This window comes from Sander vitreus, chromosome 4 (assembly GCF_031162955.1).
Source record: "Sander vitreus isolate 19-12246 chromosome 4, sanVit1, whole genome shotgun sequence".
Lineage (NCBI taxonomy): Eukaryota > Metazoa > Chordata > Actinopteri > Perciformes > Percidae > Sander > Sander vitreus.
Window position 1 is genome coordinate 9936474 of NC_135858.1, and position 144179 is coordinate 10080652.

Here is a 144179-nt window from a genome sequence, read left to right on the forward strand (position 1 = left end):
TCCAGTAGTGCAGGTTTAAATTATACAAATCCAAACATTCAAGCTAAGACATAAAGAACAATATGCAAACAAATCAAAGAAACACCACTAATTATATACTTGTTTTCTTCATAATTAAAATAAACTGTACACATGAACACTTTAAAGTAAAATTAAATTGTCACGGTTTTCGGTATTAAAACGGTAATTGTTATCAACATTTGAATCACGGTTTACCATTAAACCAGTAATTGTTACATCCCTATGTACAAGTGATGTTCTGCCTTCTTGTTGCATATGCAGTTGCATGTATACTGAGTGTTGTTTCATTTTTAGGTTCAGCCTGTGGTTTCTTCATCTCAGGAGCGTTCCCACAGTGACTCGTCTTTGCGTCGCCAGCCGACATTCCCTCCAGCCGTCTCCTCTCACTACAACTTCCCAGAGGTGTCAGCCCTGGCCTCCGCCGCGGCCCCTGGCCCCAGCCTGTACGCCTACCCAGCCTCCACCGCCCTCTCCTCAGCTTCTCAGGCCATGGAGCAGCTGCTAGGCCGTGGTCTCGCCAGCCACGGACACTCCCCCTCCGCCTATGCAGCAACGTACACCTCATCGTCAGCCTCCAGGAGAGACTCGGCCAGTCGTAAGGATTCTGTCAGTAGTCTGCTGCATGGCCTCCCCGCAGCCTACCAGCATCAGTTTGCCACTGGTTCTCCCTACGTTAGCGTGACGCCCCGGGCCGAGGCTTACAGTGCCTACCAGCTAAGCCCCAGGCGCCTCACACAGTACCCATACCTATAGGGAGTCTCGCACACACTTTGAACCAAAAAAAAAAAAAAAAGAAATCGACTTCCCCACATACTATCTCAAAGGAACATTTAAACTGTATTTCTAGTAGAATAACTGTTGGTCACTTATTTGTTTTGCTGCTTTTGACTCCAAAGCGACCTATCACCCAAACTCATTTAATACTCTTTAGGGTCGTTTTTGTGTTTTTAAAAATGTTCTTTGACATATTATAGGTTTTGTTTTCCTTAACAATATTGTTTATAGCCTGTATTTTATCCCCATCTTGTCCAGATGTATAATTAAGGCATTGTGGTTCATGTATTTTACTCCTGTTTATCTTGAGGTTTTGTGTGAAGAGAGATTATCCTCCTGTCACAAGTTGCAACGACACTTTAGGCGAGCTTTTGAGACGCCTGACTCACAAGGCTAGTGAAGGGCTAGCTGACTTTTTTCTTTCTTTTTTTTTTCTTTTTGGCATTTCTGCTTTGTTGGATAGTTATAGCGAGAGACAGAGGGGATGATGGACTGGAATTGAACCCGGACCGCTGCGGTAAGGACTCAGCTTTGATACAAGGCGCGCATGTTCTACCAGTTGAGCTACCGGGACGCCCGCTGGCTGAAAAAGTTACAAGTTATTAGTTACTCATGACCCTTGTTATGAAGTTTTCACACTAATCCAGTGATGCCCTGTGTTTTTAGCTAACATAATAATAGCTGTATCTGTTTACTCACAAATATGTCTTTTACCATGTTTTAAATTATGTTTTGTCAGTGTGAGAAAGGAAGAGGAAGGTTCATGATGTCTGTTAAGAAAAAAGATGTGATGATACATGTTAATTTAAGTGCACATGTGACAGTGTTTAGGCAGGATTAATCATGTCCTTAAGCAATAGACTTACTGCATCAACTGAGTGCCGAATGTATTTATGAAGTGAAGAAAGAGGGGATCACCATCCTGAGGAATGACGTGAAAAGCTTTTGTTTCAAATTGTTTAAAAAAAAAAAAAAAAATAGAACCTTCTTTCCTACTTTTCTCTCCTTGAAATATAAAAATATCCAGTTTCACATGTAGAAAATATTCTATATCTGTGAATTCCAATTATGTAGGACCTGCTCATTTATTAAAATGGATTCATGGCCAGTTTTTACTGTTTTATATGGGGGGGGCAGAATTGTGTCCTTTTTTCTCCCCATGACACTTTAGAAATGCTCGCTAGTAAGTTGTACAAACTACCCACACCGCTGTACAATGACGAAATAAGATCATGCAATAGGCCTTCTGCTCAGTTACACAATGTCTGATGAGAAGCCACTTTAACAGTGTATTTCCCTTCAGAAAATGTGCAAAAGTGGCCACTTTGGCTTCAGTCTTGTCTGAATATAATATCCATTGTTTTTCACATAGATTACTCCAGTGTCTGAATACAACTGATTTGTGGCTTTTCCTGCCACCGTCTTGTAGTTGAAGGTGAATCTCGAGGGGGTTTCTGTGGGTTATGAAAGCTTTCTAGTAAATCCTTCCCCGTTGTGTTTGCATCAGTTTTGTGTTGTAATGTCTGAATATTTAACTATTTCATCTTAACATAGTATAGTTAAGAGGCTATTTGGTAGAACTAATTCAGGGAAAAAGGTTTCAGCTCAAATAATCCACTGTCACTGTTTTCAATAAAAATAACCATAAATTCATAAAGCTTTGTTTCATTATTCCTCGCCCCCTGTTTCAACATTAAACTCTGAATTAATGACTTCATTTCCCTCATTATTGGCTGGCATGAGCATAGACAACTAAACTTAAGAGAGGCTATTTGGGCCTTTTCCAGGGTACATAAACCTAACGGGTCAGGTAGCATATAGTCTCTGCCTACAAAACAAAGAGCATTTGCAGAGAACACAGCGTGGGAACGTTGTCTTTCCGTGCGTTCATGGGCATCGGAAAAACATTTTTCCGAGTGAAAATGTCATCATTCACGTCCCTTCCTGTGGGAATCAGAGGTGGTAAACTCGGGCTAGATTTGGATTTTGCTAACGGAGTTTCTCAGTTAGTGACGCGTTGTTGACAATTGAAACATGGCCGACGATCGTTCAAATGTGTTGAAGGGTAAGAAACTTTTCCTAAATATAGAAAAAGTACACGCATGCATGTACTATATTTTGCCAACGACCACAATGTGCTATCGATTTAGGTTGTAGTCGTCCATTGGTTTCAACAGAGTAACTTAAATTAGTTATAAAAGTTGTGTGCTACTATTGCCAGTAACAAACCAATTCAAGTCAAGTAGGCGCTCGCATAAGAAAACAGGAAAACAGTGAATGTGACATACATAACATGTGACACACTGTTGATTATAAACGCAGCTCTTTGTTTCTTAGTATGGTTCTTCATGCAGGGAACAACGTAATACATATACATGTAATTATGACTGTTATCGCGGGCCCTTTAAATGTTCTGCATGCGTGATGACGTTGGACCCTACGGGGTTTTGTTGCTGGTCAGCGCCTTTTTCCAGTTTGTTGTTTTCCTGTCAAAGTAAACGACACGCATTCGTGTGCTCCAAGTGAGAAATTGTCTCTTGCAATTTACAGCAATTTCCACACCTCCATGTTTTCACACACCTGATGCTCTAGGCTACGCCCAACAGTTGGTGGCTGTCATGCAACAAGTTGTTATGCCAAACGCCAATATAACAGAAGAAGAACACGCATAGACAGCGCACATGAACGCTGGCAGTCGGAAAAACAACGTAATTACGGGGGCGGTCCCTGATATTCCCAGGTGGCATGAACGGACCATCAATGACGGTTCATAATCTATTTTAAGGAATATAAGCTTTTATGAGCTTTGAACTAAAAGCAAAGCTTCATAACCAAAGCGACATCAGTCACACTGAACCATATTCATCAGTGTTGATAAACAATGAAAACTGTTATTGTATCTAATCAATAAAAAAGTGAAGTGAAAAGCTGCTATTGGATATCCGATGACTTATCTATCTGGCCGGAAATAAATGCTAAACTACACTATGGGGTATACAATAAAACCAGTGGGTTTAAAAAATGTTTTCAGCTGACTTTAAAGTGTCCTTGTAATGTTTAGGCCTACATTCAACAAATATGTAAAAATCGGTTTTTATTTTGAGTGAAAAACATTTAGAAATTTGTGAAAAACCTTCAGGGGATACGGAAAAGGTCAAACTTTTGGTAAATGTGAGAAATAAAACGTGTTAAATGAGAACAAAATTCTTAATTGTGACTGTTAAATAGGGGTGTAAGAAAAAAAAATCAATACATTTGAGTATCGCGATATTTTATTTAGCAATACTGTATAATTTTTCAAAAACGCAATATCGATTTATTTTTTTAGTTTATGTGCAAACATTTTCATGTAAGACAGTGGTTCACGTTTATGTTGTGTTTAAACCCCCTACCGCTGGATGGCTATGCTGAGACGCACCACTAGTGTCCTTGCCTAACAGTGCCTAGCTAGTGACTTTTTGCTAGAGGCTAACAATGTAGCTATGGCTGAACTTTGGCCTACTTTAGCATATAAAAATTTGCACACTAAGAACCTGTGAACCACAATCCCAAACTGGCAGTTTGATTTTCCGTGTACTGAATTGTTTACCTAAAGTAAACTTCTTTGACTTTTACGCACATCGTCTTTTTTTAAATATTAGTTTTTCTAAAATTATACTTAAAAAAATCACAATATATCGCCTTACGCATAGTATCGAAATATATTGCAATATATTGAATCGTGACCTATGTATCGTGATACGTATCGTATCGCCAGATTCTTGCCAATACTGGCAAGTATTGGCAAGCCCTACTGTTAAACATGTTAAAATATATTTGACATTCAATATTTAAGGATTATATTTAAACAAATCCAGGAACATTACAACAGAGAACGTCATTCAGAACGTCATGTAGGCTATGACACAAAAATATAGCTCATAAGGTTCACACATCACTTTTCATCATATTTTATTCAAAATAGTATTCAAAATAATGGTTAAAAACACCTGATAAAATAACAAAACAGTAAAGGTTCTTTATACGCTGTTATATTATCAAAGTTTAAAAAAAGCTTGTTCTACCAAAAATACTGTACTTTCAATTTTAAATAGCAGAGCCCTGCATTAATGTACAACAGAAATATAATACATTTAAAAGGCTCATATTTATGATTTATGATGAGCTCACCTGGTAGAGCGTGCGCCCCATGTACAGAGGCTTGGTCCTCGCAGTAGCGGCCGCTGGTTCGACTCCGACCTGCAACCAGGGGCGGTTCTCCATTGAATTACAACCAGGGCGAGACCCCCTTCGATGTGCAACGTTTATCTAGGCTACTATTGCAATCATACAGTAAAGCATGCCTACGTCTTTTATTGTTGTAGTGTTTTGTCCACCGCTCAGTTTTTGGCTCAGTTTTATCAATGGGGAAAAGTGTTTTAAGGGGAGTTGTGCTTACCGCAGGTTCTACCCTCACTCCCTCATCTCTGTCTCTCTCCTCCTGAGTCTCCTCACTGTGCTTGCCACTGCCACTTCTGCCGACACCGACACGACTATCATCAGCCACGGGAGCTAATGAAGGTCCTGCTACTGCCGAACACAACTTTTTTCTTTTACCTGAGTCGCTTGGGTAACTTTGTTTCATTTTTGCGTTTAGACCATTTACATAAAAGAAAGGTTTAGACTCGTCTTGCTCCGCCTCTGTGTACTTCCGAGTTCTCCTTTCACCGTGTGTTTAGCTTTCGCACCGGGCCCCGCACCTTTACGGACTAGTCCATTTCATTGTGGAAGTAGGGGGTGCAAGCAGGGCGCCTGCAGCTGCAAGGAGGGCGCCGATTTGCCAATTCCCCACATTGTGATCAAGGGGGTAAGCTTCTCCTCGGACCGCGAACCTCCTATGGTGCCATTTTGATGCTAATAAGCCATCACCTCCCGTTAGCATTCCATTGACTGCCATTCATTTTGGCGCCACTTTGACAGCGAATAACTTTACATCTGAAGCGTTTAAAGACTATTTGTCCATTGTTTATTTCTAAAGAAACACGACAATGTATAAAAGGCTCCATTACCTTGTACCTCACGTTATGGCTCCGTAGCAGACGTTTTTGTAAAAATAGGCTAACGATTGTGTCATAACCACGCGACTTACTGTCGCATAGTAGAGGAATTACCGTATAGTACAGGAGAAGCGCGCAAGCAGTTTCGTCTCACATTAGCCGTTTAAGTGTAATTACTAATGTTAACTAGCATTTTAGTTAGCAATAATTAGCCTGTGCCCATGTTATCTCCTTACATATACCTACGCTCTCCGTCTCTGCAATATTCGGAATGATTGCGATTTCTCTTAGCACAACTACCAGAAGACTTCCAACTTTCACACAGGTTGCTCACGGCACATTTACGTCGTCGCTCTCAGTTGGAGACTGCGCAGTAACGTTAGCCATCACCGGAAAAGTGCTTCTAATGGCCTTCACTGGTCTCCGTCCAGAGCAACGGGATCTGTTGGTCCATTATACAGTATATATGTCAATGATTGTGATACAGTGAGGTGACCCAGAGGTGAACTGTCCCCTGCGCGCCCCTCCCTTTTCCCCCTTCTCACACACAGCTTCTGTGCAAGGCCCCTGCCTGCAACCCTTTGCTGCCACACACACACACACACACACACACACACACACACACACACACACGAGAATAATTTACATAGCATCCCTTAGACCACTGAATTCATAAATATCCTTTGAATCAGAATAAGCTCTTCACACTTAAAACACACGTTAGCTGGGTATAGAAGTCAGTTTTGGGAAACAAATCAGGATTTATTGAATATTGATTTGTTGATATTTCACAATTACTCTTAACTTAACAACAAATTCACAGATCAAAACTTCCAGTTTTAAAACCACTTCAGAGTTCAGCATGATTATGATAGAGCCTTGAGGTGATTGTTTTAAACCTTTTCCTTAAATAATAATTAATAATAATTAATATAATCACCTAAAAGTGAATAAACACCTACAAAACCTCACACAAAGCTCTTCAGGTCCTTCGCTCCTCGCGAGTGACAAGCAGGCACCGAGACGCAGGCCGCCTGAGAGGTCTGTCCTTTAGTAAGTTCACTGTGATCCTGCAAACTGCAGGCGTCCTGCGCTGTAGACTCACTGCTACATTGGTCTGTCAAGTTAAACGTGACGCGAAAGGGAGATGCCGCTGCCATTTCTTCTGCTGTTAAACTGTCAACAGGTGTCCATCTCTCGTCTTTGCAGCAGCCCACAGCTGAACTTTTTTTTGAGTTTAGACATGAAACCAGAGCGTCTTGAATTAGGGCTAAAGAGGGATGGAGAGAGAGATTTGTTTAGATATAAGGCTTGCAGAAAATTACACTGCAGCTACAAGTTTCTCTTACAGACAATCTATTAGAATAACAACTGAGGATACACTTAGTGTTTTACTTTAAAAAATACATTCAAATATACAGCATATACTGAAAGTTGACAATTAATCCAATGTTCAAATTCTCATGTTCAAAATAAAAAAAAAGATATTTTTACATTCAATTTTGATATTATGATTGGTTTTACACAATATATAATGCATAATTTGAGTCCAAAAAGTAATTGAATGTATACAATGGTAAAATAAATGTGTTATAGATTCTGGTTCATCATTGCAAAAACTGCATTTGTTTTCAATATTTAAGAATTTAGAAAGATGTGGCTTTGTAGGATATATGTTGTGTAAAATGTTGACGTGTTCTTTTATCTTATCGATAATACAGAAATGAAATGGTAATAGCTATGCCCTTTGCCAATCAGTGCCACTAAAAATGTTACTCCAAAAAGCTTTTCCTCTAGGAGTAATTTTCCATCTTTCATGAAATGCAATGTGTTTGTTGTTGCATTTAACATTCAAAATGTTAACACCATTTATCATCAAAAGAGATTCTAACCTCAGTGCATCTTGGAATAGCAGATGATTTTTCATTCGACAGAATAAACCTGCTAGGAAAAGCTCCATTTGTTACAGGAAAGGATTTATTTTCTATATTTATTTTTTATAACTAAACGTACACTTACAGTGTTGTCTCAATGAGTTGGGTCTTTGTGATGTTGAAATCCTCCACAGCTTCTTGCTCCCTCCACTGCTGCTCCTCTAGAATTTGGTCCCAGATATCCGTGTTGACCCACAGGGCCCCGGACAGGGTCAGGCTGACTGAGGTGCAGGTAATCCAGCGGCACAGAGGGCAGGAGACACAGCGGATGCTCCCATCCAGTTTGGACATTTTCTCCAGGCAGGGGGCGCAGAAAGTGTGGTTGCAGTGAAGGACCCGCGGGACCCGGTCGCTGCGTGAGTACTCGCAGCAGCACACGACACACTCGAGCTCTTCGTTTATGAACATGGTGGCTGAATGGTGTAGAGAGGATGTAGCACAGACTGGAAGCAGAGTGTCTCACTTTACCAGACAACCTGCAGCACATGAGAAAAAAAAAAAGTCATATCAAATATTCAATATCAGACAGATGAAGAAATTCTTTTCCTGATAATACACGTTTACAATAAAATAAAACAATACAAACACATCTAGCAGCCCTTTTAGAAAAAGACTTACTTTCAGGATTGATAGGATTGACTGCTTTACTACTGAAGGCAGTGTCTGCTGGGCTGACTGAGGTTTGCCTGGCTTGGCAGGCCTTAAAAGCATTTCTGTAGAGGACGTTGCGTGCAGAGAACACCATTTCCAAAGAAGCACCGTCAGGTAAACAAGTTCTGTGGAACTTCACTCTGAATGTCACACAATTAACACGTGCGCATAACTTCCATTGTTATATAATCAAAAGAGCATAGCCTTTGTGAGCAATCTCGATTTGATTAAAATGACGTTTTTATTTTAAGAAAATAAAACTCTGACCTCATTATACAACAACTCGCTAAAATGTTTATGGACATATTAAAAGTACGATTTGTCACAGAAGCAGATTAAAAGGAAGGTTTCCTAAAATGCCCTGCCAAGCAGGGTAATTTATTTGCATTTACTATGAAAACATACAATGTCACACAAGATTAACTGAAGCATGGAAATTTGGGCATTTGCTGTATGATCACACAAACGCACTCCCATCATCATCATCAGTTTGTCTTTTAAGATGGTGCCATAAAAAGAGCTATAGAAAGGCAAATCTTCTGCTTTCAGACAATTTTTCTGTTGAAACAGATACACAGTAGAACCATCTTTACTAAATGCAATGCACAACAGTAAATTATCAGCAGTTACGTGAGCCGAGGCATGTCTGTGCTTGTGTTTGCCCGCACTGCACTGCTTAGCAAACACTAGACCTTTCCTTAGAATGATTACACATAAGCCGAGGCAATTTCTATAAATAAGAGAACAAAAAAAAAAAAAAAATATCAAATAGAAAATAATATACAGAAACAAAAATGTTGGTTCTCTTCATGTGTCTCTTCACTTGGACCTATATAGAGTGCTGCTATACTGGTCAGCTTAGCCAATTTAAGGAAGGTACTGGCCTCCATTTACTTCTGTGTAGACACTGGGCTCACTGCTTGGCTCATGGGTTGACAGGAGAGCACGCCTGGACTCACATCAGACTCTGACCACGTATCAGTAGCGCTTTCCCAGACTGACAGGCCAAGTGTTATGCTTTTTATCTATATATTAATTGAGATAGATATAAATACACTTGTCAATACTGTTGATGACTTTGTAGGAACGACTTTCAGCCTGTGATGCCTCATCAGATGTTAAGCTTTATTACAGAAAATAGATCCTATCGATGAAATACACATACAGACAAGTGCATAAGGTTCTACTTTTATCACATTGTTGTGTACTTTTTGCTGCGTTTAGATTTAGTTTTGTCCGTGTCCTTTGTCAGTGAGTGCTAATGAGGTGCTAATGAATCAGGTTACAAATCTTCCCTTACATGGACACGAGGCGGTTCCTATGAGCTTCCATTTATGCTAACAATACGCAGACATATTCTTGGCACATATAAAACCTCAAAGATTTTAGGCATGTCAACCTTTGACAGGGGTAGTTAGGGACAGGGATGTGTGTAAGGGGATGTGCATAATATCATGTCTGTATGAATGTTCTATTTTATCTGGAGATCAACACATTCCACCCTTACCCCGATGTGTGTGATGTAGTGAAGGCAGATAACTGTTGGTAGTGAAACCAATTGTTGAGCTGCAGCACAGGTTATAGAAACCTGATGCCTTCATTCTATTACTGGAAGGCATAACAAAGAAAACTGACTCCAATGTCAAAACTGGTTGTGATTCCAGAAACGTGGTTCAAATTAGGTTGAAGACAACATTAATTAGGAGAACCACACAACTGGGCTTTATGGCACTCCTTTTCTCTTGATTTTGGAACAACAGCCGCATCAAGTCATACGCTGAGGAGTCTCTACAACATGATGAATGACCAGGAAGGGAAATACTTGTTGTAGCAGTGATGGGCAGGGGAACACCTTCTTTGAGAACTACCTACTTAAATGTTTAAGAAACAAGCTTTTATCAGTAATGTTTTATGATATTTAGCATCTTTCTGTTGTTGGGACCTGGCTCCAGCACAGTGCAACAAACCATGTCCTCAGTTCTACATTCTTCCACAACCCATGAGCCAAGTTTATTCCTACTGCTGACATAAACCACTGAAACAGAGTGAATCGCAACCGTTTTAATAAGCCCCTCCAATCCCCCGGCCCTAATGCCACTCCCGTCCACTCCCCCACCTCCTCCTCTCAATCCTTCCTGGGTGGGTGGGCTTTGAGTTGCTGTCTTCCAAAGTCCATGGTAGTGGTAGTGGTGGTGGTGGTGGTGGTGGTGGTGGTGGAGGGGTTTAACCCAGGACTGAACATCCCTCCCCCACGTAGTGTTTGTAGAATGTGGAGTCCACTAGCTGGCTCACCTGCAGGGGGGAGCATCGCCCTACAACACCGGGTCCTCTCACTCCTGGGCTATGCTCCTCAGCACGTACTTGACTGTATAGGCAAATGCCGCAAAGCCTACAATCACAAAGAGGTTGGCAAGAGCCCCACCTAGAAGTCCATGGTTGCGATTGGCCTGCTGCAGGCCGGGGACGTGATTTGCACCCCCGAGGGGGGCGGGACCTCCATTGAGGGCGGGGAGGCCATAGTGGGCGTGCTGAGGGTCACCGTCGGGTACCACATCGGGTAAGGGGAGGGGCTGAGTGCGGGCACTTAACTCCTCCTGGGCCTTCTGTTTCTGCTTCATCTCCTACAGAGGGAAGGAAAGAAATGGGAGATTATTAGGCCAACAAAAAGAGGAGAGAAGGAGGAGAGACAATTACAAGAAGTTAGAGAACCCTTTCGTACATACATCGACTACATCAGGAAACAGCTCACAGAACACTTTATCCTTGAGGTTGAAGGCCAGGCTTTGGGCTGACAGCTGTCTTTTCTGGGGGGGGAGGGAGGGATTAAAAGCATCAGCATCAAATACTTGAGACATTACAGGTGATTTATCACTATGTGTTGTACACTTGTCATTTTGTTTACACTCACTGTGTAGTCAGAGGTCTCAATGCTGCCGAGGGTGGGGCCTTTCTCCACCATGAAGCTGAGCAGACCTGTGAGGATGGTGGAGACGGACCACGCAGGGTTCCACGTGTCTGGATGGAAGTCTGTGATGGACAAACATAACCTGTGGAGGAAACAAGTAAAGTTACACTAAAAAAGCAAATAGCAAACACGTTCTAAAAAAAATGTAACGTAATAATAAAAATGCAAAAAAAAAAAATCATTTAATTTAAATCCTTAAAGCTATAGTGCGTAGTTTGTCGGCCCCATGAGGAATTCTAAGTAATGACAACAAAACTGTCGGTGCGTCCACACGATACAAGCCTTCCGTGACAGCTCTCCACAAGCAGATAAAAAGAGGAGCTTAAAACGCAATTTGCTGGTTCAAAGTTAGGACTAACAAGTTAATTAGCAGTTAAGAAATAGAGATTGTACAGTATAGCCTATTTACATTTTTATCATGCAAAAGACGTTTTTTAAAACTTTTTTTGTAATTAAAAAATACAGTGTCCGTCGTCGAATCACAAAAATCGTTATTGAGGTAAAATGTGCAATAAATCGTGATTTCGATTTTAGGTCATATCGTGCAGCCCTACCAGACGACACAATCTTCTGAACACAGCCATACTGAAGAATACAGAGAGAGTTGTGTGGAGATGATAGTCTTAATTAGCTTTGTAGCAACTCATTTGGCAATGGCTTGAATGTAACCGACGTTCATATAAAATATCAAAAAGTTTCTCATTCAATTTATAAAACCACATTCTTACCTTGTATTACACTTAAATCTCCCATTTGGTGTTATCATATAGATACTTGGTGGTTTAAAAGGAAATTCCCGAGGAAATATGAGTTTTCCATGATAATATCCTCCTAGGAAAAACAGATGACATCACATGTGAAGATAAAAAAAAAAAAAACACAAACCACAAAGATGAGCAAGCCAACAATGTGCCCATTAATAGAAGCTACTAGATTAGATGCGTGTCAACTTTCAGTTTTACCTTCATATGGCGTTTTCTCAGGACCTCTGACTACATAGTGCCTAAGAAGACAGGAAAGATTTCTGTTAGTGCTACATTTTCCAAATTTTAACAAAAATAACATATTTCAAACAAAGAATTTTTGGTTAAATATCCATCCTCTAGACCTGCATTAATGTGCTAGCAATGGCCTAGAATTGAACTCTACTGACTCAGAGCTCCAGACTAACTTTTTGCCTTGGTTGCACTGGTGCACCTAACTTTTTTATTTAGGTGCACCAGCACAAAATTTAGGTGCACCCACATTTTTCCTTGCGTCGCCGTTAACGATGAATGGCGATACACGATATATAGCTCTGTATTTTTTTTAAAAAGTAGGCTAAATTTTCAGTTTTAAGTAGGGCTGTCAGCGTTAACGCATTAATCGCGATGTGATTTAGGGCCGACGCAATGAGATTAATTTTTTTAAATCGCATGACGGCATTTATTCATTTATTTTACACTTCACTCGGCTTTGCGTCGTGCCTAACAGGCTACTATTTTGACCCTTTGCAGCACCGTTACTTATCATCAAGCTGCCACTTCCTCGTAACACATCCTACTGCTGCAGGCTGCAGGCAAGATGGAGAATGACAGCAGCAATGAAATCCCCAATGGCGCTTTTTATTTTTCAAAACTCCCGGACGGCTCATAGACAAGTCGAAAGCCATATGCACATTGCACGTCAAGCTGGAGCTACCACCTACGGAGCTAAGCATAGTAGTACAGTTAACGTGATGCTAGACCACCGGCCATCGGGGGGCGGGGGAGAGATGAATGTTCAGAAATAAGAGGTTGCTGTGGCCCATCAAGTAACTTTCTTCGCATTCATTTGATTCCCAATCAAGATACACTGGTAAAAATTGCTTTCGATTGTTAATATGTACTTAAAAACTGTTCTGAAATGCAAAATAATAGAATTTTAATCATGTGATAAAACATGCGATTAACTATAGAACTTCAGCGATTAAAAAAAAGTATCGTTTGACAGCCCTAGTTTTAAGTCAAAGCCACTTTTCACAAACTCATTAAAACAGATTGTGATTCAAATAAAATGCAAAGAAAGGGTTTCTTTCCCAGTTTGAAAATATACAGCTGCAACACATGTAAATGAAAGTTATCTGAAATATCTCTCTCTCTCTGATTAAAAGAGAGAGGACGCCCGAATAGCTCAGTTGGTGTATATATACACAGAGGTTCGACTCCGACCTGCGGCCCTTTCCTGCATGTCATTCCCCCTTCTCTCTCCCCTTTCATGTCTTCAGCTTTCCTATCAAAATAAAGGCCTAAGTCTTTAAAAAGAGACAGGGAGACAGAGGGGGACTGCGATGGACTGAAGCGTATGCTACTCACAGAGTGACGGCTGACTCATTATGAATGGGTCCAGCACGGGTCGAATGCGCGTTGGCAGGTTAGCGGCGTTACACACGTCTTGTGTAGGCTATGAAATGTCTGTATCGTCACTGCGCTGCATTTTTATTAACTATGATATTCTGGCCATGGGTCACATCTCTCGCCCAGGTCCAGCAGGCTCCATCTCACAAGCTATTACTCAACGAACTGAAGTTAGTTGCATTTAATAACTTCTTCGCCGTGGCGATTGCAATAACAGAGTTACCAGCGGAAACACTGGTACCAATACACGTTTCCCTCTCATACTTAACAATATACAGCTGTGTTAATAATTAAAACTGTAGACAAATGTCAGCAGCAGCGGAGCCGTGTGTGAGTGAATGGGGGCGGGGCTGCGTGGAGGAGAGATCCAAACACAGGCACGGCTTTACAGAAGGAATGGGTCATGTAACGCAACATTAAACCATATCGATATAAACGACATTGCTTCGTTCGTGGAGAGGCAGTGGATGCGAGGACGTTAGGTGCACTGGTGCGACCTAGGAAAAATCTCAGTCGCACCCTTACAAATTTTGGTCGCACTCTAGAGCCCTGTGACTCTACTTCACTTTAGTGTCTCTTTAAAAAATGTTTTGCTACTTTTCCCATTGTCAAACGAGAGAGGCAACTACTGTCAACGGAGAGAAGCGAGGGATGAAAGGAGGGAGAAGGAGAGAGAGGCAGAGCGAAAGCAGCGTCACATTTTGTATTGTTTTTACGAAATTTTTAGTATGTGTGACTAATTTTTAGGAAGACACATACGAAAATTTCAGACTCAGTGTGCAAGGACCTTAACAGCAAGGTCAAATGTAAGGTTAAAAAATAGGACGCTTGGGGTGTATTTATTTACATATCAAAACAGATACTAGGTCATGTTCTCTGCCCCAAAACCCATTGCCATGACTTAGGTGTGCTGTCATCTGTAGGAAAAAAATACCTTCAACTTAAACTCACAACTTGTGAAGGTTTAAGTATAATTAAGGTGTAGCTAGCATGTGGATATAAATAAATGGCTGTTTGACAGGAATGACAACAGGAAACCAGGAAGAAAGCCAAAGAATTAACAGTGGTAGTGACGCTTAAGACTTGTATTGTTAGGACATGCTCTACTTGAGGTCATCATCTTAATAAAAACATGCCAATTATCTTTTTAGATTTTCTCTGGATGTTTTTAAAGAGCACACCCAACCGTTGAACTACTTTCTACTGAAGAAATAGTTTGTATCACATGGTTAATAGTACGATGTCAGCACCAGTGTTGGGCAAGTTACTTTTAAAAAGTAATTAGTTACAGTTACATAGTTACTTCTTCCAAAAACTAAATTAGTTATTCAGTTACAAATTGTGAAAGTAACTAGTTACTTCAGAAAGTACATTTTTAAATGCGCAAATGTGACCCCACCTCCACCTACCCCTCTTTAATGGAACTTAAAATACATGTGCATGTTCAATTATTTATGATAAATCTGAATATTATAATAAAATGGACACTTAATACAATACATTATTAACAGAAACAATGTACACAAATCTAAACTATTTTAATGTTGCTGTGGGACAAAGTGAGACTAACCTCCAATCAAATGCCATGTATACATGTAGATATTATGTTTATACAGTGGATCAATACAAATAACACCTCAACAGGCCAAACTGGGCAAAATTAAATTATGCTTGTTAAGCACTATACCAAAAATAAATAAATATATACACTCTTTGTAGTGCAAATAACGTGGCCTAATGTTTATACTTGTGCGTCGAGCCGGTGTGTGTGTGTGTGTGTGTGTGTGGAGTAGGTGATAGAGCGAGGGTGAAGTGAGAGAGTGACGGCGATTAGCTTTCGAGCGAGTACCGACTCTAGAGTCATATACTGAGAGAAACAAAGCGTCTCCCCTGTTCTTTCTGACCACGGTGGAAAATATTTGTAGACTTTACCTCTCGGCTCAGACTCCGAGATCTAGTTGGTCCGATGAAAAAAAAAAAAAAAAAAAAAAAAAAAGGCTTCAAATATAGTATCGCGCCACATTTTTTGGCAGTAACGTTAACGGCGTTATTAAGATGGGAAGAGTAATCAATTAGATCACTCGCTACTGAAAAAAGTAACGCCGTTAGTAACGCCGTTATTCCCATCACTAAATCTGCATAGGCATGTTACTGTTGAATTTTTGTTACTGTTCACTGTTGTGGGCACAGCTCACAGTCTCAGAGATAGATGTATTGAAACGTAGGTAGATAAACCAAAACCAGTGTAAATACAGTGTACAAGTAGGGCTGAACGATTTTTGAAAATAATCTAATTGCAATTTTTTTCAAAAATATTGCGACTGCGATTCAATATGCGATTTTTTAAGTTCTTTGTCTTATGTATTATTCAACAAAGACAAGCAATAAATCATTGTATAGTATGAACAATACAAGATTAGATAGATAAAACAAACTGTTCTTTCCTGGAGGCCAGGCCTGTATGTAATGATGAAATTAGGTGATGCATGAATTTATATGAATTACATCTTTTATAACTACTTCAGTCACAGTAGTATATTGAGCACTGACCAAGCCTGGTGTAAACATTCATATGAAAGTCAGAAACAAATCACACAAACTAAAGTGCAGATTGCAGAAATATAAAAATAAATGTGGCTTTAGTAGTATTCATATTTAATTATCATTTACTGTAATAAACATACAGTGGGGAGAACAAGTATTTGATACACTGCCGATTTTGCAGGTTTTCCTACTTACAAAGCATGTAGGGGTCTGTAATTTTTAAATCATAGGTATACTTCAACTGTGAGAGACGGAATCTAAAACAAATTCCAGAAAATCACATTGTATGATTTTTAAATAATTAATTTGCATTTTATTGCATGACATAAGTATTTGATCACCTACCAACCAGTAAGAATTCCGGCTCTCACAGACCTGTTAGTTTTTCTTTAAGAAGCCCTCCTGTTCTCCACTCATTACCTGTATTAACTGCAACTGTTTGAACTCGTTACCTGTATAAAAGACACCTGTCCACACACTCAGTCAAACAGACTCCAACCTCTCCACAATGGCCAAGACCAGAGAGCTGTGTAAGGACATCAGGGACAAAAATTGTAGACCTGCACAATGCTGGGATGGGCTACAGGACAATAGCCAAGCAGCTTGGTGAGAAGGCAACAACTGTTGGCGCAATTATTAGAAAATGGAAGAAGTTCAAGATGACGGTCAATCTCCCTCAGTCTGGGGCTCCATGCAAGATCTCACCTCATGGGGCATCAATGATCATGAGGAAGGTGAGGGATCGGCCCAGAACTACACGGCAGGACCTGGTCAATGACCTGAAGAGAGCTGGGACCAAAGTCTCAAAGAAAACCATTAGTAACACACTACGCCGTCATGGATTAAAATCCTGCAGCACACGCAATGTCCCCCTGCTCAAGCCAGCGCATGTCCAGGCCCGTCTGAAGTTTGTCATTGACCATCTGGATGATCCAGAGGAGGAATGGGAGAAGGTCATGTGGTCTGATGAGACAAAATTAGAGCTTTTTGGTCTAAACTCCACTCACCGTGTTTGGAGGAAGAAGAAGGGTGAGTACAACCCCAAGAACACCATCCCAACCGTGAAGCATGGAGGTGGAAACATCATTCTTTGGGGATGCTTTTCTGCAAAGGGGACAGGACGACTGCACCGTATTGAGGGGAGGATGGATGGGGCCATGTATCGCGAGATCTTGGCCAACAACCTCCTTCCCTCAGTAAGAGCATTGAAGATGGGTCATGGCTGGGTCTTCCAGCATGACGACAACCCGAAACACACAGCCAGGGCAACTAAGGAGTGGCTCCGTAAGAAGCATCTCAAGGTCCTGGAGTGGCCTAGCCAGTCTCCAGACCTGAACCCAATAGAAAATCTTTGGAGGGAGCTGAAAGTCTGTATTGCCCAGCGACAGCACCGAAACCTGAAGGATCTGGAGAAGGTCTGTATGGAGGAGTGGGCCAAAATCCCTGCTGCAGTGTGTGCAAACCTGGTCAAGAACTACAGGAAATGTATGATCTCTGTAATTACAAACAAAAGGTTTCTGTACCAAATATTAAGTTCTGCTTTTCTGATGTATCAAATGCTTATGTCATGCAATAAAATGCAAATTAATTACTTAAAAATCATACAATGTGATTTTCTGGAGTTTTGTTTTAGATTCCGTCTCACACAGTTGAAGTGTACCTATGATAAAAATTACAGACTTCTACATGCTTTGTAAGTGGGAAAACCTGCAAAATCGGCAGTGTATCAAATACTTGTTCTCCCCACTGTATGTAAACATGTGGATTGCACTTTTTGAACACTGTCTTTGAACTTTACTAGACAGTTAAATAAGTAAAAATATAGTATATACACAACGATGTATTTTTTTTTATTTTTTTTTTTACAGCACACACAGAGGAGCTGCCTCCAGCCCCTCCCTCCCCTCATGAAGTTGCGTGCCGCGTGCATGACAGCGTCAACATTGCACTCACACTCAGAGACAGAGAGGCTATCGTTACGTTAGTAGTAGCATGCTGCTGCTGGTCTTGCCGTGGGATTAACTGTACTAATAAAACCGTTGAAACAACGCAGCCACGCTGCTGTGAAAGCTCCCCGAACGTCATTTATCACAGTCTGGTTGTTACCCCTCCCCGTGGCAGTCTCCTCCACTCCATATCTTTATAACGGCACTAGCTAACTGGAGCTAACCACTTATTAGAGCTAATCGTTGCTAACCGAGCCTTCAGTTCTGAGTGCCTGTATCCATTAACTGCATGTATGGACTCAAGCCCGAATAAAACCCTTCATTTTATTAAAATGGCTGTAAAAGTTTTAAACTACAACTCAGAGTTGTCTGAATGACAGAAATCTGCTCAAGGTACAGCGTAACGTTAGCGTGCTAAGTTGATGCTTTCTCTGTGGTGGAGACTGATTTGCTCTTGCGAGTCACGTGACCAAATCGCAGCCTTTGCGATTAGGAAATCGCGTCTTAACATATGCGATATTATCGCAAATGCAATTAATCGTTCAGCCCTAGTGTAAAGTATCCAGTACTTCGCCAAAAAACAAATGCATTAAGATAAAAGTCAGAAAAAAATAAAATATTTAGTTAAAACAATTGTGACTTTCTTTTGTTATTTTATGAATCCTCAGGTTTCTCTTGAGACCCCTTGGGAAACAACTGCTTTACAACTTTATTTCCCACACACCAAAAAGCTGTTAAGACACTGATCCCTGCTGATTTTTATTTTTTTATAAGAATTAAAGTTTTTTAATCATTTAAAATATTCCGATATTATTATTATTCACATGATTCACAGATTTCTCTGGAAAAGAGCCCCAGTGACTTAGTGTCAGAACTAGTAAATGTTTGAACTGGTGATTGGACTGCATTTATATTATATCACATATTGGGTTCAGGAGGAGGTACAGTGGGTCGTCCATTAATCACAAGGTTGGCGGTTCGATCTCTGGCTCCTGCATGGCCACAAACTTTTCTCTAGCTCACTCCACCGCTTTGTTTTATCTAACATTAGCACCGCTCAACATAGCGCTCTAGCTAGGATACTGTAGCAGTAGTCAACCTTTTCTTGTCAAAAAAGACGCCAAGTGTGAACACAGCCTTAGAGCACTGAAATGCAATGTATTGCCTTGGTGATGATGATTCCTGACTGTGGGCCTTGCCAGGATTAAGACCTTACCATTCTAGGATGTTGGAGGGTAGAGGTTCTGCACAGATGTAAGGCACAGGGTCTTTTTTTATCCTGAGGTAATCCTGCTTAAGTCGCTGCGTCGCTGTGGTTGGAGCTCTCTTATTCCCGTTGCTGTTCATCTGAGGATTTAGAGGACATGCAAAAAAGACTTTTCAAATGTATCTTGAGTTGGTATCTTGAAATATGTTACTGATACACAGAGGCACCACTATCAGGTTATATTCCCTTGCAATACTAGGTCAAAGTGTAGCCTTTTACTGCAGATATTTCAACTCTGGAACTGTTCTGCTTTCTGGGAATTTAGCGCTTTCCCAGTTTACGTCTGTTTTGCATTTGACTGATGGTATAGTGTTCATGATGCATGTCTTTAATAGGCTCAGACTACTTAAACACCGTTTTGTCTCAGTTGTTGATGACATTTGGCGACACTTGAAAATACATGACTGACTACGGATATCTGAAAAATTATCTTTTTCATTTTAGAAATAATTTCCTCTACAGTTACACAGATATCATGATGAATCATTGGTAGGATTGCCAGCAATGAGGATTGTGTATAACATATTGTGATCAATCATATTGGCCAGTGGAAACTGAAGTTTGAAAAACATTACTACAGCTTCAAGTGGAGCAGATGAGAAAACTTAACTGTTGCATGATTGTTGATGGAGATTAGTGGGTGCTTGGTAGAGATTGGGGTTAAAAACCCTAATGATGGTAACTAATTAGGGGTCACTTTAGCACAGTATTGCTGTAATGTAACCGTTCGAGACCTAGTTCCTAATTAAAACTGTTGACTAGGACTGTGGATTATCTAGATCAGAGTGTGGTCATTCTGAAGACAAGTCCCTTAACCCTCGTGTTGTCTTCCCGTCCACCAGGAATTTGTTGTCCTTCCGGGTCATAATTTAAAAATGAAATTTCTTTTGGCACTTTTTCCAATGTTTTTGGCACTTTTCTCAATGCATTCGACACTTTAAAAAAAGTTGTCACTTTTCTCAACGCTTTTTTAAATTCATGGTCAATAAACCTAATTTATATGACATTATACCTAATTTTTGAGTTAAAAAAAGCTGAAATTCTGAATTGTTTTGACTAATAGCTAAGATCAGAGGATGTTGATTGGATCACAGACTGGTATCTGTCAAAGTTTAGTCAGGATACTGTTCTGAAACAATTTCAACATTTTTTTCAAATGCTATAAAATTGAATAAAACAACCACAATTCAATATAAGTAATCATCAATTGTACCTGCGAAGAATGTTGTATGGGTTCCATACAATGTGCATGCATCAGTGTTATTTGGGGTAATTTGGTTGTTAAGAAACCCATATTTCTGATATAAAAAAAACTTTATAAACGGGTCAAATTTGAAACAACAAGACCTACAGTGAGCTGTTCAAAACCTCTTCTTTTTAGTTGACTCTGGGTACACAAACAATGTTGTCAATGCTGGAGTTCATGTGTAGAGCCCCTGGTGATACTTGGAGCAAAGTTTCATGTTGTGTCGAGCCTTCTTAGGGTTTCAAAAATAGCTATTTTGAGGCTAGCATAAAAGTGCCCCTAGCACTCCCATTCAAAAGGTCATTTGACCGAAAAACGAAGATACGGTAAATCTTAAAAGTGGCGATTCCGTCCTAATTATGCTTTTAAACTAAAGTTTAACTCGGGTACATTCACAAAAAGACCCTAGGTTGAATTTTGCAGAGAGTTACGCTTTAACTTGGCTACCGGTGGGGAATTTAAACTACAGCAATGCATCAATTTAATGAGCTGATCACCTGTGTTTTGCTTGGAATTTTAGAATAATAATCTAAAAAGTTGTCAAATAAATACAGCTATTAGGAAGCCACAAATTAATTTAAATGTATGGCTATTTGTTCATATCCCTCATAAAACTAACTTGACTGTGACCTTTGCTCTACTTTATTCCATTTTAACCATATCTCATATTGGTTTTAATTATAGTAATATCCCGAGAGTATACATATAAACTTGCCATGCCTAGTCAAGTAAAAAAAAAAAGTGCATTATTTAATTTTAAAACATAGTGGAGTTAAAGTATTATTATTTAATATGGAAATATGCAAGTCCTAGTATTTTGAAACCATACTGCTAGATGTATGGGCAACACGAAGTGGATTTAAATGTAACTTTCCTTGCTTCTCAGCCCATTGAACTCAAGATAGCTTCTCTATCAGCCAACTGCACCACACCGTCTGCTGACCCAGTGTCATTTGGCTAGCTGACAATGTAACGCTAATGAGTTGTACAGTAGCTGTGGTGGAGGGTCTGGCAAAACGAGACTAGTTGTACAGTAACTGTTAAAATGATGTCAGCGACGTCACTTACTAATAAATAACAGGTTAAGTTACTTAGCTAGCTATCGTTAACGCAGTTTATGTTAGCTGAGGCTAATCAGTTAACGTTCCTTGACAAGCTAGCTACACTACTGATAAATCTCTAGCTAGCTAACCGAACAGACGGTTACCCAACCACCTAACGTTACTGTAAACAACAAACTGCTGATCAACTTCAAACTGCAGAATGACATCATATGTGACTGCCGACAGCACACGACAGCGAATCAATACTGTCCGCCCAGGCAGGCTAAATAAAGCTAGCATTTACAACTGGTGTGTGAAGTATTGTCTGTATGTACGTTATTATTATATGGCGTGTGACGTTACTGTGTTGGCTACTAAAGGCTAGCTAATGTTAGCCAACGTAGGCCGGAACTATGTTTGGCTACCTAGCGTTAGCGGCGGCTAGCACAAACAGTTTTGTTACAACCGAGAGCTAACCCACACATCTCTGACATTTACAAACTAGACGGCAAAAAAAACATACCTCTCCAGAGAGTCCAGTTAAAATTGGTCTTTGTGGCTGTACACGAAATAAGGCTACTGTTTCTGTTGTCAACCCCCAAAACGATAAGACGATGACACCAACGTAGCTTTAGCTATCGCGATCGCCAGCAGGAGGGAAAATGACGCTTCCGGTTTTATTCTTCTTCTTTGTATTATAGCGGTTGAACAATACATAAAATATACAGTCTATGATAAAAAGCGCATCACTGTCACCAGCTGATCTGAAATACAATGCCTAATTATAATCTTTCGAACAGTACGATCATGTTTAATTAATAACCTACTGTTACTCTGGGAGATAAGTGTTTATAGTCACAATACCCATACTTACATTTGTAGTCTATTAATCATTTTAATCAGTTAATAATACATGTCTGACACATTAAAAAGCCATATGCGTCTACTGGGACCATAATCATCTTTTCAACAAGCATATGAAACAATAGATGTGCCATGTCACTCAGACTTGACATTCCGGGATGGCAAATTCATTCTCCTAGGATGGCATGACCCGCTCTTTCCTTCTGATTGGCTACTCGTTGCCTGCTCTTTGGTTAGGGTTAGGGTAGTCTCGCATTGCCAGACCTACCTTCACAGCGCTGCGCGGAGGAGGCAGAGTAGGGAGGGACACATTTCTCTGTAGAACTGGGCTTGCTTAATTGTAACCTATTGTAAAAGAGGCAGTTGTGTTGTCTTTATATTCCTTGTCATTCTCTACCAATACATCAATACTGTTCTATTCAAAGTAGGCCTAATGAGCATAACATAATGAGCACCGCCCTGACTCTCTCCACACTCCACCTCTGGCTCTACATGCCACTGTACTCAGTCTGCTGTACTGCACTTTTAATTATCTTATTTTTTAATACATACTATATATATATATTATATATATATATATATTATATATATATATTATATATAGTATATACTTATTTTAGAGAATGTGTGACATGCACCTACAACACCAAAACAAATTCCTTGTATTTCTGATTCTGATTCTGATTCTGATAAGACAACTGTGCCTGTCTAGAATGAACAAAAATAAAACAAAACAAAAATATTATAGATTATTACAGCTCCGAGAACAAATAATGCGTTTAACCATGAAGATGATCTCAATTGTACATTTATAGGCTATTGCAGAAAATAATTGTATTTTTTTAATTTTGCCTGAACTTAATATGTAAGAACTTAGGCTACTACATTAAGCAATATTTTTTATGCAGAACTCCAAATAGATTCAGTATTATGGCATATAGCAGGTAATTAAAATCAGACAGACAAGAGAGATACAACAGTGATATATTAATATATTTATTAATGTCTTATCATTGAATCCGGATTTATCTTAGATGCTAGCAAAGCAACACAGTACAGAAAATAAGCACAGCAGAAACGTCGCGGTTCAAATCGACTGTCATTTGTGTACCCGGAAGTGATTTTTGTGTTAGTGCAACATGCTTTTCCTATGTCTAAAAAATATACCAGGGTTATTTTGGCTTGGGCCTGGAGATTAGAGCTGGGTGATATGGATATTGATATTTTTAACTAAATACATTGATGTCGATATTGCGGCGATATTGTAGGGTTGCCTATTGGTGATTTCACAAATTATTTACATAGTTACAATGATGTTTTTGATAAATAATCATCAGTAATAGGGATATAATGACTAAGTGGGTAAAGGCAAATAATAAAACAGCTAGAACAGTCTGGTAAGTTCAGAAAACTACATCACTTTGCTGTAATGCAACCGTTAAAACCAGGAAGAGACAACACTTATACTGTCATATAACGACATTACGATATCCAAAATGTAAGAAGATATCTACAACACCTGTGCAAAGGAACTGTTTGATCCATATAACATTTTGACATGACAAGGTCTATTATCATGACCTTGACTAAACATATTTACAAGAGCAATTGAGAACAATTACAAGCCTGCTATAAAATAGCTTCAAAGGGGCTGTACTCCATATTCAGACAAAAAAAAATGGTTTGGAATTGCCTCCACATGGATCTCACAGACTGTTCCTAACTCGTCAATACTGGTCAATACTGAAACTCGTGGCTGTACCAGCTATCAAAACAAAGAACAGAGAAACTCAGATTAAAACACACAGAGGGAGTGTGACTTCATTCTCTGCTCAGGACACCATTACTCCACTATGTCTTTACAGAGCAAATATTTGTCTACTTTTATATTAATGCTCTGAATATTGAGTACAGCCTATTTAACTGCCTGCAGGGTTTTGATCATTTTCTTACACCCGCAGCACTCACTCCCCAGCATCAAAGCGTCTTTTTAATGGCATGTGGCTGCCTCCCTCTTGATTCCGAAGTGACTGAAACGTTGTCGGTGGTCACTGTGGCTTCTTGCAACGACTGAACTGTATGCTCCTTCTCCTCAACTTCTCGGGCTGGAGAGATGCGAGGAGAGAAAACTCGCGAAAGACACCAACACAGTAGATGTCACCTGCAACAGGGAATACTAAAGTCAAATGGGGGTGGGGGCTTTGTCCCACTGCAGGGCACTGTGGAGACTGCAGTAGGCCTAACCAATGTGCTGGTTTTTGCTTAGGCCTACCTTTAACACCAGTGAGTAACACACCCACACTTGTTTAATGACAACATGACATAAAGGCAATAAGCCAGCAAATACGGCAATCTCCAATAATCACTTTTCACCATTCATGAAGAAAGATAGAGCAGATAAACCTCTTCATGAAAGAGCAAAGCCCCCAAAAGCATGGCCTCAAGATGGAGTGAAGTTCCTCAGGTCACCTAGGCCAGGGCTGTAGACAAGTCCAAGACGAGGACTAGTCAATACCGAGTCAAGACCAAGTCCAAAGAGGTTCAAGTCCAAAAATGTTTGAGTCCAAGTCAAGACCGAGTCCAAATGAGAGACAGTCAATACCGAGACAGAAAAAAAGAATCCTCTTCAAGACCACTTACTGTTTATAATTTATGTGATGTGAGAGACAGTAAATGATCTATTTTAAGATGATAATTTTGCTTTATTATTTGTAATAATCAAAAAGCAAGTGCAGAGTAACACACTATAGGATCAGATTAGGCCATATTATTTACTTAAAATATAAAATGGAAACGTTTCCATTCTTGAACTTATTACTTGTCCTGAAGAATTCATACTACAAAGTGCTCACTGACATTGTGTCTGTGGCCAAAATTAAAATGATTGATACCTGATGATTGAGGTATATGATGCAGCCAGGTGTATACCAGGCGACCAATCTCGGTGCCCGTTCTAGATGGATTTTGAATTAAACTAATACCTGTTTTCTGACTGAGCGCGCTTCATCTATGGTTTGGTTTTGAAGGAGGAAGTTACTTTAGAACAAAATCATATAGTGCTGGACTCAGTCGAGACCAACTAGAATATTTGGCGAGTCCAATGGCTGAGTCAAGTCCGAGTTCAAATACCAACGAATCCAAGACGAGTCACAGACAACAGAAAAGCGTCTTGAGTCCGGACTCAAGTACTACAGCCCTGACCTAGGTGGTACCTAGACAGCCATTCCTTCAGGTACAGTGCTATAAGTTACTCTTTCTTCTATAAATCATCTGCATCTTTTGTTTAACTAAGTAAATGCTTCCCCTTCTCTGGGAGTCTTGGTTAGTTTGCAGAACAGAAAATCAGGAACTTGCAGGAAAAGAGCGGTGAGCATCCTGTCCATTTCACTCCCACATACTCCTGGGATCCTTTTTCCTTTCGAACATAATCAAGTCACAACCAAGTTATACCTGGATTTATGTGCTTAATATACTAATTCACATTTCATAATATGAAGTGTGCTGTACTTACCCATTTACACAGTTTGGGAGTGTACACTACATTTTTCCAAATGTACGTGAATGCTGCATTATTCTGGGTTCTAGAAACAATACACCTCCACAGAAGATTTCTGTGTACTGAATGGCTCAATGCTCCCCAGGATAAAAAGTTCCCAACATCAAGAAAGCTGCAAATATTTCCCCAGAGAGTGTGTGTGCAATAGAAAACCCACAGCCACCAGAGCAGAGAGAATCACGGTATCACACTACTCCCTTAGTAAGACGGCCCAGGATGCTTCACTCACTCTATCCCGAACATCCTTGGGTTTAACTCTCCCGCTGCCCGTGGCAACCCCTGTGGTAACAAAAGCAATGATATGTCAATCAGTGTTTATTTCCTCAAGTGGACGTGCTGTTTGCCTGAAGGGTAAATCGAGCAATTGGACATTTCTGGCATGTGAGAACAACATTTCTGTGATGGTGTAACAATGCTTGTGAATTATGATAAATGTTTTACACACTGGAGACACTGAGTTATTCAAGGCATGTTGTTGCTGCTGCAAGCTAGAAACTGAGATACTATTTGAAACACATAAGACCCTAAACACTGAAGTGATCTTTAAAAAGTGTGTTGACATTGACCTGGCAGTCTGGAGATGTCCAAGTGTATACCTCCTTTATAATGTATTTGTTATCATGAAGGAAACCATTGCTCTGAATAAGCCAAGTGCTACCCAAAAGTTTGTTATAGACCAAAAGACATCCCAGACCAGATTGTCAAAAACAATAGCATTCTCCCAACATCTGAGGTTTCTACATAGCTATACTGTATTTCTTCAAATCAATTGATCATTAGAGCAACTATTTTCTGTAGACCTTTTCAAACATATTGCTGCAATGTTGAGAGAATGTTATGCATAAGTGATGAGACAGGAAACAGAAATGAGAGCAACAAGCAGGAAGCAGGGTTAGTTCATCAAGAGTTTCTCAGATTTATTGTATGCATTTTGTTTTCTTTTTTCCCCCTCAGTGCTTCTAAAGACAAGGAAGAAAGTATTCCAAAGATATCCAAACATCAGTGAACAGAAGAACGCCTCCAAGGTTGTTTTTTGGAAGAGAATAAAAAGAAAAACAAACCAGACAGTCAGGATCCGTGATAGAATGCCGAGAGGCAGGAAGTTGGCGTTAAGTTGAAATACACAAGTGTACTATTTACAGCAGGTTTGCTTCGAACAGCACCTTTAACCACTCCTATGTCAATACACACAATAGACACAACATTTAATACTTTTTCTAGAGCAGGGGCTCTGAACAGTTTGGTCACAGTAGCTTCACATCACCTGGTTCTACTTGCAGTACATTGAACTATTGCAGATCAGCACCTGCCATATCAAAATCTCTGTCACATTTCTGTAACCTCTTATCAACATGTGAGTTCACCAACAGTGTTTCTACCACTCTGTCACTTCACAAAGCATGGCAAAACTATGCTGTATCTACTCTGAACAGTTTCAGTTAAAAAAACAACAACGGTGATATCATACAACAATGTCAGACACTTTCCCTTTAAAAAGTCTTTGGCAAAGGAAAATAAACCACAACATTAAAAAATAAAATCACTATTTGTAAGCTTTTGTGGAAACCAAAAAAAGAGAGGAATGAGGAAGTCACCACAGGTTTGGTCCGTGGATGGAAGAATGGCACAGAGGTGCAAAAAGTAAGACATTTCTGACACCAGAGGGGTTATGGTGGTACATGCTTATTTCACAGGACTGCACTGCACGGTGTGATCAAACCATAGGAAAATATTTTATCATGCTCAGAATACAAACAATGTTGAACCTCCCAAAATCAATTCTGGCAAAGCATGCAGAGAATACAGCAAGCATTGGCCAGTGAGGGAAGCCAGATATACAAGTCCTTTTACCCCAGAAGTATCTAAACTGTTCTAAATAAATGTGCTCCTTTATCTCACCACAGATACTGTAACATGGATTACTATTTACAACAAAATGAAGGTGTCATGATTGACATTTGTTTTTTTTTAAGGAAGTTGTTTAAGGGTGAGACATAAATCCAGTTTTATATACTCCCTCACTTCTTGCTGCTCTGCTTTGTCTGCACATCACAATAAATCCTAATCCTCACATAGTAAACAATGAATGACTGCAATTCATTTGAAAACATGGTACATTGTAACTACAACTTCCACAGATAAGCTACTAAAATCTCTTTCAGTGGTGTGTTTGAATGCCAATAATTATAGCAATGTAAGGCCATTCCAAAGGGAAAGTGAATGCAAAATGTCTTTTATGAGTGCTAATACATAATGTAATCTAAAGACTTCCTGTCATGAATTCCAAGTAATGCTTTCAGATTAAAAAGACAATCATTAACAGAAATGCAGATTTAAACTGCACCCAAGAATGCATTGCACTGGTCCTCTGGGGAAGATAAACATAAATAAAAAGATATAATAGAAAATATATAGATAGACAATAACTTGACAAGACAAGAACAATGTAAAAACTAACTGAATGAAAAATTATAATATTGTAGATGGGAAAAGTGCAGTTTTTTTAACTTTACATAATGTATCATATCATATTATTTAACTCTGTCTCTCAGTATTCTTTGACACACCATCACTCATATACTCTCCTGTCCACTCACTCACTCACTCACTCACTCACTCACTCACTCACTCACACACAAAGTATCTTACAAAGCAGGCAAGGGTCTCTTTTCCACAAGCCCTTCAGTATTTTTGTCACAGTTTTACATTAGATTTCCCTTCCTGATCCCTCTTTATACACAGTAAACTACCCTACCTCTACTGCAGCTTGTCAGTTACTCTTTTTCTTTACGTAATGGAACAAATACCATTTTTTCACCTCATGCCACAGCACATAGTTTAAAGATTACCCATATAACTTCTAAGTACGTATATTTAGATTAGATTCAACTTTAGACCAAGTCTAAAGTACATCTCCAATTAAGAAGAGATGGGTAAGATGAATGTCACACAGATGGTCTGGATAGATATAAAGTGTAGGGGGGGTTAATGCAGCGAGAGTCTTCAGAGGTAAGAGCTGTTAGGCAACAGTAAACCCACACCAGAGGCTACATCACATTATGATAAGTTAGAGGATAACCCTGTTAGCAAAACACCAAGAAGCAGATGTCATTTTTACTGTGTGTCATGTAGCTAGCATAGTGTGGTTGTTGCAGAGTAATGGCAAGCAGAAACATAGTGGTGATGCAGAAAAATGGAGGCGGTGACTGTATTGTCAGTAGAGTTAAAAAGGTCCATCAGGGGCTCCCTATTACACAACGCACCCCCATATTGCGCAAGTGGTACACTCCTGTCTCCTCATACACTCCTAAGAAGTTGCCCGTAAGCCTAGATCTACGCAAGTAACAGACTTGAGATCAGTGTCAACGGGCAACTTAGTCTACACACAATTATTTAGGTTCCCATTCAGGAGGAATCTACTATATATATATATATATATATATATATATATATATATATATAGAGAGAGAGAGAGAGAGAGAGAGAGAGAGAGAGCACAAGCTTTGCTCCTGGATACAGAAGTGACCACTAGCACTCTTCTATGGTGAGGCAGATGAATTCCTGGATGCACTTTCTATACTGCTGCTCAGTGGGGCTGCTGCTGGGATATTGACCTGGTTGACCTAAGGGAGTCTCTGCCTCTCGCATCTCCTCATTCATCCGGGCAAGACGCAATCTGGAGGAGAGAAGAAAAAGACATAGGCAGAGGGAGACAAGTGATAGAAAAGAGGGGACACGCATGGAAGTAGAAATGAGAAATGGGATAGTAAGAGGACGAAAGGCCGGTGAAAAAGGAATAGGGAATGAAAAGATTAAGATGTTAAGGTGGGATAAGACCGTGAGAATGGAAATGTGGTGAGGTGATAAAGATAAACCCCAATGGAGAGAAGAGGACGAGAGGAGGGAGGAAGGGAAGGAGGGAGGGAGGGAAAGAGAGAGTAAAGACAACAATGAGGAATACAATTTAGACAATTAACCATCACCCTTCATAATTAAAACATAATTTAATCCTATTTAACAACTTTTAGATCTTTGAATGTGAAGGTTTGTTCTTTAACTTCCAGGGCTTTCAACCACATCTCAGTTGAAAGCTCCAGTTAGAATACTTTAAGTGAAGATTATTTCGTTTGTTTTATCATTTTTAGTGCGTTCCAAGCAGTCTAATGCTTTAGTGTGCGTTATTGCTAACATGGAATGTTAACTTTATTAAACTTTATTTATTTGAAAAACCAGAATGTCAGATTTCCAATTTCAAAACATGGGGTTAATCCAACAAAAGTCACTCGGGCCCCATTTGACTTAATTAAATGAAATTGTTTGCTGAATATTTTGTGGTGTTGGGGGCAGCTTGTTACTTGTTGGAACAAAGGATCAGCTACTTATGATTAGCCAATGAGTTATTTCAACCAGCAATGTATACATGTCTATTAGGAAGTTGTTCATAAGTAGCTTTGTTATAAAAAGAATTAGGATCACTCACAGGGTGACGATGTCTGCGTTGGCAGCCTGGACAGCGATGCTTAGGGGGTCATGACCCTGCTCGTCCACTTCCGTCTGTGATGCTCCTCTCTTCAGGAACAGACACACTTGACTGTACAAAACAAGACGCAGACAGGAAAAAAAGAGTTGAATACAGAGTGACAGACACCACCATATAAACTGATGGGTGTGGATGGATGCCTAGTTAGGCAAACTAACTATCTTTTTTATCATGTGTTTATCTTTCTACTCCATGCTTTAGTCTCCAGTTACAGACATGCTTTCATGAGCAATTTAAGAAATCCCAAAGATGTTTTAAAATCATTACTCATGATCCTGTGGAACAATATTTTGTGGGGCCCACTCTGTCAGCAAGACGGCACATGAATCTTGTGAGTGATGTGTTGTCTAGTTTTTAATTGCTATTGCTACACATGTTCCATTTATAAGGAAAGGAAACTGAAGAATTATGACCTGTACAAAATTGGGCTATGAGTATTTTCAGTAAGTGTTAAAGTAAGTGAAAAATGGTTACCTCATACACCTGAGGAATTTCACTGAATACTTTTGAAAGGTTAATGCCTGCCTTTTATTTCCATTACATTCAAGCTGGAACTTGAATTAGGAGTCTCAAGGAAGCAGAAGGGGAAGCAGACTACTTGTAAAAACATCCTCCCACTTTGAGGCATTCCTTACCCAGTGTGTCCCAGGTAGGTGGCGTGGTGCAGCGGGCCTCTGCCTCGCATGTCCCTCTGGTTCACATCGGCTCCGTTCTGTAGCAGGAACTCACAAGCTATCAGAGAGCCCTGATAGAGAGACAGAGTTGTTTATATGAATTAATTTGCTATGAGAAGTCTAGTTATTGGTATTTTAACATTACTGAAGCCAGTTAGTGCCTCTTAGTTTGTTTAGCATTTAACAGGTTTCGTTTTCCCCTACTCAAGGGGAGGGAGAGTCACGCAATTCATAGCAGCAGCCATTATGTTCATAGAGCAGATTTTTACCTTGTTTTTAATCGCTTATGGCTGTGTTGATGCTTACATAAAATCTGGGTCTGGCATCTTCATCAGATTATCCGTTTTTAATATTTAACCCAGTCCCAGTCATAATGATGGAGTATCTTAACAATAGATATGGCAACTAAATCAAATAAAAGGTTCAGTCTAAACTACTTTGTGTTCACACCCCTCACACTTCCAGCTAAATCTAGATCTAACAGGCTGAACAAACAGTCTCACCCCGACCACGGCCTGAATGAGTGGCGTTCTGCCCTCCTCCTCCTCACTTGCGGCGTGTACGTCCGCACCGTGTGCTAATGCCTCCGCCATGAGTGGCAGGTTGTGTAGACGGGAGGAGCGGTGGAGGAGTGCCCCAGGGTGGAGCTCCCTCGGGTCTTCGGGGTCTGAAGACACTTCCTGTTCGATCTCCACTTCACCACTGGAGGACTCCTCTGACTCCTCCTCTGAGGGTAGGTAAGGTAACAGGACGATGGCAATGATGGAACGAAAGAGGAATGATGTTAACAGGAATGTAGTGGTTTATTTAGGGGATGATATATCAGTGTTCTTTATGTTAATTGTTTAGGCTGCTAATGTCTTTTACACAATTCCTGTCAACAAACAATTCCAATTTTATGTAATATCAAAACAAATAGCTAGATCTGCTAACAACTAACATTGATTGCTTATTTCCAGTTTCTTACGATTTATCTTAATTATATTGTCCCCAAGGTAAGAATCTGTGCCCACTTTCAGTGAACCAGAGAATATTGCAGGCTGTTTGAATGGATCTTCTCTTGGACCTCTTGGATAGATTGGATTGGACATCACATCCATGTCTTCTTTGAGCCAACTTTTTTTAGGTAGGGCAATTAGTTTCACGTTTTGACATTAAACCATACATGAAGTGTGAAACATAATACAAGCAAATGTAACACAATGTAATTGCATTACTGATACATTGCACAGTGATTGGGAGGATATAGGAGCTTTTCCTCCAGTCGTAAATGAGTTTACTGTTACTGTTATTGACATCCGTTTTCTCCTTTACCATAAAACACAACACACATACCTTCTTCTGTGACACTGTCCACCACCGAGCCAAAAACCAGGATGTCTGTGCTGCCATCAGTACTTCCTCCCAGACCGCTGTCGCTGCTAAGACCTGCGGGGCCAAGCAATGCCAAGCCACGGACACGTTAATCATTACACAGCACAACTGGTAGGACTGCGCAAATGATAGAAACCATGTCAGAAATTGCAATAAAAATGAAAAAAAAATATATATGCAGGTAAGATGTCTAAGATATATATAGTATATATATATAGTATATATAGTATAGTATATATATATAGTATAGATATATATCTATAGTAATCTTGCAAGTGCAGTTTGCCTGTATGTACTGGCTGTGTAGTAGACTTACTGCGAGGACCAGAGCCAGTGTCAAAGTAGGAAAATAGTGAATCCAGCTCATCTGGACAGAACAGGGAGTCCCGGCGAAACTTTGCTGCAGCTGCTGCCAAAAGGACAAAACATCACAACAAGATTTCAGTCTGGGCAGAGTGTATTAGTAGACTCTATATACAAATATCTTGATTTCATGAGCCCTGTGCTACTACAGAAAAGTTATTTCTCTGCACTGACCTGCTGAGAGGTTTGCGGGTGAAGCGCTGCCCGGCTCGTAGCGATGGTATTTCCTGCGGGCCTTGTTGGGGACCCGAACAGAGCTGTTGTGTCGCCGGCACTTCTTCACTGTCCAGGGCCGGGACTTCCTTTCACCCTCCACCAATGCCTCACTCCCACTTATTTTCTTCAGGAAGCGTTTCTCCACGTACTTAGACTTGATCCAGGCCTCTTTCTCCTGTCTGAAGGTAGATGATCACAAACTGACAATTTTAGCTAATTGGAGACATGACATACAGATAATTTGTGTTGTAGATTGGATTGAGTCATGTAGTAAAAATAAGATGGTGGAAACTGAGAGACAGGTAATACCGGACACCATACAGATAAGATTTAACCTAACTGACTAAGTGGCATTAAACCAATAGCAAACAGCATCTAACAATGATATGTACAGTAGAAAATGTTTTTCTTTCCTTTTTGCTTAAATGATTTTTCCCTTGCCAAATGCTCCTCCCGGAGTAAAAGACTCACCTTGAATTGGATGGTCCAGGTTTTTTCGCTCCCAGCTCCTCGCAGGCTCCCTCATAAATATGGTTGATCACAGTGTTCCCCAATTCACACATCAGCTAAACATGAGAGAATAAGGAAGGAGGACAAAGATGGAAGACAGAGACAGAAAAAAAATAGTAGTTCAAATTATTTTGCAATGCACTAAAGGAATAATAAATGCAACTCTAGTGGGAGAGAGAAGAAGCGATGTGTTGGGGATACGCACCTTAAGTAATTCTGGCTCCCATGAGTCTAACGTCAGTGAACGCACTTTAGAGCAATGGACGCCTAAACTCCTGAAAGTAACAAGAAGAAAAAGAGTTTATATTAAGAAAGTGTAAGGAGGGTTTCTATCTAACCGCAAGATTTCAGCACATTTTTACTCTTTCCCCTTTTATCACAACTGCATGAAGAGGCAAACTTTTTCTGTCTCTCTACACTTAAAAGACTGAAAGTCTCAAGAGCTAAACTAAAAACAGCCTTCTCTAATTACTTGAACATCCACACTGGTGACTTTAAATCCAGTTTGCAGATTGTTGCCTTGTTTTTTCCATAAAATATCATACACTCATATTTTTTAACTACATCTAGGATATGGATCTGGATGACTGTCGCTGCATCTTTTCTATCACAGTAGAGCTTTGATTTATGAGTTGATGTAACGGAAAGTGGAACTGTGTTTGACAAACACGAGCATATCAGAGGAGACATCTGCAACGTTACCTGCATATAATATGTAATGCTTTAAAGGTATAATATGCAATGCTTTTTCTCAAAAAACAATGTATGGACTAAAACAAAAGAAATTCCTCTCAATCATCACTTATGACCCACTATAAGTGTGTGGAGGTGTCTGTATCCGCAGAGACCCTGCCCTCTGCCTGTATTTTCTCTTTGTCTTTTTATTTTGGAGAGTTGGGGACCATGGTCGTGACGCTTCTGGGCGTCAACAAAGAACCTTTCGGCCCCGTGTGGGTGTGTAAACCCCCAGGCAATAACAGCATTCTTATTTCCAACTGTTGTTTGCCCGTCTCATACCGACAAACACGTAAAACTGACACAGAAACCAACAGGATGAAGCTCGGCATTCACTTATAAACAACGTGGCACCTTCCCGCAGAGGTGTGTGTGTGTTTTGTTTGTGCTTTAGAACATAACCTCTGCAAGACAATGAGAAAAGAGCTTTTATTCCTCTGTTTACTGCTTTGTTCAGTGCTCCCACTCTTCATTCACTCTTGAGCTCGCTCGACCGCTGCTGCACTCTCTTTCTCTGGCGGTTGAGCCGAGGGGGAGGGGCCAACTTGGAACACTTTGTGTTTACAAACAGTAGGCCGATACTCATCACATATTCTACCTTTAATGCAGATGTTTGTTCAGGTGAGTTGTATGAATAAAGCAAGCAGAAAAACAGGACAAATGTCACTCAGACTGAATGTGACCAAGGAGGTAAGCCAGCCTCCACAAAGCGTAGCTCCTGTGGAACCATTTTGTTGCTAACAAGCCATCACCCGCCGTTAGCATTCCATTGACTGCCATTCATTTTAGCATCACTTTGACAGCGAATAACTTTACATCTGAAGCGTTTAAAGACTCTATTTGTCCATTGTTTCATTTTAAAGAAACACGACAGTGTATAAAAGCCTCCATTACCTTGTACCTCACGTTATGACTCCGTAGCAGACGTTTTTGTAAAAATAGACAACAACAATTGTGTCATAACCACGCGACTTACTGTCGCACAATAGACAAATTACCGTACAGTACAGGAGAAGCTTGACTTACATTAGCTGTTTAGTTTAATTACTAATGTTAACTAGCATTTTAGTTAGCAATAATTAGCCTGTGCCTATGTTATCTCTTTACATATACCTACGCTATGGTCTCCGTCCAGAGAAACGGGATCTGTTGGTCCATTTATTTTACTGTCTATGACTGTGACGAGTGAGGATGAAGGCTTGGAAAGATATTTTGAGTTGGCTAAATTCCTGCGACACCATGCTATAGATTGTTATTTCACACTCACAAAATCAGGTCCGTTGTCTTCACCTCTCATCAAACTCTTGTACTGTGTACTTCTAAGTGTAGTTACCTGTGGATCCCCGAGCACTCGATGCAGAGCAGCACTCCTAGGTTGATGGAGGCCCAGCAGGGAGCTGTTTGGCTGCAGTCACAGCATAGCTCGTTGCCTGGCAAGTTCTGTACCCTCTGGAGGAGGCTTTCCCCGCCTCCCCGAACTCCCTTATCAGCCCTCTCCCCTCTCTCTCTGGGCTCGCTGGCAGAGTCGATGCTGCTGGTGGAGGGCGAGGCTGTCCGGTCCAAACGCTGCAGAGACAGGTGGACAGGTCAGAGACAGAAATTCTAAAGCTAACCGGGGGACCAATTTGTAATAAAAAGAAACAGCACTTGTGTGCTATCATGTCACTGTTGCTGTATGTGTATATGTGTGGGTTTTCGTACCTCAATGTAGTAATTGTCGGCGATGTCTTTGTAAGCCGAGGCGATGCTTGCCTGGACTGTCTGGATCCAAGCCTGCCGCAGCTTCTCAGACTCAGCCTGCAGCATGCAGCTCCTAAAGGTTTGTAGAGGCCAGTTATATAAAACCTGCCCACAATTACATGTTATTTGGCTCATTAGTAAATTCCAAATGATATAGTCAATAATGTAACAACTAATTAGCACAGTGAAAATCTGAAAAGATAAAGTTTTTTTTTAGAAAGGTTTAGTTTGGATGAAACTTTATCCTGTTGGTACACACACACACACACACACACACACACACACACACACACACACACCACTCACTTAGTAGGTGAAACCACCTCGAAGCAGAACCTCCTCTCATTATCTTCGCATAATTTGACAGAGCACAGCCTCAGGTCTTCCACCACCACTGTCAAAGAGTCCTGTCATCGGCAGAGAGGAGTGTCACAACAACTCTACCCTATTCACCCTTCAAAAATGTTTAATTAAAATGTACAAAAATCAAACTGTACCTTGAGTTTCTTTTGGTAGACCAGCTGGCTGTTCTGTATAGAAAACCACCGCCTTGAGGAAGGGAGAAGGTATGAGTGAGTATGAGTTAGACAGTTTCTTTGAGAGAAAAAAAGATTAACAGACCAGACCTTTTCCTTACAAAAGATGTATTTTTAGTGTTATTTTATTTTATTTTTACCTATAGTGCATATGTACTGGTTATTTCATTAACTTTAATTATTTGTGTTGATTCCCTCTCTGCTATGCTCTCCCTCTTCACTTCTCTTGTACCTGTTCCAGGTCTTGAAGGCGTTGCTGGCCCTCTTAAAGAGATAGCCCTCCATTACCACACCATTGGTAGCATCCACATTGAATTCCAACTTGGGGTCATCATAAGAAAAGTCCTGTAGGAAGAACACATGGGTGCACAAGCTCAATGCATGATTTAATTTTAACAGAGTGCCAATGAACTGCCAAAAACCGGCGTACTGCAACGGCCATGTTTTTATGATTTAGTTGTTCTTTCTCTGAAAAAAAACAACACTAGTGTCTTTAAAAACAACAGGCGTCGTCCCTTTCCACCCTATTGTTCAAGTCTGTCTTAAAACATTACTAGCATGCTCATATGCACATAAAACATATTAAAGAGTTAGTGGTGGCTGTAATAATTTCTCCTGCCCATACCGGCCACAAAGAGTTTCCTTTCCTAAAGCGATTCCAATGTAATCAATGGGGGGCAAAATCCACAGTCCTTGTTCTGTGTAAAAATGCATGGTAAAGTTCAGCTAAAACTAATACAAGGCTGAACGCACTGAGGTGACACCGTGGAGCAATATGTGTAAAAGTCCAACTAATCATAACAAGGGAAAACAGAGATAGCGCCTTATCAGCACCACATACAGTAGCTGTTGACACACAGCGGAATAATTCCTCTGTTATGTCTACCTTCTTTTTCTAAAAGGTGTCTGTGTTCCTCCACAAAAATAAATGTCTATCTTCTCTCCACCATCTGTCTAGTAGTTTACCTTTAATTTAAAGAATGTAAAATCTGCACCTCTCTACCTGTCAGCTATAAGAGATTCTCTAATTTCCAATCTGTTTTATCCACACAGAGTTAGATTACCCAAGAAAGGCATTTAAAGCCAGATGCCATCTGCTTAGCGAGGTGAAAAACACAAGGACACAAATTTAAATGAAAGCCAAGGCTGAGGTTAGGTTTCACTATTGTTAAGGAGGCCTCTAGTTTAGGTGCAAAGTAATATACCCCCGCCCCACACACACACACACACACACACACACACACACACACACACACACACACACACACACACACACACACGAGTCGACCATGCTATGTCACTTTGCTATAGCTCTTCTCTTGAAAAGATCATTTATTAATTCTGTGTATTATTTTTTTGAAAACCCCACAGACTGCACACTGATGTCGTCATGCACTTTCTATGCTATATATTGGGGTGTTTTCATTGATCATTCCAGATGACACAACAATCACAAATAGCTTTTTTCATTTTATATTGCTAGAAATGTCAAATCAGAAGGATCATCTTGGCTGCTTTGTGTAGATGAATGTGAATGGTTCATATAGGGAGTGCCAATATGTGACATTGGTATATAACCAGAATATAACTGCTAAATGTATTTTAAGCATCATCTTGTATAATTTTATCAGGTTTGTGTGAAAACATTCAGGCCATGTGAAGCAAAAACATGGTGGGATGTGACAGCAATTTGTCATGACATTCAGGTGTTTCGTCCACAGAAACACACACACACACACACACACACACACACACACACACACACACACACACACACACACACACACACACACACCAAAATCCATCTAGAGACTGGTTAAAAAAAAACAATGATAAAAGAAAAATTCATGAAAACTGACTGAAGAAAACTATAAGACAAAACGAAACGTAATGACGAAATGACGTTCCTCACCAGTATATAGTCCAGCCTGCCAAATATCTTCATCTTAATCACACTGACATCCAACAGCATCTCAAACTCAATAATTAAATAATAAAAAAAAAAAAATAGTAGCCTAATAAATAATTAAATTATGCAAAGATACTTGTCAGAGAGAAAAGAGCATCTCTAAAAGATCCCACAGGTTATTAAGTTGGAGCAGCGGACGAACCGGTAGGAACACACGCGCATCCCACACGAGCCCAGATGAGAGACTGTCAGCCAACAGCATGCGCGCTCGTGTCGTTTCTTCACTCAACGCCACCTGCCGACTGCCCAGACCGCGTGAATCTGGCGCGAGCGCTCATTATCATACAGCTGTCCGCGTGGCCCGATGACCCCTTCGCGGCTGCCGGAGATCAAACATTTCATTTTTACAGCGGGGGCTCGCGTGAGCGGCCGTACCGTGCCTCCTCCTCGCCCCAGACCGCGATTTAAGGCTCTCCTCTATGTATTCTAAAGCCGGCAGGCACAGTTTTGGAGGAGTCAGCTTTCCATCTGTCTGCGGCTCTTAACACTATTCCTGCTATTAATCAAGCTGACATTATTGCTCCCCAAACACCAGCCCAGATCCCCCTCTTCCCACCTTAAATCAGCCAGGACCATGGAGGATTGCAGCACACAAGTGTCCAAAGGCACAGGAGGCCGCAACACAGCCTATATTTAAACCAGAGGCCAACAAAATATATTTATATTGCAGAATGAATTGATCATTCTTAAATATGTTAAAATACCTATGAGACTGTGTCAGAAATGTTAATTCAATTAGGGTATATTGTATTTTTAGGTGATGTTGTATGTGTGTCCGGTATGTTGTCCACTGGGTGAACAGACACACCTGTTCAATAATACAATCCAACAAAACACTGGCACAATACAGTCTCATAAATATCATATGAGTAATGTGCTGCATTGAATTACATAGCCTACATTTTATAGGTGCTTATATCTTTGTGTTCACCCCTAGTCATACTGTATACGAGGTTTAAGGAAGTGAAATAATAGTGACATGAAATCACTGCTTCTGTCTGGGATACAGTTTTGGACTAGTTGCCATGCTTTAACTTATTTATTTAGAATTTTGGACTTTATTCTATAATTTAACATTGGAGTCAGACAGGAAATGTGGGGAGAGACGGAGGAAGACAGCATGCAACAAAGGCTCCCAGCTTGAATCTAATTGAAGATGTCGTGATGGTATGTTTGGACCATTATACAGCTGCCATGTTTTAATACAAATGTATTTAAAGCCTTGATGTAATACTGTATAGGCTACAAACAGTGTGCATGTACACTATAACACAGTTACTGTGAATGAACAGATTAAGGTTATAGTTTAGTTCAACCATTGGAAAACATTGGAAATGTAGTCTACATTGTAATAAACACATTTGGTTTATAGAACGTTTCCTCTCCCACTCACTACAGTTTTCTTACAGCACTTGTATATATTTTTTCTATGTTTTTGTCCATTTCTGACTTAAAACTTGTACAGCAGCCAAATGCTGTAACAATGGAGGATGAGAGAGCTGAGGCAACAATCCTCCTGGGAGCCACAATGAAGTCCTGCACACATAAAATACATGCTGTGAAAGAATAGAGAGAGAAGAAAGAGGGAGCATGTGGAATATAAAGAAGGGGAGGGGGTAGTCGAGACAATTGCAGATTTACCAAGAACTGTGAAAGTAAAGGCGAGGTTAAGAGCAACATAAAAAGGACAGGAAGAGATGCGAAAGATTGTGAGGAAGAACAGAGATGGGATGATTAAAGTCATTTCTCACTGCTGACAAGGTTGTTGTCCCAGCTTTATGTTCCCGTGAATGTCATGAAAATGTCTTGAATGTCACAGTGGATTTCCACATTACTTCATGTAACTCTGCATTTCTCTGTTATTCGTCTTCCTCCCACTGAAAAATGACTTGCCCAAAGTGACATTGAGTTTAGTCTACATTCATGATGAAGCTATCTTATTCTCGTCTGAGTATGACTGCTGCAGTTAATTAATGGTCTATTAATAAAGGATGTGTACCATTTATAATTCACAAACTGCTGTCTCGTTTGCTTTGCTTCCTGCACAAGCACATTTGCATACAAGTTGACACAGGCAGTTTTAAAAAAAGAGAAAGAGAGAAAATCTGAAATGGATCATGGCAACTTTCTCTCCTGAATTGTTTCATGCTGCCTGCCTTTTATCTTCTTCTTCTTTCTATAGGCTTTTTATTTGTGAAATGTTTTTTTTTCACAGATTCAATTACAAAGTAAGGTGGTAGGAGAAATGGTGGTAGGAAAATTTGACTTTCTAGTGCATTATCACTGATTGGCTTTGATAATCGACCAATGAAGATCTGTGCGTCTGGTTTCCCATGATCCCCATGCGGATGACTCTGTGGAAAATGTTTTTCCTCATAGGCGCAGTGTTTAGTCTGCTTCTGCTCATGTCATTTTGGAAAATTAGGAAACTGAACAGGGATAACGAAGTTAATTCTTTACATCAAGGACATTTACTCTATAAGAAGTGACTACAGACTCTTCTTTAGTTTTATTTTCACATTGTTTCATGGATCTTAAACTGATCTACTTTTTTATGTCTTTTTCTCTTTTTATCTTTCCTCTGCTCTTTGTCTTTCATTCAACCAACTATTGTGTGCTGTAATGCCATCTGTTGACTTTGGGTGGAGCTGGAAGTGGACGGAGGAGGAAGTGGGTTAAGGCAGGCATCATGAACAACATCAGAGAACAGAGCCAGCTGAGTTCAGTAGGCTTATTTCCTTAGATTAAATTAATATTTCTATTTTTTATATTGACTGAAACAAGGACTGTGAGGATATGACAACCTCAAGATAAAAGTAATAGAAATCTGGGGCATTCTGGTTAGTTTGAAATATTTCAACATGTATTATATAGTATAATAAGAGCTGGCGAGCCTGGATAGCTCAGCTAGTTGTACAAAGGCTCAGTCCTTGCCGCAGCGACTGCGGGTTTAATTCTACTTTCAGCCCTTTTCTGCATGTCATTCTCGCTCTCTCCCCATTTATTATCTAAGCTGTCCTGTCTAATAAAGGCCTAAAAAAATGCCCAAAAAATAATCTTAAAAAAAAGAAGTGCACAGAAATGTGAAATGTTCCAGTAAAAAAAATCTCCTCACAAAGCTTAAATGACCATCCTTACTCATACAAGTACCAAATACCAATACCTGATATACTGTATACAAGCTATACTGCAGGCATAAGGGAAAAATAAGATTGAATAAGATTGAGTAAGAGGAGGAAGTGGAAATCAAAGGTTCAGTAGTAGAAAGGGTGAACACATACAAGTATTTGGGTGAATCTGATAATGTTGACTTATTAATGGAAAAATTAAGTCCATGTGTATATTGTATGAGGAAGTTGCAGTCTTTTAAGGTGAATACTGATGTGGTGAGAATATTTTTTATGTCAGTGATATGTAGTGTTTGGAGTTACTGTGTGGTGGGTTGGGGTGGGAATGCTGGGGCATCTGAGAAGGCCAAGATTGATAGAGTAACTAAAAGGGCTGGAAAAATGGTGGGAGAGTTAAATACAGTGGATAAAGTATATGATGACCGCCTGGCAAAAATGACAAGGGACCCTGGTCACCCTCATCATGGTAATTTGACTGGTAGGGTTATGGAACGTAGTGGTAGGCTAAGGCCTCCTGTGACACGAACTAAGCGGTATGCTCTCTCTTTTATACCTCAGGCTATCAGACAGCACAACAGGCACTTTAAATGTACATTTGTATAATTTCTGTACTGTATTTATAGTCTATTTGTATTGTATTTATGCTCTATCTTTTTATGGACATGAAGGTGGGTATGAGCACTGTAATTTATATTCCTATGGATGAAATAAACTTGACTTGACAATCACACCCCTCCCGCACACACATTCACATTGACTCTATACACGTGCACGTGCGAGCGCACACACACACACACAATGTCTGCACCAGAGCTCCAAACAGCCTATTGATTCCTGCAATAGGAGTGAGCACGGCATGGCCATAAAACTCCATACATTAATCACTCACTCAATCTGTTCTACATTGCTAGACAATTAACACACGGACGCACGCACGCGCGCGCGCACGCACGCACACACACACACACACACACACACACACACACACACACACACACACACACACACACACACACACACCTTTTAAAACCTCTAAAACTTGACAGGATTGTCATCATGGCACTGCAGTACATGACATGTAATGTGCAGGTTGTGGAAGTTAAGGCTTCAGATAGAAGTGCAAAAATATAAACTCACCTGCATCAGAGTCTGGAGGAAGAACGTGGGTGGAGAGAGAAAAAGAAATCAAAGTGTTAATACAAGATCACCACTAACTGAATTTCACTACATGAAGCCAAATATGTTGTTATTATGAGAGATAAGATAAGATAAGATAAGATGTTGTTATGAGCGTGTTCACCTTGTTGTTTAAGTACAGAATAATCAAAAATAAAGTCAATGGCATCACTCAGTGTTAGGTTTTCAGATTAAAGTTGAAGTGTTGCTGAAAGGCCATTAGGTCGGCACAGAGCTGTGTGCTGTGTCTGGCAGGATGCCTCCACTTGGCAACTAAATCGATCAGAGGGAAGGGCCAACTTGGGCAGAAAAACTGCCATGTTTTTGGCATCTCTTCAGGTAACAGATGGACAATTTTTTTTTCATCTGTGCATGAGTGTGACTGTTGAGCAGGGCAAGGGTTTGAAAGAATTGGTTTTATTCAGCTGAGCGACCCATAATATAAAAATATCAAACTTGTCTTTGTGGAAACTGCTTTCCTACGTTAAACTCTTCATTTGAGCCTGAACAAAAAACTACATGCAACACTTGTTCAACTTATTCTCATTATTTTTGAAAGGCTTTTGGCGCCTCTGTTAATAAAAATAAAAAGGAAAGGAAAGAAAACAAGTCACGAAACCGATGCTGTAAAAATAATTCAACGCTTCCACAGAAAGGCTTTTTTTTAAAACATTCAAGGCATTTGATGTTGACATAAGATAAGTTTTTGTTATGACGATACCTATTTTAGATTCCAGACAGAGAGCTAAATATGTTTTCAAACCCCATCCTTTTTATTGAGCTTCTTCCACTGAAAATGGAAAATGCTACGCTAAGTGAGAGTGAAAAATGCTGATAGGGCTTTTGTGTCGTGAGAAAAACTCGCTCTGTTCAACTGGTTCAGCAACAATTAGGAAACTTATCTAATTTCCCCCTGACAAGCATAAAATACACCACTGTGACACCTACTCTTAGCATTTTAGATTCCAAGATGGTAAATATGAAATATCAAAAATACTTAATATGCAAATAGATGAGATTCTTTCTTCATGTTTGTAATGTATTCATCAAAATTGCAAAAGTGCGAGAAGAGTTGTGTTGTTGTCTCACTCTCTGCTGGATGAGGGCGTGTTTGTGCTCCAGCTCCCTCTTCTCCATGGCCGAGTCAATGACCAGCTGATCCAGCTGCATAGAGCATACGACAGCAGAGTCAATTAAACAGGTAAACTAAAGTGTGAGCAGAATAAAAGAAACACAATAGACACACAGACAGAAAACTATGCACACACATTTGTACACGCTGTAACATTTACATATCCTTGCTGTGTGTTTTTAGATAGTCATCTTATTACTATTTTATTGTAGTCAACAAATAATAAATATATTATATCTATTTCATTTTTTTTGTATGCACAAGGCCTAAATGTCTTTAAATGACCAGAAAGATAGGGAAAGTCTGTCGGATGAAGACATTATGTCACACCTCAGAGGCAATATGAGGCTTAAAGGTGCAGTAGGTAAGACTTATAAAACTAACTTTCTGTTATATTTGCTGAAACTGACCTTATGTTCCAGTAGAACTACATAAAGCAGGAAATTTCAAAATCATTCTAACTGCATGTCAATCACGCACAACTATTCATTCTCCCTTGTGGGGGGAGGGGCTTAGGAGACCGTTTTGGGCTTTTTAGCAGAAAGCGGGGAGGGACTGAGAAGTTGTCCATGTTCAAAAGTCCTGGATCTTCGCAATCCTACCTACAGCACCTATAACACTTAATCTTATGTTAAAGGGAAAACATATTTTACAAAACTGATATTGGTAAAGAATTATTTATTTCAAGGGCACGTTGTTCGGCTTGATAGAGTATTTTTCTATGACTAAACAAACCTCTATAAACCTAAATCTAGAATACTGTATAACTTCGACATGAAGTCTTAGTTTCTGCTGTAAGACAATTTTAATGCATTTAATTAAAAAACATCTAAAACTCTACGACCACAGACATTTAAATGATATGTCAATTAAAACCAGACTGCACTGATTATTCCAGTGTGTCTATTATTTGGCAAAAGAGCTGTTGTTCATAAGGGGGTGTTGAGCAAATACAGTAACAAAAGTAGTGGAACAGTGCACACGTACGTCCATGTATTTACTCTCATCTTACCTGTGCAGCCAGTTTTTTCATATAGGGGTCGATCTCGTCCAAGATGTTGAAGCCTTGTTGGAACAGAGTGTATTGGGCGCGCATGAAGGACAGCATCTGCAGAAGACACGCAGAGACAATGATGGTTCTAAATCAACCGTTACTAATCTTTCTCACACCACAGAGACACATGCACATATTTGACACGCATATGTATAAAAAACAATACAATAATGTTAAGATGTGAATCAGACATTAGAGGATATATATCTGGGCTACTAACTGCATCCAGGATTTCAAACTTCTTCTTGGCCTGAAGAACATTAATCTGAAACAAAGAGGAAACGCAAAATGCAGATATTAGGCTGCCTGTTTGAGATTATATATGATTTAATCACTTTTTAAAGCCACCAAGTGTTTCCTTTTCTGCATTCAGGAGTGTTGAGAATTTTGTGTCGGGGCTCAGCAGTAGTTGAGTGTCAGCGCCACCTAAAGGACACCACTGGTAATATTATCTGGTGTGTGTTAGTACGTATGTGTTTTTCACCTGTAGTACGTAGTCTAGTGCCAGGTGCCTAAAGGCTTTGCGGCTGAGTATGAGGGCCTGTGTGGCCTCTTCAGCCTCGTGCACCTTGTTCCTGGGTGCCTGGGCGTTCTTCACCTGGGCCAGCTCCATATCCTCGCGCACACGGTCAAACTGCTTCTTGGTGTCCTTGAATTTACGCACATCCCTGAAGGAGGCACAGTAAAGTAGAGACAAAGAGTTTAATTTATGTCCATGTCTATGCCAAATCACAAGAGCATGTGAGTCTTTTATTTTGAAATGCATGATTTGTGTTACTACTGGGCATTTTGGGAGACAGTCACTTTCTGCTGTAAGATGTCCATATTCATAACAACACCAGTCTTTCCTCATTATATATAAACTCAAACATGTGTTACATCTTTCTTTAGAACAGCAGGAGGAAGGAAGGAATAATTGTGATGAGATACTCACTCTTTAATGAAGGTGTGAAGCTGCTGCTTGATTGACCTCTGAGCCTGGTCAAACAATATCTGTGCATAGAGAAGGAAACAGAGGTGTGAAACATGAGCATTTAATATTAGAATATGAGCTACAGTGCACAGCAGTTAAACAATTGGTACGATGACTGGATTAAGTCTTCAAATCTGTAGTTGCTACATCTCGCCACAAGATGACAATATGAACCTTTCCACATTATTGCTGTAGCAGATTATGCCAAAGGCAGAGGAGAAGAGAGCAAGGAAGAGAGATGAGGATATACACACACGTGCACTCACTCAGCTGCTGCCTCAACAGATTTTTAGCCTTAAAGGATCCCAGAATACTTTTCCTGTGGGATTTCCACTTCTCCTCTTCCTTCTTTTATCTCATCTCACACTTCGGTCCTTCAGCTGTCCTCCGCTTCCTTCTATGTTGTTTCCCGCTTTTTCTTGTGCATGGTGAGCAAGACAAGGGTTTCTCTTCCATTTTTATATTTCTGACCACACTCCATATACTGTATATTGAATTAGATTTAGATTAGAATTAGATAGTATATTGATTAGAATGTGATTGTTTCATAGCCACATACACAAACAATGTATAGAACAATCACTGTTGGTAGACTGTGGATTACATGTTCCATAGCAATCCCTAGTTAATAAACATACACATTGAGGATTGCCAGCTTAGTATGGGAGTGTGTGTGTGTGTGTGTGTGTGTGTGTGTGTGTGTGTGTGTGTGTGTGTGTGTGTGTGTGTGTGTGTGTGTGTGTGTGTGTGTGTGTGTGTGCCTCCATATGACTTTCCTCCAGAGCCTGATTTACCTGACTTCACAGGCTGGTACTCTGAATGTTTGCTTTAGATGGCAGTTCACAAATTTTCACAAATGTACACTGCACTCATTTTGGGAATATAAATCATCTACTACTCCTTTTTAAACGGTGCAGGAATTACAAGTAAAAAGTGTGCTGTGCAAAATGAAGGACTGGTAGTTTCCAGGGTGGTACAACCTATCGGCCAGTTCTACGGAAAATAATTAAATCTAAATCAGTTTCATCAGATTGACTTTGGACCCACATGTAAACTAATCCAAATGTTCCACCCAAACCAGTTCTGGATTATGGTATCCTGGGTATGACCCACACTACAACACTTCTACACTCAATTCCCCTGCACTTTTGGCCCCAAAAGATCTCAGCTTCTAAAATCCTCAATGTCTGCTACTGTTGAAGACCCATCAGTCATCTCTCCTGTATCTATTCTGCACGAGAACTGCAGAGACACAACCAGCATGTTGATTTTGCAGGAAAAATTCTACCACAGCAGAGAAAGTTGCACTAAAGTTAATTGGGCATTATAATCTCACACAAATATGTTCAAATCCACAGTGATATAATTCTCAATCTGTTAAGATTAAGGGTACCAATTATGTATGTTTGGAAGTACACACATTTACTTTTACTGGGATATTTATTTTCCTAGTTGAATGGCTTCTTTTGTGGCTGACGAAAGCTGAGAAGGTGCAGAAAAAGGCATCAGTGGGTGGTCAAACAAAGACAAATTTCCTTTCACTATAATGTCTTTCCCTCCCCTCCCTCCATCCCTTCTTTCATACTGTCTGCCAGACAAGCTATTAGTGTAATTCCTGGGTGTTAGAGAGGCGGAGTGGGACGCCTATGGTAAAGGGTAAGTGACGGGGGGAAGGAGAAGAGGGTACAAGTAGGATGGATGGAGAGGTGATGGAGGGGCAGAGGAAGAGAAACAGGTGGTGACTAATACAACATAAAACAACAACACAGAAAGTAGCCTATCAGCATGGCCGCAAGCTGCATTGCCTGAAATGTGTAATGCTAGTGAGGGTTAAAAAAGGCTTGACACAGTCAATGAAGAGGGGGGGGATGAATGTAAAATATGGCAAAAAGAACAAAACAATATGGAAGGATCAACATTTTTTTTAATTATATTCAATGGTGTGCTTGTTACTTAAGTTCTGTGTAACTTGTAGGTATTTACCTAGAGAGCAGTGTTTGAATGCCCTTCAACTATCGCTACTTAGGTCGAGCCCCGATCTAAGGCTTGGACTGTGACGGACAGCATGATAAAGTATTGTAGCACATGAGTGCATTTAGATAATGTAGCAGACGCAGAGCAGCGCAATTGTAAAATCAGAAAGGGGAAGATAAGAGTCTCTGATGAGGTCAAAGCACAATGTAGAGGTGAAAAGGGAAGATAAGAGTTGCTGATACGCGTCTATTATACACCCACAGCACAACAGACTGAAGAAGTCACAGTCCGGCAGAAAGAAGGGAACCAGCCATACAATTTTTAAAAATCATAATAATAAGAAAACAAACATACCAAAAAAAGAAGGATACAAACCAGTGCATGGCTTTACTATGAGAGGGTCTCTGTTAAAACAAATCTGAGTTTTGAAGTCCTATTTAAGAGATGTGGGTCTTGTCAAACATACAAGCTTTTAATTAAAAAATTCAGCAGAAATTTGAAACTTTTTGCTATAAGACCAAAATGATGCCACACCACAAAACATAGTTGAGAACATGAAAAATGTGTCTAAAAGAGAAAACCTGGATTTGTAGCCACTGTTGATTGATTTTCTGTTCATTCCTTTTTTTCCCTTATTTTCTCCCATAACCCTCTCTTTTCTGCAGCTCACTTTCCTTCCCTCCCTCATGGTCCAAACCATGATTCCACCTTTCTTTTTGCTGAGTTTGTTCACACACATACAATCGTGTGTGTGAAGAAACTCAGACACAGACAGGAAAACACCACAAAACGAGTGTGTGTGTGTGTGTGTGTGTGTGTGTGTGTGTGTGTGTGTGTGTGTGTGTGTGTGTGAATATTTGTGCATTATAGCTGCTGTACACATCTGCCGAAGCATATGGTTTGAATCAGACACACGTGGACTGGCCTGTGTGACAGATTCACCGTCACTGAGTGAGGTCACAGTTAATTTGTGTGTGTGTGTGTGTGTGTGTGTGTGTGTGTGTGTGTGTGTGTGTGTGTGTGTCTTACCATGTGGTAGTTGACGATCTCCTGGAGGCTTTCTCCACACTTTTCAAGGCATTCCTGCAATGGTGACAACACACACGCACGTATAATTTAAAGGGATACTTCACCGATTAGCATTAAGCTTTGTATCAGTAGAAACCCGGTAGTATTTTCGAATGACCGTGCTTCCCTCTCTCATGTCCCCCTGAAACTAGATTTCTCTGTATTGTGGGCCTGGAAAAAAAGCCTCCGATGAAAAATCGTCATTTAGCATAATTTTTTGCCCAGTCTGTGGACTACAACCAGCTAGTTCCGCACGTTTTCAACCCGCCCACAGGGGGTTGGACTGTCTTCTTTCCCCGAAGCGAGCCGAAGCGAGTCGAGTGTCAGCCATCTTGGAGCTGACCAGCATCTCAGCCAGCGGTGTCGCTCTATGCCTTTAGCCGGGTAAGGGGACATCCAAAACGGTGAAACGCGGAACGAGGGCAGGAGTATGAGCTAGGTGGAAAGCTAACGCTAGCTGGCCACCTGTCTCACCCATCCTGCTTGAAAGTGTCCGCTCATTAGACAACAAACTGGACTACATCCAACTTCAACGAAACTCCCAACGCGAGTTCAGAGACTGCTGTGTTTTTGTTTTTGTGGAAACATGGCTGAACAACAGTGTACCGGACTATCCAGCTACCAGGCCTGCTAGCCCTCCGAGCAGATGCTGCTCTATCGGGTAAGACTCGTGGAGGTGGGCTGTGTTAACACGGACACGGACTGGTGCAGAAATGGAGTGCTTTTATCCAACTACTGCTAACCGCTGGTGGAGTTTGTGACTGTTAAATGCCAACCATTCTACATTCCACGCAAATTCACGGCTGTGTTTATACTCTGTGTTTACATCCCACCAAGCGCTAATGCTATGTAGCCGTATGTCGTTTTTATATAATGTCGTTTTTATATATTTTAAATGTGTAACACCACTTGAGCCATGGTGAAACGTTTCGTGTATATGGTTGAAATGTCAATAAAACTCATTTGAGTTGACTTGACTGTCTATTATGTCTGTAAACGGTAGGCGTGGCTTGGGAGTGAGAGAGCGAAGCAAGTGCATTCTGGGAGTTGTTGTCTTTCATCCACATGAGCCAAAAATAAATTTTCTGGCTTTTCTCGGTCTAGAAGGCACCAACTTCTAAAAAAAATTCACGTTTCTACTACATAAATGACCAAATTTAATACATATTCATCTTTCCAACGATAAGCAAACAGGTTGCCATATGAACATAAACTTCTTTTTCACACAACTCTTCTAAACTGTCCACAAAGCATGATCTGGACCTAGCTTAAAATTGATTGTGAAACAATTGTGTCTCTACTGCTTCACCCAAAGCTACCAGGGCGACACCCGTACTAACAGGAAATCTAGTCCAAATGTTTTTCTAGAAGAAAACCTCTGCTTTGAGCCATGTAAACTTTCAGCATAAACATCTCCTGTCTGCATGTGGTCACATCTGTCATGTTTAAAACAGCTGGATGACTCTGTGTCTGGACAATACTGTTTATCCTACTCTACTATTATTATTCATGTGGGGAATCACAGGAATGTCCAAGCAAAAATAGATGAGCGATCATTTGTTTGAGATGCTGACCCTCAAACATTCCTTAGTAAATGTACAGATTTGAGGTCAGTTTTAAAGACAGTGCGACCTCCACTCACCGATATCATCTCCTCTTTCTTGCACTGCTGGGACAGGTCCTTTATGCCGTTAACAAAGAGCTTGTTGGCGCTGACGTAGGCCCTGCCGGCATCGATCATCCCACTGCACAGCTTCACCAGCTAGTCGGGACGGAGAAACATAAAAATCATCACTTTAGATACACAACAAAGGTATAGTCTATTTACAAAAGAGTCACATGTTTAAGCCAGTGTGACGCAAGGATAGTATTAGTTACAGCGATGACTTAAAACAAAAGAATTTCTGGTCACATGCAGAATCCTAGCCTGGGAAAACCCTGACGAACTTCCGGCAAATTTGAGATTTGCTCTGCAAGTCCGTCAGACCAAGAGCCCATTCAAGCCCATTTCGAATTTTTCCAAATTGAGGCACCATTCACAACCGTTGAGGCGGGCTTTACACGATGATGATAGCGCAGCGACGACAAGTAGCTTTTTGTTTACATTCAACATGACGGCCACCAAAGCACAGCAACTCGTCAATGCTGCTGTCGCTGCTACGTCACCCGGATCGTTGGTCTGATTGGTTGAAGGACTATCCAATTGCGCCCAGAGGCATTTGAGCGGTGTCCGTTGGTGAAATTGGCTGTGAATGAACCTTTCCCAGACCCACTCTCAGTTACAACTGAGAAGGATCTGGTGTCAACCAGGCTAGTAGAATCCAGGAGGATGCTCAAATTTAGAATAATCCTCATGTATGAATCCAGGCCTGTGCAGGCATTATTGAAGCTAGTGTGTCTGGTATCCAAATGAAAATTTTGTATTTATTAAGCATTCTGATAGAAGTGCATATTTAAAAAAGGCAAATTAATTATATGATCAGCAGCATGTGGATTTATAATCTCGGTATCTTCCATGATTTTGACAGCAGACCAGCTGTGTCCGAATTGACTTCCTCCTTTACTAATTCACTCCCTCCATAGTAAACTCTTAATAGTTTACTCAATAGTGACACTTCAAGCAATCAATCATCACCATTTTGCACCACATCACTTTAATATAAACATTGAAATCACTGTGTTAAAACCCCTTGTTAAATATGCCAGAAGCCTCATCTCCAGGAAGAAGCTTTTAGATGCACCTTTGCCACAAATCTATAGCAACTATGAAAGGTAAATGAAAAACAGAAGCAATGTCATGTGTGCATGTTCCAGTGCATGTTCTTTGTCCCTAAAAAGCTAATATAAGTTAAGTTAATTTTACTTTTAAACCAAGCTAAAGAATATATTTAAACATTTAGCAAAAATGTTTATTAATTGTTTATTTTAAGGTCAATATCATCTGCAAATCTGCACACAGACTACACATGACCCTTTTGATAGAGCTAGATGAAAAGTTAAGGGATCATCAAAGTTATTACAAGTCATCCTGAGGGGAACATGAATGGCTGTGCCAAATTTCACCATCCAATAGCAGTTGAAACATTTCAGCCTCATGGTGACACTATCAGAAAAGTGAGAAGATCACTAAAGTTAGTGGAATTTGTCATGTGGAGCCAGGAATGTCTGTACAAAATGTTGTGCCAATCCATGTAGTAGATGTTGAGATATTTCACAGAATAAGGATACAACTTTGACTCCTGGTGGCGCTAGAAGAAACGTCAGAGGTGCAAAGTTATTAGGATTTATCCTCTGGGCACCAATAATATATAAACCAAATATAAGGACAATCCCCATAATTATTGTTGAGAGATTTCACATAAAACCACAAATGTAAACCTGATGCTGGTGCTAGAGTAAAAGTGAAGAGATCAAAGTCAGTGGCATCCTCTGGGGACCATGAATGTGATAGAGTGGTACACTGTCATTACCACTGCACTGATGCAGCTGTGTCTACGACAGGATCAGAACATGTGTGTGTTGGTAAGGGGTTATGCAGAAGAGAGAGCCCAGTAAACCCTTAATTATCTCATGTGGTGCAGGAGTTCCCAAGGTTGTTGCTATGTGAGTGTGGTTTTCTGGGTAGCTGGCAGGCCAGAGATGAGAAACCAGGGAGTGAAGACCAATAACTGCACGATTTATGACAGCATGACTAAAAAAATTAACAGCTGGAATATATATGTGAACATTGCTGAAATGAGCTGCTGGCTCAAGATGTGTGAGTGTGAATCGCAAAATGTACAGTGTGCACACTGTGTAGACGTAGCTATCTGATGTGCAATACACAGTATACATGTTTAAGTTCACATGACGCTGTTATGAATCCAAAAGACAAGGCAGCATAGTTCCTGCCGTGCTGCTGCTCCCAGGCTGGTCTGACAACATATCTGTCAACAAATCGGCCAATATGGGGGAATCTGATCTCATCATGTGCTGTACAGAGCCCCCAGGGTCTGACACAGCCATTAAAGGCACAGCATATGTGTCAGGATTTGTTGATAAATGGGCTGGAAGAACCACGGGGGTCCACTCAGAGTCAAAATGCCACATCTGGTAGCACATGACAGACCTCGCCTTGTTAACTGACTGAAACAAATGCAGAGGTCAGTGAGGTGTGGGATAGGCATTTTAAATTTGGGGAAAATTATAAAATGGTCTATGGCAGTGATGGTTTTGTTAGTTGTGGTTTGTGGTACTATAAGAAATTGTAAATGAAGTAAATATTTAATTCCAGTACACTAGTACGCTGCAAAATCTAGCTAGCATGGATTGACACCTTTACAATAGGCAGCATTGAATGTTTTCACACCAGTCAGAACGGTCAACATCAGTGCAGGCAGGTTCAGCCATCATCAATCTCATAAATGTTCTAAGAGCCTTCATTGCTGCCAGAATGTCCTCAGGCAGCTTTAGAGCATCCTAACAGGGCAGTGTGAGGACCCCTGCTGAACAGAACAAATCACCCTGATGGAAACCTCCCCCCCCTGACCCTGCTCATCTTTCCATGGTGTTCAAACGGAGCTCAAAGTTCAATGGAAGGTCCTGACCTGTTGGGGGCAGGAATAATTTGTGTTTTTGTGTGTGTGTGTGTGTGTGTGTGTGTGTGTGTGTGTGTGTGTGTGTGTGTGTGTGTGCGTGCGTGGGGTGGAGGGCATGGACATTTGTTTAAAATGTCAACGTGTCACCTGTTGGTTCGCTAATTTAAGAGATGGGGTTGTAACAATGTGGACCTATTCAGAAATCTAAGATAGACTGCAATGACCAGGAAATGTTACAATCATCTAAATAACCACTTTATCACTTTACAAAGGCCATTAGTTAGGTTGCACAAGACGGACTGTATGCTTGTAAGTGACCTCGATTTGAATTTGTGCGAAGACGCAAAAGATTTAAGATTGTTTTGGACATGAGGAGAGTGTGCAAGAGTATAAAAAAACCCTGAAAAAACAAATTGAATCAAACGGAGATAAAAGAAGAAAGAACTACATTAACACTATCTCATCCTGTAAATGCCCTCTGAGTTACAAGTCTATTAGTTTATCTAAAGAGGCATTATCTCAGCTCATCAATTTATGCTGCTCTTACATACTTGACTATATATATATATATATATATATATATATATATATATATATATATAAATATATATATAGTCACATATCAACATATATATATATAATGATTTAGGTAAGTGCAGCTTTTTTTAGGTGAGTGCAGCTTATCCATATTACCTCTTTAAGCTTTTACCAACCAGTTTCATTGTAAGAGGATGTAGATCTTTGACAGACTGCTAGTGCTATAACAAAATTGTGAATATGAACATGTAATATGTGTATGAACAAATAAGACACCCTTTTTTGAAAATAATCCAGGTACAATGGACTGCAGAGTAATTCAAACCTTAAACATATGTGTCTCCATGGTGGAGGGTGTTAAATGAGCTTACAGTAAATAGCTTCATTTCATATCTTACAAACCCTAAGAATTAATGATAAGCTGTTGTTGTATTGCTTGTAGCATTTTCTCTGGTTAAACAGACAAAGACATTGCATGCTCAGATAACAACACAGGGCTGCTCTGTGTGATGCTTTCATACTACAGAATATAAACCTGCCTCTGTGACTTTAATCAGTGTTTGCTTACCGTTTGTGTGTGTGTGTGTGTGTGTGTGTGTGTGTGTGTGTGTGTGTGTGTGTGTGTGTGTGTGTGTGTGTGTGTGGCAGTGCATGAACCTATTAATATAATAATACCAATTCTGCAGTGTTTCCTGGTTTAAATAGACTAGACTAGACTAGAGTAAGAGAAAGACAGACACAAAAAATTAAAAGAGAAACACAATTACAAAGAGAGCAACATACACACAGACAGACAGACAGAGGGTTCTATGATCAGTTTCACAGTGTCTAAAGAAAATACTGTTTATAGACAATGTCAACATCTGACAGCGTTTTTCCTTCAAACAATGTGAATCAAATCCAGAACGTCTCTTTTTTTAGTGTTCTAACAGTGTGCAATATAATGCCTTTGTTTGTGAGTAATCTTTACTAGAAATGTGTTGTAAGAAACACAATTCAACACCAGTTAAAAGCAACATAGACATGGAGTATATTGCTCAAGTTGAGCAGCACAGTCTACAGAAAGGACACATTTGCATGGTTCATACCTTGTCGAGCTTTGCCTCAATCTCCACCACGTCCGTCTCCACATCATCAATGCCAGCCCTGCAGAGAGAACACAAAGCCACAGTTAATCAGATCTGCTCCTTAATTATGCCAGACTTTGTAAAAAAACCATTTCTGAGAAGAGGAACCACAATATTCAAACTCTTGTTTGGGAGAGATTCTTGGATTAGTGGTACGCCGCCGTGTAACAATGACTAGTAACAATAACCATGTTGGTGAAATCTTAAAAAGCAGACAATGTGGGCATAAGGGAGTGAGAGATGAAGAAGAAAGTAAAAGTACCAAACTGACAGTGTAAAGGTATATTGTACTGTACTTTCTGTGCATTCAAACATGAGCCACACCATCTAAGCATTAATAGTATCTGTATTTTACCCCCAATGAAAATTAAGCTGCAATCAGTCACAACACATCACAGTCTCACAGACTCGAACATTAATCCTAATGACTGGATCGACAAAGGCATCGCTCTGGAAGATTAGTTGCCATGGCCCATCTGCAAAATCAATGAATGACATCATGCAGAGACATAGGCCTAGACTGGTACTTAAGTATCTTAAGGTGAGCGGTTAAAAGAGGCATTAGCAACACAAAAGGTTTTTTATTGGGTACCGGCAACTTTAATAAACAACAAAAGCAATAATGTAGTATAGTACTCCAGATTTAGGTGTTATTTTATGTTTTTTAAATCTACACAAAAAATATACATAAAACGGACTTGATGTCCCTCAGCAGAGTGTGTGTGTTTGTTTCAGGTGGTTTGGGTGGGCGAGTAGCCTTTACAGTACCATCCTTGCCTTTGGGATCTTCTTCCATTAGTGTGCAAGCTCACACATACACAGACACAATGTTTCCTCTGACACACGTACCTATACACACCAAAAAGGCACATTAGGCTCAAGCATAAGTCCGTAAAAGAAAGTTACACACAATATCTCCTAAAAAAGAGAGGTTTATGCCTCGACGCAGAGGTGCAGGGTTCGAATCCGACCTGTGACGATTTCCCCCTCTCTCTCTCTCTCCCCTTTCTCACCTAGCTGTCCTGTCAAATTAAAGGCGGAAAAGCCCCAAAAATAATCTTAAAAAAAAAAGAATGAGCTGGAGCTTATTAGAGACAATCTAGGCAAGGATCAGCGTCACACCCTGCATGTGCTGGAACATGTCGACTGTAACCCCAAAACTCTAGTAGAAGATTATCTCATCATACAATCTCAACCGCACCCTCGTCTCCAACTTCTTTACGACACCAAAAACAGCTGATCTTTTACATCATAGCAGATATTCTGTGCAGAATTGGAGGAAAGAACATGTAAACAATTAAGCAACCTGCTCAGCTAGTTTATGTTATAAAGCTCGTGACTCGATCTGTTTCTGCTTTAGAGAGGTCGTACGAAGCAGAAGGGGGAGCTGAGAGGTCAGTCTGCAGCTTTAGAACCTGCTCTTGAGAATAACATTCCCAGAGTTCCTTTCTGCTCCTGAGCTTTTTTGACAATGCTTGCAGAATGTTCAGCTAATTCTTGACTTGTGTCTGTGACAGGTGTCTGTCCTGCACTTGTCTTCTTCTCTCATCCAGAACGCACACTGTTTATACAGACGGCACTTTTCTCTACCACAACATGACACTGACACAGCAGGCAGGCATGTGTGTGGTCTGCACAGAAGGCTGATTTATATTGTTTCAAAGAGAAAAAAAGAGAGCTGGAAATCAGTTGAGAGACCTTACATTAAGCCGTCTGAGTAATTTGTTGCACTTGAGTATTGTTGTTCTGGCATGCAGTTTAACTCATCAAACTGGCTTATAGTTTCTGCTCTTTAGCTGCATGTCAATTAGAAATACAACGCTGCACATCCAAGCTCCACTCCCAACAGCATCATTTTCTCCATTAAGTCACTGTGAATCAAACACGTTTAATGTCAAACAGCTGTTCAATCTAGAGGATAAGCTCATTACAAGCTTGTCGTGTCTCGGGCAGCACATGCTGCCAATAAACGGTGAATGACATTTGATGACGAGGATGCACAGACAATGTTTAATACAGAAGCGGCCGATTCCCTTTTGATCCAAGATTTCAAGTTCAGCACAGGCTTCAGAAACTATGAAGACTGTGGTATTTGTGCTTTGTGTTGCAGGTTGGATGCATGTAGTGTTTTTGTCCCAGTATGCATTTAACATGCATGTTTGTGCGTGTATGTGCATTGGGAATTATTCAGAGCTTTGAAAATCAATACACTAAGAAGGTTGTCAGCTCTGGCAAGGTTAAATAACAAAGAAACAGCACTACGGAGCCAAATCTGTGTGTTTGCCAGTGTGTGAGCTTGTCAATGTATGTTTGTCCTGTTCAATACCTCCTACATTGTTCAGTATCTCAGCTATTACTGTGTTTCGCAAACTAAATGCACCCAAGAGTTATGAGATTAAAGTGAAATGGAGAAAGATAGACTCCAAATGAGGATTATGAGTAATGCTGCAAGACACGATGGCTTCATAAATATGCCAAGGCAGCGAGGAAGAATATGAGTGTGTGTTTAAAAATTTGGTCTCAATGACACTTGGTCCTGTTTGTGTTCAGTGTGTGTGTGTTTCAACGCTGGAGGAACACCCCAAAGCTGCTCCATTGATGATGATGCAGCCCAGTTAGGAAGGGGGATGGGCTTATACTCGCTGCCAGTGGTAGCATACTATACACAGTCTGACATCACCAGTGAGGGTGGGGGAGGGGAACCTCACGTGCACAAGCTCCACGTGCACTCCCATAAGCCCCAACAACCATCCACACTAGCGTAAAGAATCTATTCTTGTCCCCCATGCCGTGTGTGTACTCTAGCATGAAGCTTGCATGGCTATCCTCTCGCATCTCTTCACACGAGAGCAAAGTGCACACACACACACACACACACACAGACAGCCTCCAGCCCAGAGACATGTCTGAGCTCCCCATGTCTTCCAGACTCGATGTGCCGCATCACATCCACATCAGCATCACTTTAATTCCTCTAATACCAGACAAGCCTGGACCCCAATGGCTAAAATACTCACATGCAACTAGACATTACTGAAGATATTCACTGGTAATGACATGATACTGTGTAGAGTATGATACAAGATATTAAACAAGGGGACAGGAGCAACAGGAAAGCATGACTGGAAAAAATCTACCTTAGAACTGAAAGTAAAAATGCAGCATCTCATCAAATGTAATGGAGCATGAATGCAAAGTGTGTGTGTGTGTGTGTGTGTGTGTGTGTGTGTGTGTGTGTGTGTGTGTGTGTGTGTGTGTGTGCGCACATGTGTGCGCACATGTGTGCCCTGGATAAGTCTTTATTTACTGTGAACCTCTTCTGTGGTGCTTCCTAATCTGAGTGTGTGTAATTGTGTGACAGATGTGCATTTTGTTTATTGAATACAATTATGCTGTACTTTACTAATATATCTCAAAAGTTTATTGTATAATCAACAGTATCTCATGTTATTCTGCCTGCATCTTTTATTTGCGAGCTGACTCAGCAAATCGGGCTGTGATGGGCAATGACCTCATTTTCTATTGACATCAGGTGGAGGGAAAGCAAATCCACTGTATAATGTGTAGTCTGCACACACACACACACACACACACACACTGACCCAAAAACCTACTACATACATGGTTTTCAAGACTGATGAAAACTAGCCAAAACTATGTGTAAAACACAAAATCTGCCAACTTTAGTTCCCTCCACATGGACGGGTACCTTAACTTCCTGCTATTCAAAGAGAATGAATAAGTCATGGCGGTCTTGCTGCTCTGTGAACAATTGTACACTAACAGCTGGAACATTTATCTAAAACAACATTTTCCTGCCTCAAAGAAGATGAACGGCAGTGATCTTATAAAGCATAACCATGCATGTTTTACTGTAGTAATTGTTGTCTTATACGTATGCATGCATGCATGCCTTATGGCGCTGTGCCCTCAAGAAATACACAAACACACACATATATACATATATAATTATACACTATTATCCTAGACATCACCAAGAATAGACATGTCAGACATGGCACATGGGTGGAAGATATAAGGAAGATAAATGCAAATTTGTCAACCGTCTGATATAAAGGAAGTTGTACCAGTAAACAATAAGCAGGGCTTCTTTATGGAAACATTGGATGTTTACAGTATATGGATTATAACATCAATATAATAAAGTCTCTTGATTTGCTCAGATAGAACTCAGTGGATTTACAAAAAAACGGATATTCCTGTCAGTTTCTCAATAGATTTTCCAGAAAATGTACAATATCATGATAGATCACAATACAATTACATTTACCAATGATAGACATAGCATGTAGCACCATAAACACTAAAACATTAAAACCTTACCATAGGCAATTAACACAGGCCCAAAAGTGGCCAAAAAGTGTTTATTTTCACTAACTATATTTTGTAAGTTAGATATTTAGGCTTATTCATGATTTACTGTAGCGTGCATTGTAATTCTTTGTATTACTAAAAGACAAGAGGGTCTTGTTGTTATTAAGCCACCTTTCCTGTAAGTAAGTCTCATTTATAATGTATACACGCTTTTATCATCCTCCACCCACAAGTTCAGACATACACACATGTAAAAAATATCCCTTTCCCAGAATTCCAAGTAGCGAGCTCCATGGCAACCCTTTATTGACCCCCAATCACCATAGCAACAGGCATCAGCATTACACACTCTTTTTTTCATGACCAATTTCCTCTGTCTGTGTGATGTGTCCGTCTCCCTTTCAGTCTTACCAGCTTCCTTTTTTACAGAAACACAAATTTTCCAGAGAAAATCAGCCAAAACAAAACAACCTGCTGATACAATCTTTATCACGGATAGGCCAGTGTGTTACGGTGGTGAGTTAGTGGCTGTAGTGTGGCTTGTGGTGCATCTGCTCTGCAGGGAAGGCTGCCATGGGCAAAGTGCCCTTAAGTAGATGCCTAAAAGCTACAAAGGCTCTATGGTCAGTCCTGCTCACTGCAAAATGATCAGTCATAAGATGTCTTTCTCTAATTAAAGTCCCAAATGTATGTCTTAGTCTACATTTCAGTGGGTTTAGATCGTTTTACTTTTTTTCTTGAATAAAGAGACATTTTCTTAATTCTAATGATGTGACGATCAGCATTATTGTCCCATGTTTCTACATACCATCAATTGTTGTAAGAAAAAAGTGTACACTGGAAACATAAAATCAGCTCACTGTGTTTTGTCGATTACAATTTTTTTTTTTTTTAATTTTAAAAATAAAAGATTTAAAACATAAAAGCATAAATAACATATCTGGTTGTCTTTGTCTGACAGTGAGCAGGCGCAGGTGGGTTTGAGGTGGGGACAGTAACTGCAGCCCATCCTTCATTTCTTTGTTCTCACATTCTAACAATTTTTGGTCACCTCAGACAAACATTTGCAGCTTTTACATCAATCTACTGTGAAAGGGTTTTCTACGAGTCTGTGTCATCATGTTGTTAAATCCTTTCAGTGTTTTGCTCTAATTTCTGTCCAGAAGAGCTTTCTCCCCCCAGAAATGATCTATTCCCCCATCTCTCTTTGTCTCATTGATGCCTCCGTCTATCCAATTGACAGTGTCTCCTTGCTGTCTATCTGTAACCCTCCTTCATTAGCTGCTGGCGTGAAGCTGAGGACTGTGTGTTTGAGAGAGACTGTATACAAGTGTACAAAAAGAGAATTACAAATGCATAGGTGAACATATATTAATTTAAAATGCTCCATTTCCATAGCAGAAAGTGTCCAAGCAGTTCAGTCATCCACGTAACAAGATGCAACTTGATTCAAGTCAAGCGAGTCAATAGCACTATTAGCACATGCACGTGCACAGACTCTATCAAAAGAGCCTCCAGTAAATGATCCATTCACAAAAAACACACACTTGCCTAAACAGACTGCCTTTTCACACCAATAACAAGCCATACCAAACAAGTGTCTTATGTGTGGCTAACAAAGACGCCTTCACTGCTTCCCCTACAACCCCCCTCCCAACAAACATCACACTCATTCCCTGAAAAAACATTTGCCTGTACCGAGATGGCTGATGAGACAAAGAGACCAAACATGATGCTGACAAAAAGGACCATTACTTGTGTCCTTGATGCCTCAGTTTAATGGCGTTAAACCAAACTGGGCCAACTGAGATAAAGTAATGTGCCGATCCATTGCATTGAGGGATGTGTTGTTGAACTATTCCGCTGAGATAAAATAATACTTAAAGAAAGAAAATACGCTGATTCTCTTTCTTGCCGAGAGTTAGTCTAGAGATCGATACAACTCTCATATCTGTACGGTAAATATAAGTCTACAGCCTTAGCTTAGTATAAAGACTTAAAACAAGGGGAAACAGCAACCTGGCTCTGTCCAAAGAAAATATGCCTACTAACACCTCTAAAGGTCACTTATTATCCAGGAGACCAGAGAAGACTCATAAAACCACAAGGTGTCTTTTTTATACTTTGGTTTTTAAACAAACAAGGTTTACCGTCTTTATTGGTGAACTTTACAGGTGTTGGTAGAGGGGTTACCTTTAGGACAGAGCCAGGCTAGCTTTCCCCCTTATTTCCAGTCTATATGCTAAGCTAAATTTGATATGATACAATATCTCTCAGAAAGAAAGTGGCGTATGATTGAACTTTTTTACAGCATCTGCAATTAACAATTACAAGCAATCAATCTATCACCTACATTTTTCTTTGATTAACCGATTATTTGTTTCGTCAAAAAAATGCCAATTATTTTCCTAGAAGGTGATCTCTTCAAATGGCTTGTTTTCCACACTATATTTCATTTAAAATCTTAGAAAACAGAGAAAAGCAGTCTTTACACAACCTGCTTATTTTTGTTTGATACATTTCTTAAACAATGAATCTATTGTCTGTGCTTTAATGCACATTATTCCAACAGAGGGCATGGCTGTCCATGCTGGTGGATTCTTGTATCAAACTGTCAGGGATATTTGACTGAGTTATGTACAGTACGAATGATCTTATGAGCAGCAGAGGGTAATGTGGCTTACAGTGGCTGCACATTTGTCTGTGCAGTATCTATATAGTAATTCAACAAAGCATACTACAAACACACTATAGTCAGTAGATACAGTTTCTCTGCTTTCCAGCAGCTGTCAGACCACCTGCCTGCTGGCCTCGCTAAAGCCGACCATAAGCCCAAATGTGATGCGTCTTTGTTATCATTACTCATAAGCAGAATTTTTGTACACCACTCTCTATAAACACAATGCATATAAATATGTCTGGTCGAGCAGTCTGGGATGTGGGAACGTCATTATATCATACCAAAGAACATTCCATTAACAGGCCAACAGGAAGTGTGTTGGAAGCTTCAGAGTGCAAAGCTGACAGAAATGATTTCTCTCCAATGTATTGTAACCGCAACTGAAGCCAGGTGGGACTTCTTTTTCTTGGAAAATACAACATATTTCTCTCCTCACTTGCCAAGAGAGAAGGACTGAGAGTGAAACAGGGAAAACTCAGTGACTCTTTTCCACAGGAAGTCGCTCTGCTGACTTAGAGAAATGCAACTTGATTACATCATCATCAAGTTACTATAATTGTTCTGTTGCCAGAGAGTCTTAAACCTGTGTGAGAATAAGATACAGACGGTTATGCATTTATAAAACCATGATCTGCTGCACCAAACTCTAAAATGTCCTATATTAACACATATGCACACACATATACATGTTGTTTAAATGGCACTTCATTTCAGCACATTTTCATCTTAAATTATTCTGATTGCCATAAAAAAAAGAAAAAGAAAAATCCCTCTTAATGTTGTTCATGGTGGACCGTGGGGGGCTCATTTCTATTTCCACTGCATCCTCACAGCAGGAGACAACAGTACTGATCTCCCATATTATGGCTTTATTTGTTGATCAGTAAAAAGTAATCTAGCTTTGGCCATTATTCACCTCTTTGAGGTTGGCAGATTTAAAAAATTGCAAAAGAAGGAATGGAAGAAAAGATGCAACCACAAATTGATGACAGGCACCTCAAACATCTGGAATGTCATCCAGGTAAGATTTAAATTTGACGAAAGATAGCACAAGTTGAGCCCACAGAGCCTTGTGCCCTCCGTCCCAGGGGAGGAGAGCTGTGGCCTGGGTGGAGTTGGGAGTTTTTTGGTGTTGAACCATTTAGGGCTTGAGGGCGCGTTTGATCATGATCCACTCACACTCTGATGAATGTGAACTCACAGACTCACTCCACACATAGTTTAAATGATGGGCCTCATCTTCACAAATTAGGGGGTTAAAGAAATACTTGAAAGATGAAGAGATGGACAGACAAAACACAGGAATGTTGAGATCACTTGATGCAACATGACAGCAACACTCCCTGTGTTGAGTGTCTTTTTTTGTGATTTTTGTGAGTTTAAAAAACTGTGATGGCACAGCCAAGTTCCGACCACTGACTGAAAGTAGCGGCAAGCTAAAAAAGCATGAAAAGGGGAAAAGGGCTCACCCCATAATCCAACCTCTTTAACCTCCACTGACCTCCCAGTGGATTGTGAGCAGCAGATAACACGCACACAGATGCAGCTTGCATGAGAAACACAGGGGAGGAAGAAGACCCCTTGTAGTGTGTAAGCACTCTGTTCCCAGGACTCTTTTGCTTCTGTCCTCTTTGCATCCATCCCACTAACAGCCAGCTGATTGTGAGGAATGAATGACAGAGGAGCAGTGGAGTGTAGAAATGGAGTCACACTAGATTATCCTCTCTACAGTCCAGAAAACAAAGTGTGGGATAGACAGCAATGACTTGTATAGTATATTGAGTCTTAAGTTAGCTAAATAGTCACATCACATCTATGTATAATTCTGAAAGGGAATGCATGTATGTCTTAGTGAGACTTTTTTTTTCAGACAGACACAAGAGGCCATATGTAGTGGATACAGTAGCTCAATCGGCTATTGAACACAGAGAAAAAGAACAGTTCATCTGGGCTGATGATCTACAAAGGATCAGTAGGCTATCAGTATACAAGTATACAGCTCATAGTATATGTCTTTACATTGTTGTTAAGCCATGAATTGAAGTTACTGTGTCTTTTGAATTTGTATCCAGCTGCCTCTTCACATCGGAGGAATCAATTTACCCATTTATGAGAGGTACATGCACAGAAAAATGCATCCAAATGGAAAAAGAATGATTTTCAATGTCATTATTAGCTTTCTGTTACTAAAGTATCATAATATCTTAAAAGCAAAGTTTTATAGTGAAACACACACTTGACACTCTTGCCATACACGGATGACTTTACAAAGCTCAAGAGATATAATGATGCTGTAATGCCAATGACTAACCCAGCTATGTATTACAACCCCCGCATGCCTGCAGCTGAGAGCCAGGGGGGGGAGACTAAACTGAGAATGAAAGTGCATGTTATCCTTTAGGATATTTCAGCCCTTTCCTTCCATCAAAACAGGCTTTTAAGGAAATATTACATTAGGATGGCAGCATGAGGTATTATTCACTGGAAACAACTGTAGTCAGCTGCAAACTTGACTAGTGACGATAAAAATAAACAAGAATTGGAATTCAAGCCACCTCTGCAAACCACCTGTTAAAACTTGTGTTACCAAATATACAGGAAGTAGAAACTCTACTTCATACACCTGTCAAAAGAAAATCAGAGTCACCACCACTTGTTCCTACCTGGTTTGTAAAACATTGATACATGACTGAAGACAACATAATTATACATATATTAACGGACTGATACAGACTTTTAGGTAAAGTAAATCTGCATACCTCGGCTTTTCTAAGCACAAGGAGACACTGTTTCTATTAACTCAGCACAGAGCATGACTTCTTACTTAAAGAATGTCTGGCACAGATAAGGCCTGCCTTATGTTTCAGTCCTGAAATACACACACACACAATATATTTATATTTATATTGAGTATATACTGTATTAACAAATAAGCACATGCATACACAAACACATACAGCTGGCTGATTGTCAGTCAAAAACCTGATCCCATGTGGTGACGGCAGCACATTTGATGTGATTATAATTGAAAAGTTATTTACAAAATGCTGTCTTTTAGGGCTGGGCAATAAATCAATATTAATATTTATCATATCTCTATATAATTGTTAGTAGTGAAATAGTAGTAGTATCAAAATATTTCATAGATCTTACCTTTAGATGAAAAATAAGTAATTTATTTTATTTGTGTTTATGCCATTTTAACTTGATTTAACTGTAGACAGAAATTATTAGGAAAAACCAGAACAATATTAGAGCTAAAATACTCAATGACACATTTCAAATGTTGTTATTTTGTGAAATAAAAATGCATTGGATACAATGGTATGGAAATCAGTTAAACTTTCACCATGGGATTTTAAGTACTTGATGTTGAGATAATGCTTGATGCTTCGATGGTAAAAATGACAGTATTATTGTAATCTATATTGCCTACCAATGATGATGCTGTTTGGCAGTGACAGTTGTGAAAGTACAGTACATGTATCATAATTAGTGCATCATGCATAATATAGATGATGAGACTAAATTGAATGATTTTCTACTGATTTTTCCCAAAGTTTCGATCAGTCATTTGCCGACAAAGGACAAATATTACCCATAAGTCCTCCAAGCAAGAGGTTTATGTTCGCCACACTGAATAGGTCATGGCTTAGTATGGACACAGTATGTGTTAATATTTGATTATATCCCTCTTCCCGCACAAACCTAGAGTAGCAGAGCTAAATATAATATGTACTAAGTCTATTTATGGCTCTGTGTGATGTGAGAGAGAAGAGATGCTGCTTTGAACCAGCCGTGTACCAGAAGAAAGAAGTGAGCGTTGCACAATGGCCTCCTGTTATCTTTGGCAGTCTTGATTGAACATCAGCGGAATAAGTCTCCTGCTGACACCGCAGTCAGATCTGCCAAAGAGGAAACAACCACCGATTTACACTTTTATCCATCTAAAAATGGTCCATCAGTGCCAGAAACTCAGGAAGAGGCACATTCTGGCTGTCTGGTTGGCATTAGGTAATCATCTGATCGTGTACATTTCACTCACGCAATGTGATCAGATCTTGACAAAAAGGAAATCTGAGATCTGGTTTTGGTTTTCTGGATTTAGCTGTGGTTCACTAGTATACAGTACTGCACTTGCACATACAGGACTTTTTTCTGTTATTTATTATACTCTGGAGGAAACTGGTTACTCATGTAATTTTAGGTTTATGCATGCAAGTGTCATAGAGTAAAATAATTACAAAAACACCATTAAGTTTGTAGTTCTGTAATGAAAAAAAATTCTATATTGTTGCATATAAACCCATTATTCTTTTAACTTAATAATAAAACAGTGACCGTATTCTCAAAATCCTAAACGACCCATCAGCACATTTTTAAAAGGCACGCAGACCCAAATGTTTTCAATGAATGGCTGTTCAATAAAGCACTCACTTTTACACACACACACACACACACACACACACACACACACACACACACACACACACACACACACACACACACACACACACAGTCCCTTATCTTCGAGTGTGTGTGTGATGTAAGAAAGGAAATGGAATCTGCTGAAGAGGCCACGTAGACAATCTGGGACACAGCGCTCACATAGCAGACAACATTTAGTTTGGGATAACATTTATACGTCTAATGAACACTAGGACCATACCACAAGTTCAATTACATCTTGTAATTGTGAATGTCCAGTTTCTGTTGGCATGATTTAGCGATTCATTGACTCCAACGTACAGCCTGTATCACTGAATGTTGGATTAAGGATTTACAGTTGAGGACAATGGCCAGATTTTCATTTCCAAAACTGAACATCAAGCACTTTCTCAGTCAGATTCCCAAGATGGCTATCAATCATTTATGTCTTACACCATGTAATATGATTGTGAATTGATGTATTAAAGTGCCCATATTATGAAAAAAAACACTTTTTCTGGGACTCTGGTGCTTCCACACGCATAAAAACTTTGAAAAAAAAACATTCCTGCTGTTTTGAGTGAGATACGGGTTTCTGAATGTGTCCTGCCTTCAGTCTCCGGGTGAGCTGTTTAAAATCTGCACGGCTTTCTACGTCACTAGCCGAGACAAGGGGCCTAGGGGGCTAACCGTTAGCATGCTAGCGCTAGCATGCTAGCTTGTTCTCAATGGCAAAACACTGCTACAACACACACAAATTCACCCTAATCTACAAAATAAATTGTATAGAACTACTTACATGTCCCTGTTCTGCAGGTATTGCGCCCTCATTTAGAAGAAGTCTCCCGGCTGCCTTGTACAGACCGAAGTTGCACAAACACCTAGCTAGCTCATGTAATCCTTACCTAGCTACTGGGCATGTGCGACTGACAACAACGATGTTACAGAAGTTGCGAGGTCTCACTATGTAGTTAAAACAGAGACCTGACACAGGGTGAAAAGAGGTTCTGCAGGAATGTGCAGTACAACAAAAATATTGTGTTTTTTGGAAATTAAACCATGTAAACCTATTCTGATACAATCTCAAATTACAATTATGAACCTGAAAATGAGCATAATATGGCCACTTTAACTAATGATTATATGGACGTGTGGTATTGGTGAGATGGCAGAAAAGAGTGGCTGGATGGAAAATGGAAGGACGATTCAGGGGTTGAGAAAGAATGAAAAGACAGGTTTACATTAACACAAGAGGTGGTCTTACGCAAGACCCCCGCACACTGAGACAGCTAGAGAAACAAATCATGCAGGACAGAGAGCCGGGGTCTGGAACATGTATGCAGTTACACTCAAAGTGCACGTGTGTATGCATGTGTGCGAGTGTGATATGAGTTTACTTAGTTGCATTGAGTTTAGAAGTAGTTAATATTTAGGATTTCCTTGAAACAACTGCTAAAATTTCAATGACTGTAAAACTAATAGATGGACAAACTTTACATTTTAGTGCACTCAGTAGAAACTCCAGATTACAGTTTCCCTATAATCAGTACCACATTAAATAATCCTTTCCAGGAACCTTCTTTGACATTTACAGTTACGTCAGTTACCTTCTAGTAAATCGTATGCTAGCCAACAGAGGCATTATTGTTGTGCAAGAAAATCACCTGCTGTTGGCTAACTCAAGTTGCTTCATTCCTTTCTTGAGGAGTTATAATGCTACCTTTACAATTTTACACAAATAGTTTCACAACTGTGGAAGAATATGTGTGAAAATGGAGACTGCCCATGCTCTGATATGTTTTATTATCCAAAGTAAACCGCAAGTTGAAGTCCCCATGAAACTTTCAGTTATGCTTGTTTCGTACACAGTTGAGCCTTAATCTCCCTTCTCTCCGGTCAAACTCTCTCTTACAGAACCCCCTGTTCTGCTAGCTACACACACACACACACAAATTCCCACCATGATTCTATGCTCACACACTAAAGCTATGGTATATTGAGCATGGTCATCCTTCCTTCCTGCTGCAAGACATATAGTCCATTATCGAGCGGTGACTTTGCTTCAGCTGTTCTGATTTTTTCCACTTGTATGCAATGGGCAATCCATCCAACAAATGGAAGGAGGCATTCCCCATGCGAAAGAATGCATATGTGTGTGTGTGTGTGTGTGTGTGTGTGTGTGTGTGTGTGACTTTGTGGGGGCGGGAACGTTGGATCCAAGCAAGTGTGGGACTGCTGACACGGCAGATGGGAATGTTTTCATTTGGTTGCAAGGAATTCCACAGAGATCTGAGGTAAGGATGCACTGAATAATGTAACAATGGGGAATGTAAAGGGATTCCATCAGTTTTTAAGAGAGCAATCAGTGTTCCTGTCTTTACTCATGTCTCCATGGGAGATTGGCCTGTCAGTCACACTTCTGGTTTCAGCACTGCTCAGTGAGGATCAGGACTGGTGGGCTGCCAAATGCACAGTGAGCCTGTGTCAACAACTTGTGAGGGATCGATGGATGATGAATGTCTCAAAACACTGTAGCTGGGATTAGAAAGGAGCAACTGAGAAGATGAAACAAATCAAAACTGTTTAAACAAACATAAATGGTGATAAATGGTGGGGTTTAGTAAAGACACTGGAAGTTAGTCAGTGGTCCAAAATTCTAAAGCAATCCTGTTTAACTTCCACAGAGTCACACATTCACCCCTGGGCGACAGGAACGTGGGTGGAGGAAGAGAAAGAGATGAGTGAAGGGGTTGAAGAAGGCAGAAGAGTAAACAGGAAGAAACAACATGAAAAAACTATAGTGCACAAAACTAAAGCCTGTCTCACTGGCCAAAAAAACACTAACATCTGTTTTTTTCTTTTGTGGGAAAGGTTACAAATGGCATTCATTCACGGGTATTTATCGGCTCTAGCTCCGATCTGCAGTGATGGTAACATGACACCGGGAGGAAAATTTGCGTTTCCTAGGATGGCGAAAGCATGACCCGCCCTACCCTGCCTCTGATTCGCTAGTACTCGTTGCCTTCGTTGGTTGGGTTGGTTAGATTTAGGCATGAGGAGTGAGATTGGTTAGGGTTCGGGTAAGAATACCAGGGTAAGCCAATCAGAGACAGAGTAGGGTGGCTCATTCCTTTGCCATCCTGATACGCCAACTTTGGGCCCCTTTTCCAGCACAATACTATGACATGCATGTCGGTGACTTCTGTCATCACGGCCACAAATTCTGTCCATTCTGCCCAAGCAGCGCCCAGACATTGTTCCAAAGCACCGAACTTGAAAAAGAGACTGAATAAGTAACAGATATAAAAAACAAAGCAACCACCGTAACATTGTCACTGGCCTCCATGATTCTTTCTACTCCTTACTAACCCTATTTTTCGGCAAGGCATACTCGTCTACTGGCAATGAGAAAGAAAAAGAAAAACCTACATACAGTATACATGCTAATTTTGGTGGAATAAGGGTATAAGAGAGCAGAACTAAAGCAAAAAAGGCAGAGAAAGTTGAGCCAAATCTGAACCATCTGCTCAACTGGATCCCAGATGTGAGAGAGTGGGAGTCAGCACACACACACACACACACACACACACACACACACACACACACACACACACACACACACACACACACACACACACACACACCATCTTGCCTCCTAGTTTGCATAGGACGGCAATGAGTGACAATACAGCTGTTCACTTCCTCTACTGGACTGAAGCTCTGTCCTCTTTCTTTTTGTGCTAATTTACAAGCAATGTGTGTTTTCATTAATGCTTTGCTGCCAGGATGTGTGTCCAGCCCACAATGCAACTCATGACGCATTCAGTGCATGAAATATCAGGCAGGTTACCAGGACTACAGTAACGGTGGTGACCATTAATCCTTCTTCACTCCCTGTCTTCCATCCTCTATCCTACATCCACCATCAATCAATCAATCCATCCTTCTGTTTCTATGCTCCTTCTCACCATCAATTACCTTCCCTATCCTGTCAGCCATCTATCATTCCTCCAGCCATACAGCCTTATTTTCCTGCATCCTTCTATCAGACAGACAGACAGACAGACAGACTCAGGTTATATACTGAAACCCAACCCGCCTTGCTACTGCAGCCTTGAAATTTAATTCATTTCCATCCCACATCCGCATTACCAATAATTGGCCGAAGGAGAAAAGGAGGAGGAGGAGGAGGAGGAGGAGGAGAAAGAAAGAAAGGTAAAAGGGTGCGAACAGGACATAAAACCTGTAGGATAGATGTCATAAGAGGGTGAGATGACAGTGAGATGACAGATGTTGACAAAAGACCTCTCTTTTCTTAAACCAGTTGGGTTGTTTTTTGATGGCGAGCAGGGCTCGGCGACAACACATAATACCCACATTGTGTGTGGATAACAAACATCCACTTGCGGCTAAATGTTTCTTTTTACAGGAAGAGGCAGGGATTTCTTTGACCAATATGATCTTGAACAGAAACAGATAAACAACTGAAGAATGTGTGTGTGTGTGTGTGTGTGTGTGTGTGTGTGTGTGTGTGTGTGTGTGTGTGTGTGTGTGTGTGTGTGTGTGTGTGACAGTCTTGTGGAACTGGCTTGTCCCAATACATTTCTAAGTTTTGATGTGAGCCACTTGAACAGGATGTAAACAACGAGGACTGCAGTTGATATTTCATGGTAGTTTAGTTTTAAAATGGTTTACCGTTACCAAAAAGTGCTTCAGGATGAGAAGTGATATACTGATCATTCACAGAAGTGCAAAATTGTGTATGAAAAATCCAAAACAAACAGAAAGCCACCATGAAGTTGAAAGTTCTGTTTCTGTAGACAAAAACCTCACTGTATGGAGACACCATGTTCTCCTCTAGGACCTTTTGATTCTATAGCGTAAGAACCCATTGGCTGATTGACCCTTTCACTCTGCAGAATACGGCCGTATAAATAGTTATGTGACACTATAGCACCTCATGTATTTAATGTGTGTGCTGTATAGGCAGCCACACATGCTGCTATATGTTTAACAGCTTTGTGCATGTGTGCATAAATGTACTAATGTCTTGAGAGGGGTTTATTCATGCATGGCTAAATGTGTGGCAGTCAGCACAAAAGTCTGGCTCACCACAGATGCATTCCACATATTACACACCGGCTGGTCCTGGTTGTTTCCGCCAAGTTTTGGGGTTCACAGTTCCGACATTTTGAGCGTTTAAACTCTGTCCGGCTAAACCAAAAGTCAGTCTGCTTGTTTGTCAGTCAGTCATTATGACAAAAGATACCAAACCAGCAAATGGGGTTTCTGAAACTGGAAAAGCCTTGAAATCTGCAGTTTAGTGAAGACAAAAGAAGTATTTAAACTGGGCAGGACAACCAGGGATAGACAAAGTTTCCCACTGAGAAAATACTATGTAGTGCCAAGATGAAGAAAGCAGCCCAGGAACAAGATGCAATTTACTTGTTAGTCTTGATTCGAGTTTCAACAGGCCTTGAGAGATTTGAACAAACTCCCCTCCAAATCCTGATCTCAGTGAGGATGAATGATTGCAGTTAGACCTGTGAGAAGGTGCAATTTGTGCCACATTTTTCACTCCTGTATCCCATGAAAGGCATCAAATTTGTTCTTGGATAGGACTGCTACATCTGCCGCAAGCCTAACTGACTGTGCCGACACAACAGTCACTATCACTTCCGAGTAGACAACTGGCTGTTGATTTGAATTGCGGAGATATGTTAAATTGGCAAACTTGTTTGTTTCTGTTGTCATTTTAAATCATAACTGTAACGTTTATAGGTCCGACATATCTGACGTTTCTGTTGTGCTTATTTTCTGTACTGTGTTGCTTTGCTAGCATCTTTGATCCAAACCAAATCTAATGTTACAAACAGCAACATCTCACCGCCGGTCGGACTAACAGTTAGATTTGGGTGGTGTCATTTTCTTAAGTCTGTGGCCCAAAAGGTAAATTAGGTCTACAAACCCAATGTCAGTGAAACTGTTGACATATGAAAGCATCAAACACGCATTTTAGATGAATGAGATTAGAGTATGCTCAGCGCCGCTAAATTATATGTATTGGATGCAGGAGTTTTCCTGGAAGTTATTGTAAACAAACATTGTGATTGGGTCTATAAGGTCATTTTATATTAATACCCAGAATCCCTTTCACAATGTCTGATGTCCCTGATTTGAGCTAGATTGACTGGTGAGTAACGTAAGGGACAAATACTCAAGCTTTCTTTTCAGTGCATTCTCCTGCTGATGATGGTAAACCTCTTTATTTAAGAAGTCATTACTTTAATTAGGAGTTACAACTAATTGCGTATTACCCTTTAGTCTATCTCAAAAGCAATAATTGCTCTATAATTGGAAAACTGAGTACAGAGGCATAACAGTTGTGACCATTAAATGAGCGCTAGCTAAACCTCTCTCCTGACATACACCTATTCGGTCATAGCTTAGCAACCATAACATTTTAGGCGAGAAGTATGCAATACAGTAAAAGAATATTGGTTTATATTTGATCACTGCCTACTTTTACAGTTTAATCTGAGTTTAGTCGGAGTTTAAGAGAGAAGGGAGATGGGCACGGAGAAGTTGGCGCTGACAAAAAGGAGGAAAAGTTTACTATAGTTCATTTACACATACTACCCACATTGTTACGATGCAAAGCTGGTAGAAAATCGGCAAAGTATCCCTTTAATCTTGAAAAATCTGAGCAAATTCTAAACTGCACTGTGGTTCACGTATCCTCCTTTGAAGCATGACTTGTACCATGAGGACAAGTCTTAAAATAACCCAGGCTAGATGAGGTTAAAGGTCAGATTGATAGTATGAATAAACCCGTAAAGCCATGGCGAATGCTACCTGAACTGGCAAAATATTAATATTCCCCAACAAGTCCTTTGAACTGCAATAAGGCATACACTGTGTCAAACCAATATCTGCAATTCTACATTATCCTTCACACTGCTGCTGAATAGGGAGGGAAATTGTATTGAGGTTCTCAGGCTAAGAGGCTGATAGTGTGTGAGCTTTAATAGGGTGTGTAGGCTATCCAGTTGATTTAATCAGAGAGCGTGGTTACTGATAATCCTATTTCATATATGGGCCCCGCACTAAGTCCGTCGGCAACACGTGCAGCAGAGCCGCAGAAAATCTGCTGCACCGCTGATTGTGTGGAAGTGTCCACGTGCTGGACTGATGCTCTCTCCTGAACACGTCAAACTACTGTATGCCTGACAAGCAGGAAGAGACAGGAATATGAAAATATGATTAGCCTATGTGCACACATGTATGCATGCACGTGTAACACAAAAGCAGACCCGATAAAGACAGTGAAAACCACATATAGGGTCCAATTACTGCACTTATTACAATCATCATTTGCTAAAATATGGTCAGTGCACATGAATGTACTAATTAAAATCATGTATCAATGTTAAAGTAAATTTGACTGAGGGATTTACTGCATGTAGCATCTCCAAGGATCAGTACCAGCAGCACTGATAACAAAAATAGCCTAGATTCTTTTTTAAAGCACAGTTGTTAAAAATTGCTAGTGGGTGGAGGGGTTCTGATAAGGCAGAAATCCCTGTCAACCTTCCTGATGGATTGTAGGCCTAATTCAATCAATCATCAGTGACAGGAGAACCACAGTGTGACAAACCTGCTCTTATGTGAACTATTTCCTCTTAAGTCTACATGTGGGTTATTATTATATTATTTAATTTGAATTTAGGCTTCTGTGTGAATGATCAATCTGGATCAAGCCATCAGGTTATGTGTATTGGTAAATACTTGATCACATGTGAGGGGAATTCCACATTTGTAAGCAGAGAAGCCATAGCAATCCATGCACTGCACACCATGTTTCAAAGAACAGGTCAGCAGGCACACAACATGCTGTGTGAGCAAATATGCAGCTTGCAAGCTCTGGGGCTGTCAAAAACTCTCAATTACTTCCTGAAAAATTATTACTGGCTCCAAGATTTTTGGATTTAACAAACATCTGCAGACAGTTACTCTGCCCTGCAAAGGCAAAAGGCAGTAACTTTGTTTTTGGTGGAAAATTAGTTAATGATATTGTTGGGACATTCAAGACATCCTTTATCATGTGGATAAGTATCTTCAGTCAATTTTTTTTTTTTCTTTTTTTTTTTTCGAGAAAATAATGGGTTGTCTTAACAGTAACTTCCAAAAGCCCAGGAGAAACGAAGGCAGAACACCGAAACACCAGCTAGCGCTCCTTGACTTTTTTTTTAGGAATTTTTTGGAAAACATTTTAGGAAAATTGAGTTACGGTACAGGATAGCAATAAGTAGATGGCTATAAGTAATTGTAAATCATCAGAAATATAGGTCATGATCACTACATTTTATAGACGTGTTACTATAATGATTTTGTAAATGGTGTCAACAACCAAACATTTGATAATGTGGAAGTTACTGCCTTTTGCCTAGGTGTGACTTCTCACTTTTTGCATGCAATACAAAGGCAGAGTACAGTAACTGCAAAATAGAGGTCAAAAGTCAAGTTTGAGCTCAAATCTTTTTTGGTAGATATATTTCATTACAAAAATATCGAATTGCCAGATTTCCAGTGTCCTACCTATATTTCATTTGGCTGGACAACTAAAAAGAAAAAAGTCATTTTTCTCAGTTTCACACTAGCGCGTTAAAGGGATATTTCACCGTTGGAAAGACGAATAGATCTTTAAATTGGGTCAATTATGTAGTAGAAATGTGAAAAAATTATAGAAATTGGTGCCTTCTAGGCCGAGATAAGCCAGAAAATGTGTTTTTGGCTCATATGGATGAAAGACACAAAATCCCAGAATGCACTTGCTTCGCTGCTTTAGACTCCACTCCACCCAAATGTGTTTTATTGTCATTTCAACCATATACACGAAACAACGTTTCACCGTGGCTCTAGTGGTGTTACACATTTAAAATATATAAAAACAACCTTATATAAAAATGACATACGAAATAGGCTACATTTAGCTAGTGCGCACACATATGCTCCGTAAAGTTCAGCTAACGCATACTAGCATTAGTGCTTGGTGGACTGTAAACACGATTATAAACACAGTCGTAAATTTGCGTGGAATGTAGAATGGTCGGCATTTAATAGTCACAAACTCCACCAGCAGTTAGCATTTCGTTGGATACAAGTAGCTCATTTCTGCACAAGTCCGTGTTAACACAGCCCATCTCCACTCTTACCTGGGGACAGAGAAACAGGCTGGATAGTCCGGTACACTGTGGTTTCCACAACAACAAAAACACAGCAGTCTCTGAACTCGCGTTGGGAGTTTCGTTGAAGTTGGATGTAGTCCAGTTTTTGTCTAATGAGCGGACACTTGCAAGCAGGATTGATGGAACAGGTGGCCGGCTAGCGTTAACTTTTGAACCTAGCTGCTTTCCACTCCTGCACACTGCTGTTGAGGTCCCTTTCCCCGGCTAGCGGCATCGGGCGACACTGCAGGCTGAGGTGCTGGTCTCCGTAGCAGGCGAAGCTCACGTAGTGTGTCGAGTATTCCGTCTGTAATAAAGTGTCCTGCATATTCTCCGATCTGTACCAATGTATCCCGGTGGTACACATGTGCGATAGTTTGAATGCACATAATTGTTGTAAAAGTTTTCTGTTGAAAAGACGGAGCCTGTTAGCGATGCTTCAAGATGGCTGACCTTTGTTTTGCCTCGGGAATACTCGGGGAAAGCCAACAGTCCAACCCCCTGTGGGCGGGTTGGAAACATGCGGAAGTAGCTCCTACTACTGGCTGTAGTCCATAGCCTCTGGGCAAAAATGCCTCTTATGACGCAAAATGACGATTTTTGCGTCATAAGAGGCTTTTTTCCAGACCCACAATACAGAGATATTTTGTCTCAGGGGAACATGAGGGAGGGAAGCACAGTCATTCAAAAATACTACCGGGTTTCTACTGATACAAAGCTTAATGCTAAATCGGTGAAGTATCCCTTTAAGGTCTTTGTTTTTGTAGGGCAGTACTGTGTTCTGCCTTTTCTCATTCAAACCTCTTTAGGTCACACATGATGCCACATGGCTCTACTTTACAGAAGCAGTGTGCTCGTTTTATCTGACATCATCGAGGGCCATCAATTCGATACACATGCTTTCAAATCAACAAGGGTGGGGCTGACCTCTTTGTTCACTGTCTTTCGACAATGAATTTCCTTTGTTGAGGAGAGAAAGCAAACCACAAATCTTTGTATTAGAGGGTTAGACAAGACATAGATGCTGGAGTGCCTTAAGGACCAAACCTAGTAACCCCTATTCTTCTGCCCACTAACACCGCATCTCCACTGAAACAGCTCCTTTGTAGTATCCAACATTTTTCATGCTTCTGACATGAAAGACGTTTCATGCATTTCACAGTCGGAGCGTTCCACCAAGGCCTCTACCTTTACACACACAGTGGGAACTAAAATATTTACGTGAACTAATGGGGGATGTCAGCTATTTTTACTGTTTTAATGTTTTTATTAACATATAAATATGAAGCACAGTGTTGCTATCTTAATTACTGACTGGATACTTAATGTTGAAATGTATAGCACTGACATATTTTACTTTGAAAACAATCTGACTGAATTTATGTGGTCTGAATTCCCCTCTTTGGAAATTTCAGAAGTCAATTTAAAAAAGAAAATCCAGTGTGTACATATTTAGGGTTCACAAATTCAGATATAAAATAAAGTCAATCAAAGTTTTTATTCACATTGCTAAGATGTAATAGTCTATACCACACTATCTGTTTATGCATCTCACAATGGCAAACATGTATATAACTGTAAGTGAATTTAGCAATTCTTCTCTCCAGATTAAAAACTCACCATATAGATATTAAACCTACATAAATAAATCCTCTGTGGAACTAATTTGAGCATACATAAATTGTTTGACCTTTCTATATCTCCAAAGCTTATTGCAAATCCCTCAAGTTAAATTCCAAATACAAGACATTTGCTTGCTTTTTCTGGTGTTTGCCAGTAAACACTGATAGAAGCTCTGGGGTTACAGAAGAGACATCATTCTCAAGCAGAGCAATTTTGTTAAAGTCATCTTTGGCATAACAAAAAACAGGACTGATAAAAGCTTTAACGTGGATGGAGAAGCTCCATATATGGAGGGTAATAGGATAGGGATTCTAAGCAAGCGCGGTCATTTTCTTTATGTCAGAGCATATCTCCTGCGTATGCGGATGCATTAGGGAGAGTGGTTGGGAATGAATGTCTTGACATTAGCAACTTAATGTGAGTGGTCTGGAATCTTTCTAAACATTTTGCCAAGGACTTGATGTTGCAGAGAGCATCTATTTCTGGTTAAGTTCAGAGGGTCACGGTGGCTCTGAAAGAGGTTTTCTCAAGGACAAGGACATTGGGTAAAAGCTGGCACTTCATACTTTTACGGCTTTGGTCTGGGACACTTTCCAGGCATCATTGCATTAGCAAACATGCAATACATCAATGTCAGCCTACTTAGGCAACAGGTAATCTTATTCAGCACTAATGCATTTTTTTTCTACTATAAAATCATCTGCACTGTTTCAATGTCACCATGTACCATTCCATTTACTCTGCAAAAAAGATATCAGCCTCATGTCGGGAGAGGCAGAATGAGAGGTAGTTGCCTTGCTCGCCAAAGCAGCTGGTCACCCTTGGCAACAGCAATGATACTTTCCTCCCTCTGAGAGAGAGAGGGAAGAGAAGGCAGCGTGGTACATATAAGGAGGATTATGGGTGATGATGACGCAGGTGGGGTTTAAAACTCCAGACAGTTAAAAGGAACCAGGGCACCAGACAAATATCTAGAGCATCAAAAAACACTTTAATCTGCCAGTAAATGGAGACATGCTTTTAAAATAATGTAGGAAATCACATATAAAATGGGCCAAAAGCCCCTTTCTTACATAGTGCTTTCAAATCTCTTAGTTATATAAACTTAAGTTGTTCTTGAACCTCCTTTATCTAAGAATATATCATGATGTGCCGACTGTCTCTCTCTAAATTCTCAATAGAATTTGATAATGAGAACTCTTCAAGGCTACAGATTTAACTTGATTATGGAACTTAACCAACTGGGACTGGAAAAGCTGCACAAGCAATAACATCTTGTATGTCTAAGTAAGAGAAGGTGCCAAGGAAGGGAATGATAAAGAATCACTTTGGATCAGTCAACATAATAAGACATATCTAGTTTGTTTACCTTTCCCACATAATGTGGGGTTTAGAGCTGCCTTTATCAAAAAGAGCATGCCGACTGCACTGACAGGTTGTGACCTCCTATACGTTATTCCTGCAAGTAACCATGGCAACCACAGGGGAAGTACACACCTGACAGGAGCAAAATATGTGCTAAAGATATCAGCCAGTCCCAAAATGTCCCAGTTAGATAATAAATGCCGTAAACATATTCTTTGTATATCTTTACAATAATTCCCCGAAGGTACCAAGCAGGCCTGCCTTATTGCGCATTTTCAGCGTGTAGCTTGCTAGCTCGAAGTTTTTTGTTGTTTCCCACAGCAGAGAGTGGAAGGTAAGGGGCAAAGCCTGACATCCAGCGCATGGCTTTCTTCCTGGAAATGTACTTCCATTGATCCAGATTATATTGTTGGTTATTAAAAGGTAGAATATAATACTGTTTTATGTTGCGTAACACATTTGCAACATAACATTCTTTGTGTCTACTTTGCCTGAATCTGAATCGCTAGCGACAACATACAGTATGCTCTTCCATATCCAGTATTTTCATTTGTTATTAGTCTATATGACACTGATGCCTGCATGCATTGGAGACACACCTGCAGCAAGCTTGATAGTATCGCTAAGTCAAAGATTCAACATCTGACTCTGGCTCCTCATCAACTCCACCAAGAACCACAGTTACTTACAGGAACTACACTTATAACTATAATAAATCAAATTACTAATGGCATTACTTTTACTATGAAATGTATCCAAACTCTTCTCTGTATGAAAAATTCAAAGTAATGATGGTGCCTATTTAAAGCACCCACTCTCCTCTTCCATTCTTAAATTCTCTGTTCTCTTTTCTCCGAGCTCCCATTTGTCTCACAGCAGCGGCTGCTAGGCAACAGCTTACACCCACATATGCATATTAATACTTATACCATAACAATGTCGTAAATGAAAGCACTAAAAATAAGTTATAAAAGGATCATGTAATATTTGCCTTTAGCATCACTAGGTCGATGACTATAAGGTGATTTACAAAAATGAAATAGTATATTACACTTGTTTGTGGATGGGTAAGAAAATCACAGTAACACACTATGCCGAGCATTACTCATCAAAAGATCATGTTCAAGTCAGTTGGTTTCAGTTTACAATAATGACCTTGTTGAAAACTTGTCCAACTACAGTTCTGTTCTGCCATCAGAATAAAAGCACGAGCATGATAACGTCTCTAAAATCTCAGTGTAGACGAGCCAAACACTGACCCAAAGTGCCTGAAGGGAATCAGATTACAACCATTTAGTACAAACAACTAAAAGCAGGGGCACATGGCTTCACCTCAGGTATTGTTACAGAATGAATGAACAAATGCCACAGGTGAGTGCTGAATAAAAGGCAGGGCAGAGAAGAAGAAAAGACTTTAGGATACAGTGCGACTGAGAGGGAGACTGAACAATAAGATGTGCTTTAAAGATACCCAGACATACCTTAAAAATTCTTTTACACTCACGCAATCATGCATACACACATACAGGACTAGCACAAGTTCAGACCTGCAGTGAGAGGGTGTGTGTGAGCTGTTTAAGCACCATGTGTGGGAAGACAGACAGGTCCGACTTTCTGCTCTTCCTACTTCTGTTTCTCCAGAATGACACAACCAGGAGAAGAAAGAAACCTGGGATACTGGCCACTTTTTCTGCAATGATTAAATGGCAGTTTATAGTGATGGCTGCGTCACATGAATTTGTCATATGAACAACGCCTTCTGCATTTATTAGTAGATGTTTAGGCATTTAGAATAGCTCTGGATATTTTCATCGATATATCAGGAGGCAAAACTGTGCTCTGGTTTTAACTTTAACTTTTCTTTTCTTTTTGCAGGAAACAATGGGTTTGTTTAGATGCACACAAGTATCCCGAGCCCTGTTCAGTAGAGTGTCCAGTCGGGCTAGAAACCAAACCTAAGAAATGCCTGCACCGACAGATCAGAAAAATCAGAAAGCTGGATAATTTCATGTATACGGGGGAATAAAAAAACAAGTTATCTTATGCTCCATGTTATGTTCCATCCATCCATCTGGATGCTCCATGTTATGTTATCATCACCATCATCGTGATCACAGTATTGCGCAACATTACATTTCCCCTACTGCTTGTAAACACAAGGAAACATCAGCTTCCTTTGTCAATGTTGGGATTTTCCAAATAACGGTCTTTATAAGACCATGGGAAAGTGAACCAGGCAGAAAATGTCTCTTCCTGTGACCTTCGATCACTGAGGTGGGATTTGAGCAGCAGATTGAATGTCTGTCTCTCTCAGCTGTCTTTCTTTCATTCCACTGTGTGCTTTCTCACTCAAATCACAAATTATCTGTGAGTCGCACAACATTCAACAGACAGGACAAAAGTTGTGTGTGAGAGAGAGGAAGAGGGAGAGGGAAGCAACAAAATGACAAACACAGAGAACAGAACAAACAGACGCTGACATGGAGAAACTGAACAGAAGACAGAGATATAGAGAAAACAGAACAAAAATATTTGTCTGTATACAGAATAAACACTGCTCCTTCTCAGTAAAACACTGACTAAATGGCACAACCAGCCCATCTCGCTGGCATAATTAACAGGAGATCCCTGACCTACATGAATCTTCTCTGCTAGTTTCCCATCGGCCTGCACAGGAGTGCCAGACTGGCACGTGGACCGAGTGTGGCAGGCAAGAGGCCGAAGAGCTGGATCTGTGCCCAGGATACGAGCTTTGTCCCTGCAGAGAGAGAGTGTGCTCCTCTCCCTGATGCCTCTTTGTCAGACAGTCCAAAGCTGCTGCTGCAAGGGCATCTCATCTCCAGTCTCCTATCACCACAGGGTGACAGGGCCTCCTCCAAGAGCAAATGAAAAGACTGCACTCAACCTACAGTATATGCCATGCTGCAACACTCATTCACACACAGGAGGGACCCATCATACACTCTCACGTGTTATAAAGCCACATTAAAGGAGTGCAACGTTGTTGGTTAAAGTATTCTGAAAATCCCTTATCATTTTTACACTAAAGCAAAATGGATCCTCACTGTGCGTGGCAATGAGTGTCCCTCCTCTCACATGCACTGAGCTAACGTTACATCCCAAAAATCACATTGAAACTACTGACGCGTGTCTTCCAGCAAATGTATTACAATGCAACTAAATGTTTTAATAACCAACTAATATGACATTTAAAAAAAAATCCAGGGAATATGATTGAATATTTGATCAAAAATACAACAAAAAAAAGACCAAAATGAAAGAAAAAAATCCCACCATGCTGTTGAACTCGGGAGCGAATCAGACATTAATCACCACATCTTGTATTATTTACACTGTTGATACCACCACACATGCTACAACAGCGGAAAGCGTTCCCTATCTAAAAAAAATCATGCGTAAAAGAAGGTGTGCCATTTTTGCGCACCGCTGTGATATGACTGCGAGGAGCAGCCTTACCTGAATCGGGGTGAATCTTTTATACATTCTTCAAAGTCCACCGTCATTGTTGCGTTTTCTAGTGTATTCCCACTTCAGTCTGCCAATATCATTGCCCACGGCGCGATGTAGCTTGAACCGTCCGGATGGTGACTGGTGTCCCCTGACGCGCAGCAGTCTGTCGCCCCTCTCCCGGTGGCACAGTGACACAAAATGCGAGCTCGGTGCGCGGCAGGCAGATTACTACTACACTGCTGCCACTGCTGCCGAGACAGGCGAGAGGCGTAGCTGCACCGTGGAAACTGAAAGAGTAGAGGAGAGCGCCGACTAGTTACAACCCGTCGTAACACCTCTAGAGAACCATGGGAGGAGGAAGATGTACAGATCTAACCAGCTAGCTGAGACTTGAACAAAAGTCTCCGCACATAAAGTCAATTAAAACAATGTAGGCTACATCAATATTACAGACCATATAACACAAACACCTAATAACGGTGATGTTGTCTGTTTCACAATGTTTAGAATAGGGTTAACTAGTTAACCAATTTAAATAAAAGCTCAGTAAATAAATGCCGTCACCTCCAAATGTGGGCTACCTTAATAATTTGCCCACGTTTCTATAAAATAGGCATTATGAACCCACATATCTAAAACATTTGGCAGTTTCAAAAAAGCAGAGTATCTGACGCTGGACATGTTGATAGTCTAAAGAGTAATATCCTTTATGAAAGAAAATTGAGTTCTAAGATCTTTAATCGAAATCAGACTTTAATAGCCTATCAGATTTTTAATGAAGAGAAACATAAGAGCAGTTCGTGTCAGTGTAATTATCGTGCTAAGGTTTTTTTTCCCAGTGTTTTTTCTTTCTCTTTTCTTTTTAATGTCCTAACAACTCTTCCAATGATCTTGAACCGGTCTGTTGCTCGTGTTGACTCTGTTTGCCTCTCTCGCAGCTGACACATCTCCACTATATTATAGTCTCTGATCTCAGGGCAGATGGCTTTGCGGCTGGTCAGAGGACGACGACGACGAGGACACGCCCCCTCTGTAGATTAACGCAATCAAAAAGGGACCGACAATATAGAGTCAAGACCATTGGTCAAGACTGGAAGAATGAGTTAAATCTTTGTGTAAGTCATTGAAACGGGTTAAGGAAAAAAAAGCCCTTGAATTGATTTATTTACTTGAAACTCTTAATTTAATTTGAGATATTCCCTTCTATTTATTTTCTATTTATTTTCTCTTATTTTATTTTATCCTTCTGTCGTTTTGTTATATATACGCTCCTAGGTTTTGTTTATATGCTCGACCCAAGGCAAAAGTTCCTTTTTGAAGTGGATGTGTAAATATGCCTTGTTTGTTTGTTTGTATATTTGCATTCTGATTGTTGCTGATGATTCATGAGTGAATAAAAATAAAAAAATAAAATAAAAAATACCATTGGTCAAGACATCAAGAAAAAAGCGTTTCGCCTGAACATCTGTGTGGTTTAGAGACTACATCATGGATGTATTATGAGAACGCTCTACATGCAGTGACCATATCAGTATATTACATGTATTAAGAGAACGCTCATACTGCAACTAAAAGCATAAAAGCATGCTGATATCGCTGATATTCTGAGTATGAGTTGAGTTGCAGCCTTCAGTTGTTTTTTTTTATACAGTCTATGGTTGCAGCGTCTCAGTTAATGTAGGTAGATATTTTTTCCGGACTACAACATCCGACCCGGAAATGCGGCTTGTGTTGACGTTCCGCGTGCTTCCGTCGCATTTGGTCAGTCCCTAAACACGTGAGTGCTTCACGGGTTTGTAAAAATCGTCCTTCACTGACTCCCCATCAGCAACCATAGCCGCGGTGTGTGTCAAAGTTGTACGAGTTGTACCCGTAAAAAGGATTTGTTTTTAAAATGCACCGTGTCATTTTTTTAAAACGCGAACAATGTGATCCATAACTGTCGAAGACATTTGCAGAGACCATGCCCAACTGGGCACGTTATCTCATCTTTTTTCAATACATTGGAACAAATTACAGGTAACGTTTGGTTATGCTGCAGGATAACCGGTTACACTTTTAAAGTGTGTTATTATATGTGTATTATTTGATTATCATTATTTCTGCAGGGGTGTCGTGAAAGTGTCTCCACATCAGCTGGGTAGGAAAGGGGTCCAGGACCACTTGGAAGTAAGTTTTACTGATGTTATTTACTGATATTATCGTGTTGTCTTATCCTCCAATACATGTTACCTCTTTCTTTCCAACATCAGTTATACTGTAGTCCTGCAAACCAGAAAACAAGCTACTGCTGTGTGAATTACACTCATGTAGACCTTTCTGAAACTAATCTACACAGTCCTGCAATAAATGCCTCAACGAAAGCAACTTATAATGTTCAGCTTTTGTTGAAACTGTTTTAGAGTGGTGTTGATTCAACTGTATTATCATTTTGGAGGCTGCAGTTTGTGGCGCTGATAAAATGCATTGTGTAAATACTGGCAGGTGTTTCTATACAACCCATTATTCAGATCAGTCTGCATGTTGGTGATCCCTGTCACATGTCACTCCCCATCACCCCTCTCTACTGTATATCTAATACTATATTTCTAATGAAGGCATGAAGAGGGCCACAACTTTATTAGAAGAAAAGTATATACACACACACACACACACAGGAGGACACACAACACAGCAAAGAAGATCACACTTTCTATTCACGTCATACTGCTGTGCAAAGCTCTACTTGATATTCCTTTTTGTCTCTGTTTTGATGTAACTTATCTGTCTGACTATTTGTGGTAAGCTATGAGTGAAAGGTTTTACATTTCAAAAGTTTTCTTTAACAATGTAACGGCTCAAAGTTTTTTGTATTTTCTTGTATCTGTCTGTCTGTGTACAGGATGCAATAAGTAGGCTTAGGCCGCTCAACCCAGTGTCTCTTACAGTCTCCAGCAGGACAGACGCAGGTGTCCACGCCTTATCTAACTCCGCCCATTTCGACCTCCAACGCAAGAACGATAAGCCGCCATTTACTGAAGACATTCTTGTTGAGGCTCTTAATTTCCACCTCAGGCCAGAGCAGATCAGGTGAGTCAGGACTCCCTAGATGCATGTGACATTTCAAAAGTTCAACAGTAGAGATGATCAGGTGATAACACAGGGTCATGCAAATTGTACATCTGGTGTCCCATCTTCTCCTTTTCTTTTCTCACTGTGCTTTTCTTCACCTCTCTTTTTAATCCATCCAATCTGTATAGTCACTATTTTATGACTACTGTGGTTTGGACTGCTGAGACAATGATGTTTGTGATATTTAGACAGCAGCTTTTCTGTCTGAGAGAGAAGAAGAGAAAGGAAGCAAAGAGACACAAACGGGGAACAAACAGGGCATGGCAAAGGAGAGAGATAGATAGAGATAGTGAGTGATAAAGGGGGGTGAGGAAAGACAAAGTAGGAGCACCAAACATATATTGACACAGACTGAATTAAGACAGAGGAGTGAGAGTGTGCAACAGAGCGAGCCATTTGGGAGATGGACAGAGAAGAGAGGAGGGAGGAGGGAGGAAAGGGAAGCTCCCATCTCCCTGCTAATCCCTGAACCTGCAGAGAGAATGTTAGAAAGGATTATCCCTGCTCTGCTTTTTGGTCTATAGCATCCATTAATACACACACACACACACACACACACACACACACACACAGATACACTCATCTAGCTAAATTGAAATTACCGATCAGAATGTGAAACTCGCTGAATAATATATATATAAACACACTTCTCGTCCTCAGTATCTTCATAAAGCAGAATTATTTATGGCCTCCTAACAACCTTATATACACATTGCCAAAATATTAAACCACCCGTAATGTTCATACACACTCCCCTATATTCAGATTGGATAGAAGTTTTCATTCTTGGTCTGTCGTGAAAATACATTGTCTGATCTGGCACCCCAAACTGTCTTTTCACATTGTACTTGGATGGGAGAGGTAACCAAAAAGAGTTTTTGTTACAGCAACAATCAGAATATGGCTCACGCCTTGTAGCTTTGATCTGCTGCCTCCTGAGATAGAGTGCCAAAGCACGATTTAAACAAAGACTTGCACACTGTAAAAAAAAAAAAAAGGCTTAAAAGGGCCTCCATACACCTATAATAAATGGCCCTTTTCCAATAAGGAAAGGGCCTGTGTGTGTCTGTGTGTGTCTGTGTGTGTCTCTGTGTGTGTGTGTGTGTGTGTGTGTGTGTGTGGGGGGGGGGGGTTAGGGGCCAGGCAAAAAGGCTGTCACTTCACATCGGAGCAGGCGCTGAAGGCAGACGCAAGGGTTTCCTCTGCCATGTGTCGCACCCAATCTCCCCCCCTGGAAACATAACCTAGTTTCTCTGACTGTGCACTGGCACACACATACTGTATATAGACTGTACATGCACTGCTGTGTCCAGAAAAACGGGACGCCCGTGCACGTACATGGGATGTGTACTGTATATTTGAGCATTGTTCTCATAGTTCCATATACCCATGCATGCTAACCCCTTTGTCACCTTCCATTTTCTCTAAAACACAACACACTTGCATGCATGGATCAATGCATACTCTTTGTACATGCACAGGCGTGTGTAGACGAACACTACAGGGTGCTAGGGTGGTTTGTGCGGTCACAATCACACTAGCACAGCTGGCTGCAGCTCTTTGTTCTTTCAGTTTACAGATGGAAGCATTAAAGATTCCCCACTCGTCACTCTATTATTACTGTACAATTAAATACATCTCTTCGTCATTGAAGGGAGATAGTGTGGAGTTTTACTTTCTTTATCGACCATGGACATATAAAGAATGATAGTGAAACCAGCCAGTAAAAGACAATAGTTTGGTGTTATGTTGCTTAGTTATAATTTGGACCTTTTTAAAAAGAAAATGCTGCAACAACCGCAACTCTGAACCCACTCTCCCTTACCTGGAAGCCCGGAGGTTATGTAACCCATATATTTCTTTAGATTAAAGCTCTAAATGTGGGCATACTGTATTTATAAAGACTGGGGCATGTTTTTTTTGTTTTTTTTATTGTTATTGGGAATTCAGATTTACTTAGTACAATACCTTTAACATTTTAATATTTTCATCTACATGTACTGTACATGTAGTTTCTATTTGTGAGGCTTTTGGATGTTTGGTTAGTCTGAATATGCTGTAATGTATTTCATTTGATTGAAAACATAGTAAATTGTTGCAGCAAAGAGTGAATGTGCCATATGCCCTTATAACTTTTTAGAAATAATAGATTTCAATAAAAGCTGTCAGTAGGCTATGTTGATTGCTGTAGCACCAGCCATGAAGATAACTGGAATTCTCACTTAATCACTAGTTACAACCAATTATCGCAAGAGCTTGAACAGTTTGAAAAGGTAACAACACAGCCAAATACTGTATATTCAATCCTTTTTGGGTTAAAGGAGCTTGGCTATTTGGGGTTCTTGGCAGCCCTTTTAGGGTGTGCTCATTTGTAAAAAGCTGCAACGTTGGCATTTTGGACAATGACTTGTGCACAATTGTTCTTTCTGGCAGTACAAAATGAGAGTATTAACACCATCTGTGTCTGGAGACTGCTTCAATTTGAGGAATGAATGAAATGCTGATGTCTGGTTGTTTAGTTTTTGTCTAAACATCCACCAGAATTCAAATGTTTAATATTATTTTCTGTGATTTTTGAAGAAATTACTGCTCATTAATCATATAACATTTCAGCTCTACTGTATGTCATACATGAAATTTCCAGCTATTCAGGCCTTAATGGATGTCACCTTTCTCTCTTACGACTCTATTGTCACTCGCCAGGATCACGCGTGCACTACGCGTGCCTGATGATTTCCATGCCCGTTTCCGTGCCCAGTCTCGGACCTACGTCTACCGGATCGCCCTGGGAATCTCCCACCACTCTCTGCTTCCCCTCACAGAACATAATCTCTGCTGGAACCTCTGCAACACGTGAGTTATATATTCCACCCCCCTCCCCCTCCCCCCACGCCCTTTCATTCACTCATCCTTCATCCTTGTGTTCGATGATTTCCCTTAAGAAAAAAAAGCTCAGACTCAATCCAACAAGTAGGTCCAGACACACACAAACACGCAGACACACCCTCAATAAACTCATGCCAAGCCTTGCAGAAACAATGGCATGTTAAACACATGAATAATCCACACATAACAAGCCAGAACTGCAAATTAGGGCCAGTCAAACAAAGTGTTTTATCTGAGCTGGCATCCCAAAAACAAACAAAGGAGAAGGAGGGAAAGAAAGGAGACGGGGAAAGGATGGACAGAGTACAAAAAGAGAGAAAGAAACAGAACGGCAATGGCCTCTTTGCTTAGAGGATGTTCTTTTAGCTGTGATTGGAAGGAGGGAGTGTGAAGAATCACATTTCAGAGAGCGTATGTATGAGCATTTGTATGCTCTTCTCTTTCCATTATTTTTGGGGAAAAGTAGGGCAAGATAAGCTGGGGGCTTATATGCATGCAGAACAACACCCACTCACATTAACCTGACTTTCCCTCTCCCATCCTTCTCCTTCTCTCTACTACACTTATTTCTCCTTCCCTCCCCTTTTTCTCTCTCTGGTGTCTGCTTTTTTTTCTTCCTTTATCCCTTCTCTCATTTTCAGCATCCATCTCGTCCATCCACCCCTGAGCGTCTCTGCCTCACACAGCCTCTCTCCTCTCTCTCTTTGATCTGCCTCTCCCTCGTCATCACACACACTCCAATTAAATATTAAATCTATAAAATGTCTGAAAGTGGTCAAAAAAAGGCCTGCCTCATTTTCCTCAAGCCCAAGACAATTGTTTGTTTTGTCTGACCGACACTCGAAAACCCCAGGATATTCAAATTAAAGGGATTTTAAAAAGAGCAGAGCAGGACATGCTCACATTTAACAAGGTAGAACCACAGAATATTTGACAGCTTGATAATTAACTTAAACTTGTAATGGCATATCAACATATTTGCAGATACATTTTTTGTTGGATGACTGGTCAATTAATTGATCGTTCAGCTCTGATCTCCACAAATAACTGGCTACAAAAAACAAGTTATAAGAAAATAAATAAAGATAGACATAAATTAGTTAGCTAATTAGATAATTAACACTAAACACAAAGTACAGCTGATGATGCTGATGGGAATGTAAGTAGTTTCATATGTGTTTTGTCATGAACCAAAGTACAAAATAAATAAATCTAATTGAATCTTGAATATTTGAATCATATATATTTTCGTTTTATGCTTCAGTCGTCAGACACAAATTACTTATTACTGTGTGCCATTTTCCAACTTTCCCTTGGAAGATTTTAAGCACTAAGTTATGAAAGGATAAACTGTAGGCTGACTTGATCTGGCACAAATCAAGCATTTCTTTAAAAAAAAAAAGACACTTAAGAATAAATCCGCTGTCACTTTTTGAGCGCTCCACCATATCTTCATTCAGGACTCATGTTCAAGATTTTAAATTGGTGCATTAAGATTTTAATGAGTGAGTCACTGAGCTCATTTCCCTGCTCGCTGTATCTCCATCTCTCGCTCTCTCGCTCTCTGTCAGATCATATTTAAGCAGTGACAGAAGCATGACACTATACAGAGTCTGAGTATCGGGCCCACTTTCAATTCCTCTCTCAAATTAGCTGGTCGTCAACATGCTCTGCTCTCTCACGTGGCATTGTGCGTCAGAAAACTTCATATTATATAAGTCAACCAATACATTATTCTGCTTTGAAAGCAGTAACATGGAGCCCTGAAAACCCATGTGTACACCACCTCCCAGCTGCTTGACCTCGCTGTTCAGGCAGGTCACTTCTGAGTCAAGTTTCAATATCATAATGAGCCTGCAAAAGTGTATTTAAGAAGTATGTTGACATCAGCTGCCTGTTCTTAACACCCATAGAAAATCAAGCATTTTTTTGTGATTACTTATTAAAGAAAAATGTCTCCTGTTTTTGTCTCTCATCAGGACTCTGGATGTGGGAGCCATGCGCGAGGCTGCCGCCCTGCTGGTCGGGACTCAGGATTTCAGCAGCTTCAGGGCAGTCAACTCCGATATGCCATTTAAAAGCCCTGTGAAGACGCTGGATGTGGCCAGCATAGAGCCAGGAAGCTCCTTCGTACACGCACACTTCCACAGGTAGGCCTTTTATATTTAGGTAGATCACATTGGCTACTAGCAGTCAGCGCATAGGCCAAGCTAAAAAAAGAAAAAGAAAAAAAATTAAGCTGCATAACTTTCTTTGGCCACTTGGGGGCAGACAGACAAGCTGTAAACATTGAAATATCCTTGACTTACAAAGATATTATTGTGAACATGTTAGCAAACAGTTGCTTATTTATACATCCAGCAGACACGTAGCAACATTAGCATTCATTTTGAGTCGTGTTTGTTCACTCTTCTTTAGTTCTGCTGCCCACCAACTCCTGAGGGAAATATCTGGCTCTGTAGCTGCTAAATGCTCCACTATGTTCACCAGCTAGATGCTAACTTTGTCAGACTGCTGTTTGGTGCTAGGCAGCTAGTGTACAGTGTGGTGGAAGCGAACCAAAATTGTAAAGTTGCAGGCCGTAAAACCAAAACAATGAGCAAAAGCTCTGTCGAGCTAGCTGCGGGGAAATACTGAGTTAGGTGATAATTCTGTGCAGGTTCGTCACAATGAGCAACCTCTTTTACCAACACACAGTCCTTTCATCCATCATTATTTTTGAATAGTAATTAGTGCAGCTTTAAGATGAAATAATGACAATATTTTAAAAAGCTTCACAAATTCAAATTTGATTTGTTTAACATTTTGGGAAATACTTGTACCAGTATTTGCTTTCTTGCTGAGAATTAGATGAGAAAAATCAATGTGAAAGGTTGGGGGCATAGCTTGAACCTCTGAGCCCAATGTGCTCTCCCAGGAAAGCTGATTGCTGGCAGGTGAAAAGAAGCAGCAGGCTCTCACAGAGATAGCACATGGCTTTCTGCAGCCTACCCAGGCCAACAGTAGAGTTAGCAGTAACACAGGGGAACTGGTTATTCCAGATTTGGAGAAAAAAAAAAAGCCAAGAAAATAAAGAAATGATGCATGTGCTTTATCACTCCAAAAGGATCAATCTTGTGTTTCTCAATCTTGCGTCAACTGGTGCTCAAGAAGTTGGCCACAGATTTGAATCATTTACAGTCCCTCCACTGCATGTACAGCCTTGAACATTTCCCTTTCAAGCTTCAGTCAGACTCTGTGGCGTGTTTGATATATATTATATACAGTATATTGTGATATTTAGGTGAATCACAAGCAGACTTTGATCTGGACTCAAAACTAATCTTTTCCAATTGAAATTTAAAAAAAAGCTTTAGTTACTTTAGTGTAAAAAAAAAAAAAAAAAAAAAGGTGCATCAGTGTGGCCTGGATGGCTCAGTCAGTAGAGCGGGCGCACATATACAGAGGTTCATGCCTTGACGCAGAAGGTCCAGGGTTTCGAGTCCGACCTGGGACGATTTCTTGCATGTCTTGCCCCTCTCTCTCCCCCTTTCATTGCTTTCCTATCATTAAGGGCGGAAATGCCCAAAAAATAATCTTAAAAAAAAAAGGTGCATCATAGGAAGTACTGTTTTATTGAAGCAAAACTGATGTCCAGCTGTGAGTCATGTTGGATCATACAGGTAAAAGACAAGGATCCAACATAATCCATAGGAGAGATGGAGGTGGGGCGGCTGTGTGAGAGAGAGGGCCATGTGGGCTTTGGGAGATTACACGACCCCGGGGTCAGTCTGCATGCCAAATACCACTTGGGCATTCATTATTTGCCCTGAAAATATGGTGCACAATATGGACATGGGCAGACTGTTAGCAGTTCTCAGAGTAAATGTCACACAGTCCCTTAACCCCAACCCACGTGGTGCATTAACAAGCTGTGAGCATCAGGGTTACAGATCTGTAACATAGTGTATTTGCAAGTGTCCATGGTTGCATTTATTTATTTATTTTTACCAAACTTGCCATTAATGAAAGCCTGCAGCTGTGTGTTTAATTTTTGATTTGGGTTTCTATTCTAAGTTACAGTGATAAAAGCAGAAGGAACTGAGTGGTGAATTGTTGAAAAGCAAAAGGTTGAGCTGAATTTTTGATCCTATAACAAGGAGATGTGGTATGTGAAGCTGATTTCTGTGGAATCTGCTTGACATAAAAAATAAAGATTTATCTCATTGTCATGCAGGATGCTTATGTTATACTCCTATACAGTCTATGCGTGAAGCCTACACCCTCAAATTTGTGGGCAAGACAATGTCTAAAGTTATCTTGTCTTTAGACATTGATAACTCCACAGTGGCTGAATGGATGTTTACCATTCAAACTGCATTTGAAAAATCCCTTCGTTCGTTCTTTTGCAATTGCGAACTGTGAAACTATCCCTTACCAACCCTTTAATAATGTTAGTTTAAATCAAAAGACATAGGACCCTGGGAACATTGGGAAGACCCCATCTAAACGGGACACCTTGCTTTTATCGTTACACACACACACACACACACGCACACAGATGCACGTGTGACTGTGCAACATAAGACACAGCCTTTGTCTATCCATATAAATATACTGTCCATCACCAGTCCTTCAGCTAAAACGCCTGCTGTATAAATCTGTCTTTGCAATCCTTACATATCAAATGTAATCAGACAGCAAGCACTGAGTCAAATTTGCATTTGACCCAATTCTTCCCATGTGCCTGCTTATTTGACTCTTTCCTCCCCCAAATAGAAAGTCAGACCGTTTTTTGGGGGGAAATGGCTGCTGTGACTTAAATGTTAAAACAAACAACAAGAAAAATGTAATGTCAAATTGCAAAAGAAGCAGATTCACATTTCTTTTTATGGCATTACATGTAATCCTATTGGGCCTAAACTGCAGTGGCGTATTCAGCATGTGACATTTAAACAAATCTGTGCACAAGGAGAGTCCCCGGCTCTATCTGATGTCTGGCATGAGCATGAATGTCACATCTGCCTCCAACTCTGTTCGCACAGTGGGGGAAAGCATTGAAATATCCAACAAAAGCGAGATAAAGGAGCGACGCGTCTTAACATTTGCCCTTATCAGTTGAAATGAATAATTCACTTTTAGAACATGGTTAGGTCTGGTGAAATACATGTTTAAAGAAATGTTTTCATTTTTTTTTTTTTTTTTTTCAATACGTGTCATTCGGATCCACACTCCTCCCATATAGTTGCCCTTGTGGGACTTTGTATTGCTATATTACATCTGACAACTATATAAGATATTGTTTTGCTTCTGAAGTGACACTTTAAAGGTCCAGTGTGTTACGTTTTTAGTTGTTCATTCTCAAAATCTGTGTTGCCCGTTCACAAACTTGTCCTTCCTGTTCAAAGTATTACTATTGGCTTGAAATTTTACATTTGCGTTTGCATGAACTGGGGTAAACGCTCCATATTCATGCACCATCTTGAAATACGTTAGCCGGTAAGGGACATACAGGACATACTGCTCCGCCTTTCGCATTTTCGCTGTCACATGATAAACTCACAGGTGCTGCAAATGCTGCTAATGGGTATCGTAGCTTCCCGGCCCCGGTAAGTTTGAAGAAGGAAACATGGAGGACCACAAGTATTCAAAATCCAAATTTCAGGAACAGGAGTCTTTCTTCTTCTTGCCCAGAAAAAGAAAAAAGGATATTGAAAAGAGCAAGAGACCGGCTTTTTGAAGCGTGAAGGCTACCGTAGCTGTAATACGTACTTTGAACTGCGTGGTGCGAGAGAGTTGATTGCGATATATGATCTCAACACTAGATGGGAGACATTGGACCTTTAACCCCAGTGGCAATATTTACCTTTCTTTAGTATGGCACATTCAGTCAGTGATGCTAAGTAGATGTTATCATTATAACATTTGATGAGAAGTTTTGGGAATGTGCCTTAAACCCTATCTGCACCTGTTTTGCCCTATATGCAGACAACACAACATCTGTGATGTTTAATGATTGTATGTATATTTTTATATATATTGTATATTGTTGTATATATAACCAGTATGTTGTTCACACATTTGTGCAATTTTTCTTCCAGAGAGATACCATTTTGGGAGCTGACTTTCACAAGCAGATCTTTTCTCTATAAGCAGGTTTGTTCCTCTTACTGTCCTCTATTACCTGTAAATGTGTTGTAGTTCATTGTTAGTAAGTAGCACCATCTGCTGGTAAAGACTGGAAAATATATTGATCATAAATAAGGTTCATTCAGCATAAAGGGACCATTAAAATATCCAAGATAAAACGCATTTTGCAATATTTTCAGTATTATCAATGTAAAAATGGTTGCTTTGGCTGTGTGCTCCAGGTGCGGAGGATGACCGGGGCCCTGGTGGCTGTAGGACGCGGGCAGCTCTCAGTGACCCAGCTGCAGGAGATATTGGAGGTTCGGGACTCTCTTGCATTCCCTCAGGGCATGGCTGCTCCGGCCCATGGCCTCTTCCTCACCAGGGTGGACTACAGACAGACAGGTGAGGAGGCTTAATTTGATTCAGTATCAATTATCACATCATCATACTGTACTGTATCATATTATACATGTATTTATTATAAAAGCAAAACATTTGCTCAGTGGATTGATTTGCTCTAAGTGTCAGTTAATGTTTGATGTGTTTGGTAAAAAGAAAAAAAAGATTTCATGATTATCAAAATAGTTGCCAATTTTCATTCGATTGACTAATAAAATATAATTGATTAATATTTTCAGCTTATCCTGCGAAGCACACAGCGTAGTGTAGTTTTAGTTTACACTAAGTAAGGTGTTGAATTTAGACATGCTTTCTCAGGCAGTTTATAGAAATATTGCAGTCCTTTTACTGAAAAGGTAATGTTTCACATCATGTATTACCTCTTCTTTGCCTCCTCAGACCTGCTGTTTTCACAACAGACATCAGAGGAGCAATTTATCTCCAGTGGAAACTCAGAGGATTAATTCTATTTCATTCAGTCATGGTGATAAAACTATATTTCTATACTACTATATGCAGTGGTTGTAATAAAGTTTTATATTTATGTGTACAGTATATTTGTTTTACTTGCAACAGAACATGGCAGGTTCACTTTGAGTCAGTGACCACACCCCCCCCCCCAGTCCCCAGTCGTTTTTTTCCCCACACTTACACACACAAAAAAATAGGCATTTGACTACATACAGATGAACGTCTACATGTTCTTTTAATTCAACATATTAAGAATACATAACTGTGTCCATGAATGCAGCTCAGCTACAGATTACCACACACCTTGAACCTATCGGTGTCTACACATGACCTCCGGGTTACAACAGACAACTTCCTTTAAGCCTAGTTAGGCAGTATTACTCCTATGTATACATGTATGAACTGGGTTTTGGTAGGTCTTGACAATTATCAAACAAGGTATACATACATGTGTAGAAGAGTGATAAGTTCTATAGCCAAAACTGCTTTGTGTCCCCACAGCTCTTACAGTGGTATTACATTGTGGATCAACAAAGTGCACACACTCTCACTGATAATGTATACATCCAAATGTCCAAAAAAAAAAAACTGCATACATTAGTTTTTCACCCGAAGGTCTTCACAGAGCATTCTCGTGGATTTTCAGCACACTCACTTGCTTCTAATTCGGTTAAGTTGTCTGTAAACAGTCCATTAAAACCGGACGTCCACCAGCAGTCTTCTCGATGCCGGTGGGAGACAGGTGAGGTTTGTACAAGGTTCAGACTGACCAATCACTGCCCTTAATGTTCCAGCGCATTGATCAAATACGCCAGACATCACACGGTTTCCATAATTTGGTGCAGTCATCCACAAGGTTAACTGATTTATCTTATTCAAAGTGCTGCATCTATCAAAATTAAACCTCATGAGGAATGGTTTTTGCACTTCTTAGAAGTGACCAACTCAATAATTCAGTAACACTTTTTCTTTAACCTAAATCTTTTTATATATGTACACAAGTACACGTTTTCTCTTCATGCGACCATGTTGGAGCAACAGTGAGTCTGATTGGCATAGATCAAGATAATTCACACCTACTAAAGATGCTCATAATTCATTATATAATCAAAATTTCAAGTGTTTGCCAGAATATTAAGCCCAATGTCTTAGAAACAAAATCATGTGTATATAATGCACTTGAGGAAGGCATTGTTTTTTTTTTTACTCACAATCCTTAATAACAGCACAGTCTGGGTGAAGAATGTAGCTGAGCTTAAGTCAAACTTGAGACCCTGATTGAAAAGATTGTGGGACAGTGAGACACAAAGGGAAACTGATCACATCACAATTACAATTTTGTTTTACAATACAGATGAAGAAAAAAGATGAATGATAAATGCTTAGCAGTGGCGCCAAGCCTGTCCTAACAGCCGCAATCAGTTTTAAAATTATATAAATGACATGCATGGGAGATGTATGGTTAGCTGATGATTGATTACTGGCTAAACAGAAATATCTAAATGTCCACGACTTTGAGTTAGTAGTGTATCATCACTCTAGGTAGCCTGTTGTGGCATTTGACTACACACCCTGATGCTAAAGCTGAGGTTAATTTCTGTCACATGAATACAGGTTGATAGTATTTGAGAATAGCTATCACAGGTTGATAAGTTTGCATAGACCCTTGAAACCCAACCATCACCATCTCAATAACAATCTATGATTAAACTACTGCTTGGAGCAGCATACCCAACTTCACCCTTTGTACTGAGGTTTTGTAGTCAATAAAGAGCACAATAAATGCTGTAATAGTCTACATGATACAGTTACATTCAATTATACTCCGTTAAAAGGTTTGTAGAACATAAAATTGTTATTTTTCCATTAGGGTTTTTAGTGAATCTTACATAATGGCTTGTATAATGCCAACTCTACAGCCAACACCAAAGTGTTTTTTAACGCCATGTGTGTTCAGTAAAACAGAGTCGCTTTTGCAGCACCACGATACACAGCAATAAACTTATAGACTTTATTCAAAGAAGTACAAAGAGTGAAATGGGGTATGTTCCAGAGACTTACAAAACACTCTGAGAGGAGACATATCCACATGTAAACATATGCTGTGTTTGTGAGTTTGCTCTTTTCTCCGACTGCTAAAAAAATAAAAGCATAAAACACTGTAGGAGCGTACAGTCCTTGGAGAGCCAAGAGGGGAAGGGAAGTCCGGTCGGGGTCCTTCATGCGATAAACGCCATCCTCTTTAGCTGGCAATTTTCTCAATGTCATCCAGATCATCTGTGTCTAGTTTTTCAATTTTCTTACCTGCAGAGGGAGAAACCATAGAAAATTTTAGTTAGTTTTTTTTTAAATAAAAACAACTGTTAAACAGATTCACACTCCACCACAAATAGACATCAACTTGATCCTAGGCATGGGCCGGTATGAGATTCTGACGGTATGACAACCTTCAGCGAAAATATCACGGTTTCACAATGACAGCTATAAATGTATTGTTTTTTTTAAATGTCTGGGTAAAAAAAAAAAAAACACAATGCATTGAACACAATGTATTTTATTTCTTAAACACACTGCACACTGGCAGGGAGAGGGATTTCTAAACTGCACTTCCTGTCCTTGAAGACTTTTTTTGTTAGTGGTTTTGAAACTGTGACTTTTTCAACCCTTGGTATACCTTGATCCCACGTTTGAGCGTATAAGAAGTGTGTGTCGCAGCTGCCGACTTACTGAAATGCTCCTGGATCCTGTTGAGGATGTTCATGCTCATCTTGCTGTCCACCATGTTGATGGCCAGTCCCCTTTTGCCAAATCGACCTGTGCGGCCAATCCTGTGCAGGTATGTCTCGTTGTCTGGGTTACCATCCTTGTCTACTGGCAAGTCAAAGTTGATCACCACAGAAACCTGCTCGACATCGATACCTAAATGTAAGAAAAGTGGAGAGAAATATAAAGTATTACAATTAAAGCAATGTACAGTACTGTAATATTTCTATTTTATGATTATCATACGATAAAAGTTTGGCCAAAGTGACATGCAGCCATTTGTTATGGACTGTTGTTTTTACCATACAAGCAGTCCCACCCACCATCCCCTAGTCACTGGCACAGAGTCATGAATGTTTATACCAGGTAGCATGAAGCCGTTTTTCAAAGTTGGATATAAAAATCAACACCTTACACCCACGTTTTTCACAACTTCTAAATCCAAACATTCACTGTGCTACACATCCTACCTAAGAGATCTGAGTCAAGTGCAAATCTGGGATACATGGCCTTTTCAATGCATGCAACAGCTTAATAGAAAGTCATATGACGACATGATGTTGACTCTGCCTATTACCTCGAGCACAAACGTTTGTTGTGACCAGAACCTTCTCCTTGCCATCTCTGAAGCGGTCGATGACAGCAGCCCTCTGCTCCACCTGCATCTCTCCACTAAGCAGCGCCACCTGGTGGCCCTCTCTGGACAGCTCCCCCGCCAGCCAGCCTGCAGTTTTCCTTGTCTGGATCACACAGTGGAGAGTGCTCTCACTAATTCACCAGCAAACTAGGTGCTCAAGTAACAAAGGACCAAATGTGAAAACACAACTTGGCAACACTAGCTGATTTACAGGAAGAGTTTGGGTGTGAGTTAGGTCCTGTTCTAAAAGTGTTGATAAAATAAGCAGTAAGGAAAAAAAAAACAGTAAGCCAGATAGGGTTGCCAAGTTATTTTCTCACATAAGCATTGGTAAAAGTTGGAGTACAACAGGTTTGCTGGACATTCTGATGTCCCTTCTCAGAGAAACTTAAAAGGAATACTTTTACTTTGTGAGTATGTTTGCATGCACACCAATATTCCACTATTATTTCAAATATGATAATATTCCCAATTTGATACAGGTAATGTAAACAGCATATTCCGTTTGGATATTCCGAATAAAGCCTTTTTCCGACTATAGCATTTTCCCATTAAGACGCGGGATATTCCAGTATTATTTGGATTTTAAAGGCATTCTTTGTACATATACAGCGCATTCGGAATATGTGTCTCAATCTGGGTTTTTACCGCAGGCTTATGGTTAGCTCTGTGCGTTGCTATGGTTGCTGCACACAAACCAACCAGTCAACAGTATGCAAGGCTGCAGACCCGATAAGAAAGAGAAGCACAGCTACTTTAAAACATTATCAAAGACTTGGATATCAACAGGTTTTTGGATATGCGCACACATCGTTACGCCGACCTTTTCAAGAAGCTGGTTGAAAGAATGAAAGAGGGACGCTGTGTTCGCACGGTCCAACAAGTCCGCCACAGCTGGTAAACTTTGAAAAAGTCGTATTTTGCATGGCTACATGTAAACGGGAATATCAGTGGAATATTCATTTTCATTAGCCATGTAAACAGCTTAGTCGGAATATCGTCTTTTTCGGAATAAGGGCAAAAAACTGAATATTATGTGCTAGAAACGTACGTAGTCAGTGTTTTAATACAGACCATGTAGGCCTGTGCAAATATGAATTGAATGAACTCACATGGCAGAAGATCATGGCCTGGGCGATGGTGATGGCGCCGTAGATGTTACAGAGGGCGTGGAACTTCTCCTCCCTGCTGTTGCACAACACATAGTACTGTTTGATGGTATCCAGCGTCTCCTCCTCTCTCTTCAACTTTATGATGTTGGGGTCAGGCACAATACGCTGGGCAAAGTTCCACACTGTCTCTTCAAACGTGGCTGAGAACAGCAACATCTGGCAGTTTTTAGGCAGCATCCTGTGTGTCGGAGAAGAAAGGAGTGAAGGGTCGGTAGTTGTGGATTAAAAAAAGGTCAAAGTGGTCAAAATGTGGAGATGTACGTTTCAGAAACTCCAGCTTATGTGTGACAGTGCATGATCTCATTATTAAGATTTTTCTTTCGGAGATTTTCTCACACGAGTACTTTTCATTTAGTGTGTGCTACGAATGTTTTTTCTCAATGTCTGTGTTTATTCTGACCTCTGGATGCGGATGCTCTGGTCCTGGTGACCCTGTGTGGCAATCATGACGTCAGCCTCGTCGAGCACAAACACCTTGATCTTCTTGGGGTCTATGAACTTGAATTTTCCACACCAGTCCAGCATGGTACCAGGTGTGCCAATAACTATCTGTTCCTGCAGCTTCATGCCCCGCTGCACTGGAACATTCACAAGAAACAAGCACTCATCAACACACAGAGCCATCTGTCAGTGGCATTTAGGTTTTCATCATTAGGAACAATTCAAATACTAGACACATTTTTGAATTTTAAAATATTGATATGATCCATTGTAGTGTAGATGTAGCATTGTAGAGAGCAGAGACGCCTTACATTTGTTTCCTCTGATGGCGTAGACTAGTTTGACCTCAGGATAGTGTTTGCCCATCTGCTCGATTACCTTGCCAGTCTGAAGTGCCAGTTCATAGGTGGGTGACACACACAGGCACTGATGGAGAGAAATTCAGTGGGTGAAAAAAGGATTTAGGAAGCGGAAAATGAACTCATCAATTAGTTCAAGTTATCAAGGACAATAATTATTGAGAGACAGGTAGGATGAGGCCCTCAGATACTCCTAACAGCTTGTAACACATACCAATTTTGAAACTCAAATTACAGATTACAGATCTTCTACAACAGGGAGGGAGGTGAAAACCAACCTGGGGAAATCTGTTGTTGGGATCTACATGACTGAGCATGGCCAGGACAAAGGCAGCTGTTTTCCCTGTTCCCGACTGCGACTGGGCAATCAGATTCTGTGGACTGGAAGAAACAAAGAATTAGATAACAGGCAAAGGTGGCAAATAGTTAATGATAACTGGTGCAAGGGGCTATTCATTTAATTGTAAATTTTAAAGTTAATTAAAAGAGAGGTTTGATTGAATTAATTTCAAAGTTATATCATAGGGTGAGAGATTTCAGTAAGCCCTAAGAGACATAATGCCTTGGCCAGAGGACTCTACAACGTTTATGTACAGTACAAAGTAGGGCTGGGCAATATAGCGATATTATATCGATATCGTGATATGGGACTAGATATCGTCTTAGATTTTGGATATTGTAATATGACATAAGTGTTGTCTTTTACTGGTTTTAAAGGCTGCATTACAGTAAAGAGATGTACTTTTCTGAACTTACCAGACTGTTCTAGCTGTTCTATTATTTGCCTTTCCCCCACATGGACATTATGTCCACATTACTGATGATTATTTATCTAAAATCTAAGTGTGAAGATATTTTGTTAGAGCACCAATTGTCAACCCTAGAATATCGCCGCAATATCGATATTGAGGTATTTGGTCAAGAATATCGTGATATCTGATTTTCTCCCTATCGCCCAGCCCTAGTACAAAGTGTACTCACGGTTCGGCCAGCATCATAGGTAAGGCAGTCTCCTGGATTTTGGATGGTCGGTTGAAACCCATGCCGTAGACGCCCTGAAGCAGCTGTGGTTTGCTGCACACAGGAGAGAATAGTCAAATGTCACATCTTTAGCAAAGTCTGAAGACAAAACAGATCTTTTTGAAAACATCGCTTTGATATACTTCAGTGTGGATGCGCACACGACTTAAAAGATCTACCAATAAAAGGGCAACAGAAGGAACCCTCCTGGAGCAGGTATGGTTTATGTCTGGGTCTTGGTGGGAACATTTTGGCTCAAAAACATCCTTTCTGACTACATGCATGTGTCATTAACACTAGGCATGATAACTGATTAATTGATATCTGGTGGTGCTGTAGGGCAAAGAGAAAGATGAATGGACGAATAGAAGATTCACTTACAGTCGTAACTCCTCAAAAGACTTGACAGAGTAGAGCGGAGAGTTGGGGTCCTTCTGAAGAACTTCCACTTGATTCGTGTTATTGACAAGATTATTCCGTATCAGCTTGTTCAATAACGACTGCGCCGCTTTGTCCTCTGGAAAATCAAGTTATGTTGCAATGACTGTTACTACAACTCAAGAGACAACCAAGCATCTCAATCAAAGACAATCAAGAATGTCAGACAGCGATAGCAGAGGATGAATATTTCGGGGCATGTAAATAATTAAACGTCCCACCGTTGTCATCCTCTTCTGTACACTTGTTTTCTCCCTCAACTTCTGACTTTGCAGCTGCACTGCTGGAGTCTGTTGCATTTGCAGCCGTGCCTACAATAGTCAAAATTATACTCACATGTACATCCAAAACATTTTAGGAGATTACTGGTTTTCTTACGCTTAATGTTGCACACACGCACTTACCATTTTCCTCCGGTTTGTCTTTTATTTGGAGGCTACCGATCTGTAACGAGAAAACATAAGGAAGTTTACAAAGTCGTTTAAAAGAAGAATGCTTGCTGTGATATAAGCAAGGACAGGCTAATATACGATAGGCACGAACTGGGGCAAAGTCACGACTACTTCTTCATTGGTATAGCTATTTTAAAGCTTCTTGCATCATTTGCTTGCTAGCCAGCTAACCGCTAAAGCTAGTAACTCATTGAGCACGCAGCATCTCAGTTCGAGCTAACGTTAGTTAACTTAGCTTTCACGACAACCCGAAGCCACCCGGTAGCTTCGTTTTTAAGTTGATGTGAACGTTACTGAGACAAACTGTCACAGGAGTACATTTATTCACGGGCAGCGCAGTCGATGGACAGTTTCTGTAAGAAATGAGGCTGATTAGCTAAGTTTCGTTTATCCGAACAGGCCAAAGCTTTCTCTAAACATGCTAACAACACCTTAGCTCATGTTGCGTAACGTTAAATTAAGGTTTAACGTTACCGATTCCGCCGCGGCTTCTTGCTCGTCCACTGCCTGTGCCCAGGAGTCCGTAGCCATTTTGGAACAGTTTCTTATTTAGTTATTATGCTCGGGATAACTCAACTAGATAAGCAAGCTCACAATGAGGAGTCAGTAATGTGAAAGTAACTATTTTCCACAATGGCGTGCCGAAACTGATTCTGGGCACCTGTGCAACCGCTTACATGTCCGGGTAAAATGCAAGAGTCCCCCGATAAAGGTTCCCATCCGATTTACAAAAAGCAGCAGGTATGACTGACTCTTTAGTTCTACATTTCCACATTCACACAGATAACTTAAATTATTTAAAAAAACTTAATTTGATTTTTTTTGTTACGATTTGCGAGATTAAAGCATAATCTCAAGAAACACTTATCTACCGAGGGTTAGGGTTGGGTTAGCCAAACGCCAAAACGTTCTGTACCCTCCCAACACACACACACACACACACACACACACACACACACACACACACACACACACACACACACACACACAAATTATTGACAACAAAGATGATGCAGGTAATTTTATGTATGTATTTTACAAAATGTAGTTATCATGCTTTAAACCATGCATTTTCCTAAATAAAGTTGAATGTAATCAAATTATCACAATGCAATTTGGAGCTTTGGTGTGGGGGGATTTGAATATGAGCACTACCAAAACCCGTCTACCCTAACACTTATTAGAAATTCTTTGGCACTACACATGGATGGCCTCACAGCTCATGTTTGCACCAGGGCCCCCTAGTGGTTAATCCAAGCCTGAAGACAGGACATAGTCATACAAACATTGAAGCACTGGGGGACTGCCTCAGCAGTCAGATGTACTACAATGAATTGAGTGGAGCCCTATGGATTCATGTTGGATTTAAACATGTTTTCAGTGTGTCACTATTTACAGTATTGTGCTGTTTAAAGGCAAACGTGAATGTCTGTTGTATTGCTGTTTTTATTATTCCTCTATTTTTCGGAGAGACACATTGGAGTAATGAGGATCTCTCTTTTGGCATTGATACATTCTTCTCTTATAATCCTAGCATGGTTTCATCATCTCCCCCTTATTGAGATAACCACACATTAAGAGGAAACCTTCTCTAAGCGTTCACTGAGATCACTACAAACATTTTGGGTTCAAATGATTTTGTCATGTTTTCACAAAAGAATTGTTGTTATAAAGGTTTGTTTAGAAGGATGATATCATCAATAGCCTTATTTTAATGAGGAAGAAAACCCCAAATATCAAGAGCAAAATTAAGAAACTCAGACAGACGATGGAACTTCTGTGATGCAATCCGTGTATCATCATCATTAAACAGTATCAACCATCACAGATTGAGAGAAGCTGGATCCCATGTGGAAAAACTCATATGAAAGTGTGCGGTTTCTGAACTGCATGTATATTTTTGACCACTCCAACTTTTGGGTGAAACAAAAAATCTGCATATAATTATTAAACCAAGTGTACAAGTTTTATAGATACAAATCTCTAAACTAGTTTTCCAAAAAGTATATTGAAGCACAAATGAGCCACTTAATAAATGTAGGTGTTTTTTAAAAATGTTTTGGAGAACCCTGAGATATTTGTAAAGGATCTGACACTTTATGAGTGCCAGTGATGCCTTGATTCTCCATTAGCTACTTTTCTATAGAAGAGCCAAGTGGGACTAATCAGGACTTTAAGTGTGTATTTGTGTGTGTGAGAGAGTATGTATTACGTTGGGGGGACATAGATCTGTTTACAAACAGTGTGTCTTTTGGGGACAAGATACAAGTCCCCATAATGTTAGGACTTGGTTTAAGGATAAGGTTAGGGTTATAGGATGATAGAGTGGTATCGATCATCTCATTTAACTATGGGCAAGGAAGGAAATTAGCGTATTCCGCAAAAAAACTATTTCTTGAAGTGTGCAGTACCGAATCTACTCTTGCTCTTTACCAAGGTATTGTGCTGCAGCATAGTTATCCCTGTTTGGTGCTTTAGTGGATACCAGGCTGGGTGGGGGGGGTTATTTTTTGGGCTTTTCAACTTTCTAAGTGAGAAGAGGAGAGAGAGGGGGAAGACATGCAGGAAATTGTCACAGGTTGGATTCGAACCCTTGACCTCTGCATCGAGGCATAAACCTGTCAGTATAGATGTATGTGCACTGGATACCAGGCTTTTAACCAGAGCTGGCCTCCACTCCATGGGACCATGTAGGAGCACAGGGGGTCACCTCTGGAGCCAGACGGCTGTGGTTGACAACTCCTTAAATGAATGCAGAATTGATATCACACATTTCCCCTGTTCCACTGGGATAGAGGGAGGGATAGATAGATAGATAGATAGATAGATAGATAGATAGATAGATAGATAGATAGATAGATAGATAGATAGATAGATTGATTATGACAGTGGCATTGGACTGTGTTAAAGGAGATTACATAGATTGCTGTCATCCAACGGTCAACGCCGCTCTGCCTGTGCATTACTCCAAGTTTATCTACATGTACAGTGGTGTGAAAAAGTGTTTGCCCCCTTCCTCATTTCCTGTTCCTTTGCATGTTTGTCACACTTAAGTGTTTCGGAACATCAAACCAATTTAAACAATAGTCAAGGACAACACAAGTAAACACAAAATGCAATTTGTAAATGAAGGTGTTAATTATTAAAGGTGAAAAAAAAATCCAAACCATCATGGCCCTGTGTGAAAAAAGTGATTGCCCCCTAAACCTAATAACTGGTTGGGCCACCCTTAGCAGCAACAACTGCAACCAAGCGTTTGCGATAACGTGCAATGAGGCTTTTACAGCGTCCTGGAGGAATTTTGGCCCACTCATCTTTGCAGAATTGTCCTAATTCAGTTACATTAGAGGGTTTTCGAGCATGAGCGGCCTTTTTTAAGGTCATACCACAACATCTCAATAGGATTCAGGTCAGGACTTTGGCTAGGCCACTCCAAAGTCTTCATTTAGTTTTTTCTTCAGCCATTCGGTGGTGGACTTGCTGGTGTGTTTAGGATCATTGTCCTGCTGCAGAACCCAAGTTCGTTTCAGCTTGAGTACACGAACAGATGGTCGGACATTCTCCTTCAGGATCTCTTGGTAGACAGCAGAATTCATAGTTCCTTTTATCACGGCAAGTCTTCCAGGTCCTGAAGCAGCAAAACAGCCCCAGACCATCACACTACCACCACCATATTTTACAGTTGGTATAATGTTCTTTTTATGAAATGCAGTGTTCCTTCTCGCCAGATATACTTGGACACACACCTTCCAAAGAGTTCCACTTTTGTCTCATCGGTCCACAGAATGTTGTCCCAAAAGTCTTGGGGATCATCAAGATGTGTTCTGGAGAAAGTGAGACAAGCTTTGATGTTCTTTTTGCTCAGCAGTGGTTTTCTCCTTGGAACTCTGCCATGCAGGCCATTTTTGCCCAGTCTTTTCCTGATGGTGGAGGCATGAGCGCTGACCTTAACTGAGGCAAGTGAGGCCTGCAGTTCTTTGGGCGTTGTTGTGGGGTCTTTTGTGACCTCTTGGATGAGTCGTCGCTGCGCTCTTGGGGGTAATTTTGGGCGGCCGGCCACTCCTGGGAAGGTTCACCACTGTTCCATGTCTTCGCCATTTGTGGATAATGGCTCTCACTGTGGTTCGCTGGATTCCCAAAGCTTTGGAAATGGCTTTATAACCCTTTCCAGACTGATAGATCTCAATTACTTTCTTTCTCAATTGTTCCTGAATTTCTTTGGGTCTCGGCATGATGTGTAGCTTTTAAGGATCTTCTGGTGGACCTTACTGTGTCAAGCAGCTCCTATTTAAGTGATGCCTTGATTGTGAACAGGTGTGGCAATAATCAGGCCTGGGTGTGGCTAGAGAAATTGAACTCAGGTGTGGACAACCACAGTTATAGTATGTTTTAACAAGGGGGGCAATCACTTTTTTCACACAGGGCCATGATGGTTTTGGATTTTTTTTCTCCTTTAATAATAAACACCTTCATTTACAAATTGCATTTTGTGTTTACTTGTGTTGTCCTTGACTTTTGTTTAAATTGGTTTGATGTTCCGAAACACTTAAGTGTGACAAACATGCAAAGGAACAGGAAATGAGGAAGGGGGCAAACACTTTTTCACACCACTGTATGTGTGTGCATACATTAGTTGATGTGTGTCAGCATGTGAGAGAGGATATAGGGAGTCTCTTAGATCGTCAGTTTGGAGACAAATTTGTCAAAGGCTTGAAAAAGCGGCGTTTATTGTTGCCTCCAATCAGCTGCCTTGCCGGAGGTATCCATGGCAACTGAAAGAGTAAAAGTAAGGCTTGAGGTCTCCAGAGAATTTGGAAGAGACAGAGAGAAGGACTTTATATTTCCACATAAGGACTCATTTCAAGCGCTGAATATGACATAAAAGATTTTAGAGTGGTCGCAGTAGAAATCGTTTTTCTGTGTGAACAATCTGAAGAAAGGTAAACACTAAGCCCACAAATACATGATGTAAGGTCGTTCAAACACTACTCCATGCTCATGAGTATACAGTATGTCACAGTTCATGTAGACAGTATTTATTCTTTTGCGCTCCATAAATGTATACACGAACACTTCAGCAGGGCTTTACAACAAGAGCTCATACTTGAAGATCTGCCTCCAGTTAAAAATAAAATATTATGCAATAAAAAAATAAAAAAACATTGCTAGATGAAAATGTAGACAGAATAAGAGGTATAAGAGGCAAATATTTTTACTATTTTTTTCTTAGCATCTACTGTTCATTAGTACAATTTAAACCTTTGAGTCTCTTTTTGTCAATTTATTTTCCAAAATTGTAAGTTAGTTGTTCCCAACTGAGGTGTGTATTATTCTCCTTTCTCCTGGACACTGGGCATTGTGTTGGTGTTGATGATTACTCCACTGTTTTTTTTGGGAGACTTTTAATTAATTAAAAGACACTCACATTTGCAGATTAACTGCGAAAGGGTGAATGAGCAGGTGTGCCTTTAGTTAGGAGCCAAATGTAAAAAATGGTGTTGTGTTGTGATTTTATTCTGAAAGCCCATCATTAGAGAATAAATTAAACATAATTGTGGACCATTCTTACACTGTAGATGGCCAACCACAGATGGTTTTGATTAGATACTGTATAAGGTTAGATGTAACATGAACCTAAATGCAGAATGAAAAGGCAGGAAATAAACAGTTTTTCTTGGTCACAATAAGGGTTACAAGGCAGACAGACATTAAACAACAGGCTGGCATGAGGGTATAACAAGTACAGACAAGCAGAACTAAACAAAAGGTAGCAGGCATAGACATCTCAGCAACAGACGATCTGGGAGAAAGTGAGCACTATTAGCTGTCCTCAACACATACTGGGGCTGAGGAGCAGCTGTGCAGACAGATGACCGAGACAGGTGAGGTGGGGACTCTGTGGTGACAACTGGTGGGCAGGTACAGAATGACAAGTCTGCTGTGGCTGGAAACAAGGTCCATGAGAGCAGTGAAAGTGAACCAAACTGTAAAGTTTTGGGCTATAAAACCAAAACAATGAGCTGAAAGACACTGAAACACTCTACAGAGCTGAGGGAAACTGCAGTGTTGGGTGATTATTCTGTGGGTGTGTTGCTATAAGTGACACCTCTACATTTCACGTAGACATTCAACCCATTGTTAATATAGAGATATTGACGAGTGCAGCTTTAACATACATGTATAATGAGATTAACTGTAGCTGAGGGAGGACATGATGATGATGAGGATGATGAGGTACATGTCCACACACCTGTCAAAGCACTGAGGTCATCCAATCAGATGCTCCTCGATGTGCCCAGATCAAGGTTAAAAAATAAAGGTGACCGAGCCTTTTCAGTGGCTGCTTCAAACCTCTGGAATAGTTTACCTATTCATATAAGAACAGCTCGGACCGCTGAAACATTCAAGTCCTTGCTTAAGACCCACTACTATTTGTTGGCTTTCATTTCAAGTTGAGCTTTGACACCTTGTCCTTTTTTTCTGCTGTTGGCAAACAAAACACACACATCAAACAACACAAAATTAAACTATTTTGATATTTGATTAATCCTTTTAGTCATTTTTTAAAGCTAGAATGCCAAATATTTCTTGGTTTCAGCTTCTCAAATGTGAGGAGTTTGATGTTTTTCTTTGTCATACATGATAATAAACTGAATATCGTTGGGTTTTGGGCTGTTGGTTGGACAAAACAAGATATCAAGATGTAAGATTCCCATTAATTGGAAGTAAGGGGCCTAGCCTAAACCATGAAAAAATAGCCCCAAACATGGCCATGGTGTGAATGAATTTTAACTAGGGTGGGGGCCCCTACTTGTCATAGGTCTTTTACTTGTAGCAATTGACAGTCTGAATAAGAAAGGTCTAATAGTCACACAAACATTGCTACCTCTAATTAATGTATGCATTTTACTTAATATGGCTACCAACATCGTTCCATTATAAGTGCTGGCTGTGATGCTACTGTGCAGTGATGGTAACACTATACGGCAATAGGAGTCTCCTCTGTCTTGTTCAGTCTGTCTTTAACACGGGAGCATTCAGGTCCTCAGTTGTCCATCGTCAGCTAATTAATCAGAATCAAAGGCAGACAAATCCTGTAAACACAGACGAGCTGCATTCACAAGTCCATAGGTGAGAGAGAGAGAGACAAGCAGAGTGGGAGAGATAGAGATAAAGGGCGGATTCTCCCCAGACTTCTTCTCCCCACTTTCTTCTGGTAGAAGTCATTAAGATTCATGCCCCTGATCCTTCACTCTGTGCCGGCTCCTCACTGTTTACTCCGTGCATCTCTAGCGAGAAAAAAAAAAAATGGAACCTGCATGCACACGCCAGAATTAAAATGGTGATGCAGCACTTGTTTTCTGTCAACAAGAGAGAGCATACAGAGGAAGAGAGAGAAAGTGAGATAGCATGCGAGATGGTAAGAAGGAGAGAGAGAGAGAGAGAGAGAGAGAGAGAGAGAGAGAGAGAGAGAGAGAGAGAGAGAGAGAGAGAGAGAGAGAGAGAGAGAGTAAGGGGTTGACAGCTGGTTGGTATTCCTGAGGCTTAGCTAAAGAGGCTGATGGTGCAGAGTGGACATCACCAAGGAATTTCAATGTAGGAGGAATGCTTGCTGTTGTCTGAGTCAGAGCTCCAGCCTTTATATTACAGACCTGACTGTTTTACAAACGACCATGTGTTTAGCAACGTAAAGCTGTCTATGCATACATTTAGATTTTAACATTTTGATTACATTGACCTGGTGTAACAGAAAATGTTGTTCCTAATGCCTCTTTTTGAGGATCACCAACATTACTTTTATTTTCTATGACACATTCATTAAATTGTATATGTATTTAATTATGCTCTTCATAAACTCTATTTTATTTATAAGACAAGTGGACACGGTTTAACACTTTATCATGGGCTAAAATGACTTCTTTATGGGTAATTCCTATTCAGAATTTAGTTTTAATCCTTTAACAAGCATTGGTCTTATTTTAAATTATATTCAAATGTCTTACTTTTTAAAATTCTAGTGGAAAATCCAAAAATTCCAAAGATAAAGAATGTCAGGCAAAATTTGGCGAGAAATGATACACAAAAAACAAACAAATGCACAAATATTTCCATTTGAAAGGAATGCTGTTGCAGCCATAAAAATAGTCTCGGTTTTGAATATAATATAGCTTCAATAATAAATGTTCAAAACCATGATGCACAATACATGATACATAAATATCATTTACCAACCTTAAAGCTACTTAAGAGGAAATAAATTGGGTGAAACTGGATGTTAAAGAGATAGTTCAAATATTTTGAAGTGGGGTTATATGATATGAAAACTACTTCATGCATCCACAATTCAAAATATCAGAACTATCCCTTTAAGGGATTAATGGGAGACTAAACTTCTATATTATGGAAATCCGTCCAGTATCTTAAAAACACAAAAATGTTCAAAGTAAGACACTTTGGTCAATACTTGGACAGACTGCTTAGCCTTCAAAAGCAGTAACTGACGAGACCAACATCTGCCTATAAGTCCTGTTTACAAATTTGTACCTTCACAATGTTCTGCTAAAGGGCAACAATAATTAAGTTCAACTATTGAGTTTATTTTGCTACAATTATTGGCAGAGTATTGTTATACCTGTTGGTCTTTGAGTGACGTAAGAGTTAGGTATTGCATCATGTTAGGTCATTGAAGTAAATGTTTACACAAATGAAATTTGTCAGTGGTCCATTTGAATAATTCCCTAGTGAGTTCCTCTAAACATTTCTATTGAATGATCAGTTTATATGGTTATATTAAGGTTCAAGATGTAAGAATTAGTGTTGGGACTCACACAGGCTGAGCCTCCACGATTGAAAACAGTTTCAGTCCCAAGGTCGGCCAGGCAACCATGAGCATCTGGAACCAGCCTCCCTCCTTTCTCTGGGGGAGACCCAGCTCTTATTAAACCCAACCAATTCCTCCAGTAAACAGCTGTATTATTACATAACACAAGGTGGGGGCTAAATAGCCCTGAGTCCTTTGAACAATCTGGAAAAAAAAGATTAAGCAGGCCTTTTCTCATGCAGTTTGGAGTTCAACAGTCATTGACGATCACAAAGACATGTTCATTCATCTACCAGGCCGGGGCCAAAGAGCTTCAAGGCTGTCAAGCCCCAGCTCAACAATTTTCAATTCCTTAATAATTTATTAATGGCGGGCAGTCAAATTGCATATCAATAATGTAGAAGGACTCAGTACAATGTTGATACAAAACACCCTTTCAGTCGGGCTCATTCATGCTCACAGACCTGCAGACATATGTACTTAGTCCCATGTGGTCCGGCACTGGCACATTGCATGAATCCAATCTGCATCAGTGAGCTGTGTATGTTAGTTGATGATGGAGCAACTATAAATGCTTATCATGCTTCAGATTGTGATTCTGTTTTTGGAAAATGTGAGCAGGGTAAAGCCCCCAAATGTGAAATATTAAGCTTTTAATAGGTTGGGCTGGGAGAGAACAACATATAGCCTACACTACAAAGACACTGATATGAAGAGCAAGGACAAATAGCTAGTAAATTAATACAAGTGTGATACATTAACAATATATATATATATATATATATATATATATATATATATATATATATATATATATATATATATATGATACATTCTTAAATCTATCTCCCACATTATTACATTTTTAATTTTGTATCTTAAAGACAGTATTTCTGTGCAAACCTGTAAAGAGAAGTTTGCGACATTTTTACGACACATACTTGACCTCCGCTCTTGGCCGATTGGGCAGCTATAGTGTGTGTATGAGCACGAGCCAATCACGCATGTAGGACAAATTAAGTGACCAATGGCGGATTTCCATCTAGGTCAGCATCTTTTATTCAGAAGGCACGCGTACACAGTTACATGCTATCCCGCCCCGGGGGCCCTGCGGAGACCCACTCTGCCACCGAGAGATGGCCCACCATTTTGTTCTGTTTTGAAAATGATCTCCATGCATGAGATTAGCTGGGGGGCCCACAAGCTCTTCCCTTTGTTGTGTATCCCAGTTTGGATATTTCCCAGCTGGTGTCTGTGAATGTGTATGAGTGTGTGCAGTGTGTGCATGCGCGGTGCCAGGCTTGCATTTGTAAATGTGCATATGCCAGAGTGTGTTTAATTGGGTTTTTTGCTCATTCCAGGGGTGAATACGATCTTAATGGAGACATCCGATGCCCATTCTGTGTATGAAACTGTAGTGCGTTGCTACTGAGCTTGAGCTTGAGGAACGCTTATAGCATCTCAATCTGTCTGCTGTGGTTACAGCAATGCACACTCAATACAACAGTGTGTCTGTGAGTAAGGCAGGGTCATATAGGTAAAACATGGCATTGGTCACATATGACTCTTGCTGCATGGTGCCTTTTCCTTGAACTGTTCACGAGCATGCACTGCTGCAATACACTGCAATGCATGGATAATCCTTCCTAACACTAACACTTTTTGGGGGGCATCCTTCATTTTGTTAGATAGTGCAGATAGAGAGGAAGATGGGAAGAGAAAGAGAGAGAGAGGATGACACGCAGCAAAGGGGCACAGGTCGGATTTGAACCCAGGCCGCTGCAAAGGACTCAGCCTACATGGGGTGCTCTGCCGGGTGAGCTAGAGGTACATACATAAGCTTTTCCAGGGAATTATTCCATGGGAGGAAACCACTGCATTAGTTGGTATTTGTGACAGAAATAACAACCAGGGGGCAATAAATAACATCATACTGAATGTACACAAGTGGGCACACAAGTATGTAAAGTTGGTTATTAGGCTTTACAATGCCACTGCACCAAAATGTAAAAGGCTGTATTTCTCAGCCGTTGGTTTCCCTCCACATACTTAAAGCAGCACCAAAGCAACTAGGCAGAGAGAGAGAGAGAGAGAGAGAGAGAGAGAGAGAGAGAGAGGAGAGAGACTGGGGATGTGGTTGCTATAGTAACCATCAGGTGGGTCTGAACTGTTTCTCCCTGGCATTCATTTCATCACATTGAGCCTCTGTCTCTCTTCCTCTCTCTTTCTCTACTCTCACTTTTGTTTATCCCTCTCTTTTCCTCCTTCTCTCCTGGCTCTGCATCTCTCTTATCTCCTCATCTCCCTCTCGTGCCACTCTCCCACTCTCTTCCGATCTGCCTGCCTGCCGCCCTTCCTCCTCCATCCTCCAGCTCTCTTCACTTTCCTTGGAAAACAGTGAGGAAGAGAGAGAGAGAGAGGGTGTGTTTAATGTTAATGTGGAGTGGCCCCTGTCTTTTTGTCTGTTTGTCCGTTTTCATAATTCTGTCCTGAGATTCCCATCTGTTAAACCTGGATTCATAACCTTTTTCAGACAGGAACAATGAGGACAGTGCCAAAATGTGGGTAGTGTTCAAGGTCTTTGGAGATAAATAAAAGCTGGACTGATATCTGAGAGGGAACTTGCTTGAAAGATTGACGTCATCTGCAATCACGATTTAGCTGCAACAAAAGTGTGTTTTACCATCGTATCATAGGCGGGTTGTTTTTTTGGTCAAACTCTCTGATTCAGCTCTGCCCGAACAAACTTGACGGGGGAAAAACCCCACACGGGAGCAGAGAGAATATTCTGGTGTGGTGTCTAAAGGGATATTTGTTTATTTTTCCAACCAGGACTGCATTTCCCTTTTCCCTCTTATCAGCTGTCGCACTTGTGAATTCCCAGCAGAGGCTGAATCAGCAAGAGAATACCTGATTCCAATGCCAATTGAGTTTACACACACACACACACACACACACACACACACACACACACACACACACACACACACACACACACACACACAAAATCTGAATAAATACACCAACATATTGTATGAATAAATACACCAACACACAAAATGCACATATGTAGTGGAATGAAATTCAAATGTTGCCTCACTATTTGCATGCTGTACACATACTATTACTGCATCATATAAAGCCCATTGATCTGAGCCAAGAAAGAGAGGAGGTGGTTTTCCCAGAGAGTGGTTCAGCATGTGAGGTCACTGCGGGTATTTCCCTGTGGCGACACAAAGGTCAGATTCAGGATTAAAAGAAGCGATAGCACTGGGCTTTCTCAATGACAACTGAGTGTGTGTACAGTCAGTGTCTTAGCTGTGTGTATGTGCAGCTAACAGGGACTAGCAGGGTGGGGTTTTCCCCCCTTGTGTCAGCGACCAATGAATGGTATCACTCCTCTATCTCCCTTGTCTCTTTCACTGCTTCATATTTCTCCTTTTCTTCCTTCCTCTTTCTTTCTCTTCTTCTACACCTGTCAGAACTTATGTAACCAACAGCTACCCAGATCTTGACTTTCGTCTGCCCCCTTTCACAGCACCAGTAATTAGCCTCTCATCAGTCCTCACTACAAAACCCATTTGCCACACAATTATCCAAACAGTGACTGACCATGGTAATAGAGAGCTTCCCTTTACATAAATTACAATAATGGGGATCTCTTCACTTTTCAGTGTAATTTTGAGCCTCTTCTCGCAGAGATGGGCACCCGGCCCAAGTCTGAGCTTGAATTTGAACTTATCGGTTTAGCCTGAGGTAAGCAACATCTGCTGCATCTCTGTGATGACAGCATTAGGACTCGAGCATGTACTGTAAGTGTGCAGCTACTGTCTGGGGGTTTGTGTGATAAACACATAACCTGCATTTCAGACCTCTGTATGTTTATCTATGAACGTGTTGTGTATGTCAGCTGGATATGTGCTATATTATCTAAATGAACTGAGAAATATGTCTTCCTGGTTTATCACTGTGATAAAATGCATGAGGAGGCTGTCAACAGTGAGGGAGATGTGACAGTGAGGAGGTAGATCTTTTTGAAGTGGACTCAGCACTTTGACACTTACACCTGTTTATCAAAATAATTTAAATGGATATCATAAAATAGATAGCAGATTGTGGCTCAGGCAGAAGTGAAGAGCTGCACTTCTGGATACTTTGTGATGAACTTTAGTAAGTAAATCAAGTTTATTTCTAGTGTGCATTTAAACACACAGGCTGACCAAAGTGCTGTGCAAAGAAGCACTAAGGTGCTGTAAAAAAACAACTTTTGAAATGTAAAAATAAAAAGTAGAAAGAAAACAAACAATAACATCCGTACGACAACAAGTAGCAATTTACAAATACAGAATTATAGACATGATAACAGAACAAGAGATGTGTTAAAAAGGCCAGTGAGTAAAAATGTGTCTTTAGCCTAGATTTAAAAACAGAAATGGAGGGAGCACATCTTATATCTAAAGACAGCTGGTTGCACAGTCATGGAGCAGCAGCTGCAAAGGCGCCGTCACCTTTTAGTTGGAGTCGAGATCGGGGGACATACAGGAGAGATTTGTCCTCAGATCTAAGATACCTCGGGGCTGAGTGCCTTTGAATAAGATCTGTGATATAAGGTGGTGCCTGACCATTAAGAGCCATGAAAGCAATCAGCAGGGTCTTAAACTGGATTATAAAGTTGACGGGGAGCCAATGAAGAGAGGCTAGCACTGGGGTGATGTGCTTACATTTTTTAGTATACCAGTCAACATCCTTGCAGCTGCATTTTGGACCATCTATAGGCGACTTAAGAAGACTGGGGAAGGCTGTGATAAAGGGAGTTGCAATAGTCCAGCCTGGATGTAATGAAGGCATGAACTACTTTTTCCTTATCATGAAAGGACAGAATTGGCTTGTAACAATTATGCAATGTAGAAAGGAGAAGAGTTTCAAAAATCTTGAGGACTTAACGACAATGCCACAAAACTTAAACAAAGAACAGTGCACCTTTAAATTGATTGAAAGGCAAATCAATGTATATGTGCAGCACAGATTAGCATTTCAAGAAGATAATTCTGGTAGGACTAATACTGTAATGTGTTTTTGTGATTGTTACTGGTGAAGTCCTACAGGTTTGACTGTATGTGAATACTATCTGACCGTGAGACCCAAGACTGATCAGAGCCAAGCTCGGTCCGATCACATCACGCCTTCACTGCAACATTTTGGATGAAAGGATCCACCACACAGAGACAATATCACTCCATAAATGTACCATCCTCTCATTCTTCGTGAGGGACTGCAGTAGGCACCATCATCATGCTTGACTGCTGTCTTGGAAGAAGGGACTATTTTGGCAGGATAATGCGGTCACGCCACTGAGTGAATAGGGGGGTCTTGAGAGAAGAGGGCAGAGATAAGAGAAAGGAGAACATTCCATTAAAGATAGCGATGGTATCAAGCCAAGGCTCAGGGAAGACTATTCTGTACCGAAACCCACCGCAGCACCCATTGAGTGCAAGGTGCATCTGTTACCATGGTACCCAGCCCAGGCAGCCCCTTTCATGTCTGTCAAGACTGGGGAGGGAGAGAGACTAGCAATATGTTAGTCTCGCCTGCAGTTGGAGCTGAAACAGATGTGTGTGTGCCCCTGTGTGTGTGTGTGTGTGTGTGTGTGTGTGTGTGTGTGTGTGTGTGTGTGTGTGTGTGTGTGTATGTGTGTGCGCGGCATGTATGTTCCCAGCACACATCCCGGCGGTCTGGGTTTAAGATGCCGTACACTGACAGAGGCTCGTCACACAACATGAATCATTTACTCACCACAGCAGAGTTGGAAATGTCACGTCTCATTAGTGTTCCTCACGCCTTGGTACCCCTGCACCATTTGCATCTCTGGCAATGGAGTTAAAGAGAGGACTTGATTAAAGAGAGGAGCTGAGATTTTAGATGCAAACACACATTTATTGCATTGGGAAGCAGTGTTGTACATCCCCCCCAGAATCATTTGCAATACTGTACTTTCTGAGATCGTAGTCTGTTGCGCAGTTGTCCAAGCCGAGTGTCTTGACTCTCCTTTAAACAAAATCAGGAGTGTGAATTTCAAATTCTTGATGGGATTATTTGCTCATCTTTCTTCCCATTTTCTGTCTCCTTACATATGCGATATTTCCAAAGAATGGGATGCTACTTTCTCACAGTGGAAACTGCTGACTTGATCTTCCTTGGCAGCTAGATAACCAATCTAATAACAGGAGAAACTGTACAAAATACATATGCAAAGGTCAGCCAAGTTATTTGCTAGTGTATTCACCTTTCTGATACAAAACTATATTTTCGTATTTTTGCTACAGTTTTTAAAACAGTTAAAAAAACAAAAAGCAACATCAAGTACATAATTCCTTAAACCACAATCAACACTAAACAGTAAATAGTACTTTGTCATAATCTTTATTACAAGATATTAGGCCACTGTACAAATCAGTTTGAATCATACAGTACAATGCAGAATTAAGACTGTTTCTTGAGGTTTGTCATTCAAAGCTGTATACGAGGTGCTTCAAGAATACACAAGAGTTTCAGAACTTCTGCCGTGCATGCATGATTTCATATTTGCCATGCATGAGTTGGTATCTGTGTTTTAAGAAAGAGCCCTAAAAAATGGCAACCCAACAAAACAACTGAATTGTATGACTAAATGTATAAAGCACAAAAAACGAACAAGTTGTCTGGTACAGTATAATTCCTCATGAGATTTGGCACACACGATAATGCGCAATGCAATATAAATAGTTTATCAATAGGGTGTGTACACAGTCAAGTTACAGTATCAACCAATCCAGGTAAACGCCTGGGAAGCTTACAAACAGTTGGGGGACACTGTATATAAATGACTCGTTAGCTGCAAAGTATGTTAACAAAAAACACCCAGGCAACATCAAGAATTGTTAAGTGAAAAAAATGTCACTCCCATTCACTCAAGTTTTCTCGACATACAAAAGACCACTCCCTCTGGCTTTAAGTCACTGCAAAAGACATATTCCAAAGAATCAATAAATAAAGTCTTCAACACAGAGAACAAACCAGTTTACCGCTTTCCACTTTGTGCAAGAAAATATGGGCTACCCTTTCCATATTTACAAACTCTGTTATTCATTTGCCCTCGATCAAAATGAAGAGCAGAAATAATGGTACCATTTGTTTGATTGATAAGATATAGGAGAAGTGTGTGCTTTAGTTTTTATATTAGATTTATTTCTGTATCCTGTCCCTGATTTCTGCATTTCGACAGCATCCCCTCCTTCCTCCACCTTATTAACCCCCTCTTGTTGTTTTCTCCCACTTTTGGATTTATGGCGAAACCCTGCAATCGAGGGTGTGTTTGTGTGTGTGTGTGTGTGTGTGTATGTGTCCGTGTGTGTGTGTCGGGGGGGGGGGGGGGGGGGTCCACCTGGGGGTCTCCTTCGCTGCCATCTCCCGCCCCTGCCAGTGTGTGTCACCCGGATGGCCGTGACTGACTGGGAGAGGAGGGCGTGGAAGTGCTGCTTGCTGCCACAAGAGAGAAAGTGCTTATATACAGTGTCTTTGGATTAAACCTGGTAAATATCGCCATACAAAATTTCAAGAGTGTCTTTTGGGGGGTGTTGAGCTGAGAGCTCTAAGCCTCTGCCGGGGTCTTCTCTGTTCCATTTTTCAGTGCTTCATTGTCGCCATTCTCATCCTCAATCACAACTGTGGATGACAGGGGAGAGTTAATGAGGGAGGCTCATCTTGGTGTGGCGTCTCCAAAATTCACCACAGAGTGACATACAGGCATTACAGGCCAGAACCATAAGCACTGCACTGTATAAGCAGAATTGTTGTGTGCATGCGAGAGTAAGAGTATGCAAAAAGAGAAAGATAACCATGAGCGTGATTGTGTGTGTGTGTGTGTGTGTGTGTGTGTGTGTGTGTGTGTGTGTGTGTGTGTCTGTTGTGTGTTGCACATTTGTGAAATGTGCAATTTCTGCGCATGGTTTTGCTCGGCAACTACAGATGCAATTCTTACGTGTCTGCCCGTTTGCCATGTTAATCCATGTTGTGTCAGTGCACTACACGTGCATTTGTGCGTCTGCCTGTGCATGCATGTGCCACCACAAGTGAGTCTCAATGTTCAAGGACCATCTCATGGGTTTTATCAGGAATGCAGGACACACAAAATCCAAAAGACAAACAGCCTGAATGCATCATGCAAACACAAAAATCATAATGAAAAGCCATATAAATCTCAATCGTTCCAACCATCGTTCATTGGGGAGGGGACATTCAGCATAAGTATGTTGAACAGCATTCAGAAGGCATTTAACAACACGCACTGCGCATCCAACTTGTGTTGCAATGCGAATAGAATATTTAAAACCTATACATCCCACACGCATGCAAACAAAAGGAAATTACGCTCTACTGAAGACCAAATCAAAGAAAAGGTGTTGCCGTTCTGGCTTTACACGGAGCCATCCTTAATTATGGTCATCTAGTAACCTATGTGCGCATTCAACACATCACCATACAAACGAAAACGCTTTAATTGTATAATTACCCCGTTTGCTCCTGCCTATTTGTCCGAGTTTCGGCGGACGTTTGTTCTGTGATCCATTGAAGAAGTTGTTGGTGTCTTGAAGACGACAGGTGAAGGAAAGGTGTCCCTCGTCGCCCTCATTTCCATAATGACTCATTTTTTCTTCGTTGAAAGGCAGCACTTCCGACATCTCCAAATGCGTCTTTATCACCAAGGCGCACAAACTAAAATGTATAGCTCGTCGCCAAGCGTGAACTCCGCCGTCTATAACAAGCAAAAGGAGTGAAGAAAAATAATGCTATCTGCAGACGCGATCTAGCCCTTTGTGTTTACCCCGAAGACACGTGTCTGTCTCCGCAGGTACGCAACAGAAATGACAGTAGCCTAGGCTAAATCAAAATGTCCTCAATTTCCCCACTCGTGGAGCTTCGGCAACGTTATTCAAAATTTCCAGAGGTTTTTTTTTCTCCGCGCGTATTGCTTTGGAAATGGAGGCGCACGTACAATAGAGCCGTGGAGCGCCCGCTGGATTGGAGAGGCTGAACCGGTCGCACGGAAAATCTGAGGAAGAAATGCAAATTGAGGAGCGATGCAAAACACGGATCCCGGGGAGACCTGGCGAGGGAACTGTACGGGGGTTTTCTGGTGCAGCCCAGAGAAGCTTCCAGTTGGAGTCGCGGTGTACCAATGCTCCACTCTCCGGGGTCTAGGTGCAATCTAATGGCGACTTAATATTCAGAGATGGCACATACATTAACCAATACAGATCTATGGAGAACGTCGTTTACCACCACTCGGAGAGTAAGGCTACAGATGTGAAATCTTCCAACCAGTTTTACAATTTTACAAATTTGGCGATTTATTTGGTCGCGAGGTTTTGAGCATGACATTATGTCCACTGAGTCAGAGTTCACCAGAGGATGGCAGTGTTTTCATATGAGTCGAGATGTGACTTTTGGCCCCATGGCGCTCCAGTTTCATACTGAGGGCCTGCACTGTTTTTACCTCAATTTCTAGATAACTATAATATCAATATGGAGGTGTTGAATGGGGGTTGGAAATGCTACACCTGAGAATCAGGAAACTCTCTCTCTAGTATATATTTGCTGTGTAAAATCCAATCAATCCATGTTCCGGATTTGATGATGATTCAGGTTTACTCAGTAAATTATTCAGATAACTTTGTAAAACGTCATATTGAGATGCTTTTTTGGGGGCATTTCTGCCTTTATTGGATAGGAAAGCTGAGATATTAAAGGGGAGAAGACATGCAGGAAAACCGTCACAGGTCGGACTCGAACCTTAAATCTTCTGGATTCGTCGAGGAATAAACCTCCTCTAGCATATGTGCGCCTGCTCTGCCAACTGAGCTAACCGGTCACCATATTGAGATGTTTTATGTGTTTTTTAAACACAGATGATATCAGTTCCATTATTCCTTAAATTACCTTACGTGATAAGATGATGATTCTTAATAGACATTTCAATGTCCACAAACCTAACAGGATCCAGTTTAAGTTTTCCACCCACTGCTGTCTGCTGTGTTTAGATAAATCTGTCTTCTGTAACAGCAGCACAAAGGGATCTTACAAAACAGCATACATTAAAGGACATGGAGGAATGGACAGGTATTAAGTCTTGGCATAGACTATCCTTTCTCATTACTTTGACAATGAAAGAAAAGGTGATATCTGAGCCTGCAGCATAACTAATTGTGATAGGCCATCGACTATTCATAGAGGAGGTGCAGTCATGACACACCTACTCCCTGTGGACTCACAGTAGCCATGATTTTTATCAGAGGCTCCCCTTTCATATCAGATCATCTCAACTCTTTCAGTTTCACAAATATCACGTGTGGTTATATTGTCATAAGAATTGGCTTCTGTATTAAATACTTTAATCCATTAGTAAGCCTTAACAAACCTGCCCATATTGAACATTGTAGATGCACATGGATAATTTACTTTTTATATATACATATATTTTTTACCAAAACAATTGGCTGCAGCGCTTCATGTATGAGCGGGGGGGAAATACAGTTTAAACACAAAAATAATGCCAAAAAATAATCATCAGCACAGAGGCGAAACCTCTAACAATTGTAGTGTCAATTAATAAGAAAAAAGAATGAGAAAAAGGAGGTGACGGAAAGAAAAGAAGCAATATGGGAAAAAATAACCTAAAACAGACAAATGTCTACACCCTAAACCAAACAAACCGCACAGCAATGGAAAATGCCATTCGAGCAAAACAGAGGATTCACCAACATTTCATCATCACATCACAATAAGGTTAGCGTTTTTATAAAGAAAGCAGACACAAATTACCATTATTAGATGATACTAAAACCTATTGTAAGAGTACAAGTGGAGAACAGTCACAAAGTCAGTGAACTGACTCAGTATGTCAGTTACATATCTATCATAAGTTTGCTAACATTAGCTACCATAAGCTACTGGTCATACCAAACTTAGTCTATATCCACGACATTCCAACTTCCGGGATTGTTCCGTTGCCAATGGAAATTCCGCCAGATTTCACTCAATTAGGCTGGATATCCGTTGCCTTGGGCTTCCTTTGTGTTGGCATTTTAAACTCCGGTGGATTTATGAGGACTATGGTTAGTCTCGCTTTGCCAGACCCTCCTCCAAAGCGTGCTGGAGGAGAGTCTGGCTACTCCACATAGCATTCGGGGATGGGAGAAAAATGTGCTCTGGTTTATTGGCATTTTTTTAAACCAGTCACAATCGTCTTGGGCAGTGCTAAGCACCGGAGAAAAGCTGCGGTGCCGCTGCAAAATAGGCTCGGAAGGTTAAAAATTGTTTTAGTCATACAACAGATATTCTAGCTAGCTGTCTGGATGTCTCTTGCAGATATCTGAGAAAAGGTTAACCATAGTCCTCATAAATCGACCAGAGTTTAAAATGCCAACACAAAGAAAGCCCAAGGCAACAGATATCCGGCCTAAATAAGTGAAATCCTGCGGCTTTTCCAGCGGCAACGGAGCAATCCCAGAAGTGGAACGTCAAGGATATAGACTAGACTATGGTAAACCTTTTCTCAGATCTCTGCATGGTAAATCCATACAGCTAGCTAGACTATCTGTCTAATCTGAGTTTTCTGTTGCACAAGTAAAACAACTTTTGAACGTACACGTTCCACCAAAACAAGTTCCTTCTTGAGGCTATTTTGCAGAGGCGGCGCTGTACGGAGCAGCGGCGCCCAAGCCCATTGTGATTGGTTTAAAGAAATGCACGTTTTTCTCCCATCCCGGAATGCTGTGTGGACTAGCCAGACCCTCCTCCGCAGCGCCGCGGTGGAGGAAGGTCTGGCAAAGTGAGACTAGACCAAACTAAGTACAAAATGTAACACCCAAACCCTTGAGTGAATGGAATTGAGCAAGGGTGTGTTTTATTGCCTATGAATTTAACTTTTCATCTGTAAGAGCAAGAATGTGTCTTTTCTTTCAATAGTTACATAGTCTCGCTTTAAATTTCCTGCTGTATTACTTGATAATGGGTGCGCTCGCGTCATGCTTTGTTTCCCATTTTAAGTATTTCTTTATAACATTAAATACTCGTGACTAAGATTAATACTCAAAAAAACAGATCATTTTCTCCATCAGGCCTGCATGGCTGTGGTTTGAGTGACAGTGGCCTGGCAAAATATACACAAATGACAGCATCTACAGGCAACAACTGACAGACAAAACCTCAAGTAGGCTAGAGAAATCTCTCATGTGTAAAATAAGCAAAGCTGTTCTAACTTTGGCAGACGGTGTTGTCTTATTGTCTAATGTATGACATCACTGCTCAAAGTAAGAAGTGTCTTTAGGGTGCACTGAGGCACAAATTCATAAAAAAAAGAATTGATTTGATGAACTATGAGTGCAAAAGTCAAACTTAAAATTGACTAGACATTCACCAGTCAACTCTGACACAACTCCACAAATGATCTATATTTGAATATTTATTGCAATAAAATAGTATTTTTTTTACAAGTTATGAACTTGACATTACTGGATTACATATACAGAAGGCTTATAAAGTGCCCACTGTAGTGGATATTACGATGACTGTAGCAGGCAGAGACCAGCTACAGCTAGATTATTTGAGAATATGAGATGCATCACCATTAAATTGGTATTGAAAACTTTATCAGAGTAATTAGAGCAGTGAGTCAGAGGAAGCTCTGCATATTTTCCACAGAACCACCTTTGGTCCATGCCAGCACAAACATTTTCAGGGGAATGACAATTTTTCTGCAGAAATGGCTGCTTTCATGGTCTTAGTTGTATCATATCTTCATCAGTATTTGGTACAGCGTAGATATGACCCGTAGATGGTTTGGTCTATCCACCGGCGGAATTTGGACACGGCCGTGTAGACTCCTGGAAACTTAGCATCACCGCAGCCGTTGCCCCAGGAGACCACGCCGTAGACACACCCCCTACACACAAGTGGCCCGCCAGAGTCTCCCTGCAAGGACAAGACAACGCCCTCCATCATAAAAATCTAATTATCTGAGTTTCTCATAGTTTACTGACAAGCCATTTCAATGTCCTTGATTGGTGTTACACTAAATTATACTAAGAGTGGTTTTTAGAAGCATTTCTGCATCCTGTGTCTAGATGTCCCAGCCACGTTAGGTCACTTCTTTATTGTCTCAAGCAAGACATTTAATCAATTTGAACTTATATTTCACATGTGAAATGTCAGAAAATGACATGTGCCTTCATCATGTGACATGTTATTCTAATCACATTAGCTTAACTGTGGATTTGTCACATTTCTGTACAAACACAGACGTAAAAAACAAAACTGTCTTGTCACAGGATGGTGTGGATTGGATTCACCAAATCATAATCTCTTGCTGCCACTTGGAAATGCGTACACACAAAGTTGCATACTGCAGGCAGGGTTAAATATAGCACATTTTAATTAGTCATTCCGCTCTTCACTTAAGGCAAAATATAGCCCACTGGTATATCACACATTGGATTTCATGTAATTTTCAACTCACATCAAAGGTTGGGGCAGAAATTCTTTCATGATACCAATAGCCAAATCAGAGCATGCTGTTGTCTGTGGCAAATGACTGTACCTCAAAATTAAGACGAGGTTTTCAGTCCTGGTGCTATTTTAGGGATGCTTTTCTATCCCTTCTTTAACTATCTAACTAATTATTCCCGAGGGTGGACTGCCACATATGCTTAATAAAAGCTTGTAGCTGGACCAACACTGATATGATGAACAGTATCCTCATATGCTGTCATGGTGATGAGCTTCCTAAAACTGTCTAATTTGTTTTGCTCTGATGTGAGCTGATGAAAAGAGGATCACCCTGCGTTTTTTGACACTGGGAACCAAGGCTGGTACCCTGGAGAATTTATTATTTCAAAATTGATTGAATGGCCTTTCAATGATCAAATTATCATGTTTGTCACAATGGGGCAGATTGGACAGCCACTGATGTGCAACGCCCACTAGCAGTTCATAGCGGAAACTGTTAAAAAATAAGTACTAGTGAAAGAGTTTATGATATATAGTATTCGTCCCCTTTACCTTGCATGCATCTTTTCCTCCAGTCCTGTAGCCAGCACAGATCATGTTTGCCGTGATGTTTCCATTAAAGGATTCGCTGCTGTTACACCTTGTAGATGAAACAATGGGTACTGTGACCGTCCTCAGGGTGAAGGGGGCCTGGTCTCCACCTAGATTGTTGTAACCCCACCCGGACACCCGACACACCAAGCCTTCAAACACTCCTGTCCCTTGCCTGGGGAGAGGCGCCAGCGACACGTATTTGTTCAGCACCATGGGGGCCCGCAACTGGACAGAGGAGAGTTTCGGAGTGGGCATGTGAAGAAAAAATGTTCACAGCTATCTTGTCAAACATTATTAATGTATGCAATATTATCTTGATTATTATTAAACTTTTACCAGTATTTTTATATTAACAGTGAAATGGGTTTGTAGTGACAAACCAACAAAAAATGATCATCCACTACATACATTGCTTTGCCAACTGAGTCACAAAGAACAAAATGTGCTGTTTTACATGGCCGCATCTGGTTATTGCGATTTCGTCATTAAGATAATATAAATGGTGTGGTGGTGTGATAGACATGTGTTTTGCTTTGCTTTTTTTAAAGATTATTTTTTGGGCTTTTTATGGCCTTTAATTGACAGGACAGCTTAAAGAGAGGAAAGAGGAGAGAGAGGGGGGGATGACATGCAGAAAAGGGGCGCGGGTCAGATTCGAACTCGTGCCGCTGCCAAGGACTGATCAGGCTACATGGGGAGCACACACTACTGGGTGAGCTAGATATATATATATATATATATATATATGTGTGTGTTTTTATCACTGAGATGTGAGTTACATAAATTATCGTCCCACCTCTGAGTATAAACACTAATGAAGTAAAGACGTAATATTCCTCTTGATAATAATGTCTACATAATTGTCACTCACATGATCTTGCATGAAAGTGTTTTCAACATCAGTAGTGTACCATGCAATCAGAACGTGTTGTTTCCTTTGCATTGGTGCTGTTTTAAACCTTTACACCATTAGTGATAAGAGCTTAAACTATTGATTTAGGAGACCTTAATAAGAGGTTAATGTCCCAGGTTGAAAGTTCAGCTAAAATATTTGAACAAAGCACAAAAAGACAAACTGTGGCTTAATAACAAAATGTGTCCAAATAGATGTTACGACACACATTAATCAATACATTTTAAATGTAACGCTCTAGATTTGTGAAGTTTGATAAGCATTGCTGTGTGGCTACATGTCTGCACTGTGTCTGCAGTACCTTAATGAGCATGATGTCAGCATTGTTGGTGCTCCTGTTGTAGTGGGGATGGGTGACCAGCCTGTGGGGTTTAGCGTACTGCTCAGTACCCTCAAAGGTATTAACAATGTAGTCGCCCGCCACTATCATCATGTGCTCTGCCCTAAAAGACAGGGCGTTTCCATTTTACATCACATGTATCAACAAATATAGCACTAGGTAGATCAGGGCCTTGTTATTTGATCATTACTGACCAGTTTTAAAGGGAGACAGAGAAGACAACACATGCAGGCCTGTTTTCAACGTCATAAATTAATTTAATTTTATATTTACGAAAACATTTTTCGATCTTAGTTGAATTGAATAGTATGTTAATAGGCAGGGAAGGTAGGAGTGATGTGAAATGACATACATGTCAAATTGTGACTCATGATTCAAAGTCACAAAGACACATAAAGCCAGAAGTGTTTGACCGTCGGGGAACAATGGCTTACTGTGTGCAGGCAGGGCCGGTGCAGTATGACAGAACTACGGCCAATTTCCTGGATCCAGACAAGATCACACAAACGTACGCACGCACACACACACACACACACACACACACACACACACACACACACACACACACACATATGCACACTGATGATGTACCAAGGTCAGCTGACTCGACCGCATCTGAATGCTGTTTGACTTCTGAGTGGCCTGTATACAGGTTTACTTTGCGTCCTGATCAAGCGGCATTGTTTTGACGTTACCTACCCGTAGCAGAATGGATGTTTGCTTTTAGGCATCTGTTGGGACCATCTGCTCACAATATAAAATCATGCCAAGTTCCCTTCTACACAGTGACTTCTACAGAGTCCACTATGAGAATGCCAGAAGAAACTTTTTTTTTTAAACACTTTGACCTTTACCTTGAGCGAAGTTCAAACACTGTCAGGTCACATTTTAGCTTTATGAGGGATTATGTCAGTATGACAATGCTAACATTGTAAGTATTGTGTTTATCATGTTCTTCATCTTAATATGCCAGTATGCTTTATCAAAAACATAAACAAGCATGTAACCTTCCCAACAGGAAAAACATGACAAAACATGGTTTTGTGATTTTTCACCAAACAAAAGCAGCAAAAACGATCAACTGATGACGACTGTTGAAAAATCTTACCCGATGTTACAGTGCGCTGCTGTCAACACCCAGTACCTGTGAACCAGTGATCCACCGCAGAAATGTTGGCCCCGGGTGCTCTGCAGTGACACAATGTATTTGATGGAGTTTGGTGCAGCGGTGTGACCACCTACTATACGGCCCTGCATCAGCACATGGCCTGTATGGAAACAAAAAACATTTACAGGACAAAGCGTAAAAAGGAGCTAAGGCAGATTGATTTAGAGTAGTTTAATATTGCTGTACTGTAGATGTTTTCTCCTCTCATCCGAAAAGCCTTTTCAGTTCTGACTGACTGGTGGAGACTGACAATTGCTGAAGTTGCTGAGTGGACATTAAAACCACTTTCTCCATACTTTTAACATGGCACAAATATGTCATCATGTTCTCATAAAATACTGGAATGGTTCCTTCAGGCTTTCATCTAAACTGCTAAATACTCCAAACGTCCTGCATATATAGTAACAACTTCAATCACGCTTAAAACGTCCATCTTATAAAACATGGCGAGAGCCATCAGTGAACAAAAGAGGAACATAAAGAGTGAGGCCCTCCTAATCTGCCCTTCAAGCCCATTGACCCAGCCTGACAATTAGTGGTTTTCTGTCACCTTGGAGGTCACTGCTTAAAGAAGGTAATCCAATATGACCTCCTAGTGTCACCACCTCACTTTGGGCTCTGAAACATTACAATGGGGGCTGTCCCTGCCCTATGCAACAGCTCAACTACTGTACATTGGCTTCAGACTATACAGTAGGAGACATGGCGGGAACCATACAGACTATTTCCTGGAAATATCTATACATCCTTGCTGTAACCGTGGGTGTAAATATATAAGATTTTTTTAAGGAACACAGTTAAGGAGTAATCACAACTACTGACCCTGTAAAGTGATTAGTGCATATTTGCCTATTTGCTTTCTTGCCACAGTCTCTTTTGTTGAATCCGTACAAACACTGTACTTTACCATTTTATGGGGTGGGGTGGGGTGGGGTCTGTGTGTGTGTGTGTGTGTGTGTGTGTGTGTGTGTGTGTGTGTGAGTGTGTGTGTGTGTTGGGGGGCTCCAGGAAGTTACTGCTCACAAGCAAGAAGTCTGGCAAATAACCGTCTGTAAAACGTTGAATTGTCATTTAGAGGTTTTCAGTCGTTATGCTAAGCTAAGCTAACTGGCTGCTGGCTTAAGCTTCATATTTACTGCACAGACATGAGAGAGGTATCCATCTTCTCATCTAACTCTCAGCAAGAAAGCAAATATGCATATTTCCCAAATTGTCATAGTCCTTTCATAAGTATACCTTGAAATAAAAATGTTTAAAACTTTTAAAATGGCCACCTCTTTAATATTATTTAAATAAAAAGCTAAGACCATTAAACTGCAACAGAATCCAACATTTAAAATTAAATAAATCAACACATATTTTGTTAGCAAAACTGAAAAGCATGTACTCACTGTGGACTGCTGTGAGGTCCAGTAGCACACAACATAAACATATGAGCAGGCCCATCATAGCTGTGGAGATTTAAGGTCGTTATCCTACACCATACTGTACCAGCAGCTGAACCACTGTCCTCTGCTCCTGTCTGCCAGCCCAGCACTGGGCATCCACTCCTTTCTGGAAACAGTAGGAGTCAGTCACATCAACCTTTGTCCTCGAGTTTAATTTCATCCTTCAACATGACATGCAGGACCAGGGTCCAACACTGTAGCATTGATTGAAAAGGAAAGAGAGGAACAAAGTTCACCTTCAAAAATTGCCTCCCCTCCTTTCTGCCATCCCAGCAATATTACAACTCTTTCTCCTGACCCGCCTGACTTGTCGAAAAGCCTTACGATGTTGCCATGGCAACACAGTACTGTGCCGAGCGGGTTCATCTATACTGTATCAGCACGCTCTGTTGGTGTCATCATCCAGGCTTATCCGTGCTGAAATGTTTCAATAGCCCACTGTGTGTGTGTGTGTGTGTGTGTGTGTGTGTGTGTGTGTGTGTGTGTGTGTGTGTGTGTGTGTGTGTGTGTGTGTGTGTGTGTGTGTGCCTTTGTTTTGTAGCTGTGGGGAGATTCACTTCTGAGTTAAGACAACACAGAGGTATTCTACGCAGCCGAGACGCACGAGTGTTCCTTTGTATGAGTATGAATCATGTCTGCAATAATAATTCATTATCATCAGCCTGATCATCATCACTATTATAATCAGCATCATCCACAGCATGGGAGGAGAATCTGGCCTGACCTCCTCTTGTCCCACATTTAGAGCGAGCTGAATTATTGATGCTTCACCCTGTAGAATGGGAGAGACGGCTTTGTGTGGCCTCCCACTGTCAGGTGTTTCCTGGACCAACAGGCAATCACCCTCAAACATCAGGTTATAATTTTTTTTCCTATTTAATAAATACAGAGAAAGCAACATTACAAATGCAAATATTATGGAAATATTTTACCTGAATTTGGTCTTTTTTATCTGGTTTATCTGGTATCTGGTATTTGGTCTCATTTTTAAGGGCATGTTTAAGCAAGTTACAAAAACATGTTTTTTTCCCCTTATCCCCAGTGGGGGTGAATGCAATTTAATTTTATAGCAATGAAACATGACTTTATACCCGTTGCCCCTATGAAAACTGTTGACAGCCAGGTCTGTGGATTAGCCAGACTAATGGGGACATGTATCTAGCAGAGCCACCTGATTAGACCTGCTTTTGTGTAGTTTTATTTACCTTTATCTATATTTTATTCTTTACCTTTTTATTGTATCTCTGATTTATGTTTTGGTTTAATCTTTTATTGTGAAGCACTTTGTGATGACTAATCTAGAATGTCAATAAACATTACTTCCTTACTTACTTTACTACTATTACATTTTACAATGTACATTACATATAGTTTGACATTTTGGGAAATATGCATGTTTTCTTTCTAAAGTTAGATGAGAACATTTATACCAATCTCATAGTTTTTCCATATTGTCAGGAAGTCACTGCTCCTGGCCCAGAAATAGTTACAGCTGCATGAAAATCCCATAAAGCCACAAGTAGTTATTTTTACATTTAAGTTTCTGTACAGATTAAACAAGCAAGATAAGCGCTGTTAGGCAGATTTTTTTTAACCTAAAAACATAACCAGGCCAGTTTCTTCTTGCTTTATGTCTTTATGCTAAGCTATATTACACATTTCCTAAGCTAACCATTAGCTTCGACAGACCAATGCAAGAGTAGTAGCCTATAAATCTTCTCATCTAACTCTCGGCAAGATGAATGAATGACAAATGAATGAATTGTCGTACCATTTATACAGAGGCATCTGCAGTATATCTTTATTTATAGCATGTATTCATCCATTGTGGGAAATGTTATGAATCTAATATCCATTGCTTAACAATTTTTTTGTATTATATATATTATTATTATTATTATTATTATTATTATTATTAAAAGAAATGTCAGGTCAAGTGTCTCTTAACAGATTTACAGAAACTTACAGAAACGATATAAGGATAGAAAGTAAAATATTTCCCACCGCTATTTTGAGTACCCCAAATTATATTACATTCACTGTTTTGGAGTAGATGCAGAAATACAAGACTACAGCATGAGAAACTGTTTTCTTGCAATATGGGAAAACTAAGCCTTTAAATACACAGCATTTATATTTGGTAGAGCTCAAACTTTCACAATGTCAATGGCTGTTTTATAACCTTGCATCTGTAATTTAGTGTCTCAATGAAAACACAACATAATGTGAAAATAGAGATTAAATCAGCAGAGCAGTAGAAACATATTCAGTCTTTTTTATGTCAACACAAAAGTCTGGTTGTGGCAAACAAGTCTCTGTGAACTATTTCAGTGACACGTTCCTCTCCGACTCACCACTCATACATCAATACTGCACATGCAGCTCTGTGCAAGGCATCTCTCTCTCCCTCCGTCACACACACACACACACACACACACACACACAAAGACATCTCATTTGTCATCTCAGCTTTGCACCTGAGGGAGAGCGAGCACACTATCACCTTTCACTCTAACAGTTGGAATGACGCCTCTGGGAGTGTAAACTGTATAGAGGCTATGAGTTATATGAGTTACAGACCAAACGCCCCTATGTGTGGGAACTAAGAATGGCAAAAACAAACTGCTGCGAAGCTAAGTGAGGGTGACACCTGGAGAGATGGAAAAGGCTGAGAGAGGAGAAGAAGGACACTGCAGACATGAGTTACAAGACAATGTTTCCCTGCTGGATCAGACTTATCAGTGTAAATTTAAGCCAGGCTGTGGCACTAATTTGACACTATTTGCTTTGATTGTTAAGTTAACGTGAGGGGAAAACAGAAGTACAAAAGATATTCAGCCACTCTAACTCTCAGTCAAATGAAAGAGATTTCTGAGAAAAGATTTGTCCTTGTTACAATGTTACATGTTACATGTAATTTAGCTGACGCTTTTATCCAAAGCGACTTACAATTGCTATATACAGTGCATGTCAGAGGTTGCACGCCTCTGGAGCCTCTTGTTCAACAAGAATAAACGCTGTTATGTCCTGCTACGTCTCAGGTTGATAGTGCACTGCGGGCAAATATATCATACTTAGACATAATTTTTCCTGCCTGTCTGTCTCTGTAACATCATTGGATACACTAACAAAATGCCTAGCTAGTCTATTCTATCATTTATCTGGCTTGTTGGGTTTCATCTCAGTAAAGCTTCACTTTGTCTCCACTACTGGACAATAGGCTGAATCTATGAGAACATATGACTTGGGAAGAGAGCTGTAATGAAAGAGAAGACTGCTGTTTAAAAAAAATGATGTACTAGGTCACACTCTTGGCTTACTGTGTGTGAGAGACACTTAGATATATGGCGGACAATGGGAACAATGAGAGTGGCAGCTATGGTTACAGTATAAAAAAGGCCTGAGAGTTCTCAAGTTTTACTGTATTTCACAGTATGAGATGAGTGTGTGAGTGTGAGTGCCAGTGTGTGGATGCTTGGACTGTTCTCTCACTTGACTCTTGATAAGGTGAGAAATCTTCGTATCAAATTGATTTGACTTTGATTGTGTAATGTTGTGGATTAAGGAGTTTTATCAGTTCAACTGAATCAATTGAAACTTAAAACATAACTTATGCTTAAGCTTATTTCTGAGTGACTGTGAAGAAGCAATGCAATGAATAGGACGTCTCCCCCTGTTTATACTGCATTTCTGACTATGCGCTGTAATTATAAAATGTAAACCACTGAACAAAAATGATCTTAGTTGTAGTAGTTCAAAGGTTGTAAGTTCAAGAATAATTTCTGGACACATTTGGGTGTGCAGTAAGATGCACTGATTTGTCCTGCTGGGATCCCACAGAAGAAACCCCTCAAATGTGCAGGAGTGAACACATTTATGCTACCTGACCTTTTGGTTATTGTGGTTGATAATACTATCTTCAAAACAAAGCCAGTATATTGTTTGTTTGTTTATTTTTGGTAGCTGCTAAAATGAACCTGGCTCCATCCTGTCACCTCTCATTGCTCCTTCTGCTTGTTGCAAACCTATCAGGTGAGGCATCTGACAATACACTTACAGTACACTGTCTTCTTAACTTTTAAACCTTTAGTCACACAGGGCTGACTTCATGTAACTCTAGCTGAGTAAAAACTAAAAGCTATGAGCTTATCTTATGTTATAGAATATAACCTCTCTGTCTCTGTGTGTCTAATCCCCTCATCGGCTCTTAGTTGCGTACGAAGACAGAATCATTGGGGGTGTAGAGGTACCGCCCTACTCCATCAAGCACCAAGCCTCCCTCCAGTTCATGAACTACCACTTTTGTGGAGGCACCCTCATCCACCCGCAGTGGGTGGTGTCTGCTGCCCACTGTTGGAGACCGTAAGTTACTGCAGTTTTACACATGTGGCACTCGCAGGGCCATATTTCCTTAATGTCCATCAAAGAAATGGTTGGATTACCGAACGGGCGTACCGGGCCCAAGGGTTCAGATGGCCCCTAAGCCAGAGCCTCTGTGTGAAGTTGCTGTTATTGACTTAGCATTTATTGTCGCATAATCAAAGGGCTTTGACATACATGTCAATAACAGAGCCCCAAAAGTCCTGAAAACTGAAGAAATAGCCTAAACAATCGCTTTGAAGATGATATCATGATACATTTTAAGTGAGTGTTTATCCCCTCAGTTTATCTAAAGATCTAGAGTGCAACTGCATGGCCGTATAGCAGATTTTTTTGCAGGTCAGGCAGGAAAGTGCCTGTCTTTGGGGGAGTGGGGCGGCCTTATATGCCTCCGTGCCCAGGAGCCCGTCGTCTCATACTGTAATCCTCCTATGCATGGAAGCACACGCTGCACCTTGCATTTGAATCTCAAAGCTGTAGAAAACGAATATTAGAATGATCTGAAACAACTATGCAACTTTTAAAAAAAAGTGTTGGATTGTCTGATCTGTAGTTGATGTAAGAATATTCTCCTTTGCCTTCCACTGTGTTCTTTTAGGAGTCAGCTGATCCAAGTGGTTCTGGGTGAGCACAACATCGTCGAGGTCGAGGGCTTTGAACAGAGGTTCAATGTCTCTTTAGTCGTCAGGCACTACCAGTACCAATCCTGGATATTTGACAATGATATCATGCTGCTTAAGGTAAGGGATGATTATGACATAGGGTTGTGTTTTGATACAGGTATGGATTTGATATAGATCCTGTGATCCGGGGCTTGAGTTGAAATCAATTTCATACACTGATTAGGTTACTGATTGACATTGATGAGCAGGGGCGGTTTTTGGCACAGGCGACCCGGGCAGCCGCCCGGGGCGGCATTTTATCATGAGTCATGGGGGGGCGCCACGAGCACTTGAAAAAAAAAAAAAATCCTCTGCTCCGCGAAGCAGTTTTCTATACATGGATTTCTCGGCAACATCATCACTGCTTGCGCACGCAACCGGGGGGCAGAAAGAAGACGTGTTTCGTGTAGCTAGTAGTAGTAGCAGCATAGCATAAGTCAAAATGCCAAGGAGTTGTTGTGTGGTTAATTGTACAAACAGAGCAAGTGATGGGTGCCTGATGTTTAACATACCTAGGGGGAAGCATGCTTTTACCAAAAAACGGCGGAGGTTATAAGAAGGGCAGATTGGGGTCATATGCAAGAGTCAGGCTCCCATTGTCATCAGAAAGGTTGCAGCTTGTTCAGTTGCTCAACTAAGTGATATCTACCTGTGAGGGCTGTAGTACTCGGGTCTGGACCATAGACAGTTAAAGGTCCGGACTTGAGATAAGTTTAGACTGCTAGCTAAAGCTACGCCGATGTTTTGCTAACGTTGGCACAACAGCGTTAGCCTAGCCTGCTAGGTAAATATTACGACTGCCTTCGGAGTTTCTTATATCTGCATCCACGTTGTCAACATAAGACCTGTGGCGTTAGTGCTCCTTTTGTACCATAATTTTCGAAGGGGGTCTTGCCCTGGGTGTAATTCAATGTAGAACCGCCTCTGTTGATGAGTCAGTGGACTGCAGCACAATTCGGAGGCAAACTATACATAAACATGTCATGACGAATATGCAATAAACCATGCAAACTCTTTAATAGCCTAAATAGCTGAACATATATGTACATTTCTAAATAATGCATGGTCTGTTATAGGACCCTTCAGCTACGGTGGCCCTGAAGTGCAAAGCACAACAGCAAATAGAAAAACGCAACAGCAAATCATAAAACACAACGGCAAATAGAAAAACATTTCAACAAATCATAAAACACAACATAAAATAGGAAAACATTTCAACAAATCATAAAACACAACGGTAAATAGGAAAACAAAATGACAAATAGGAAAACATTTCGACAAATTATAAAACAAAACAGCATTAACTTCTACCGGAAAAGGTAGGGCCTATCTAGCAGAGGACGGACCCTCCTGATTGGACAGACGGACTGTCTGTCTTTTAACAGGAAGTAGAGGTGAAAAACACGGAAAAGCACCTACTTTTAACAGACAGACAGTCTGTCTGTCCAATCAGGAGGGTCCGTCCTCTGCTAGATAGGCCCTACCTTTTCCGGTAGAAGTTACAGTTTTTCTCAATTGCTAAAACACTAAAACCCATTGGCTGAACAAAGTTCTCAGTTGCCTGAACTCATTTAGCTAATTGTGCCATCTGTTGTCAATACCTTAAACCATTTCACACGGTAAAACACAATTTGCAGATCTCACTTAGACTTTTCAGCAAAACTCTAAACACATTCTCGTTCTCTCAAAAGACATTCTGCACTCTAATGCACATGTCATCCATACTGGTAAACACAATTGGCAACAATCAAATACAAATAGAGAACACATGTCATTGATTGAACACAACCACTCAAAATTGATTTCACTTGTTTCAAATGATGTGACACAACCAATATAAGCCAGTTCAGAGAGCAAACAGGTTGTTGAAGGTGGGAAGGAGAAAGTCTGAGAATGGATAGATGAAACAATGTGAGAGGACGAGAACGAGTGCGTATGCGAGGTGTCAGGGCTGGTTACGGCACACAAGAGGCTTCTTCCCCCGTTGCCTCAGGAGGGACAATATTGCTTGTGATGTCGACGAAGTGCTCTGGCCTGACCCAGCCCAAAGACAAGAAGAAGCACATTGATCACATGTTTACTCCTTTGATGTTTGTCCCTTTTAGTAGTGTATACTGTAGTACAGTGCATTGTAGGCTATATACTGTACAATTAACAAATTGTATGGCCCTGAACATTGTGCTTTCCATTTGTTACTGTAACAGTACTGACTGCTCATTAGATTTTGACTGGTTGCAGGTTTATATCAACAAAGAATTACAATAATTACAATATCACAGAGACAAAGGACAAGTTTGTGAGATGTAAGGTACAGTACTGTAAAAATAGGGGTACAAGGAGGAGGAAAAACAAAAAAAATTGCAAAGAGCAAAGCAGAGTAGTAATTTCTGATCAATTTTGAGCTACTATGATATTATGATTTGTTGAAGTGTTTTCCTATTTGCCATTGTGCTTTATGATTTGTTTGATACTTCACACAGATGTGTCATATTATGGTAAACACGTATGCAATTCATTACATTTGAAATGTTTATGAATTATATAAGCCGTATAGTGTCCTTGCTTCAGACGTGTAACTATCGGTAAGTAGGGTAAGCGGTGCTTACGAGCCCGGACCAATTAGGGGCCCGTGTGACTGGAAGATATTGATTGACAGCCGGGGCCCCCTATCGTATTTGGCCACTGACCAAGCGAGAGTGAGAACGGGTCAAATTAATTTCCTTGTTTCAGAGACCGTTCTCTTCACGGGTGTGACTCGAACATCTCACATTTACCAACAAAACATCCTGCCAACCTGTAAACATTTTAACATCAATGTACGCGGTAACGTTTTTTCACTCTAAAGTCACTGAAAGCTGCTGCTGTTTACATCCTGTCCCAATCTCTGCAGCGGGCGGGGCTGCTGAGTTCCCCCCGCGACTGACGACAATTGCGTTATTCCAAGCTGTATGAATTCACGTAATAAATGTAGAGAGACAAGAGTTAAAAGAGAGGGAAACAACACTAAGAACTGGAGTTAATCTGTAACACACACACACACACACACACACACAAAATCACACACGCTGGATGCAGGAAAAACCGGAGATAAGACGTACAGGATGACCTAAATTGAGGACAGCTACACTCGTTTTTTTTTTTTATTTGATTCATTCAATAAATTATTACTTTTTGTCTTAAATCCACCAGCCATTTTCATATTATACCAACATTTGCAGCATCCTGAGCCTTTTTGGTAAAGTTCCTAGGAAATCTCAGCCCAGAGTAATTAGTTAATAGTAATAATTATTATTCTCCCCAAAACAAGTTTCCTTTTTTTTTTTTAAAGAACTATACAAAAAACTTTTTTTGCAACTTTCACTGTCTTCTGCAACTTCATTGCAACTAACATACAAAAGACATCGCAACTTTTATTGCAAAATCAGGCATTTTGGGCCGCAACAATCTAAAAAAAAGGCCACGAAATCCTGGAGGGACTGCCCTTGTGTGTTTTTTCATGTGTTATGGTGCACATTCACCAGTGTTTTTTTGTTGTTGTTGTTGTGGTGCGCGTGGGCTACTCCTGATTTTGTCAGTCATCTCATCTCTTATATGCTGTGTCTCTATGATCCTATCCTGTCCTATTGATGGTAGCGTACTCGTGGACATTGCGCCGTCATCACGTGCTGTAGTAGGGGGGCCCGCCTTGATAATCCTGCTTAGGGGCCCGGTGTTGGCTCGTTGAGCCACTGCCTTGCTTACTAATTGGCATAACTAAATTCAACTTAAAGGGCTACACAAGCCATTTAGTATTGCATTTTCATAAAGTCGGGGGAAAGAGTTTAAAAAGAATGGTCCAGTAGTGGTCGACATATTCTGACCTTTGGTCTCTATATAGGTCAAATTTCAAAAAAGCTGAATCCTGCATTTTCCATAATGCAATTCAATAGTGTCTTTTAATTGGACCTTCCCTGCCCAGGTAATGCCCATGTACTTCAAACTCCACACAGCCAGATTGAAATGCAGGTTGTCTGTTATAAATGTGTAGTCTCTGACAGCCAGTTGGTGGTTTCAGGGTTTGGTAAAGGCTCCTTTAGAAGTCAAGTGACTTCACTTCCAGTCAGTGAACCAGTCAGTGAACACTGACTCATTAATTTAATTGCACATATTGGGGATTTTCATTTCAAATGAATTTCCAGTGCACTGTAACAATTGCCATTGCAACACACTACAAGTGATCCTTACTACCTGTTGAACTAGTGACCTGATTGAGATAGAGTTACATTCAACCCCTTTATTAAATAATCTGATTCCCATTAATGTACTTATCATTTTCTGCCTCTGTCTGATCATGCTTTATTCATTGTATTCTGTTTTATACAGTGACACATTTCTATGAGTCATCACTCAATAGCACAGACAGCAGAGTAGGTCATGCAAATAGAAAATGTTAAATGCTACCTTCAGCATTTGCTTTTTGTGATGACTGACTGCAATGGTGGAATGTAACTACTGTAAGTACTGTACTTAAATACAAATCTGAGGTACTTGCACTTTACTTGAGTCTTTTCTTTTTGTGCTACTTTCTACTCCACTACATTTGAAAGGGAAATATAGTTTTTTACTCCACTACATTAATCTGACAGCTTTAGTTACTAGGTTACGTAGTTTATAAAATATGTTTATTGTAAATTATAGACCTACAAGTACAGCTGAAATGATTAGCCGATTAAACACTTAGTTGATTGACAGAACTGTTTTGATCGTTTCCAGTTTCTAAACGGTGAGATTTTCTGCATTGAGTACCTTTTACTTTTAATACTTTAAGTACATTTTCCTGATGATACTTTAACTTTAACTTTAACATAAGTAACATTTTCAATGCAGGACTTTTACTTGTAACAGAGTATTTTTACAGTGTGGTATTAGTACTTTTAAAGTATCTGAATACTTCTTCCACCACTGACTGACTAAAGGATATGTTCTCTGTGGGTCAGTTGGACCGTCCAGCTATCATCAATGCCATGGTCGAGCCAGCCTCTTTGCCAGACCCAGACTCACCACCCTTGGCCAACCTTGCCCGGTGCACAGTCAGTGGCTGGGGTGTAACCTGGCTCAACAGCTACATATTGTCACCTGTACTGAGGTCTGTGGATGTGGATATCTTCACCAACTGCTGGTACTACTACTACTTCAGGATCACAGAGAACATGGTCTGTGCTGGCTCTCTCTATGGTGGGAAAGACTCCTGTCAGGTGAGGCATCCAAAGTTAAGTGTTTGTTTGAGAGATTTCTTTTGACTCTCATAGGAACTGATAATCAAATACCTCCAGGTAATGTAACAGTTGTCAAAATGAAATACAAATATGGCAGTAAACATGTGATGGCTGATTATGTAATATGTAATACTGAAAAATACTTAGGAGTCTAATGTAACATGATTAGGCAATATTTAAGGTTTAAATGAAAAGCCATGTTGACTGTTATGATGAGATGTCACATTAGGGTGGAGGTTGCTACAATATTATTCACTACAATATTTCATAGGAGTCCCACCAGCTCCACCACCGAAATTCAAAACACAGGACTGAAACTTGTCTTACTCTCAAATTGAGTGACAGCAAAGAACAATTCATCTGAGTTATTTTTTTCTGGTGCTGTTAAAAGCTGCATTAATATATTTCTTTGTCCACTGGGGAAAGTGGAACAAATTTAAGACCAATCTTCATTCTCCTTGTAGCTCTGTGTTCGTCTTCACCAACTTACCAACTGAGAAAAAGAATCAGGTTTTTTGTCTGTGTGTTGTTAAGTGGTGGGCACATAGTGTATGGATTTTTAGATATTTTTTGCTGAAAACAATGGTTTATAAGAGCTGTTTATAAGATTTTTTTAAAGAAATGCTCCATGTAGCTGCGGTAACTGCAGTGTTATATATATATATATATATATATATATATTAGTGCAGCTTTAAAAGCTTTTTACACTAACCATTTAGCAAGACACACATTTTCAGCTATGATCAGTTAGGAAACATTTTTGGGGAGTATTTTGCCTTAATAGCTGTCACATAACCTGAACAAAAATGTGTATCTGTTTCCATCCAGGGTGACTCAGGGGGACCTCTTGTTTGTAACGGTAAATATGAGGGTATTGTATCTTGGGGCATCGGCTGTGCCTATGCTTACTACCCTGGCGTCTACACCAAGGTCAGAAACTACCTCGGATGGATCAACTGGATCACACAGAACAACTAATCAGACTCTTAATAACTTGCTCACCCAATACTCTACTGGGATGAAGATTTGAATGGATCCTAATGGACCCTGAGGCCTTAATGAATATTATTGTTGTCTTTTATATAGTACTTTAATATAAACAAGAATACATTGGTTAAAAAGATAGTATCTGTATCATACACCCCATGACACACACAGGTAAAATTACAAAAATACACAGTGTAGTTACTTATTTTGGTGAATATCACTTGAGCAAGAAAACTCAGTTTATTATGAAAAAAAGTCTGACACGTGCCCGGATTATCCATAAAGGCACTTGGGCCAGTGCCCAGGGGCACCAACCATTCGCAACCAGTGGGGGGGCCACATGACACAAGTTTTAACAATATTTTCCGTAAATTGTTATATTATTCACTTGAAATTGTTGAAAGACCATACATTACTTGTTTATGAACACTAATTTCACAACAGCAATAATAATATTAACAATAATAATAATAATAATACATTATAAATAAATCAATATTACATGACTATCACTCCCCTCCCCAATCTGTCAGAGTTGAGTTGGTCCACAAATTCGCGCAAATGTATCATTTGGGGGGGGGGGGGTTAACAATTATCAAAAGTTTAACCCCCCGAAAATTTTTATCATAATGATGAATGTAAAATATTAACTGTTATAAAAATGATAAGTGGTTGGCTTTCTTGATTCATTGTAATTGGCAACCAAATAAAAACATTTTTCACACAAACCCCCCCTACCTCTGGGTGAGACTTGGTTGCGCCCAACCCTTCTCCGTGTTTTTCAAGCACACAGCACAATGGTGCGCTTCGTGAGTTTATTCAGTACGCAGAGAAGTTAGACCGGTCCACAGTCTGCGCTTCTTTTCCTAGAACTCGTATTTCTTTCAGAGGACTTTGTGCAATAAATCCATATTCTTAGATCTAATATTGATAGTCTTTTGTCCATATCTTATTCATTTTCGGTCCTTTTATTGTCATTATAGCTGTGATGCTAAAGCAGTTTTAGCTTTCCCATGATGCTTTTGAAAGTTTTTGACCAATCAGAGAATTGCTTTCAGGGCCCATGAAATAAAGTCGGAAACATACAGATTCAACCGACCCACAATGCTGCAATATATAGTATTGATTTTGGCTTTTTGAATTGAGAGACATTTTGAATTGAGACATTTGAATAAAGTGCTCACTGCTCATATGCCTACATGTATGTAGTTGTACAAGTTAGTAAATTACATTTGAGAAACCCCTTGATTATGTCTGACATTTTTGCCAGGAGGACAGCATGGGTAATGTGGGGGGGGCTTAGAGGTATAGTGCCCAGGGGCACCACATTATCTTAATACGGGCCTGTTCTGACATATACTATTACAACTAAATGCAGTTTGTATTTTATAGGTATACTGTGTTTATAATGTTTTCCAGAAGTGATGTAAAACCACAGATTTCGGGGGTCATTTCAGGGATAATTTTGGTCTTTGAAGCCTCCATTTCTCTACTGACTCAGAGCTCAAATAGAAGTTGGACTTAACAATAAACATACATATTTTCTCAAACTGTCTCCACTGTTATTGATCATCTATCACAGCTTAATACACAATAGATAAGGAAAGTAATTAGAAAAGTCAGTAGGAAAATTGTATCACACAACATTAGTCATGAAGGTGAGTCACAGCATCCTGTCTGACAAAACGGCCTCCCATTGCCTCATGACAGCATGCTGGAATCCTAGCCAGTGATTGGCCGTGACTGCTCACTCTCCCCCTTCCCTTTGACCTATTCCCATTCAAAGCGGAGCTCATACACTGTATCAAAAACAACCTTACAAACCCCAAGAGCAATCATGGACCAAGCCAAGTTCAGTGAGGGTGTGATGCATATTAAGGACCATGGCTCCACACACTTGTCCCAGGAAACAGTCAAAAAGCTGATCTACCAGTCTCAGGAGGCAAAGCAGCAAGCCTACTGCCCTTACAGCAAATTCAGAGTGGGAGCTGCTCTCCTGACTCCAGACAACTGTGTGTTTACAGGTAAGAACTTTTTTTTAGAGTACATATTTGGCATGAAGAAAGCTAGTTTAGTACACTACTATTACATATTAATATTACATTCTGCATTCTTATTGTTTCCTAAAACTAATCTATCAAATTATTTGCCATTATCAGCAAGTAGACTTTAAAATAATGATATGCCGTACTTCTATAAGAAAGAGCCACAGCTCTGTGTAACTTGTTTTTGACTCTGAGTCTTTTCTTGCTGCCTTGTTGCTGTTTGAGATCATTTGACATATGGGGGAGAAGAAACAGAATTTCATTAAAAGTACAAAGAAATAGATCATTTGTCAGACCAGTTTAATTTTAATGCACTATGTTAATGATTACCTGACAAAAGACAGCTGAAATGACTAGACTCAGTGAGGAAGGGCTTCATTTTAACATGTCTCCCTACAGCCGCTCATTGTTAAATCTTCTCCAGGATGAGTCTTTATCATTCCAATATTCCCTTATCACAGCAGCCATTTTGACATGCCATTGCATGGCAAAGAAGGGTGTAATTAATAACCTGAATTATGTCCTTGTTCCATTTAGGTGGGCCAGGCCCCCGGTATGAGCTAGCATGCAGGTCGTGCTCACTGGAATGGCTGTGACATACTAAATAGAATGGGACCATAATTCATTTGATCAATTTCACCTGTGTTTGCACTGCTTTGGCATGTCAAATTGGCCACTGTGAAAAGGGTTACGGTGGCCGACAGGGGAAACGCCCTGCAACTTAAGAAAACACACACAAATAGACAAAACACAAGCAAATTAAGAAAACAACTTCATTAATTTGATAACACATGCGCAGCATTCAGCAAACACGCTGCAAATGCACACAACACAACCAAATACATAAACACGCTGCAAATATGAAACGATGCAAAAAGAAAAGCACACAAACCCCAAAAACAAATGCAACAAAAAAACGCAGCATCCAGATTACACAATGGAAGTTCTCCAGACCTCTAGAGGGAGCAGCTAGTGGAACAGCTGGATTTTCGACCCCACGGGGGAGAGAG

The 144179-nt window shown here is 40.3% G+C and overlaps 10 protein-coding genes across 13 annotated transcripts in view; 4 read left to right on the plus strand and 6 right to left on the minus strand.

Moving 5' to 3' along the window:
- The window catches only part of hipk1b (homeodomain interacting protein kinase 1b), a 15465-nt gene extending 14451 nt beyond the window's left edge, over positions 1–1014 (plus strand). For all 4 annotated transcript variants that reach the window (XM_078248122.1, XM_078248123.1, XM_078248124.1 and 1 more), the window contains one exon: positions 316–1014. In XM_078248122.1, coding sequence (XP_078104248.1) covers positions 316–774 — 459 coding nt within the window. In that variant the 3' untranslated portion in view covers positions 775–1014. The remainder of the gene's footprint in view (positions 1–315) is intronic.
- Positions 1015–6568: 5554 nt separating this feature from the next.
- LOC144516652 (uncharacterized) lies at positions 6569–8520 on the minus strand. Its single transcript, XM_078248128.1, has 3 exons — positions 8384–8520; positions 7851–8241; positions 6569–7101 (listed from the first exon to the last, which is right to left on the minus strand). Exons 2-3 carry the CDS (start codon positions 8171–8173, stop codon positions 7011–7013), a joined length of 414 nt encoding a protein of 137 aa, XP_078104254.1. The 5' UTR covers positions 8174–8241; positions 8384–8520; the 3' UTR covers positions 6569–7010.
- A 2085-nt stretch (positions 8521–10605) lies between these two features.
- ube2j2 (ubiquitin-conjugating enzyme E2, J2 (UBC6 homolog, yeast)) lies at positions 10606–22468 on the minus strand. The gene is made up of 7 exons (XM_078248126.1): positions 22326–22468; positions 19463–19593; positions 12344–12384; positions 12110–12212; positions 11325–11463; positions 11140–11220; positions 10606–11037 (listed from the first exon to the last, which is right to left on the minus strand). Exons 2-7 carry the CDS (start codon positions 19591–19593, stop codon positions 10747–10749), a joined length of 786 nt encoding a protein of 261 aa, XP_078104252.1. The 5' UTR covers positions 22326–22468; the 3' UTR covers positions 10606–10746.
- A 1170-nt stretch (positions 22469–23638) lies between these two features.
- Positions 23639–83028, minus strand: LOC144516653 (arf-GAP with coiled-coil, ANK repeat and PH domain-containing protein 3-like). The gene is made up of 26 exons (XM_078248129.1): positions 82761–83028; positions 55587–55644; positions 51027–51146; positions 49346–49399; positions 46304–46362; positions 45854–46037; positions 45590–45634; positions 45328–45423; positions 44273–44347; positions 43145–43156; positions 37143–37255; positions 36872–36923; positions 36681–36781; positions 36336–36447; positions 35968–36200; positions 34105–34174; positions 33861–33955; positions 33348–33568; positions 33127–33219; positions 32772–32864; positions 31940–32163; positions 31398–31507; positions 30703–30813; positions 29837–29898; positions 26452–26501; positions 23639–24827 (listed from the first exon to the last, which is right to left on the minus strand). The coding sequence occupies exons 1-26, from the start codon at positions 82805–82807 to the stop codon at positions 24759–24761; spliced, it is 2559 nt and encodes an 852-aa protein (XP_078104255.1). The 5' UTR covers positions 82808–83028; the 3' UTR covers positions 23639–24758.
- A 1473-nt stretch (positions 83029–84501) lies between these two features.
- Positions 84502–95811, plus strand: pusl1 (pseudouridine synthase like 1). The gene is made up of 8 exons (XM_078248130.1): positions 84502–84773; positions 84863–84923; positions 85636–85823; positions 88569–88718; positions 90731–90901; positions 94832–94886; positions 95102–95264; positions 95661–95811. The coding sequence occupies exons 1-8, from the start codon at positions 84718–84720 to the stop codon at positions 95723–95725; spliced, it is 909 nt and encodes a 302-aa protein (XP_078104256.1). The 5' UTR covers positions 84502–84717; the 3' UTR covers positions 95726–95811.
- Positions 95812–97721: 1910 nt separating this feature from the next.
- ddx19b (DEAD-box helicase 19b) lies at positions 97722–103682 on the minus strand. The gene is made up of 12 exons (XM_078248131.1): positions 103489–103682; positions 102967–103006; positions 102784–102873; positions 102506–102641; positions 102086–102178; positions 101383–101485; positions 101057–101171; positions 100705–100882; positions 100245–100482; positions 99073–99235; positions 98460–98651; positions 97722–98036 (listed from the first exon to the last, which is right to left on the minus strand). Exons 1-12 carry the CDS (start codon positions 103543–103545, stop codon positions 97975–97977), a joined length of 1467 nt encoding a protein of 488 aa, XP_078104257.1. The 5' UTR covers positions 103546–103682; the 3' UTR covers positions 97722–97974.
- A 14557-nt stretch (positions 103683–118239) lies between these two features.
- camk2n1a (calcium/calmodulin dependent protein kinase II inhibitor 1a) lies at positions 118240–120917 on the minus strand. The gene is made up of 2 exons (XM_078247401.1): positions 120384–120917; positions 118240–119536 (listed from the first exon to the last, which is right to left on the minus strand). The coding sequence occupies exons 1-2, from the start codon at positions 120550–120552 to the stop codon at positions 119463–119465; spliced, it is 243 nt and encodes an 80-aa protein (XP_078103527.1). The 5' UTR covers positions 120553–120917; the 3' UTR covers positions 118240–119462.
- A 3520-nt stretch (positions 120918–124437) lies between these two features.
- Positions 124438–129841, minus strand: LOC144516197 (trypsin). The gene is made up of 5 exons (XM_078247402.1): positions 129784–129841; positions 128333–128492; positions 127186–127327; positions 125930–126196; positions 124438–124843 (listed from the first exon to the last, which is right to left on the minus strand). The coding sequence occupies exons 1-5, from the start codon at positions 129839–129841 to the stop codon at positions 124673–124675; spliced, it is 798 nt and encodes a 265-aa protein (XP_078103528.1). The 3' UTR covers positions 124438–124672.
- Positions 129842–133811: 3970 nt separating this feature from the next.
- Positions 133812–142607, plus strand: LOC144516198 (serine protease 1-like). The gene is made up of 5 exons (XM_078247403.1): positions 133812–133872; positions 134052–134202; positions 134819–134960; positions 139859–140116; positions 140966–142607. Exons 1-5 carry the CDS (start codon positions 133812–133814, stop codon positions 141113–141115), a joined length of 762 nt encoding a protein of 253 aa, XP_078103529.1. The 3' UTR covers positions 141116–142607.
- A 264-nt stretch (positions 142608–142871) lies between these two features.
- cdab (cytidine deaminase b) overlaps positions 142872–144179 on the plus strand; it is a 4732-nt gene continuing 3424 nt past the window's right edge. The window contains exon 1 of the mRNA XM_078248137.1: positions 142872–143148. Coding sequence (XP_078104263.1) covers positions 142962–143148 — 187 coding nt within the window. The 5' untranslated portion in view covers positions 142872–142961. The remainder of the gene's footprint in view (positions 143149–144179) is intronic.

Coding starts and splice junctions, on each gene's coding strand:
- LOC144516652 (XM_078248128.1), bottom strand. CDS start 8,173: ATGTTCATAAACGAAGAGCTCGAGTGTGTCGTGTGCTGCTGCGAGTAC. Junction 7,102..7,850: donor CAACTCATTGAGACAACACT/GTAAGTGTACGT, acceptor ATCCCTCTTTAG/CCCTAATTCAAGACGCTCTG.
- ube2j2 (XM_078248126.1), bottom strand. CDS start 19,593: ATGAACAGCAACGGGAATAAGAGAGCTCCAACCACAGCGACGCAGCGA. Junction 11,464..12,109: donor AGATTTAAGTGTAATACAAG/GTAAGAATGTGG, acceptor TTTCCTCCACAG/GTTATGTTTGTCCATCACAG. Junction 11,221..11,324: donor TTGAGACCTCTGACTACACA/GTGAGTGTAAAC, acceptor CTCCCCCCCCAG/AAAAGACAGCTGTCAGCCCA.
- LOC144516653 (XM_078248129.1), bottom strand. CDS start 82,807: ATGACGGTGGACTTTGAAGAATGTATAAAAGATTCACCCCGATTCAG. Junction 51,147..55,586: donor TTGAGGCAAAGCTCGACAAG/GTATGAACCATG, acceptor CGTCCCGACTAG/CTGGTGAAGCTGTGCAGTGG. Junction 45,635..45,853: donor CACTAGACTACGTACTACAG/GTGAAAAACACA, acceptor TCTTTGTTTCAG/ATTAATGTTCTTCAGGCCAA.
- pusl1 (XM_078248130.1), top strand. CDS start 84,718: ATGCCCAACTGGGCACGTTATCTCATCTTTTTTCAATACATTGGAACA. Junction 90,902..94,831: donor GTACACGCACACTTCCACAG/GTAGGCCTTTTA, acceptor TTTTTCTTCCAG/AGAGATACCATTTTGGGAGC. Junction 94,887..95,101: donor GATCTTTTCTCTATAAGCAG/GTTTGTTCCTCT, acceptor TGTGTGCTCCAG/GTGCGGAGGATGACCGGGGC.
- ddx19b (XM_078248131.1), bottom strand. CDS start 103,545: ATGGCTACGGACTCCTGGGCACAGGCAGTGGACGAGCAAGAAGCCGCG. Junction 102,874..102,966: donor AGACAAACCGGAGGAAAATG/GTAAGTGCGTGT, acceptor TGACTATTGTAG/GCACGGCTGCAAATGCAACA. Junction 100,883..101,056: donor CGCCATCAGAGGAAACAAAT/GTAAGGCGTCTC, acceptor TGAATGTTCCAG/TGCAGCGGGGCATGAAGCTG.
- camk2n1a (XM_078247401.1), bottom strand. CDS start 120,552: ATGTCGGAAGTGCTGCCTTTCAACGAAGAAAAAATGAGTCATTATGGA. Junction 119,537..120,383: donor AATAGGCAGGAGCAAACGGG/GTAATTATACAA, acceptor TGTCATCCACAG/TTGTGATTGAGGATGAGAAT.
- LOC144516197 (XM_078247402.1), bottom strand. CDS start 129,841: ATGATGGGCCTGCTCATATGTTTATGTTGTGTGCTACTGGACCTCACA. Junction 126,197..127,185: donor CTGACATCATGCTCATTAAG/GTACTGCAGACA, acceptor TCCTCTGTCCAG/TTGCGGGCCCCCATGGTGCT. Junction 124,844..125,929: donor GAGGAAAAGATGCATGCAAG/GTAAAGGGGACG, acceptor TTGTCCTTGCAG/GGAGACTCTGGCGGGCCACT.
- LOC144516198 (XM_078247403.1), top strand. CDS start 133,812: ATGAACCTGGCTCCATCCTGTCACCTCTCATTGCTCCTTCTGCTTGTT. Junction 134,203..134,818: donor GCTGCCCACTGTTGGAGACC/GTAAGTTACTGC, acceptor GTGTTCTTTTAG/GAGTCAGCTGATCCAAGTGG. Junction 140,117..140,965: donor GTGGGAAAGACTCCTGTCAG/GTGAGGCATCCA, acceptor GTTTCCATCCAG/GGTGACTCAGGGGGACCTCT.